This window comes from Sus scrofa, chromosome 6, assembly GCF_000003025.6.
Source record: "Sus scrofa isolate TJ Tabasco breed Duroc chromosome 6, Sscrofa11.1, whole genome shotgun sequence".
Lineage (NCBI taxonomy): Eukaryota > Metazoa > Chordata > Mammalia > Artiodactyla > Suidae > Sus > Sus scrofa.
This window is the reverse complement of record NC_010448.4, coordinates 115,812,701-115,914,941: the sequence shown is the minus strand read 5'-3', so window position 1 is coordinate 115,914,941 and position 102,241 is coordinate 115,812,701. Positions and strand designations below refer to the sequence as shown.

Here is a 102,241-nt window from a genome sequence, read left to right as displayed (position 1 = left end):
GCATGCGCTACCAAGTCTTCTAGAGTTTCACCTACCATGGCCATTTGCCTAGAGCCCAAGGAACTAAAGGAGATAGCTTAGGCAATTGTTTTATACCTACATAACAAAGGCTTACATTTCTCATTCAGCAATGCAGGAATCTTTTTTTTTTTTTTTTTTCCTCTTTTTTTTTTTGCTATTTCTTGGGCTGCTCCAGCGGCATATGGAGGTTCCCAGGCTAGGGGTCGAATCGGAGCTACAGCTGCCAGCCTACACCACAGCCACAGCAATGCCAGATCCTAGCCTCGTCTGTGACCTTCACCACTGCTCAGGGCAATGCCGGATCCTTAAAGCACTGAGCCAGGCCAGGGATCAAACCCACATCCTCATGGTTCCTAGTCAGATTAATTTCTGGTGCACCATGACAGGAACTCCATCCTTCTATAATTTTTATATCATTTAGGACTCAGGTTGAAAGTTACAGAACCCAACTTGAACTAGGTAAAGGGCGATACAAATTTTAAAGATGCAGAGATAATGCACAGAACTCATATTAGTTGAATTTCTTTGGATTGCAAGTGATAGAAATCCAAATTAAAATGGCTTCAGCTGGAGTTTCTGTTGTGGCTTAGCGGAGTTAAGATCCTGACTGGTATCCATGAGGATGCAGTTTTGATCCTTGGCCTTGCTCATAGGTTGAGGATCCGGTGTTGCCATGAGCTGCAGCTTGGGCGCTTGGGTTGCAGATGCCACTCAGACCCCAGGTTGCTGTGGCTGTGCTGGAGGCTGGCAGCTGCAGCTCTGCTTCAACCCCTAGCCTGGGAACTTTCATATGCTGCAGGTGCAGCCCTACATAAATAAATAAATAAGTAAGTAAGTAAATAAATAAATAAATAAAATGTCTTTGGGAATGAATAGCATTCTCTAGCTCACTTCATTTCAGTGGTAAAGCTGAGATAATGCTTGTTTGAAACCAGAGGCTTAAAACATATCATCAAGATTTAGTTTCTGGAGTCCCTGTCAGGGCTCAGCGGTAACAAACCTGACTAGTATCCATAGGTTGCAGGTTCGACCCCGGCACATTCAGTGAATTAAGATTCCTGTGTTGCCAGATGCCACTCAGATCCTGGGTTGCTGTGGCTGTGGTGTAACATCTATAGCTCTGATTTGACTCCTAGCCTGGGAACTTCCATATGCCAGGGTGCAGCCCTAAAAAAAAGATAATAACAAAGAAATAAAGAGATTTAGTTTCTGACTTTCTCTGGGTTGGCTCTGTTTTTCTTGGGTTGACTTTGGCCTCAGGCAAATTCTTCCTTCCTGGTGGTCCCCAAATTCTAAATTATTTGACCTCATGATCAGTGTGAAAAACAACAATGGTGTTGTCCAACCCAAGTTCCTGTGCCTGACTCACAGTGAGAAAAATCAAAAACCAAAAAAAACAAAACATGTGGAACAAAGGTTTTTGTTTTTTGTTTTTGTTTTTTTTGCAAGGGCCAAGCAAAGAGAATAAGCACCTCCAAAAAGCCTTGAATTCCCTTAGGAGTTTCAGGAAGAGTTTTATAGACAAGATATGGGGGGAGGGCTGCAGGGTGTGTTGCTTTCTTCTGATTGGTTGATGGTGAGGTAACAGGGGTGACAGTCCAAGGATCTCAATCATCAGCCTCTGGCTCTGAGCATTCTGAGGTCCATGTGCTTATGCTCAGCTTGAAGTTACCATCCTCCACACTGAGCGAGGGCCTTAGTTTCTGTAGAAAACTCTGAGATATATCGGATTGCCAGGCACGTTCCCCCACACCCCCAAGAGGAACTAGGACCCTGCCTCATCACTGCACTGCACTCTTGTTTTTTCTTTTTTTTTTTTCTTTTTGGCCACACTTAAGGCACGTAGAAGTTCTGGGGCCAGGGATTGAACCTGTGCCACAGCAGTGATCTGAGCCACTGGACTGACAACACCAGATCCTTAACCTGCTGTGATACAAAAGGAACTCCTGCACTTTTGTTTCTTGACTGGCTTTCCTTTGTTTCTGTGTTCCCTCACTTTCCTAATTAGTAACTGAATCTGCCCTTTGGAACTCAAGGAAGGTCTAGGAGAAGGAAGCCTTTCTCCTACAAGCAAGAAATTAGGGGACATAGAAAGGTTATTTTAACCTGGGAGGGCCCCACAGCGTCCTGCTCTGCTTCAACACTGTCCATAAAAAAACCTAGAATTGCCTTCTTTTCCTAAGAGTCCCATCAAAAATCTTATAAGTAGTTCCCATTGTGGCCCAGTGGGTTAAGAACCTGACTAGTATCCGTGAGGATGCAGGTTTGATCCCTGGTGGTGCTCAGTGGGTTAAGGACCTGGCATTGCCACAAGATGCATCATAGGTCATTGATGAGTGTGGGATGTGGCGATGCTGTGGCTGTGGTACAGGCCAGCAGCTGCAGCTCCAATTCGACCCCTAGCCTGGGAACCTCTATATGACACAGGTGCAATCCTGAAAAGACCAAAAAAAAAAAAAAATCTTATAAATAGGTGTGGCTAACTCAGACTGGCGACTCAAGTCAATAAATATCTAAGAGAAGGTACAACCAGAGCAACTGGGGGAAAAAAAACCAAGCAAACAATAGTATGTGCTCTAAGCTTCATCAGAAGTCTGGAGACCTATGGATGGAAAAAATAGAAAAAGGGAGGAGCACTGTTCAGTCTCTATACTTAAATATTTTATTTTATTATTGAAACCTCAAAGGCTTCACCAGCAATTGCCTAAATTTCAACAACAATTGTAATTTCCCAAACTGGGTGGCATAAAATTATATATTTGGTATATAAATTGGTATTTGGTTTACCCACACAACAATTTTGTTTGCTTATTGTAGTAAAAAAATATACAAAATTTGGCATTTTAACCATTTTTAACTGTACTGTTCAGTAGCCTTAACTGTATGTACTTTGCTATGCAGTAGGTCTCTAGAACTTTTTCATCTTGCAAAACTGAAACTTCTTTTTTTCTTTTTAGGGCTGCACCCGTGGCATATGGAGGTTCCCAGGCTAGGGGTCTAATTGGAGCCGTAGCTGCCAGCCTACACCACAGCCACAGCAATGCCAGATCTGAGCTGCCTCTGGGACCTACACCACAGCTCATGGCAACACTGGATCCTTAATCCCCTGAGCGAGGCCAGGGATTGAACCGGCAACCTCATGGTTCCTAGTTGGATTCATTTCCGCTGCACCACAGCAGGAACTCCGCAAACCTGAAACTTTTTATCCATAAACAACTCCTCTTTCCCTCCTGCCTCTGTCTCTTGACAACCAGTATTCTATTTTCTTTTTTTTTGGCTGCACCCGCAGTGAAAGTTCTGGGCCAGGGATTGAACAGGCGCTATAGCAGGGACAACACCAGGGCCTTAACCTGCTGTGCCACAAGGGAACTCTTCTATTTTCTGTTTCTAAGAGTTTGACTACATCATGATAATACACGCATTTTTTAATTTTTATTTTTTTGGCACCTCCCTTGGCATGTGGAAGATCCTAGGCCAGGGATCAATTCCAAGCCAGAGCAGTGACCTGAGACATAGCAATGACAATGCTGGATCCTTAAACTACTGAACCATTAGGGAATGCCAAATTTTTTTTTTTTTTTTTGTCTTTATAGGGCTGCACCTGCGGCATATGGAGGCTCCCAGGCTAGGGGTCGAATTGGAGCTACAGCTGCCAGCCTACACCACAGCCATAGCAATGTCAGATCCAAGCTGTGTCTGTGACCTACACCACAGCTCATGGCAACGCCGGATCCTTAACCCACTGAGCGAGGCCAGGGATCAACCCACAACCTCATGGTTCCTAGTCAGATTGATTTCTGCTGCGCCATGATGGGAACAACCCAATTTTTTTTTTAGTTAGAAAGTTATTGTTTTTCTCTTTAAGGAAGTTTGCTTTTTTTTTTTTTTTTTTTTGTGAAGAAGAAAAAGCTTTATTGCTTTCCAGGCAAAGGAGGTCATAGCAGGCTAATGTCCTAAATACTGTGACCACCTTTGGGATAGAATAAGAAGTGGTTTTAGAGTCTGGGAGTAGAGAATAGGGCCACAGATAAGGATCAGGGTAGATGCAAGCTTTCCTTCTTCAGAGTTGGTGTTTAGTGGCCCCAGGACTGGTTCTGGTGGCCCTCCTCTCTTGTATTCATTTGTTGGGGGGGTTTTAGTTCTGGTGTCTGGACTTACGGAAGTTCAGGTTCTTTGCATCTCAGGGCACAAAGAATTCAGAGAGAGACCAAGTGATAGGAAAGAAGTAAATTTATTAAGACAGGATGCCTGTGAGAGATACAAGCAGGCAGCCAAAGAAGCCCTAAGGAAGTTTTAAAACCAGAATGCCTCAAGGCTGTAATTTCTGGAGAAGACACTCTTGAAATACTGTCAAAGGTAGTATATATTTTACGTATAAGACATTGGCCTTCTTGTACATATACTAAGAACGTGTCAAAGGGACAAAGTAAAATACACTTTGAGGCGTATCACAATAGATATAAGAACTAAACATTTTCAGACTTCCCGTCGTGACTTGGGGGTGAGGAACCCATGAGGATGTGGGTTCAATCTCTGGCCTTGTTCAGTGGGTTAAGGATCTGGCGTTGCCGTAAACTGTGGTGTAGGTCCCAGATGGGGCTCCAACCTCGAGCTGCTGTCGCTGTGGCGTAGGCCGGCAGTGCAATTCGATCCCTGGCCTGGGAACTTCCATATGCTTCAGGTACGGCCCTAAAAAGACGAAAAAGACCAAAAAAAAAAAAAAAAAAGAACTAAACATTTTCTTCATTTTATCTGGTTACTTGGATCAATTTTATTTAGTTGCCTAGGTTAACTCTGTAGCAAATTTCTACATTGTATAATCCGGAGCAAGTTTAACTCAGCAATGAAGTTCCTGCTGTGGCACAACAGGTTAAGAACCTGACTGCAGCGTGTGGGTTGCAGTTGTGGCTCGGATTCAATCCCTGACCCAGGAACTTCCATATGCCACGTCTAGTAGTTTGGCTCACTCCATAAGTGTACCTCTAAAGAGAAGAGCTGTATCGGGCTTGAAGACCTTATATAATTATTTATCTTTTGCTTTTTGTGGCAGGGGAGGCCATACCTGCGGCATATGGAGGTTCCCAGGCTAGGGGTCAAATCAGAGCTACAGCTGCCAGCCTAAACCATAGACACAGCAACACAGGATCTGAGCTTCGTCTTTGGCCTATGCTACAGCTCACAGCAACGTCAGAGCCTTAACCCACTGAGCAAGGGCAGGGATCAAACCCAAAACCTAATGGTTCCCAGTCAAAATAGTTTCTGCTGCACCATGACGAGAACTCCAAGATCTTATTTAAAATTTTTTTTGTTTTTGTTTTTTGTTGTTGTTGTTGTTTTGTCTTTTCTAGGACCGCTCCCATGGCATACGGAGATTTCCAGGCTAGGAGTCTAATCAGAGCTGTAGCCTTGGGCCTACACCAGAGCCACAACAACGTGGGATCCGAGCCACGTCTGTGACCTACACCACAGCTCACGGCAATGCCGGATCCTTAACCCACTAAGAAAGGCCAGGGATAGAACCTGCAACCTCGTGGTTCCTAGTTGGATTTGTTAACCACTGCGCCACAACGGGAACTCCATGACCTTATTTTTTAAGAGCATCTTGCCTGTGCCTCTCAAACTATGGTTTATTCATCAGATATTTCTGGCGTGCCTATAGATGAATGGCACTCTGCTAAATTCTGGGGAAGCAATAATGATCAAATTCAGACATAAAAGCTGCTGTTTTAACTATATGTTTGCTCTTCATATAGACTTTATTAGGGGAGAATAATATATTGAGAGGCTAACATGCGTATTTTGATCCACTTGTCAGCCAGTCATTTTTCCATTATGGCTTATCATAGGATATTGAGTATAGTTCCCAGTGCTATACAGTAAAATCTTATTTTATTATTATTTTTTGGTCATGCCCACTGCCTGCAGAAGTTCCCAGGTCAGGGATCAAACCCACAACCACAGCACTGGCAGTGCCGGATTCTGAATTCTTTGAGCCACCAGGGAACTCCAATCTAGTTTATATATAGTAGTGTGTATCTGATAATCCCAAACTCCTAATTTATCCCTCTCTTATTCCCTTTCTACTCTGGTAATCATAAGTTTGTTTTCTGTCTGTGAGTCTGTTTGTTTCTGTTTTGTAGACAAGTTTTTTCTACATTTTAGATGCTATATATAAGTGATATCATACGGTATTTGTCTTTCTTTCACTTTGCTCAAGTGATAATCTCAAGGTCCATCCATGTTGTTGCAGATAGCATTATTTCATTTATTTTTAACAGTCTATGGTATTTTTTACAGTCAGCTAAGCTAAGATATTCACCTGTTGAGTTATTCTTACTAATGAATTAACTCACACACTTTTGCTTGGTTTCATAAAGACTTCTAGCTAGAATGCTAGCATTTTAATGTTTTAAAATTATTCTCATGAACTTTATGTAATAAGAAACAATGTTTTTCATGTCTTTATATCCTTAATAACTATGATGATAGATTAGACAGCAGAAATATTTACCTACCATGTGCCACAATTTTGGATGTTGTCTTAAGATGCACATTAAGATGTTGGGTAAATCAATGGTGAACTTCTATTTTAGAGAGGGGAGACATTCAATAGAAAGGAAAATAAACTAAGCTAATTTACAAATCTAATAGCAGTTAAGAAGAAAGGATAACATACAAAAATGGGGAAATGACTTTGGCTAGAATTATGCAGAAAATCCTTTACCAGAAAATGAAATTTGAGCTGGGAATTGAATGATTAGAAGGCAGCCATGTCAAACTTTGAGGAGAAGTCTTTTCAAACAGAAGGAATAAAAAGTGCCAAGATGCAAGAACCACTTATCTTGGTGCATTTAATTAAGCTAAAAATTGGTGTGGCTGAAATGTAGGGATTAGGGGAAAGAGTAGAGGTGAAATTGGAGAAATAGGCAGGGCTAGGTCACGAAGGACTTTGGAAAGGAATGGAAGGGCATTTCAATTTTTTTCAAGTAATAATGAAAAGCCCTTGGAACATTTTAAGCAGTGGGGAGAGAGAAGGGCATGGTCAGATTTATGCTCTTAAAGATCCCTCTGACTGCTCTATGGATAATGGTCCATAATATCCTAAGTGGAGACAGGGAAGCCAATTAATTGTTCACCGAAGGGATCCAGGAAAGAGATGATGATGGCTTGATTAAAATTGTGATAATGGAGATGGTGAAAAATTGATAGATTTGAACACATTTTGGTATCTTGCTTATTATGCATCCATCAGAATTTCAGACATTCTGGATTTCTCATTGTGGCTTGGTGGGTTAAGATCCCTGGCCTCAATCAGTGGGTTAAAGGATCCGGCATTGCTGTGAGTTGTGGTGTAGGTCGCAGATGCAGCTTGGATCCTACATTGCTGTGGCTGTGGTGTAGGCTGACAGCTGCAGCTCCAGTTTGAGCCCTAGCCTAGCAACTTCCATATGCTGCAGGTGCAGCTGAATGAAAAAAAAAAAAAAAAATTTCAGACATTCTAATTCTGTACATTTTGGGAAGGCCAAAAAAAAATGCAGTTATACCAAGTAACCCAAATGGTTCTGATGAAGGTACACAAGAAGTATCCTGAGGAATTCTCATGGCCTAGCAGGTTAAGGATCTAACATTGTCACAAGCCACAGGAATGGCCAAAAAAAAAAAAAAGTATACTGAGAAAATACAGTTAGAACATACTTAGAATGCATTCAGACTAAGAAAAAAAGAGAAGTTATTGTTTTATGTTTGAGAGACAGGTTTTTACTTGATAAAATGATCCAAATTTTGAGTGAAATTAATCAAAAAATTACCAATGCAAAAATAATTATCACTTCATGTTTCTAAAAAAAATCAGTCTCATTTTGACTTTTTTTTTTTGGCCTTTTGGCTATTTCTTTGGGCCGCTCCCGCGGCATATGGAGGTTCCCAGGCTAGGGGTCTAATCGGAGCTGTAGCCACTGGCCTACGCCAGAGCCACAGCAACGCAGGATCCGAGCCACGTCTGCAACCTACACCACAGCTCACGGCAACGCCGGCTCGTTAACCCACTGAGCAAGAGCAGGGACCGAACCCGCAACCTCTTGGTTCCTAGTCGGATTCGTTAACCACTGCGCCACGAGGGGAACTCCTCATTTTGACTTTTTGCCTCTCCTTTTCACAGATGTTTTTAAGACATTTCCCCTGTGGGCTTCTACTTCTTTGTCAGCTCTTCTTGGCTTGTACCTCCATGGTTGGCATTGATATTATTTCCCAACAGCCAGTTCTCTTCTATCTGAGACTGCACATCTTCAACGCCTTGAAATTGCATGTGGCTATGCCTTGCATGGCAAATGAAATGAGTGGAAATGACCTGTGTAACCAACTCTCCAGTCCATTGCGGTGCAAGGTAACCTGGGGAGGCACATAGTGATACACAAATGCCGTGAGATTAGAACAAACTGGAACTGGAGTTCCCACTGTGGCACAATAGGAGCCCCAGTGTCTCCTTTGACCCCTGGACCAGCACACGGGGTTAAGGATCTGGTGTTGCCACAGCTACAGCTGCAGCATAGGTCACCAATGTGGCTCGGATCTCATCTCTTGCCTGGGAACTCCATATGCCTCGGGGTGGCCAAAAAAGAAAAAAACAAAAACAAACAAACAAAAAAGAACAAGCTGGAATTCTGAGACTGGAGAACAGCTGCCTGGAGAATAGGTAGGATTTGTAGTAGACCTGGGCAAGACCTGGGTATTTGAGGACTGTGTATAATTGAAGCATGAAAGTCTATCTTGACCTATCTCTCCCTGTGTTTTATCTTCATCGGGCCTTTTGTTTTTGTGTTTTGGCCACACTTGCAGCATGTGGAAGTTCCCTGTCCAGGTACTAAACTTGAGCCACAGCAGCAACCCAGGCAGCTACAGTGACAATGCCAGATACTTAACCCACTGTGCCAAAAGGATCTCCTCATTGGGCCTTATAAATGGATACTTTGGGGCAATGACTAGCCCTAATCAAGACCAGTGTATGGCCTATGAAGCTGGCAGAATTAAAATACCAGATGACTTTCCAGCCATAAAATAAAAACTTAAATATTTCTTTTATTTCTTTTGGCTGCATCCATGCTATGAAGAAGTTCGCAGGCTAGGGATAGAACCTGTGTCATAGCAGTGATAATGCCAGATCCTTAACCTGCTAGGCTTAAAATTTTTTTTTTTCTTTTTCAGGCCACACCACGGCATACGGAAGTTCCCAGACTAGGGGTAGAATCAGAGGTGCAGCTGCCAGCCTATGCCACAGCCACAGGAACACCAGATCCTTAACCCACTGATCGAGGCCAGGGATTGCCCGTATCCTCATAGATACTAGTCAGGTTCTTAACCTGCTGATCCACAATAGGAATTCCACAAAACTTAAAATATTTCTTAGTCTCAAGGATCAAAATGGGTGTCAACCTGTCATAATTTACCTCATTCACTTCAATAACTGTAACCTAAGTGATAAAGGAAGTCTTCCCTTGGAGTTTCCTGGATCTGTCATTGTCACTTCTGTGGCAGGGATTCAACCATTGTCCCAGGAGCTTCTGCATGCTGCAGGCGAGAGCAGGAAAAAAAAGGGTAAGACTTCCCACACCATTCTGGATTCCTTTTTTTTTTTTTTGGTCCTTTTAGGGCTGCACCTGCAGCACATGGAGATTCCCAGGCTAGGCATCAAATTGGAGCTGCAGCCACAGTAATGCCAGATCCTTAACCCACTGAGCAAGGCCAGGATCAAACCCTTGTCCTCATGGATACTAGTTGGGTTCATTACTGCTGAGCCACGATGTGGGTTCCCTCTTTTAGGATGTCACTCAACAAATAATTATCAGAGGTCATGCCATTAACACCTGTACTCTGGCCTGGCCTCTTCTTGTGAAAGATCCAAAAAACTTTCGTGTTTTAGCATATTCTAAACTGAAGTACGAAGTTTGGCTTCAGCCACCCAAACTTCGTATCTATTAAGCAGGGTATAAGATACACAAAGTTCATCTTCATCTTACCTTTGAAATTTCGATGGAGTCCCTTGGAAGCAGACGGATAATAACTCCATGGTGCTCAGCATTACCTTGACTTAAATGGGGGTTTCTAAACCTCATCACAATTGACATTCTGGGCAAGGCAGTTCTTTGTTGTGAGTGGCTGTCCTGTGCATTGTAGAATGTTGGGTAGCACCCCTGGCCTTGACCCACCTCCCTGGGCAACAGCACATCCCAGTTATGGCAACCTACATTGTCAAATGTCCTCTGGGAGGCAAAATTGTCCCCACTTGAGAACTCCTGGCCTCAATAAAGTTATTTTTTTTGTGATCGATATTGTTGAAAAAGCACATCAGGTTTAAAAGCATAAAAAGCATATTTAATGTAAAAAATTATCAAGATCCATACTTAACAACACACACAGTAGATCTTTTAATGAAAGCAATGGTCCTGCCATTCTTTATTTCTCACAATACATATTTACAGAAGAAAAGAATTGTACATTTTAAATTCTGATCATTATACAGAATTATTTTTTGTAGTTGAATAATTAAAGGATGAATCTCTTAGTGACTTTTTTTTTGCTTTTTAGGGCTACACCCATGGCATATGGCAGTTCCCAGGCTAGGGGTCAAATCAGAGCTGTAGCTGCCAGCTTATGCCACAGCCACAGCAACCCAGGATCTGAGCTGTGTCTGTGACCTACACCACAGCTCACGGCAACGCTGGATCCTTAACCCACTGAGCAAGGTCAGGGATCGAACCTGCATCCTCGTGGATGCTAGTCAGATTCCTTGACCACTGAGCCATGATGAGAATTCCTCTTAGTGACTTTTTAAGAAAACTGCAATGCTGGAAGGACTAATTATATGTTAAACATTCAATAACTGGCGTAAGCTCACTTCAAAACAAAAGACACTTAGCACCCAGTAAATGTAATAAAGCAACATCATTAGAGCCAGGTTCTTTTAGGAGATCTGACCTGGACCTGTCTTTACCATAGATTGGCAATCCAATTTTTCCACCTACATTTTAGAAACTTGGGTGAAAAACTGTGTAAAGGGATTTTAAAGGATTAGAAGAACTTAGCTGTCAAAGAGTAATATGTGAATTAGTTTTTCACTCCTAAGTTCTTGAAAAAGTGGTATTTTGAGGAGCTAAAAAAAAAAAAGGAGCGAAACTTTTTTGTTATTAGTCATCAGCTTCAGATATGGGTTTCTTTCTTTCTTTCTTCCTTTTTTTTTTTTTTTTTTGCCACACCTGCAGCATATGGAAATTCCGGGGCCAGGGATCCAATCTGCGCTACAGCAGTGACCCGAGCTGCTGCAGTGACAACGCCAGATCCATAACCTGCTCAATCACCAGGGAACTCCATATTTCCATTTTTTCAGAACAGTATATCATAAATTCATTTTAATAAAAAGTTAAAGGCACAGTAAACAATTAACAATAGTTGCACTTCATTATTTTAGAACTCAAAATTCAAAAGGCAAAATAATTCAGGCAGCCAGCACCTAATTTGTCCTGTAAGGGGCAAAATTATCATGAGAGGAGTCCACTGACAGAATACAGAATTGCTGCACTGAGGTTAATAGAGGCAGGTCACTTAAAGCTTTATTCAAAGTATAGCTTTTAAAAAATTTATTTTCTGGACAGTGAGTACTAATACTCAGAAATACATTATTTTATTTTTCAGGTTCTAGATTTCCAATCTAATGGTTACCTCTGAAAAGTTTCCTCTCCTTTTGCCCTTGTTGTCCAATAGGTTTCTCCTTATTAGAAAATCCAGCCAAATTGCAGGGAGAGAGGTGAAATTAAACATCTGTTGTTACCTGTTAGCAGCTGTGAAAAGCAAGCTTGAAGACAGTATCTAAAAGGGAGGAAATAAGGCCTTCTGGATTTCATCCAGCTTTAGGTTTTTCTAGCCACCCTGTAATGGATGACAGAATAGTAAGCAAGTCTTTTAAGTAATGGATAATTTATTCTAGAAAATTTGGGGGTACATGATTATGACTACATTTATGTATAAGAGAAAAAGAAGTTTATAAACAATTATAATTAAGCTAACTATATATAAAATAGATAAGTCAAAAGGACCTACTGTATAACACAGGGACATCTACTCAATATTTGTAATGACCTATACAGGAAAAGAATCTGAAAAAGAATAGATATATGTATAACCAAATCACTGCTGTACACCTGAAACTAACACAACATTATAAACCAACTATACACCAATTTAAAAAGAAGAAGAGGAAGCAGCTAACCACAACCAAATGACATTTTGTTTTCAGGAATTGAAATCATTACTCTTCATAGCTTCTTTGCTTGCTTTCAAGATGGAAATATTATTCTATGTCTTGGACTCTTCTTTAAGAGCCAGATATGAAAAACAGTCATCAATTAAAGAGTGATAGCAAGCACTGAATGTACACTTACTTGAAGAACTAAGACTAAATTGGTGAAGGGAAAGGAGAGAGTATTGAAGTTCCTACTGTGTCGAGGTGGGTTAAGGATCTGGTGATATCACAGCTGTGATGTGATGATTTGATCCCTGGTCCGGGAACTTCCATGTGCCATGCTTATGGCCATTTAAAAAAAAGAAGAAGGGAGAGAGTATTATATGTCATGCCAACATGTTCTGAAAATGTTATAGTACAGCTTAAAAAAATAGAAAGAGATTGGAAAGAACCAAAGAAAAACATTTTTTGGGGGGGTGGGCACACCTAAGGCATATGGAAGTTCCTGGGTTAGGGCACAAATCAGACCTGCAGCTGCAGGCCTACGCCACAGCCATAGTAACAGTGGACCTGAGCCACGTCTGCAACCTATACCACAGCTCACAGCAACATTGGATCCTTAACCCACTGAGTGAAGCCAGGGATAGAACTAGCATCGTCACAGACACTATGTTGGGTTCTTAACCCGTTAAGCCATAACAGGAACTCCTAAAAAGCATTTTTAATTGTTCCAGTTATCGTATTGGTGGCGGTTGTATTAGTACTATTATTCTGAGATTGCTGCATTTGTAAGGCAGATGAAGGAAACGAGTAATTGTGGGATACTCCTATCTCCTTGAAAACCAGGATTCTCAGTATAGAAAAATAAAAGACACAGATATAGTAGAAAAGATTAGACAAATACCCCGTAGTACTCAATTTGGGTTGGAAGTATCAAAATAAACTCATAAATTGTTTTACCTTAAAAAAAAAAGAAAAATATTATTTCCTAGCTCTCCTCTAGAAACAATGACCAATCTAACTGCAATGAACTTAACAGCCCCAATTATGCTTTTGAAGCATTATTTCTCACTGAAAGTAATCAGGCTTCTTAGAAAAATGGCTGACTTCAGGACTGGGGCAGGAAACATACAAGTTGAGCCTGGAATACCTTGTCATCTGAGACTACATGGAAGCTATTAAAGACTGCTGGAGTAGTGCCAAAAGGACTCAGAGCCAACTTGATAAGGCTCCCAATGATCAAAGATAGGACAATTTGATCTTTAATAACGTAGTACTCAAAATGGAATAAAGCCTATGTTTGACCCCATGAGCTCACGATACTTTTAGAAAAGGGGGAAATCTATAGAGGACGATAAAAAACAAGTTTGTCTGGAAAATTGGTGAATAAAGGGGAAAATTCAAGTATTTATTTTTCCCTTCCTATATGAACATGACCACTGGTTAACCAAATGGTAGATGCAGGGAAATACCTCTTTATAAAAAGGTCCCAACTAATAAATGAAAAATAAATGATAGAATATTCTCCAACCCACAACAAATCAATGGATCTAGGCATTGAGTATCAGTTTCAGCTGATGTCACAAAAAGAGAGAATTGGACATTCTGTGCCCTCTAATGAAAGAAGACACCATGACCTACAGTCTGTGCAGAAGGCTGAACCTGAGTCTGCTCAAACCTCTGGATCCATGTCACTATCCAGAGGATAGAATAACATGCTAAATTGTGCCATGAGTATGCAATTAACAAAATACAGACAGTGGGGAATTTCTAAGACCAGGTAAAATTTAAGGAAAAGAAAGAAGGAGGAATCTATAGATTAAAAAGAGACATAAAAGATCTATCTAATAAAGCAATTTTAAATAGATAAGATTACAAGCTAGTGTGTAGAGATTTTAATAAGAAAGAAAGATTTTAAATAAGAAAGAAAATACAAGGAAGGGAGTACCACTGAAATCCATGTAGTGGTTACTTTTGTGGAGCTGAGGAAGAGGGTTAACTGTGACAGAACACACACACACAGAGGACATCCCAGGTTGGTGACAGAGTTCTAAAAGAATGTTTCCTTATAATAATGTAATGAGCTATACCGTTTTTGTTTGGTTTTTAATATTTGTTAATTTTATAATTTTTCTAAGAGAAGAAAATTAAAAAAAAAAAATCAAAGCCCTTAGGGTTTCCCACCAAAAATTATAGATGTGCATACTTCTACTCTAAATATCAGCAGATGGTTGGTAAGAAGTTGCCTGTGTAAAGAAATATTTCTAAATGATAAGCTACAAATATTTGAAAAATATAATATTAAATTCTTATGTGTGTATAGTTATAAAAAGTCAAAGAGCTAAGTGTGAGTATACATTCCCAACATGAAATTTACTTTGCTACAGTATTATACAATTTGGTTAAATGGATGTGTTGACTTCCAAAATCTTCCTTTCCTACTATGATACAAGGTTATTCATGTTATTCTATTAGCGATTAGATCATGAGCCCTGAAACAGATTTCATATTTCCTTGAATGTCTACACTTTATTTCACTCTCCATCTTTTTATATAGAACAAAGATTAGTTATCTTGCCCAACTATGAGGGCAGTTATCATGGCTGCATTACACACAATGTCATCTAATTTGCAAATAAAGATGCTTCACCCACAACCAGCTTTATGGTCTCTTTCATATATTAATGGCTGATGGAGACTATTTTCTGCTATTAAGTGTCTAAGAAACTCAAAAATGTAAAACAGACCTAAACTGTCAAAATGAAAGCAGTTTAAAAAAGCAATATAACAATAAACATGACAAACATATAATTACGTTGCACACTTTTCAGCCCATTAAACATTAAGAGTTTCCCTCCAATTCTTCAAGCAGCAGCTTAAAAAAACGGTGCAATTGTATAGCCTCCTTCCCTTTCCTTTTAATAAAATTATGTGGTGTTCGAGTGATTCACATATTCCAGAAGTGACCGGTCTAAGACCCTCTGGATAAGAGCTTCCTCAATTATATTAAAATCCTATAATAAAAAAATAATTAGAAACATACAGTCAAAGATGACAGTTTTCAGAAACTGGAGGATAGGGGTTACATCAATGCTGTGTTTTGTAAAATAAAGCTCTGAGTTTTGTGACCTCCCAAGTTTCCACAAAAACTCATAGAATCCAGCACTTTCACTCTGAAGCTTGTGCATTTTCTATTTCATTTTAGTGCCTATCAACTAACTAGCAATTGTCAAAAGTTTTTTTTTTTTTTGCTATTTCTTGGGCCGCTCCCGTGGCATATGGAGGTTCCCAGGCTAGGGGTCGAATCGGAGCTGTAGCCACTGGCCTACGCCAGAGCCACAGCAACTCGGGATCTGAGCCGCGTCTGCAACCTACACTACAGCTCACGGCAACGCCGGATCATCAACCCACTGAGCAAGGGCAGGGCCCGAACCTGCAACCTCATGGTTCCTAGTCGGATTCGCTAACCACTGCGCCACGACGGGAACTCCAGGAACTTAAAAGTTTTTTTTCCTCTCTCTCTCCCTCCCCCCCCCCCCACCGCTTTTTTTAGGGTCACACCTGTGGCATATGGAAGTTCCCAGACTAGAGGTCTAATCAGAGCTGTTGCTGCCAGCCTACACCACAGCCACAGCAACGCCAGATCCGAGAGCGTCTGCAACCTACACCACAGCTCACGGCAATGCCGGATCCTTAACCCACTGAGCGAGGCTAGGGATCGAACCCACTGAGCCATAAAGGGAATTCCTTTAAGTTTTTAAAAAATATGATCTCTTAGTTTTTAGTTAACATCACAAACCCTGGTCAGAGTGCTAGCCTCCACATAAGCCTGTAATATGGAATAAAGCTAGGACATTCTGACAGAATTTACCAATCCCAGCAATACTGAATATCCAGTTCTGAAAAAAAAAAAAAAAAAAAGTTGAAAACAAAACTCTCTTTCTCATTGCCTCCTTAGATCGAAACAGAATTGAAAACTTCATGTCAGCACATTCTATAAGGAAAACAAAAACAATCAAGAGCCCCATCCCCTGCAACTTATTTCCTCTTTGCCAATAAACGAAAAAATAAAATAAAATCTTTATTGGAAGTCCACTCTAAAACATAAAAGCAAATAAATAACCCCCAAAGGAAAGCCATAAAGCACAGCAGAGCACAAGATCTGGACTCAACACCAGGTTGTTCTGAAGCAATTTATTAACCTTTGAGAGTCAGATATTTCATAACTAAGTGAGGATAATAAAATAGTACTCAATTTACGGAAGTTGCTGCAAGGAATAAAATGAGATAATCTGAATAAAGTGCCTAGCAGAGTACTTCCTAGATTAAGAAACAAGAAATCAAAACAAAGAACACTGTTTCAAATTGACTTCCTCATCCAAGAACATGGTTTTGAGTGGGTGGAAAGACTTCTCATCAAAGTGGCTTCATCCTGACCAGTCCGGAATCATACTCTGTAAGATCTTGAGAAGGGACTGCACATGAATAGCCAGAACAGGTATGGAATCAACCTGGCTTTTAGAATGTCTTATGGAGCTAAGATAAAGAGGTACCCCTATGTGTTGTAAAAATGAGAACATGTGGACCAGAAGAAGGAGGCTCTGTTGGAGGCTTGTGTGCCTTAGTGGCCAGAAAAGACTTGACGGAGAGACGTAGGGAGTTCCTACTGTGGTTCAGCAGGCTAAGAACCTGACTAGCATCCATGAGGATTCGGGTTCCATTCCTGTCCTTGCTCAGTGGGTAAAGGATTTGGTGTTGCCATGAGCTGAGGTGTAGGTCACAGACGCGGCAGCTGCAGCTCTGATTTGACCCCTCGCCTGGGAACTTCCATATGCTGCAAGTGTGGCCCTAAAAAGAAAAGAAATGGAAAAAAAAAAAAAAAAGGAGTTCTCATTGTGGCTCAACAATTACAAACCTGACTAGGATCCATGAGGACATGGGTTTAATCCCTGCCCCCAATCAGTGGGTTAAAGATCCGGCGTTGCTGTGAGTTGCAGTCTAAGTTGTAGATGTGGCTGGCAGCTGCAAGCTCTGATTTGATTCCTAGCCTGGGAACTTCCATATGCTGCAGATGAGGCCCTAAAAAGGGAAAAGGAAAAAAAAAACAAACAAAAAAACTATATAGCCCATGTGTCTCACTACACTGATAGTGTCGTATCTGTTATTAGCCATTCAATGTATTATAAAATGAATGCAAATTCTCTGAGCCATTTCATTAGTGATATGGTTTCCCCTCAGCTATGTAGGTTTTTAACCTCATAAAAATTATAACTATATATAGGGAGGCACTAGAGTAGAAATTAAAATAATTTGAAAGCGAAATCTGGGACTTTATACAATGGCTGTACAATGGCTTTACAATGGCTAATATCACAAAGAAAATGATTTTGTCCAAGGCAAGTAACTACTTCAGTATTAACAGTCAATTTATAAAAATACTGTGCTTTATGATTTCCTACTTAACTATAATATTTAACATTTCACAGCTACATGTAATTTTTTCCTCTATAATCTTATTCACTTGGATTAAGAAAGGTAAGCTTATTTAACATATAGCATAAAAACATAATGAAAAAGTAAGAAAATATACTTACTATGAAATCATCATAAAACAAAGTGTGATTGACTTGCAAATGTCTTATTAAGCTGCCAGTGAAGCTGCCTGGATTCTCATTAGGTATTAAACGGCAAAGTGGACAGAACTGGAAATAAACAAGATCAGAGTTCAAGAAAGAATTTTAAATAATCATTAATATCAGAATTAAAAAATTAAATAACTTTAACAAGATGAATTTTAATTTTATGCAGCTACTAGCCATATTTGGCATTATGTTTTATTTATTTATTTATTTTTTTGTCTTTTTGCTATTTCTTGGGCCGATCCCTCGGCATATGGAGGTTCCCAGGCTAGGGGTCTAATCAGAACTGCAGCCACCGGCCCATGCCAGAGCCACAGCAATGCAGGATCCCAGCCGCGTCTGCAACCTACACCACAGCTCACGGCTACGCCGGATTGTCAACCCACTGAGCAAGGGCAGGGACCGAACCCGCAACCTCATGGTTCCTAGTCGGATTCGTTAACCACTGCACCACGACGGGAACTCCTATGTTTTATTTTTAAATTTTAAAAATTTTGTCCACACCCAAGGCATGTGGGAAGTTCCTGGGCCAGGGATCAAACCTGCACGACAGCAATGAACTGAGCCACAGCATTGACAACACCAGACCCTTAAGCTACCAGGTCACTAGGGAACTCCAGCATTATGTTTCAGAATTGCATAAATATTAACACAACATAAATAAATAAAACTACATTTATTTCTTCATCTGTATTTCTCATATAAGAGTATGGCTATTTAGGAAGTTCCTGTGTGGCATAATGGGTTAAGAATCTGGTGTTGCTGCAGCTGTGGCACAGGTGGCAACTCTGGCACAGGTTTGATCCTAGCCTGGGAACTTCCACATGCTGTGGATGCAGCCAAAAAAAAGAGTATGGCAATTTGCTTCATATTTATTAGCTAATATTACAGTTAAATGTACAATAATTTACTTCATTAGTTACCTACCTCTTGGACTTCTGGAATACTTAAGTCTTCTTTGTATGTGAATATTTTGTTACTATAAATTACATTACCTATATTATTTACTTTTGTGGGGATTATTTTCCTAGGATAAATGACCATAAATAGAGATGAGAAAGTCAAGTTATGAACATTCATGGCTCATAGTATACACTGCTCTATAGCTCTGGGTTTGGTTTTTTTTTTTTTTTTTTTTTTTGTCTTTTTAGAGCTGCATCTATACCACAGCCATAGCAACGCCAGATCTGAGCTTCGTCTTCAGTCTATATCACAGCTCACGGCAATACCGGATCCTTAACCCACTGATCCAGGCCGGAGATCAAACCTGCATTCTCTACGGCATTGCCGTGAGCTGTGGTGTAGGTCGCAGACGTGGCTCGGATCCCGTGTTGCCATGGCTCTGGCGTAGGCCAGTGGCTACAGCTCCGATTTGACCCCTAGCCTTGGAACCTCCATATGCCGCTGAAGCGGCTCCAGAAAAGGCAAAAAGACAAAAACAAAACAAAACAAAACAAAAAAACCTGCATCCTCATGGATACCAGTCAGATTCATTTCCGCTGAGCAACAACGGAAACTCCTGCTCTAGAGTTTTATATTGCCACCAGCAATATAGATTTTAACACACCAGCATCAGGTATTGGTATTTATACATATTTTCCTATTTTAGTAGCCATTAATGGCTTTCTAAAATAAACCAAAAAACAAAAACTCTTCATTTTGAAATATTTATAAACGCACATAAAATTGCAAAAAGAATGCAGAGAAGTACCATGTCGCCATCACCCAGCTTCCCCGAATGGTAACTTCTGAATAACTACGGTGCTTTACCGAAAGGGGAAAATTGTCAATTAACTACACAATACTTGACTTCGATTTCACCAGTTTTTGTGTGAACTCATATTTTGTAGTGTCTGTATTTATAGTTCTATGAAATTTTACCACATAAACACAATGAAAAATCAGAACTGTTCCATGACTGCAAAGAATTCCCCTGTGCTACCCCTTAACTTTCTCTTCTCTCCCGAACAGTGGCAACCATTGATCTGTTCTCCAGAAATTTTAAAATTCAATTTTTTGTTTCACCGAGCATAATGGCCTTGGGATTCATTTAAATAGTTGTGAGTATCAGTATTTCCTTCCTTTTTCCCGTTGAGTAGTATTCCATGGTATGGAAGTACCACAGTTTATCCATTTAATTCTGAAGGACAGTTGTTTTGGGCTGTTAAAAATAAAAGCTGCAATGAACATCTGTGTATGGATGTTTTGCATAAATGTGTTTTCATTTCTCTAGGATAAATTTCCAGGAGTGTGATTGTTGAGTCATATGGTTAATGTTATAATTAATTTTGTAAAAAAAAATGCCAAACTATTTTTCAGAATAACTGTACCCACAAGCAATATGTGAATTATCTGTTTTTTTTCCTCATTCTCACCAGGAATTGGTACCATCAACCTTTTTTTAAATTTCAGTCATTTTACAGGGATGTAGTGGCATCTTTTGTAGTTTTAAGTTGTATTTCCCAAACGGCTGATATAAATGACTCTTTTTATAGATACTACTTTATTATGTCTTAACATAGGGTTTTTTAAAAGATTCTACTTTTTCATGCATTATTATTATTATTTTTTTCATTTTACAGCTGCATTTGCAGCGTAATGGAAGTTCCTGGGCCAGGGGTTAAATCGGAGCAAAGCTGTGACCTACACTGCAGCTGTGGCAACACTGGATCCTTTAACCCACTGCACCACACCAGGTATTGAACCTGTGCCTCTGCAGCGACCTGAACCATTGTAGTTTGATTCTTAACCCATTGTGCTACAACAGGAACTCCCATGTTTTTATTTTTAAAACTACGAAATGCAGAATTATTACTGAATGCAAGGTATGTGTTATGTGATAAATGATGTGGTATTTTCAATTGATCCTCACAACAACCCAGGGAATTACTATCATTATTTCGTCGATGAATCCAATTGCAGAAAAGAATTAGCTTAAACTTATAGTATTGTAAGTATCAGAGTGGAATCTAATGTCTGATCTAGACAATCCAATGTTTTTTTATTTTAACAGTATCTAATTTAACAGTAACAGATATTAACAGTATCTAATTTAGATGATGTTTCCCTTCCCTTTCCTTTTTTTTTTTTTTTTTTTTGGCTGCATCTGTGGCATGTGGAAGTGACCAGCTAGGGATAGAGCCCATGCCACAGCAGTGACTCAAACTGCTGCAGTGACAAAGCTGATCCTTAACCCAATGTGCCACAAGGAAACTCCAATGACGTTTCTCTTTATTTTTTATTTATTAATTTCTTTAGCTTTTTAGGGCCACTTCCACGGCATATGGAGGTTCCAGGTTAGGGGTCCAATCGGAGCTGTAGCCACAGGCCTACGCCAGAGCCACAGCAACTTGGGATCCAAGCTGTGTCTGTGACCTACATCACAACTCACCACCAAATGCCCTCTTCTGTGAAAGGGAGATGCCATCACCACCTTATAGTTGTGATGTTTACAGATAATGTCCTTAAATGTGCTGGGTACATATTAGGCATTTAATAAATGCCATACATTTACTACTGTTTGATCTCTGTTCTTGAAATGCTGGGTCTCCCTAAGGGAAGAAACTACATGTGTCCTGTTAACTTTTGCCTTCCCGGTACCTGGAAAATAGTTTTCGGTTTCATCTCAGCCTCTCACTGACTTAACAATTAATCAATCTTCACCTGTAAAATAAGAATTATCTCTATTTTGCAGGGCTACTGGTAGATTTAAAATAATATCTCATTTAACATTTTGAAGCTCAGTCACTTATATTCCCTCCATCCTTGGCACACATAACAAATGGCTATTATTCTTATCACTTAAGCAGATACTTTCTTTTTTTTTTTCTGGCACCTGTGGCATACGGAAGTTCCCGGGCTAGGGGCCGAATTGGAGTTGCAGTTGCTGGTCTACGCCACAGCCACAGCAATACTGGATCCAAGTGGCAACTGCAGCCTATGCCAAAGCTTGTGCAGTGGTGGATCCTTAACCCACTGAGCCAGGGCAGGGATCCACCCCACATCCTCATGGGCACTAATGTTGCATTCTTAACCCACTGACCCTCAACAGGAACTCCTTAAACAGATACATTCAATACAGCATAGCAAGTATATTCAAAATCTGATTAGACAGCTGTTCATGACTGAAAAAGGAACCATTAGTTTTTTTTTTCCAGGAAGCCAGGAAAGGATTCAGCAGAGTTTCTGGTAACTGAATTTTGAGTATTGAAGAATGAGGCAGGGGAGGAGCATCACAGGCAGAGGAAGCAACATAGAAAAAGCAAAAAATCCTAAAAGAACAGGGCCTGCTTAGGCAATGGGAAAAGCTAGTGAAGCTGGAGATAGGGCACGCTGGGGGGAGTGGTTGGAGAAGAGTCTGGAATGGTAAATTGGGACCAGTTCTTCTCAAATATACTCATCTGAGGACTGTCCCAAAGTCAAGAGCCAGAGGTACAGAGAAGACTAAGCCCTGGTCCCACAATTAAGGAGCTTTGAGTCTAGTGGCCGAGAAAGATACAGAAAACCTGGACTTTTTTTTTTTGCCGCCATACTCTTGGCTTGAGAACGTTCCTGGGCCAGGGATTGAACTTTCGCCACGATTTCGGCTTGCACCATAGTTGAGGCAATGCTGGATCCATAACCCTCTGGGAACGTGAACTTGCAAGACAAGTAGTTTTTGTTTTTCAGTCTGAAGTTAATAGGGAATTAGTGGAGGATTCAGCTTTTATTTGATTGATTGTCTTTTTAGGGCCGTACCCGAGGCACATGGAAGTTCCCAGGCTAGGGGTTGACGCAGGATCCAAGCTGCATCTGCAACCTACACCACAGCTCACAGCAATGCCGGATCCTTAACCACTGAGTGAGGGTAGGGATCAAACTCGCATCCTCATGGATACTAGTCAGATTCGTTTCAGCTGTGCCACAATGGGAACGCCCGAGGCTTCGGCTTTTAGATATACAGAAAACATAATGGTGTGACTAAAGACACTGCAAAACAATGAGCCAGTGTCTACATTACTCCAAAAATTTCTTCTGTTTCTTAACCTGAGGAAGGAGAGGGTAAGAATCAGAAAGAGAAAGATAGGAATTCCTGTTGTGGCACATCAGAAATGAATCCAACTAGTAACCATGAGGTTTGGGGTTCAATCCCTAGCCTCGCTCAGTGTGTTAAGGATCCGGCATTGCTGTGAGCTGTGGTGTAGGTCATAGATGTGGCTGGAGGCTATCACTATGGCATATCGGTAGCTATAGCTCCTATTCGACCCCTAGCCTGGGAAGCTCCATATGCCATGCGTATGGCCCTAAAAACCATTAAAAAAAAAAAAAAAAAAAAGAGAGAGAGAGAGAGAAACTGATTGATCATTATCTAAGTACCTAAATGTTCATCTACTCCCTAAGCTTGCCAATTTCCTGATGTCAGCTCATCCTTTAATATATGTCTTTATTCAAATATACTCCCAGGCCATATTGCTCATATTAAGAGCCAACAATTGTACAGTGTACCTTCAAAAGATGTTGGCCTCATCTCAGTGGGGACTTTACCTGATGGTGAACACAACAGGTAAATAACAGCCACTATAGAAGAAGCTACCACCAACTTCAGTCCTCTGGAATGTCTGTTACAATGGACACCCAGCTCTATCTGTGGTTTAGGTTAACCTCCACAGCAACTCTGCCAATTACAGAACACTTTCTATATGATAGCAAATGTCATTAGAAAAGAAATGTAATATACCTGAATCCAATACCAAAAGAAAAGAGACATGAACTGAAAATAATTACAGGCAAATACGTATCCAAAATTAAGGTACCAGACTGCACATCTAATTTAATAGGAATTTGGAAGCAAATCTAATGAAATTTGTTCTTCCTTCCAAAACATTTATGCATATACACTTTCACTGCCCAGGCAAGCCTCAGATATTCTGAAAACAAACCCATGGAAATAAACTGCTATAGGGACAATGCCTCAGGCTTTTATCAACATAATTTTGGTTGAAGTCCTGTCCCTTCCCATAAGGAATGAATCTCAGGAGCAAAAGGCAGAAAATAAGACTACCTTTGAAACTGGGGAAACTGGGTGAATGGAATTATGTCTGTCTCTCTCTTCCTTCCTTCCTTCCTTCCTTCCTTCCTTTCTTTCTTCCTTTTGGCTGAGCCTGTGACATGTGGAAGTTCCTGGGCCAGGGATCCAACCCATGCCACAGCAGCTACCTGAGCCACTTCAGTGACAATAGATCCTTAACCCATTGTGCCACAAGAGAATTACTAGTTTTCCTGTGATATCCTATTTTTCATATCACTACATCTTAACTATGTGCTAGGTTCTCTGCCAGGAGCTGGGCATGCAGTGTTGAATAAAGAAATTGAGCTCTACTGCTTCATGAACTTAGGAGGGACAAATTGTGATACTTAAGAAAAAAAGGGGGAGAAAAGCAAGAGCTGAAATTAGTGTGTCAAAGAAGTGAGGAAGCGGGACTCAGGTTGAGCTCTAAAGGATAAATAAGAGCCAACCAGTGAAAGAAAAAACTGGGCAGAGAGAAAAGCCAGAAAGTGTGGTTCTTGCTGAAACATCTTCCGTTTATAAGATAAAATACTAAACTTCTCTTAGATTGGCCTCATAATTTGGTATGAAACATGGTGTTTGTGTCATTTGCTCCTTTTGAGTTCAATAGACCACAGATAAAATAAAACATGGAAGAGGAATATAATTACTGTATCAGAAAAAGAAACTGTTGACTTTTTAAAAATCTTTTTACAACTGCACCTGTGGCATATGGAAGTTGCAGGGCTAGGAGTCAAATCAGAGCTACAACTGCCAGCCTACCCTACAGCCACAGCAACACCATATCCTTAAACCACTGAGTGAGGCCAGGGATCAAACCTGCATCCTCATGGACTCGTTGGGTTCTCAACCCACTGAGCCACAACAGGAACTCTATAAGCTGTTTTGACTTCTTAAGGCTACATTTGAAAAAAGTCAAAATTCCTTAATGATTTTAACCTATTACCCCAGACTTGCACAACTCAGAAAGAAAAGATGAGTCACTTGTGGTTTGATCTCTGAATTATCTAATTCTATCTAGAAGGCAACATCATTTGCCCAAATCTCTGCCAGGAAACATCTTACACCTGGTGAGTCAGATGATGTCACTGATCTTATCTGAAGGCAAAGCCAACAATCAGTCCTTTTTTTTTTTTTTGGTCTTTGTCCGGCCATGGTACCATGGTATATGTAGGTTCCCAGGCTAGGGGTCAAATTGGAGCTATAGCCACTGGCCTACACCACAGCCACAGCACCTAGGGATTTGATCTGCATCTTCGACCCCCACCACAGCTCATGGCAATGCCGAATCCTTAACCCATTGAGCAAGGCCAGGGATCTAACCTGCACCCTCATGGATGCCAGTCAGATTCATTTCCACTAAGCCACGATGGGAACTCCAGCAATCAGTCCTTTAAAGCAATAATTCCACACCAATTCAAAAGCAGCCTTAGACTCAGTTCTCCCCATCCAAGGATTCCATCATGGAGGTTTCACTCAAGTGTCCCCATGGGGGAATCCCTAAGCACTTGAAACCCAATCCTGCCCTAGTATTGACCTCTAGCCTTTTCATAACCTCAGTGTGTATCTGAATTCTAGAGGCGCTAGATCATTCAGAGTGGCATGTATCTAAAGTTTCTACTCAGCATCAAACACTAACCTAGGAAACCTAAAGTGACCACCTCTAGACAGCCCTGGTGTATTACAGAACCATGGCTTTTCTGAGCAATCTGGTCCTGCCTCAAGGACATGACAGTATCCTAGCCTTGTGGTAAAGTTTTATCACCTCACCTCCCCTACTCCTAGCTCAGGCTCCCTGTGAGAGTACATGGCTTTCTCTGAGAAATCTCATGCCTTGATTTTTTTTTTTTAATCTTTTTGCCATTTTCTTGGGCCGCTCCTATGGCATATGGAGGTTCCCAGGCTAGGGGTTGAATCGGAGCTGTAGCTGCCGGCCTTCACCAGAGCCACAGCAACACTGGATCTGAGCCGCGTCTGCGACCTACACCACAGCTCATGGCAATGCCGGATCCTTAACCCACTGAGCAGGGCCAGGGATCCAACCCTCAACCTCATGGTTCTTAGTTGGATTTGTTAACCACTGCGCCACGATGGGAACTCCTCATGCCCTGATTTTATATACCTGCAAAAGTGGCAGTAACCCACCATCAACATTTGACCCATTGTCTACTACCCTGTGAAAAAGGCATCACCAACATCATCACCTCCATTTTACAAATGATGAAACAGAGGCAAAGACGTTAATGGGATTTTTGTACCAAAGCTTATCTCTTCCAAAGCCTAGGCTTTTAACTATTAAATTCCACAGGCAATCTGATCCCACCATTCCTGGTTTATTTGTTTATTATGTTGGCTTTCTTCAGTGACCTCTAAATCATAGAAGACTCAGCTTTCATGGGCCACCTTCAATATGATGGCCAAAATGAACAGCATGTGGACTGGATTTCTGCTGCAGCAGGTACACAGTACCAATGGATGGACAAGTATGGGGTCTGCCCTGGATTGACTGATGCTATAATGCAGCCAGCCCATGTCCAGAGGGCCTTGTGTTCATCTGGCCAGAGCAGTACCACAGACACTACTGGTCTGGGCTCAGACAGTCTTTTTGTTTTGTTTTGTTTTGTTTTCCCTGCTTTTTAGGGCTACACCCTCAGCATATGGAGCTTCCCAGGCTAGGTGTTGAATCAAAGCTGTAGCTGCTGGCCTACACCACAGCCACAGCAACGCCAGATCTGAGCCACATCTGTGACCTACACCACAGCTCACGGTAATGCCAAATCCTTAACCCACTGAGTGAGGCCAGGGATTGAACCTGTGTCCTCATGGATCCTAGTCAGATTAATTTCCGCTGAGTCATGATGGGAACTCCCAGACAGCTTTGATAAAATCTCTTTCACAGGGTTGTTCGGAGGAAACAAAGAGGCACCTAGAACTCAGTAAATGGTAGTCATTATTATGTCACCTTAATGCCTTCTTTAAGCTTCTTCTTCTTCTAGGCAGGTTCCCTAGGGACCTATCATAAAACACCTCCTTAGCCCAGTTCCTTCCACGACAATCTCCCCTGGCTCCCCAACACATATCAAGCTCCTGGCTAGCCATTCCAAGGCCAAACCTCTGAGCCATCAGCATGAATAACAGATACCTTTGACTATGCTATAGGACTTTTATTTGGCCATGCCCATGACATGTGAAAGTTCCTGGGCCAGGGATCAAACCCTTGCCACAACAGTAACCAGAGCTGCCGCAGTGACAACACCAGATCCCTAACCCACTCTGCCACAGGAGAACTCCATGTGGGGCTTTTCTCTTGAACTTGCCAGAAGAGAACAGGTGTTTATGCCCTGGAGTTAGATTATTAGGTTCAAATTGTAGCTGTTTACTTATCAGCTGTAAGCTTACCTAACTTCTCTGAGCCTTGGCTTATCATTTGTTAAAATGGAAATAATCATATCCACCTCATAGGATTGTTGTGAGGGCTATCTATATATCTATCTCTCTATCTGTCATCTACCTAATATAGTTACATTTCAATCTCATCCACTTTCTGGAAGGATTTAATGAAAAAATAAAAAGCCTGTAAAACTCAAATATAAGAAAATGGAGTTCTCTTCGTGGCTCAGTAGTAACAAATCTGACTAGTATCCATGAGGATGTGGGTTCAATCCCTGGCCTCGATCAGTGGGTTAAGGATCTGGCATTGCTGTGAGCTGTGGTATAGGTTGCAGATGTGACTCAGAACTGGCATTGCTGTGGTTGTGGTGTAGGCTGGCAGCAGCTCTGATTTGACCCCTAGTCTGGGAATTTCCACATGCCACAAGTGTGGCCCTAAAAAAATTTAAAAAAACCAACAACAACTAAATTTATATATAAAAACCACACACACACATACCATAAAACTAAAATAAAATTCAAAGTAGTCTTCAAGGTATCATTTTACATCTGTTAAGACTGGGTAGTTTTTTAAATAAATGTATCAAATTTTGGCCAGGTTGAGGTGAAAGTGGTTTACTCATAAATTGCCAACACAGATATAAATGGACTCAAACTTTATAGGATGCATTTCAAGAGTTAATAAAAAGTTGCACTTTTGGTCCCAGAAATACCAACCTAAGGAACTTCCTCTCAGGAAAGAAGCCTATAGAAAGAAAACTTTATTATTTTTATTTTTTTTTTTATTTTTATTTTTTGTCTTTTTTTTTTTTTTTTTTGCCTTTTCTAGGGCCGCTCCCGTGGCATATGGAGGTTCCCAGGCTAGGGGTCGAATTGGAGCTGTAGACGCTGGCCTATGCTAGAGCCACAGCAATGCAGGATCTGAGCCACATCTGCAACCTACACCACAGCTCATGGCAACGCCGGATCCTTAACCCACTGAGCAAGGCCAGGGATCGAACCTGCAACCTCATGGTTCCCAGTCGGATTCATTAACCACTGAGCCATGTCAGGAACTCACAGAAAGCTTTAAATATACAAGAATGCAAATTCAAATCTTAAAAACTGGCACCAGTCCAAATGTTCAAAAATAGTAAGTGATAATATACCTATCATTATCCTGCTTTGCCTCACAACTATATAGAAATGAAAATTGTAAAAGACACCATCAAATTCCTGGAAGAGAACATAGGCAAAACATTCTCTGACATCAACCTTATGAATATTTTCTCAGGTCAGTCTCCCAAAGCAACAGAAATAAAAGCAAAAATAAACCAATGGGACCTAAGCAAACTGACAAGCTTTTGCACAGCAAAGGTAACCAAAAAACAAAAAGACAACTTACAGAATGGGAGAAAATAGTTTCAAATGATGCAACTGACAAGGGCTTAATCTCTAGAATATACAAGCAACTTATATAACTCAACAGCAAAAAAAGCCAACAACCCAATTGAAAAATGGGCAAAAGACCTGAATAGACATTTCTTCAAGGAAGATATACAGATGACCAACAAGCACAGGAAAAAATGCTCAACATCACTGATTATTAGAGAAAGGCAAATCAAAACTACCATGAGATACCACCTCACACCAGTCAGAATGGCCATCATTAATAAGTCCACAAATAACAAATGCTGGAGTGGGTGTGGAGAAAAGGGAACCCTCCTGCACTGTTGGTGGGGATGTAAGTTGCTACAACCACTATGGAGAACAGTATGGAGGTACCTTAGAAATCTATACTTAGAATTACCATAGGATCCAGCAATCCCACTCTTGGGCATATATCTGGACAAAAGTTTCTTTAAAAAAGACACATGCACCCTCATGTTCATTGCAGCTCCATTTACAATAGCCAAGACATGGAAACAATCCAAATGTCCATTAACAGACTATTGGATTAGGAAGATGTGGTATATATACACAAAGGAATACTGCACTCAGCCATAAAAAAGAACAAAATAATGCCATTTGCAGTAACATGGATGGAACTAGAGACTCTCATACTGAGTGAAGTAAGTCAGAAAGAGAAAGACAAATACCATATGTTATCACTCATATCTGGTATCTAATATCCAGCAAATGAACCTTCCCACAGAAAAGAAAATCATGGACTTGGAGAATAGACCTGTGGTTGCCCGGGGGGAGGGGGAGGGAGTGGGGGGATTGGGAGCTTGGGGTTAATGGATGCAAACTATTGCTTTTGGAAAGGACTAACAATGGGATCCTGCTGTGTAGCACTGAGAACTATGTCTAAATACTTACAACGTAGCACGACAATGGGAGAAAAAATTATGTATACATGTATGTGTAACTGGGTCCCCAGGCTGTACAGTGGAAAAAAAATAAGGGTGTTGGGGGAAATAACAATTAAAAAAAAAAAACAAAACACCACACTGCAAAGTAGAACTAAAATGCCAGATTGAAAAGAAAATTGGCCACATTCATAATGTACCTAGGAAATGATAAGCAATATGTATATTTAATGTGTGAACATATGGATCAATACTCAGACTATGAAATAAACAAGAGATTGATTAATAATAAAGATAAATGACTTTCAGCAACATGGATGGACCTAGAAAATGGCACACTAAGTGAAGTCAGGCAGAGATAGATAAATATATATGATCCCTAATATGTGGAATCTAATAAAAATGATACAATAGAACTCACAAAACAGAAACAAATTCAAAGATTTTGAAATGAAACATGTTTACCAGATGGAAAACACTGAGGGAGGAGGGATAAAGCAGGAGGTTGTGATTGCTGTATACATGCTACTGTATATAAAACAGATGGGTAACAAGGACCTGTTGCATCACACAGGGAAATTTACTCAATACTGTGTAATAACCTGTATGGGAAAAGAATCGAAAAGAAATGGATGTATGAATATGTATAACTGATTTACTTTGCCGTATGCCTGAAATTAACATAACTTTGTAAGTCAACTACATTCCAATAAAATTAATATAAAACAAAAATAAATTAATAAATGTATGTTTGTAGACAAGTGAAAGAATAAACACAAGTGGAAATGCTTTTTGAAAAAGTAAAACATTTCTTACTTCCCAAACTGGAGTTGGTTTTTTTTGGTCTTTTTTTGTCTTTTTGCCATTTTCCTCGCTGCTTCTGCGGCATATGGAGGTTCCCAGGCTAGGGGTCCAATCGGAGCTGTAGCCGCCCGCCTATGCTAGAGCCATGGCAACTCGGGATCCAAGCCTCATCTTCAACCTACACCACAGCTCACAGCAACGCTGGATCCTTAACCCACTGATAAAGGCCAGGGATCGAACCCACAACCTCATGGTTCCTACTCGGATTTGTTAACCACTGAGCCACGACGGGAACTCTAAACTGGAGTTTTTTTGATCACCATAAATTTTCTTTATCTGAGTACATGCTAGTTCTTTAATACTCCATTTTAAAAAACTAAAACTAGATCTACCATATGATCATCCCAATCCTGGGCATATACCCAGGATAATTTGAAAAGTACATACACCCCGCTGTTCATTGCAGCACTATTTACAATAGCCAAGACATGGAAGCAACCTAAATGTCCATCAACAGAAGAACAGAGAAAGAAGATGTGGAATATCTTCAATGGAATATTACCCCACCATAAAAAAGAATGAAATAATGCCATTAGCAGTAATATGGATGGACCCAAGGATTATCATACTGGAGTTCCTGTTGTGGCTCAGTGGGTTAAGAACCCAACTAGTATCCATGAGGATTTAGGTTCGATCCTTGGCCTCGCTCTGTGGGTTAAAGGATCCAGTGTTGCTGCAGGCTGCAGCATAGGTCGAAGAGCAAACTCAGATCTGGCATTGCTGTGACTGTGTCTTCGTAGGCCGGTGGCTACAGCTCTGATTCCACCCCTAGCCTGGGAACTTCCACATGCTGTGGACGAGGCACTAAAAAGACAAAAAAAAAAAAAAAAAAAAAAAATCATACTCAGTGAAGTCAGAGTAAAACAAATATCATATGATAACCCTTATATGTGGACTCAAAAAAAAAAATGAACTTATTTACAAAACAAAGGGACTCATGGACTTTGAAAACAAATTTATGGTCACCAAAGGGACAGGTGGTGGGGGTTGGATTGGGGGTTTGGGATTTGCATGTGCACACTAATGTATACAGAATAAACAGGTCAATGGGGACCTCCTATACAGCATAGGGAACTCTCCTCAACATCCTGTGATAACCTATATGGAAAAGAATCTGAAAAAGAATGGATATGTGTATATGTACAAATGAATCACTTTGTTGTACAGCAGAAATTATCATAACATTGTAAATCAACTATATTTCAATAAAACTTTAATTTTAAAAAATAAAAACGCAAACTCTTGAAAAAAGATAAATGACTTTCTTCTTTTCATTTCTAGTATATTGTCATGATAGCCCTGTTTGCATTATTTAAAAAAATATCTTTCACTTTGGATGTGACCACAGTTGGTATACCAAAGTTAGATCTTAAAACTGTGCATTTCGGATCTGCTTAGTTGATTACACCCATGACTATGTATAAGAGATAATGCTGTTTAATTTCATAAATGAGTGATTGCACACGGATAATTCTTATTAGTTTCAACTCAACACTTTCAAATATTGTTAATGTCATAGAATCACCATAACCTTAACATAAATTATCCTTTATATCTATAAATAGAAGCCCATCAAATGGATTTTCTAATATGTATCAAATATTCAGACATTCCAGATATATATAGTAACACAAATCCTCACCACAGGTCTCCTTTCTGATCTATGATGAGTAATGCAATGATCCAGCAAGCTGTCTTCATCCAATTCCCTCTGACAAAACGGACATATACACCTGGAAATGGCATAGAACATAAATATTACTGAAACTATTGATAATTAGACAGCAGTCACTTAACTAGAGGTTAAAAAAAAAAAAAAAAAAAAGAATGCAGCAGAGTTCCCATTATGGCTTAGCAGGTTAAGGATCCAGTGTTGTAGAAAGCTGTGGCATAGGTTGCAGATGTGACTCAGATCTACTGTTGCCATGGCTGTGGTGCCGGCCTCAGCTGTGGCTGCGATTCAGCCCCTGGCCTGGGAACTTCCATATGCTGCAGGTGTGGCAGTAAAAAGTAAAAAAAAAAAAAAAAGAAAAGAGCATATATCCAGACAAAACTTTCCTTGAAAAAGACACATGTACCCGTATGTTCACTGCAGTACTATTCACAATAGCCAAGGCATGGAAACAAGCTAAATGTCCATCGACAGATGAATAGATTAAGAAGATGTGGTATATATACACAATGGAATACTACTCAGCCATAAAAAGAACAAAATACTGCCATCTGCAGCAACATGGATGGCACTAGACACTCTCATACTGAGTGAAGTCAGAAAGAGAAAGACAAATACCATAGAATGTCAATTATATCTGGAATCTAATACCCGGCACAAATGAACCTTTCCACAGAAAAGAAAATCATGGACATGGAGAACAGACTTGTGGTTGCCAAGGGGGAGAGGGAGGGAGTGGGATGGACTTGGAATCTGGGGTTAATAGATCCAAACTATTGCCTTTGAAATGGAAAAGCAGGAGTTCCCATCGTGGCGCAGTGGTTAACGAATCTGACTAGGAACCGTGAGGTTGCAGGTTCAGTCCCTGCCCTTGCTCAGTGGGTTAACGATCTGGCGTTGCCGTGAGCTGTGGTGTAGGTTGCAGACGTGGCTCAGATCCTGCGTTGCTGTGGCTCTGGCGTAGGCTGGTGGCTACGGCTCCAATTAGACCCCTAGCCTGGGAACCTCCATATGCCGCGGGAGCGGCCCAAGAAATAGCAACAACAACAACAACAACAAAAGACAAAAAGACAAAAAAAAAAAAAAAAAAATTTTAATAAAATAAAAGGAACAAAGTGCAGCATCAACAAAAAGAAAAAGAAAAAAAACATAGGTAGATCTAGTTTCTAGTCCTCATTCTTTCTGACTTGATATATATATCAAATATATATATACACATTTTGGGGGGCCACACCCAAGGCATATGGAAATTCCTGGGCCAGGGGTTAAATTCAAGCCACAGCTGTGACCTACACCACAAGTGCAAAAATGCTGGATCCTTAATCTACTGTGCTGGGCTGTGGATTGAACTTGTGCTGCTGCAGAGACAACACCGATCTTTAACCTGCTGTGCCACAGTGGGAACTCCCCAACTTGATATTCTTTTTTTTTTTTTTTTTAGGGCCACACCTGTGGCATATGGAAGTTCCTAGCCTAGAGGCTGATTTGGAGCTGCAGCTGCCAGCCTATGTCACAGCCACAGCCACATGGGATCCAGCTACATCTGTGACCTATACCACAGCTTGTGGCAATGACAGATCCTTAACCCACTAAGCAAGGCCAGGGATCGAACCTGCATCCTCATGGATACTAGTCAGGATCTTAACACGCTGAGCCATGGTGGGAACTCCTGGACTTGATATTCTTAGTCTTGGTACTGACATTTTTGTTTTTATGAGAAATGTAAATATGTAACCTCACAGGGACAGAACAGAAACACAGTTAATAGACACTTGAAACACTTTAATCTCTTTGGAAGAAAAGTACAGTCTGAGCACCTCATTAAGGAGAAAGAGAGGCTCACACCAACCCCCTGTGCCTGGGTTACTTTTTCTGTCCCTTTCACTTCCTCCCTTTCCTAATTCAGGGAACATCTGATTTGGCTGATACTTGTTCTCCAACTAGCATCTCTTAGGACACTGGGATATATGACTGCAGGTGTCAATTCACAGGAGCAGCATCCAGTGAAGAATCGAAAACAGCATGCAACTACCTTGTTAAATCTTTATGCACACCTAGATGTATCTGTCCCTGGCATCTGTACTGTCCAATGGAGTAGCCATTAACCGAATGTGTCTACCAGGCACTTGAAATGTGACTAGTCCAAATTGATATAGGCTGGAAGTATAAAATACACACTGATTTTGAAGGCTATACATACATACATATGTATGTATACAAAATATATATATACACAGGAGTTCTTGTCATGGTTCAGCGGTTAAGGAACCTGATTAGCATCCATGAGGATGCAGGTTCAAGCCCTGGCCTCACTCAGAGGGTTATGGATCTGGCATTGGTGTGAGTTGCGGTGTAGGTCAAAGATGTGGCTCGGATCCTGCGTTGCTGTGGCTGTGGCATAGGCCTACAGCTACAGCTCCAATTTGACCCCTAGCCTGGGAAACTCCATATGATGTGGGTGCAGCCCTAAAAAAAAAAAAATATATATATATATATATATATATACACACACACACACACAAAATATATATATACTATATATATTTTTTTATCTTTATATAAGCAAAATATCTCAACAATTTGTATATTGATTACATGTTCAAAGGATAATATTCTGGCTACATTTGGGTAAATAAAATATGTTAAAATTAATTTCACTTATTTCTTTTTACTTTTTGAGTATGGCTACTAGAGGATTTAAAGTTACACATATGTTCTGCATTATATTTCCATTAGACAGTGGTGCCTCAAATTCTTTTTTTTTCCTACTGTACAGCACAGGGAACTGTGTCTAATCTCTTTTGACAGAACATGACGGGAGATAACATGAGAAAAAAGAATGCATGTGTGTATATATATGTGTGTGTGTGTATATGTATATATATATATGTATACACACACATATATATGCATGTATATATGTATACACACACACACACATATATATACGCCTAGGTTACTTTAATGTACAGCCAAAATAGATACGACATTGTAAATCAACTACACTTTAATAAAAAATTTTTTTAATTCTTTTTTTTTTTGGCCATGCTATGGCACTGGGAATTTCCCAGGCCAAGGATCAAGTGTGCACTACAGCAGCAACCTGGACAACGCTGGATCCTTAACCTTAACCTGCCAAGCCACCAAGGAGCTCTGCTTTTTTTTTTTGCTTTTTTAGGGCCGCACCCACGGCATATGGAGGTTCCCAGGCTAGGGGTTGAAGTGGAGCTATAGCTACCGGCCTACACCACAGCCAAAACAATGCCAGATCCAAGCCGTGTCTGCAACCTATACCACAGCTCACGGCAATGCCGAACCCTTAACCTACTAAGTGAGGCCAGGGATCGAACCCACAACGTCATGGTTACTAGTCAGATTCATTTCTGCTGTGCCACAACAGGAACTCCGGGAACTCCATTTTTTTAAGGAAAAGAAAATTAACGATCAATATCTTCCACTATATCTACTACTCACCTCCACCCTTCCTCCAGCCTATAAGATTGCCCAGCAAACAGGTGTAGGATTCAGAATGACTGCCCCAGGCCTGTTCTTTCCTGTTAGTCCATATCCTGACATGTCACTTCCTATCTTCCAGAGAGAAACCAACCAAATGAGAGGGAATGAGCTGGGGACTGAGTGGTGGAGAAGAAAATGTGCAGACGAATAACCCCTTAACCATGACCTACTTTAGGAATCTATTAGTCACAAAACAGAGCCTAGCAGAAATCCAACAGTTCTGCTTTCTATTTTTGGATATTCCTTCATATAAACTTCTGAAGAAGTTTCCCCAGTCTTTCCCATGGTCAGTTGGGTCTCCCTATAGAAAGAGAGCAGTTTCCCTACAGAAAGAAAGCAGAAAGAGTAAAATTCTTTCATAATTATTGCTATGAACAAATGACTACTAATAATAGGTATTACGGTCAGGAACCTAAACATTGTCTCATACATATTTTCACGATAAAAGTGCTAAGCTTAAAAAAAAAATTAAGCTTTCCACCCCATTAAATTCTTGATAAGCATATCAAATTCAGCATTAAACTATGCTGTTATTGAAACAAACCTTGTTGCTGTCTCCCCAAGTTCTTGAAGTGGTCCATACTTATCAATGTACTTTTGACATGTTCGTATGTGTGCCCTCATTTCGCTGAGGCAAACCTATATAAAAGCAGATTAAAATAAGCTCACTGTTGTAAAGGGGCTCACTTAAGTCAATGAAGTCTTTTGTAACCCGGCTTTATTGCTTTCCGTGTTTCAAATAAGGTCATCGCGTGGGGTCAGTTGATTAAAAGGACAGACTCATGATTATAGTACAACAAATTAAGCATTATCAAGAATAACACTATTTTAAAATTTCTTTAATACTTAGACCCAAAAGCTGAGTCCCTGCATTTAGTTCTTCCAAAAACTACGTTTTTTTAAAGTTTCAAGATGTATATTAAATCAAATTTACTTTTTGAGGGTATTATTACCTAAATTGATGATGGAAAGAAGGAAGAAAGAAAAAGGGGAGAGAAAAAAGACCAAAAGGAAGAAAAGAAAAAAGGTAAAGACACAGAAAGAAAGAAAAACAAAGATTAAACAGAATAAATAGATGGATTTTAGAGATGTTCAGAATAAGTAAAAGGAAACTCTGTGCTTCAGGAAAAGATATAAATACCATGGCTTTATAATACATCCAGCAGTAGAACATGAATTCACAATGCACAGTATACTTAATGGCCCCATTAAGAGCAAACATAAAAGACAGCTCTTGCAGTCCATTTTTATCAAGTCAGAATAAAGAGTCCTTGTTCTTCCAGATATACATTCAGAGATCCTAACCATGAGGGATCTGTTGCTAGATAACACATATTCTACTAAATGTGTCATTAGAAACTCTGATAAGATCTTGTGCTAAAGGAAGCTCTGTACAGCTGTGGTAAGGTGGCCGACCCACCCTGCTTCACTCTGCCCAAGCTACGGAAGCTAAACCTCAAACACAAAATCTACTATGTTAAGAAAACAGTTATAACTGCTTCACAAAAGACAAAAATAAAAGAAATGGAAAACTAAGTACAAATCCTTGCTTTATAAATATCCATCTAAAAAAATGTAAAAAGGACTGATCTAGGCAGCTGCCCTGAAACAGACTGTTTTACAGCCTATAACACCCAACTTTGCACATCAGTGCTCTCTCCTCCCTTTATGACTTGTTTTTTTTTGGTTTTTTTAGGGCCTCGCCCATGGCATATGGAAGTTCCCAGGCTAGGGGTCGAATCAGAGCTGTAGCCGCCAGCCTACACTACTGCCACAGCAATGAGGGATCTGAGCACATGTGCGACCTACACCACAGCTCACAGGCATGCCAGATCCTTAACCCACTGAGCAAGGCCAGGGATTCAATTTGGGTCTTGATGGATACTAGTCGTGTTAGTTACCGCTAAGCCACAAAGGGAACTCCCCCTTTATGACTTTTGTTAAAAGTTTCTTTCTGGATAAGCAATGAGGTCCTACTGTACAGCACAGGGAACTATTTTGGATCTCTTGGGATAGATCATGATGGAAGATAGTATGAGAAGAAGAATGTGTGTGTGTGTGTGTGTGTGTGTGTGTGTGTGTGTGTGTGTGTGTGTGTGTGTATGAATGACTGGGTCACTATGCTATACAGCAAAAATTGACTCAACACTGTAAATCAACTATATGCTAATAAAAAATAAATTTAATTTTAAAAAGTTTCTTTCTTCTTCTTTATATTTCATGATCAACAGAGAGATACATTCCTCATGTAACTTAGCAATTTGGGGACTGTATCCTGACAAATGAATTGATGAATTCATAGAGTGTCTACTCAAGACATATAACTGTGAAAGCCAGAGTTCTCTTGTCGCCCAGTGGGTTAAGGATCCAGTGTTGCTGCAGCTGTGGTGGAGGCTGAAACTCTGGCTTAGATTCGATCCCTGGCCTAGGAACTTCCATATGCTGAAAAAAGAAAAGAAAGCCAAAAAATAGAAACTGTGAAAGTCACTGTCAAGAGGTGGCAGAAGAAGCATAAGCCATGCATTTGCACTAAAAGTGCTTATCATCTAATGGAGGCAAAAGAAACAAAATAAAGACGTGTAGATGAGTAGACAGGAAACTGATATTGGGGACTGGAATACTAAAGCCAGGCTCATGAAAAGGAGATCTGGCTTCAGTACCAAAGACTAGAAAAGTTTAAAATGGCTCTAGAAGGGAAGGCCGTATTCCTGGGGCAAGAGACAGATATGACATACCTCGGAATTCCCATCGTGGTGCTGTGAAAATAAATCCAACTAGGAACCATGAAGTTTCGGGTTCGATCCCTGGCCTCGATCAGTGGATGTAAGGATCTGGCGTTGCCGTGAGCTGCGGTGTAGGTCTCAGACGCGGCTCAGAGACCTTATGGCCTTGCTGTGGCTGTGGCTGCAGTGCAGGCCAGTGGCTACAGCTCCTATTCGACCCCGAGCCTGGGAACCTCCACATGCCACATGTGCAGCCCTAGAAAGCAAAAAAAAAAAAAAAAAAAAAAAAGAAAAAAAAGACATACCTCAAAGGAAAGATCAAAATACTTGTGAACATCAGAAATGAGGGGTGGAAAAAGGGGCTCTTCACCCAGGATAACTGGGAGGATGCTCTTGTTGACAGACACCAAGGGTGGAAGAATTAGATGACAGACTGAAAATACGCTGTTTGATTTTGTGCATGGTGAATTTTACATTATGATGAAACATTAAAGTAAAAAAGCTATAACGATTATGAAGAATGTAAAAAGCTATTGATTTCGAGCATTTACCATGCTCCCTGGTGCTAAAAGCCACTCATGTTTTATTATTTACCTTTACAACCACCCTGCGACACAAATATCCTCTTTTCCCTCAATTTACAAAGACATGAACAAAAGCTTAGATTAGTAACTTGTCCCAAATCACAGAGTAAGTGAGAGAATTTGTGTCTGACATCAGGATATCTTACTCCAAAGACCAATGTATAGATTCTGTAGTCAGGCAGCCATCAGTAGATGTTTGAGTCTTAAATAAATCTTCAAAAATGCATTGAATATTTATTATGTGCCAGTCACTGTTCAAAGCACTGGGCACACAGTTGTCAATAAAACAGACCCAAACCTTATCCTCATGGAATCTGCTGGGGATAATGGATAATGAACATTAAATTTAAAAAAAAATCATACAAGTGTAATTATAAATGATGACATAAAGGAAGTACAGCATGCTAAGAGACAGTAAAACAGGCTATAATTTAGATGAACAATCAAGAAAGGTTCTCTAAAGAAATTCAGATCTTCACTACGTGATCTTTCTTTTGACCTCTAGACTGGTAATATCGAAATAACCTCCCCTTAGCAGTTCAAATTTAATGTATCTAAAATTTAACTCAGTGTATCAAATTTAATGTATTAAAATTCTTCCCCGAGTCTGCTCCTCAAATTAGCACCTTCACCTACTCATCTCAGAAACTTAGGAGGCGGGTTTTTTTTTTTTTTTTTTTTTTTTCCCTTTTTGGCCACACGTGTGGCATGCGGAAGTTCCTGGGTCAGGAATCAAACTCAAGCTGCAGCGTGACTCCTGAACCAAAGCAGTGACAACACCCTAACCAACTAGGCCACCAGGGAACTCCTTGGGAGGCATTTTTGATACCTCATTCTCACTCACCCCCATATCCAGTCAATTACCAATTTCCTTCAAGTCCTCTCCTAAAAACACTCGGAAATAATCTCTTTTGTTGTTTGCTATTGCCCTAACCCGGTTTCCTTACTACCTGCCCTAAAAGCCACTTGATTGGCTTTACCAACCCTACTTTTGTCCCCTTCAAAACATTTTCCATGCACTCGCTAGAGTGATATTTCAAAAATATAAACCTGATCAAAAGCTTATACTTCTCCTATGACTCACTACTGCACTGAAGATGAAATCTACAATCTTTGACACGGCTTGCAAGAGCTCACATGATCTAACCAGGCTAGTGTCGCATCAAGGGAGAAAAACTGCAATAAGGAGGAAGTGGTTAACAGAGATAAATACTGCAGAGCCCAGAATGACATATGTGGAAATGTGCCACTGGATTTGCAAATAAAGCTATTCGCTGGGTGGGCTGCAATTGCATGGCAGGAATGGAGGCCAGGTAATAGAGGGTCATGGAGTAATGGGGAGAGAGGAAATGGAGGTGGTAGGCAAAAGTGTGTGTCTGAAAAATCAGGTGTCATGTGACTGTAGTCCTGCAGCCCATACATATGAAATTGGGAGAAAGGAAGAGAAGAGGCTGAGATATTAAACTCTGGAAAGTCAGGGTAGCATGAGGTCAAAGGCATAGGTGAAAGGAGTGGCTGCCATCACCATTTTCTCAAAGGTCTAAGCCAGTAACATGAACAAAAGCAGGGTCACGTACCAGAGTGTCACACTCGGTGCAATTCTGGAACTCGGATTTCATTCTCTTGGCTACATCAGTTGCTGGAACGCCTTCTGAAGGAAGATATGCCCGGCAATAAGGACAGGTCCACTTATTGTTCTTTAGACTGGTAGCAATGCAGGAACGGCAGAATCTGCAGGAAACCAACCAAGAATACATCACTTTCCTTAACAGCACTAGGTGCTCATTTGTGGAAACTCTATTTTATTTTTTTATTTGGCTGCGCTGTCAGCAAGTGGATGTTTTCAGGCTAGGGACTGGACCCATGCCATAGCGGTGACCCAAGCCTCAGCAGTGACAATGCCAGATCCTTAACCCACTGAGCCACCTGGGAACTCTTAGAAACTGTATTAAATGACACTTTGTATATTAAGAGCTGTTCTGCCACTTCCCCTTTTTCTTGCCATAGCACCCTGATTTTGCTCTGCAGGAACCACATGTCATGTCTTAGATACAATCTGGTGAGACCTCATCTCAGTTGCCCACAACCTCCTGCTGAAGGCAGAGTGCCTGATGTCAGCCAGACTAAGTGAACCCTCTCTCTGGGAGATGACTCCTAAACAGAGTGACATAGGACTGATTCAGTGACAACTTGATGGGACTGTTCTGCTCTTTATTTAGAACCTCAGATCTGCCTGGGTTCCTACCCTTCCCTTCCTAGGGGTTTTTGGTAGTAATGTCATTATAAAATAATTTAAAACTCATCTGGGGAGTCCCCGTCGTGGCGCAGTGGTTGACGAATCCGACTAGGAACCATGAGGTTGTGGGTTCGATCTCTGCCCTTGCTCAGAGGGTTGACGATCCGGCGTTGCCGTGAGCTGTGGTGTAGGTTGCAGACAAGGCTCGGATCCCGAGTTGCTGTGGCTCTGGTGTAGGCTGGCAGCTACAGCTCCAATTGGACCCCTAGCCTGGGAACCTCCATGTGCTGCGGGAGCGGCCCAAGAAATAGCAAAAAAAAGACAAAAAAAACCCCCAAAAAACCTCATCTGTAGATGTTGAAAATTATCTAGTCAAAATTACCACGATTAGGAATGTCCTGCAAGTCAAGAAATATATTCTCTGGTTTACTTAAAGATGATCATGATAAAGTCTTAACATAATCAACAGAATTCAAAATCTTGACCTATTTGTAGGAGCCATTGAAGGCTAAGTGGCACAGAAGTAAAAGTGAGCATTTTTTGATAGGTTATACACATTGGCACGATCTGAGAGCTTCAAGTTTAAGTATACTATACATACTGAAAAGTCAGTCTATCATAGATATATTGTTCCATGAATTTATGTATGTATGTATGTCTTTGCTTTTTAGGACCATACCTGTGGCATACAGAAGTTTCCAGGCTAGGGATGAATCTGAGCTGTAGCTGCCAGCCTAAGCTACAGCCACAGCAATGTGGGATCTGAGACATGTCTGTGACCTACACTACAGCTCATGGCAACACCAGATCCTTAACCCACTGAATGAGGCCAGGGATTGAACCTGTATCCTCATGGATACTAGTCAGGTTTGTAACCCACTGAGCCACAACGGGAACTCCTCCATGAAACAATGCAAATGAAATTCCCAAGTATATTAGCCATTGCTGACTCTTAAAAGCAGTCTCTTCTGCCTCTGTTACAAAATCCCTACACTGCACACAGAGCATGCTGACGTCTGCACTGTTCTTGAGGCATTTGCTTGCTGTTTATGCCTGCCCACCATCCACTTCCCCTTTTCTTGCCATAGCACCCTGATTTTGCTCTGCAGGAACCACACATCATGTGTTAGACACAATCTAGTGGGACCTCATCCCAGTTGCACACAACCTCCTGCTGAAGGCAGAGTGCCTGATGTCAGCCAGACTAAGTGGAGATGACTCCTAAACAGAGTGACATAAGGACCGATTCAGCGACAACTTGATGGGACTGTCCTGCTCTTTCTTTAGAACCCCAGATCTGCTGGGTTTCTACTCTTCTCTTCCTAGGGGTTTTTGGTATTAATATTGTTTGGTAACTTTATATTTTGATATAATTTCCTACTTGATACATGGTTCTTTTTCATTTACAAAATTTTAAAACACTTCCACATATCTTAATTCATTTAACCTTATCAAATGCCTAAGAAAGATCATTATTCCTTTATAGATGAGGAAACCAAGGAACATAAAGTTATTTTACTTTTGCAAGGTCCCATCTATGGAGTTTGGACTTGGCTGGTCATTTTTGTCTTTTCCTTTTTAGGGCTGCACCTGTGGTATATGGAAGTTCCGGGGCTAGGGGTCGAATTGGAGCTGCAGCTGCAGGCCTACACCACAACCACAGAAATATGGTATCTGAGCTGCATGTGAGCCGCATCTGCAGCCTAACAGCGAAACTTGTGGCAACACCGGATCCTTAACCCACTGAGTGAGGCTAGGGGTTGAACCCAAATCCTCACAGACACTATGTTGAAAACCCACAATATTTAAAAGCATTACCATGGAAAAGTACTGGATGCTACTCCAGCTCAAGTGTCACTTTCTAGGGTGCAGAAACCAAACTGTAGAACTGCTTAGTTCAGAAGACCTGAGGTAAACACGCTCTCCTTAAAGGTATAGTTATCAAATCTAAGTCATGAGGGCTGTAGCATCTAACATCCCCTACCCTTTTACCTTGGCATGAAAAGTATACAAGCAATCAAAAGTTTTGTGATTTGTCCAATCAGAATACACACTGGGCTATTCAACTTTAGGTAAATTTATATTATATAATGGAGCACACAGACCAGACAACTCAAAATTAAAACCTTTTAGAAAGCAAAGTATACAAGTGTGTATATAGTATAAGTTTCTTGCAGGTTTGTAGACAGATAAAAACATCCAGGGTAAAGAAAACAAGAACATTTACCTACCTGTTGGAGAAATAGGAACTGGAAAGAATGGTGTATGTGGTAGAAAAAGGGTATTTTCACTGTTGATTTTTAAGTTTCAACTATATGAACAAATTACCTACACAATAAACGATTCTTTTAAAAAGTTAATCACCTACAACCACTTGGGACAAATGGACTGGTAGTGTCTGTCTGATCAAACAAAACTAATAGGGGAGCCCTTGACTGGGCAATACCAAGCTCATGTATTTACTCAAGAGAGATTAAACAAAAAAAAAAAAGTCCATTTGTACAAGAACATTCAGAAGGAATGTTTTCATATTAGCCCCAAACTGGAAATAACCCAGGTATCCATCCACAAGTAAATGCATAAACAAACTGGGGCACAGTCTTACAATGGAATACTACACAGTGATAAAAAAGAACAAATAACTGATACAAGCAATAACATGGATGAAGCTCAAAGACATACTGAGTAAAGAAGCCAGACACATGAACTTAGCCACGAAAAAGACACAGACTCATAGACTAGAGGACAGACTTGTGGTTGCCAAGGGCGAGGGGGGAGATAGAGGAGGGATGGAGTGGGGGTTTGGGATTAGCAGATGCAAACTATTATGTATAGAATAGATAAACAACAAGGTCCTACTGTTTAGAACAAGGAACTCTATTCAATATCCTGTAATAAACCATAATGGAAAAGAATATGAAAAAGAATACATATATAACTGAATTACTTTACTGACCACCAGATACCAACATAATATTGTAAATCAACTATACTTCAATAAAATTAATTTTTTAAAAAAAGAAGACGGGAATTCTGTGGTGGCTCAGTGGGTTAAGGATCCAGCTTTGTCACTGCAGTGGTTTGAGTCACTGCTGTGGTTCAGGTTAGATCCCTGGCCTGGGAATTTCCCGGCCCAGGGAACTTCCGTATGCTATGGGTGTGTCCAAAAAATAAAAATTAAAAGAAGCCAGTACATCCTGTGTAATTCCACTTTTCTGAAATTCTTAAATAGGCAAAACTGATCTATGACAGAAAAAAAAAATAACACAAAAATGAGTGCCCGTGGGGGTACATGAACGGGGATGAATGGGAAGGGGCAAGAAGGGACCATCTAAGGGAAATGAAACTATTTTATACCTTAGTATGTGGGTTTTGTTTTGTTTGGCCGTGGTGTGCAGTGGCTTGATGTGGGATCTCAGTTCCCAGACCAGGGATTGAAGTCAGGCTGCAGTGGTGAAAGTGCTGAGTCCTAACCATTAAACCACCAGGGAACTCCCCCAAAACTATTCTGTATCTTTTCTTTTCTTTGTTTTAGGGCTACACCTGAGGCACAGCAATGAGGGATCCAAGCTGAGTCTGAGACCTACACCACTGCTCATGTCAACACCAGAACCTTAACCCACTGAGTGAGGCCAGGGATCTAACCTGCATCCTCATAGATGCTAGTCGGGTTCATTACCACTGAGCCAGATGGGAACTCCCAAGATTATTCTGTATCTTGATAGGGTTTGGACTAAACATTGGTCAAAGTTCAGCAAATGTTTTACCTAGGATGTATGCATTTCACTCTATGTGTAATTTACCTTTTAAAAATCCCATAAGCAAATGATGAACTCTGGTTAATATTATGCATGCTGATATGTACTGATTGTAATCTACTCTGAAATGTGTCAAAAAATAAGATGGATTGATGGGTGGGTAGGTATGTGATAAAGTGAGTGATAAAAGCAAACACGTCGGAGTTAATAACTGTGAAATACAGATAGTGGATATATGGGTGTTCACTGTACAATTCTTTCAATTTAGCCGTATGTTTGAAATTTTTCATGATAAAATGTTAATGGGAAATTCATCCCCTTACTGTGACTTACATTTTCTTTACTCTTAACAAAAATATAGTTGGAAAATTAGGAAGGGAAATGTTTGGTGTATGAGAGGCCTGAAAAAATTTTTAAAATTTTATTATTTATTTACTTCATTTATTTATTTTTGGGCTCCATGTGTGGTATGTGGGAGTTCCTGGGCCAGGGATCAAACCCGTGCTGAAGTGGTGACCTGTGCCACAGCTGTGGTAGCAAGGTGGATCCTTAACCCTCTGCGCCACAAGGAAACTTCCCTGAATTTTTTTTTTTTTTTTTTTTTTTTTTTTTTTTTTTTTTTTTTGCTTTTTAGGTCCACGCCTGTGGCATATGGAGGTTCCCAGGCTAGGGGTTGAATCAGAGCTACAGCTGCTGGCCTACACCACAGCCACAGCAATGCCAGATCCGAGCCTCATCTGCGTCCTACACCACAGCTCACAGCAACACTGGATCCTTAACCTGCTGATCGAGGCCAGGGTTCGAACCGTGTCCTCATACATACTAGTCGGATTTGTTAACCACTGAGACACGACGGGAACTCCTGAAGAGAAAAACATTTAAAGAAATATTTTCTAAAGAGCATCCAAATTCAATGTGAGGAAAAGATTACTTTGCATTTATGATTATTTAAATATAAATAGCACAGAACAATTTGAAAGATAAAAGGCAGAAGGGACAAAATATAAGACTTTTATTTACTTATTTATTTTTGAAGTTCCTGTCATGGCTAAGCAGAAATGAATCTGAGGACACAAATTCGATCCCTGCTCTCAGTTAGTGGGTTAAGGATCCGGCATTGCCATGATCTGTGGTGTAGGTCGCAGACGTGGCTCGGATTTGGTGTTGCTGTGGCCGTGGTAAAGGCCAGCAGCTACAGCTCTGATTCGACCCCCATCCTGGGAGCCTCCATATGCCACATGTGTGGCCCTAAAATAAAAAAAGGCCAAAAGCATTGCCGTGAGCTGTGTTGTAGGTCTCAGATTCGGCTCAGATCTGTCATTGCTGTGGCTCTGGCGTAGGCCGGTGGCTACAGCTCCGATTTGACCCCTAGCCTGGGAACCTCCATATGCCACAGGAGCAGCCCAAGAAATAGCAAAAAGACAAAAAAAAAAAAAAAAAAAAAAAAAGCCAAAAGAACCCCCCAAGTTTTATTTTCAATTTTTTTTGGTCACTCCCACAGCATGTGAAAATTCCTGGGCTAGGGATTGAATCCACACCACAGCAGTAACAACACGTGGATCCTCAAACAATAAGCCACCAGGGAACTCCACACAAAACTTTTAAAAAATGAATTTGTGTGGCTTTTAGCAAAAACAGCTATTCCATGGTTATAATGAAGACTTTATAACAGAAAGCATAAAACTGCACAAATCTTCCCAGACCCAACTATACAAGGAGGCATTCACTGGCAAAATTTTTGGTAATAGCTTACGGTTGCCAGCCAGTGTTTGACATGCCAGAGATGAAACCATGGCAGTACCTGAGGTCCCTGCCCTCAGAGTCCTAGAATGGGGAGACAGGAAATAGCAGGTAAGCAAATAGACCGGCAAAGGAGAAAAGTTCTGAGAAGAACGAACTGGTTGACAATAAAAGTAGTGGGTGGGTGGGCAGAGGGAGCAGAGAGATGGGTGGTCCCTGAGGTGACATTTGAAGGCACCCATCTTGGGAAGATCTGGGACTTGCATTCCAAGATGAAGACAAAAAAAATAGGGACTATTTTGCTGAGGCAGCAGGGGGCCCCGGGGAGAGTAACTGGTGATGTCTGGGGCAGTATGCTAGAGGGACTGGTGATGTTTATGGTAGGAGACAAACCATAAAGTCAGAGCTAAGAGCGGTGTGTGGAGGGGGGTGGAGGGGGGTGCTGGAGGGTTTTAGTGGGAGAGTGAAATGACTTGATTTACGATAACACAGATCACCACTTCCCGTGTGAATGGATTAAGGAGGTACAAGAGCCACATCAAGAGTCCTGTGTTAGGTCCACTGTAAGAGCTGGTTCAAGACAGGATGGTGTCTCTGAGCAGCAACGTGGCAAGGGACAGTGTACGTGAACAGATAGATTTAGGATGGATTTTTGGAAGCAGAGGCAAAAGGAATTACAATACACCAAATGACAACAAATATATGCCCCCTCATGCTAAGTGAAAAAAGTCAAATACAAAAGACTATTTACTGTATGATTCCATAATTTAGTGACAGAAAGTAGATGGGGCTACCTGGGGGTCAGGAATTTGGGGTGAGGACTAACTGCAAAGGATTTGCGAAACATTTTCTTTTTCTCAGTTTTAGATCTTTTTATTTTATTTTTTGAGGGGTGGGGGTGGGGGAAACTTGCACCTATGGCTTTAAAAAAATGAATTTGTGTGGCTTTTAGCACAAAAGGTGTAAAGGTTCCTGGTTCAGGGACAGAATCTGCACCACACCAGTGACCAAAGCCACAGCAGTGGCAGTGCTGGATCCTTAACCACCAGGCCACCAGGGAACTCTGGTCTTTTTTTTTTTTTTAATTGAAATTTAGTTGATTTACAGTGTTGTGTTCATTTTAGGTATATAGCAAAGTGATTGAGTTCATATATATATATTATATACACATACATACATATATATACACACACATACATATATATATATATGTTCTTTTTCAGATTCATTTCCATTATAGGTTATTACAAGGTATTAGATTTAGTTCTCTGTGCTATACAGTAGGTCCTTGTTGTTTATCTATTTTATATATAGTAGTGTGTATATGTTCAAGGGAACTTTTTAAGGTAATAGAATTAATTGTTCTAGATTTGTTTATGGTAGTAGTTATAGAATTGTATATAATTACCAAAATTCATCAGATTGCACACTGCGTGTGAATTGTACTCTATCACCTCAATAAAGCTAAAAAACACAATACAACAGACCAAAAAAAAAAAAAAATGCCCCAGCGAGTGACAACAGGTTGGTAACAACAACACTGCATGAAGAAGATCACATATTCAGCACAGGACTATTTAGAATTTTGTATGCCTCCCTCCCACATAGCCCCAGGCACATAGTAGCTACTGAATACATGGTCAGTAGCTTGAAATAACTAAATCAGTTATGAGGAATGGGCCAAAGGAGAATTTTCTGGACAGGGCCCAATGTTCCCATTAATAAATAAGAGTGTTGTGTTCTTCTGGAAGAACCCAAGGGGTAAAAATGGACACAAACCCAAGAAGGTAAGGAATCCCTACTTGTCTGCCTCCCTCTCCCTCTCCACAAGGTGGCTGAGAAGGATGAATCACAACAGATGTGATCAGAATGAGGAGAATGTAGGTGAAAGATAGAAACTGAGACTAGAAGTCAACTGTATTTTTTTGGACTGGTTTAATGTTTTCAAAAATTCAGAATGAATTGTCACTGCTTTAAAATCAGATTTCACACATGAACCCATATTTCTGGCTTCTCTTGAAAAGCTAGTCTCCTGTAACTGTGGACTCAGCTTCCCCGTGGCCACACCGGTCTGTGCCCCTTCCTGCAGGAGCCCATCCTCCCACTCACAGCACTCACCACTTGCCTCCCCACTACTGAGCCTACAACTCGTCAGGAAATAAATCAGACACTAGATAATGATTCGAAGAACTTTAAAATCAGCTGGAAACAATTATCCCACTCTCATTGTGTATTTTAGTAACACTTTCCTGTTTCTCTAATTAACTGATTAGCAATAAAACTCATATAATGCAAAGGTGGGCGAGGTACTGCAGGGAAATGGGGAAAAGGTTGCTAAGAACACTGGGTAAAATTATGTCCGCAATCTTAAGAGGGAGAACCGTCCCTTAAGCATGGTAGAATTGAAGAGGAAAGGGGCCACAGTGGTCTTAGGGCTAGACAGGCAAAATAAGCAGCTGGAGGTGGTTCCCAAATGTGGTTCTGGAAAAAGCACTTGGCAACATGTGATTGGTCTAATTTTTTTTTTGTCTGCCCCTTGGCACATGGATCAAATCGGAGGCCAAGCCACCACTGTGACCTACAGGATCCTTTAACCAACTGTGCCAGGCCAGGTGTGGAATTCGTGTCCTGGTGCTGCAGAGATACGGCCAATCCTGTTGTGCCACAGTGGGAACTCCTTTTTTTCGCTGGCTGTGCTCCTGGCATGCTGAAGTTCCCAGATCAGGGGTCAAACCCACAACACAGCAGTGACAATGCCAGATCCTTAACCACTAGGCCACCAGGGAACTCCAGGTATAAGATTTTCTTTATGTTTTCAACACTGGGCTGCCTCACTGTGGGTAGGCCGATAAGGAAGCTGAGTGAAAAGCTTGCTTGAGGAGCTTGAACATAGAATAAGGGGAGACGCTACTGTTATTCAAAGTGAAGATGGGAGTCTGGGGCTAAAATATTCCAATATAGGGTTGCTCTTGCATGCACACACACACACACACACACACACACACACACACGCACACACACCCCAGTCTCCCTGTTCAGCAATGATGGATAGATCAGCATGGACAGGCCCAAGTGCAGCTATTCCCAGAGCACAGGCCCTCCCACCATGCCCTGCCCCTCAAAATTTCCATGTATTCAATTAGGTTCCGCTCAAAGTCCATCTGGGGAATCATTCAGCCTCCCAAAATTGACTCAGCATATCTTTACACTCCATTATGTGTTGATTTTTATATTTAACCCCCTAAGGGAAATTTTATTTCCTCTAATCTACAGTCTTACAAAGGTGCTTCTCCATAGCCCTCAAACACTGTCCTCAACCTGCTGTATCTTACTGTCAATTAAATAGGGTTCGCTGAAGCTGTACTTTTCAAACTTTAAAATGGACATAGGAGTTCCTGTCGTGGCGCAGCATAAATGAATCCGACTAGGAACTATGAGGTTTCGGGTTCAATCCCTGGCCTCGTTCAGTGGGTTAAGGATCTGGCAATGCCATGAGCTGTGGTGTAGGTCACAGATGCGGCTTGGATCTTGCGTTGCTGTGGCTGCAGCAGGGGCTCAGATTGGGAACCTCCATATGCGGACATAAATCACATGGGCATCTTGTTAAAATTCAGATTCCAATTTAGTGGATCTGAGACGGGGGCTGAGGTGCTACAGTGCTGCTGGTCCTGGGGCCAGCAGTCGGGTTCTACAGAGAATCGTTGATAAAACTCAACCTGCTACATTATTTATGTTGTTTGTTAGAGAATACATAATTTAATAGATACTAACATTTAATTTGCCTAGAACAATACTAATGTGGCTAAGTAAACACACAGCAGTCCAACCATTATATGAGGCAAATTTCAGGCCAGCTTAATTACATCTTTCTAAATTCCTCAGTAATACATAGATGAGTAACCGTATAAAAGGAAAGGAGTTCAAAAAATGTCGTGAAACTCCCAACTATTGCTCAAACTACTAGCATCCGCTGACTGGCACTGTGAAGTGGTCCCAAGAGGTGTTCACCAAAGTGGTCCAAACTTTGTCTTAGAGTCATTCATTAATTTAAAATATTTATTTAACACCTACTAAGTGCCAGACCTTAAAGGAGTGGCAGCTAGGAGAGCAGCATTCCATGATTGGAGCAATGGCCCTCAAGAGTTTTGGGTCTTGATAGTACAAAAGACCAATCATCCTATTTTAAGTGATATTTTACCCATTTATATTGGAAGGAGGAGGCATTCAACATAAATTTATCTTAGCATCAGGAGCCTGAATGGTTCATATTTAAACTGCAAAGTTTCATCTCAAAATCAAATCACGGGGCAACAGGTACATGATAAGATATTCAACATTGGTAATGATCAAGGAAATGCAAATCAAAACTTTGGAATGCAAATTGGTATAGCCACTGTGGAAAATAGTATGGAAGTGTCTCAAAAAAACTAAAAATAGAACTACTGCATGACCTAGCAATTCCACTCCTGGGTACACATCTGAAAAAAACAAAACCACTAATTTGAAAAGATACATGCACTCTGATGTTTTACTGTAGCATTATTTACAATTGCCAAGATAGGAAAGCAACCTAAGTGTCCACTGACAGATGAATGGATAAAGATGTGGTCTATATGTGCAATGGAATATTACTCAGCCATAAAAAAGAATGAAATATTACAATCTGCAGCAACATGGATGGACTTGGAGGGCATTATGTTAACTGAAGTAAGTCAGACAAAGAAAGACAAACGTATCATATTACTTATACTGGGAATCTAAAAAATACAACAAACTAGGGAATATAACAAAAAAGAAGCAGACTCAGAGATACAGAAAACAAACCAGTGATTACCAGTAGGGAGAGGGAAGGGGGAGAGGAGCAACATGAGGGTAGGGGATTAAGAGGCACAAACTTCTAGGTTTAAAATAAGCTACAAGAATATATTGTACAACATGGGGGATATAGCTAATATTTTATAATACCTATAGAATTTTTTTTTTTGTCTTTTGTCTTTTGTGTTTTTTAAGGCCACACTTGCGGCATATGGAGGTTCCAAGGCTAGGGGTCTAATCGGAGCTGTAGCCACTGGCCTACACCTCAGCCACAGCAACACGGGATCCAAGCTGCATCTGTGACCTACAAGCTCATGGCAATGCTGGATCCTTAACCAACTAAGTGGGGCCAGGGATCGAACCCTTGTCCTCACGGATGCTAGTCGGATTCTTTAAACACTGAGCCACAACAGGAACTCCTATAAGACCTATAAATGGAGTATAACCTTTAAAAAATTGTGAACCACTATGTTGTATACCTGTAAATTATATAATATTGTACAGCAACTATATACTTCAACAAAAAAATCAAATCACATGTCAGATATTACATCAATGATAATTTGTAATCAGATGGGAAACTACAAACTCCCACTACTTCAATTCAACCACCTGCATCTACACCTGATCAAAAATGAATGCACCCCATGCAATAGTAGATCTAACCAAACAACCCACAGCAAACCAAAATGGTAATGATGAAGCTAAATGAATAGTGATTTTAATTTAAAGGAAACTGTGGATTCCTACCAGGATTCCTATCATGTGCTTGAGCAATGTGTAGGCATGTGCATGGTTGCCTGATAGCCAAATTTTTTTGGGAGAATTCAGAGGAGTCTTCTACTAACCCCTGATAATGATCTAATTTTTGTTTTTGATCACCAGATTTTAACAACCCTTAAAAACTCATTGAAAAGCTGTGATGGTTAGTCTTATGTATCAACTTAGCTGGCCTATAGTTCTCCGTTGTTTAATCCAACATTTAAGTGTTTCTGTGAAGGTATTTTTGTAGCTGTTGTTAACATCTATAATCAGTTGATTTTAGAGAGGCTATCCTCAATAATGTAAATCAACTCCTTAAAATCAATCTCTCTTTTTCTTTCTCTCTCTCTCTCCATAAATATGTATAACCTACATATGGGTTATTTCTCTGGATAACTCTCACTGATAGAATATGTATAAGTAATAAATATCTATAATAAATAATAGGATAAGAAGCTTTAATCTTAGGTTTAAAAAGAAGTCTTTGGGATTGCACATCCATAAGAATGACAGCTCTGTGGGTGCTGGAAATAAAATGAGTGAAAGGGGTCCAAAGGCACAAACTTTAAGTTATAAAATAAATAAGTCATGGGATGTAATATACAGCACGGTGACTACAGTTAATAATACTGTATTGCTTATTTGGAAGACACTGAAGAGAGTAGATCTTAAAAGTTATGATCACAAGAAACAAAAATTTTGCATAATTCTCTTGTGGCTCAGTGGGTTAAGGATCTGGCATTGTCACTGATGTGGTTCTGGTGACAGCTGTGGCCAGGGGTTCGATCCCTGGCCCAGGAACTTCTGCATACTGCAGAAATGGCCAAAAAAAAAAAAAAAAAGGAGAGAGAAAGAAAAATTTTGTAACCATGTATTCTGACCAATGTTAACTAGACTGTTGGTGATCATTTTGCAAGATTTACCAAAATATTTACCATATGTTACACACATGAAACAAATATAATGCTGTAGGAGTTCCTGTCATGGCACAGTGGTTAACGAATTGGACTAGGAACCATGAGGTTGCGAGTTTGATCCCTGGCCTTACTCAGTGGGTTAAGGATCCAGCCTTGTCGTGAGCTGTGGTGTGTAGGTTGCAGACACAGCTCGGATCCCGAGTTGCGGTGGCTCTGGCGTAGGCCAGTGGCTACAGTTCTGATTGGACCCCTAGCCTGGGAATCTCCATATGCCATGGGAGGGGGCCTAGAAAAGGCAAAAAGACAAAAAAAAAAAAAAAAAAAAAAAAGAATGAAAGCACTGATGTGTATTACTGGATCAGTTTAAAAGCATCAGGAAACCTTCAGACTCTACTTAGAGAACTACTAATTTGGTCCTCATACTTGGCCACAAATGGAACATTTTAATCCATTTACCCAAAAGCATTTCAGAATTATCCTCGTTTCATTTAAAATATTAGGCAAATTCTGTGACTTCGAGCAACTCGACCCAACTCAGTTCAATGGAGATGTGGTTCTCTGTACAGAATGGTTTGCTCCAGTTTGTACGGAGCTCTCTTAGGCCCATTCTCAACCTCTTGACCCTTTTCAGAAACTCCCTTAGTTCTAGTCCTGACCTCCTTCCCCATCCCACTTTCCCAGTGCCTTGGGGGTACTTCCATTTAGATGTCTCCCTATCAGACTTCTGTACATTCAATACGCTTAATTGTTGAGTTCATTAATGATTTAGGAATCCTGAGCTAAACTCTGCCCCCTTTGGCTCAGTCTTTGACTTTTTTCTACCTCTGCATCTACCAATTGGACACCGAATTTCTTTAAACATTTCTTTCAAATGTAAATCAGATTTCCTTTAAGTTTTATTTAGACAGTTTCAACTCATCTACCCCCTCTTTCCCCAGCTCACTGATAAGACTGCTGCCCCCCAAATCTAGTTTTACAACTGATATGCGATGAGAATAACGTCAGTTTGAAATGATGGAACATTAAAATGGAACTTCCTCAAGTCCACTAAAGGAAAAAAGAACCAAGCTAAAAGTAAGGCTATGAGGGACATCTTGGAAATGTCAGAGATCTCTGGTTTTGGCCCAGTTTTATTCCCAAAAGAACAAAAAGATAAGAAATAATATCGATTCATGGGTTTCCTTGTTTTAGGAAAAGACTTTGATGGAGACAGAGACTATGTTTTGAGTCTTACTATAGGCGTTTTAAGTATTCATAAAAATTCCATTACCCACCTTATTTTACAAATAAAGAAACTGAGATTCAAAAAGACCAAGCAATGTGGTGGTTACACAGCTAGTTAGTGGTGGGGTTGATTTTCAGACTTTGCTCTCTATCACGCCCGCTGATTTACTACATCGCAATCCATATATACATATTCATTCAAGGTACCGTGGCCATTACACTTGCTTGACTTGAATAGGTTTATAATTAGCTTATATATGAGATAACACAGAGGTTCATTTGCATTTCCTCATTTTCCAATTAAGTTCAGTGGAAGAAAGTAATTCATTTAGGAAGGACAAATGGTGTTAAAGAGAGCCCACTATCTCCAGTGCAGAAGGGACTCTAGTTAACATTTGTAAAGTGGAAGGGGCCCAAGTAAGTTTGCCAAAAGGAGGAATATGGAAATCCTGCCTACGGCCAGAACAATGGACATAGATTTGTCAAAACAAAGAACAGTAAAGTGAGGGAAGGCAATTTATCCAGCCCTTGTTGTGCTTGCTACTTCATGACTATTTTTCCAGTTGCTAGTTTCCTATTCATTCTAACAAAGAAAAAGACCAAACAAAAGATTTAACATTTTGCAAATTTATATTACCCTTTAGCAGAAGCAAAACAATGCAAACAAGTTATAAGCATTCAAAATCCAAACCAGGGAAAACAATCAGATAACAATCTCCAGTTGCAAAGCTACCCAATTGTCTCTGGTACAACTTAAAAGTTTTAACACTAATCTAGACTAAATTTAAATGTAGTTATCCTGAGGTTCTTTCTGACCTGAGCTAATCAATGTATTTCATACCCTACACAATGACATCTTGGCTTCCTGTCTTGGCCTTGGGGAATTATGTCAATGAGCTACATCTGGACAGCTGGGCAACATCAGTAATCAGACAGGAGGTAAATTAGTCTTGAGTTTAAAGTACAAAGCTGAAACAACAGGCCCTGAAAATACAGCCACAAAATAATGCTCAGGGTACTCTTTCTTTAAACATTGTGTGGGCTGCAGATTTTTTTCTCTCTGGCTTTCTTCTGGGCTTTTCAGTGTTAAAAACTGCTTCTCAGTTGCTTAGGCTATAGGTGTCAAGGACCACCTAGATCCCTTAAAGATATTTTGTGCACTTGCATTTATAATATGATACTTCTTTTTTTCCTGGTAAGCCAAAAAGTGCTTATTAGCATTAGGATACTGCCTTGGAGCGTCACCAAACTAGTCCGCGGGCCAAAGAAGACATTGGGTAAGTTTTCACTTTTGCTCTACGCAATCCCTCCCCCCACAAGTCACCCTCACACATTCAGGCACACACAAATTCACAGACCCAACTCCCACTAGTATTTATTCAGGCACACATTAACACATTAAGGACGTGCCAATTTTACACAGGGATTTTGTTTTTAAACTCTTCCTAGAAACTACCACGGTTGTGCACTAACAGCGAATTTTAGTTAAAGAGTATGCATGTGGTTTTTAAGACAGTTATTTTTATCTCTACTTCCTACCGATGTGGGAGGCGGTGCGCAAGGCAGGTAGTCTGTTGCAACCTCCGCCACTTGGTTACTTGGGTTTTAAACGGCTCCATTCCCCGGTTTGAGGGGTAAGGTTCAAGCCCCAGACCCCACCCTGGAGGGCTGTTAAGCTCTAACCACTACAGAAAGTCACTTGGACGGTCCAGTTTGATGATTTTTGAGGGATTTGGGTGTCTGAGTTGGGAAAAGGGAGGTGGGGAAGGAAGGACAGAGGCCCCCCCCCCCTTTTTTTCTCATGAGACCTCAGCGGGCGTTCTGGAACACGTGCACAGAGCCCGCAAAACAAAACCAACCTGGGTTCTGGGCGGAGAAGGAAGAACCTCGGATTAACTGAGTTGAGCGCGATAACTGCTCTGAGGGAGTCCTCCGCCTTGGGCCCAGGAGGGTGCTGCTTCTCCAGCAAGCTCATCCTCCGCGGCAGGCGAGCCCTGGCTCCCCGCGGCTCGCGCGCCCGGATTCCCCATCTCGGGGTCTCCGCACCTGGACTTCAGGAGGAGCCGGCTCTAGGGGGCTGCCTGTTGCTGTTTTCTCCTCCTGAAACCCTGTGTCACCTTCTGCCTTATCCCATGAACCGCATCCGACGGGTCCAGGTCTCTTCCTGCAGCAGTTTCCTTCAAGCTTTGTATTCTGGAACCACCCTTCCTCCCTCCCATCCCACCGCTTCCCTAACATCGCTCTCCCCAAGGGATGGGCGTGCCAACCCAGATTCCCTGGCACTTACACGTGGCCACAGCGGGTCCGGACGGGATGGTGCAACACTTCGAGGCATACGGAGCAGTCGAAGGACGTGACGGGCAGCGCGGGGTCCCCCCTGCGCTCCAGGGCCCGTGGGGTGGCCGAGGCGGGCGCGGATTTTCCGTTGTCGCTGCTCAGCACCGACCCCATTGCTGCGCCTCCCGCCCAGCCAGCGGCCAAGAGCTTGGTGCCTGCTGCCTGCTTGTTTTGTTGTCCAGCGGTGGAGGAAGGAAGTCCCGGCCCAGCTGCGATCGCCGCCTCCCAGCGCGCCCAGCCAGTGCAGCTCAGAAGCAGCCTCCGCCGCGGCGCCGAGTGCGCGGCCGCGCGTCTGAGACTAGCTTTTGCCAGCTGCCTTAGTTGAGGCGTGGAGGCGGAGGCGGCCGCCGCACATTGCACGCTGCGACGTCCCGGGCCCCTGGGAGGATTGAAACCTGACACCTCAACTGCAGAGCAGAGGACCTGGTAAGGCAGTGAACCTTCCAGCCAAGTGCGCGCATCCTTCTTCGAACCACTGTAGGAAGTGAATGAAAGAGCGGGCGTGGTCATGTGCGCAGGGAATCAGAGCACATCCACTTGTAAGGTGATGGCCCTATCAGTGCTGTACTGTTGTGATCATAAGAGGCTACAGAGCTGAGCTATGAGCGTCTTCTAAGAAAGTGCTCATCAGTGCTTCAGTCACCTAATGAACAATCCATAAAGGAGAGGTAGCTGCAGTAGTGGAGAGAGTTCTGGGACCTGGACTCGAATCCCAACCCCAGGGCAGGGATGCTAGTGCCAAATCCTAGGACCCCTCCTACTCCCGCCCCCGGCCCAGTTTCCTCACCTTAGGATCGCCTGATGTTGTTTGTATTCCCCTCTCCATCCTCCTGAATACGACCAAATATATCATTTATTAATTCACTCATTTAATAAGACTTATTTAGTGCCCGCTGTATGCCAGACTCCTTTCTGGTGAAGTGGACAGTTTCCAACAAGCAAACAAAAGCCCAGTCTTAACAGACCTTAAAAAGATTTTTTTTGGAGGTAATTATAGATTCACACTCTTATTGTAAAAAATAATCTGGAGTTCCCGTCGTGGCTCAGCGGAAGCGAATTCCACTAGGAACCATGAGGTTGCGGCTTCCATCCCCGGCCTCGCTCAGAGAGTTAAAAATCCGGCGTTGCCGTGAGCTGTGGTGTAGATCGCAGCGGCGGCGGCTCGGATGTGGCGTTGCTGTGGCTTAGGCGGGTGGCTACAATTCCAATTAGACCCCTAGCCCTGGGAATCTCCATATGCTGCGGGTGCAGCTCGCAAAAGACAATAATAATAATAATAATCGTCCGTGGTAATACATAATCTACGTAGGCAATATACACAGACCATAATACATAACAATCCGATAAACTTCACCCAGTTTTTCCCAGACTTTACTTTTAATGAAAAGATATCAGTAATCAACAAATAAACAAGTGAACAAGTTCATTTCAGATGATAAGAGCCAAGAAGATAAAACAGAGTGAGGGGGGTAAAGGATAAGACTGTCAGGGAAGGCTTTTTGGATGCAGTGACATTTTAGCAGAGTTATGAATAATGAAAAGGAGTCGGCCACTCATAGATTTAGGAAGAAGCCTGCCAAGCATTGGAATATGGAGCCAGGCAAGAACACCACTAACAAAAGCCAGAAAGAAGCAGAGACGGGGCCTAATCTACCCCCCAATCCTACACAGGGTAGGACCAAGAATTTGGGTTTTATTCCAGGTGCTGTGATTTGATTTACTCTGACTGCAGTGTGGTTTGGAAAAGACAGGAACAAGAATGGAAGCAGAGAAACCAGTTAGGAGGCTACTGAATTAGTCCAAGGGAGGATAATAATGACCAGAACCAGGGAGTTACCTGGGTAGCACAAGAAAGATAGACAGGTTTTGGGGTATATTAAGAAGAAGACTTAAAATGGCTTGCTGATAAATTGGATAGGAGTGAAGGAAAGATAGCAATTCCTATCTGTAAAAGATAAGCAAAATCCCTCCCTTAATCCCACATTTCCCTCAGGTCTTGCTCTGTGTCTTCTTTAAGGCCAAATTTCTTTTTCGTCTTTTTAGGGCTGTACCCACAGCATATGGAGGGTCCTTGGCTAGGGGTCAAATTAGAACTGTAGCTGCCAGCCTCCACCACAGCCGCACGGAATCCCGAGCTATGTCTGTGACCTACACCGAAGCTCATGGCAATACCGGATCCTTAACCCACTGAGTAAGGCCGGGATCAAACCCAAGTCCTCATGGATACTAGTCGGATTCGTTACCACTGAGCCATTATGGGAACTCCTAAGGCCAAATTTCTTGACCTGATTCTCTCCTTTTATGTTTTCTTTTTTTCTTTCTTTTCTTTCTTTCTTTCTTTTTTTTTTTTTTTTTTTATGGCCACACCCAATGCATATGGAAGTTCCCTGGGCCAGGGATTGGAATCCAAGCCGTAGCTGTGACCTACCTTGTAGCAACACTGGCTGGTTTAACCCACTGCACTGGGCTGGGAATTGAATCTAAGCCACTGCAGTGACCTGAGCTGCTGCAGCTGGATTCTTAACCTACTGTGCCAGAGTGGAAACTCCTATGTCTTCATTTCTTAATTACCCCCCTCCTTCCTTATGCAGTCCATCCTGTGTTCTGGAGTGACCACTCTACCTTCATCTGTCCAAAAACTGATCACCAACATCACCAGTGGGTGACCTTTATGTGGCTAAATCCTACAGGCTCTTTTTTGTCCCTTTCTTGCTCAACCTCTCAATTATATGCATCGGTGTTGACCACTCCCTCTTGTAGAAACATGATTTGGCTCTTCTTCACTCTTTCTGGCTGTTCTTTCTCAGTCTCCTTCACTGGCCTCCTCTGTTCCATGAAAAAGCTAAGTGCTGGAGATCATGGGATTCTCTCTTGGGACCTTTTTCCTTCTGATCACTCATTCCCTGCTTAAGAATCTCAAAAATCACACAGACTCTGTTACCATCTAGATTCCAAAATCTTTATCTTTTCTCTAGACATCCAAATGCTCAGCTTCTTACTTGATATAATCACCTGGTTGCTTCAGGCACCTTCAGTTGAACATGCCCAATGCTGTACTCATGAGAGTAACTTCCCACCTGTTCCACATCCAGTTGTTTATTCCTGTCTTAGTAAATGGCACCATAATCTGCCTAAGTAGCTCAGTCCAGACACCTGGGAGCCATCTTTGATTTCTTCTTCTTCTTCTTCATACACATTGAATCAATCCCAATCAACAGTTGCAATTCTACCACCCATGTATCTCTCAATTGTTCTTGAATTGTTTCATTTTTCTCTATTCCCAGGACCAGCTACCAGTTTATTTATTTACTTATTTTTTTCTTTTTCTTTTTATGGCCGCACCTGCAGCATTTGGAAGCTCCTGGGCCAGGGGTCAAATCGGAGCTGCAGCTGCCATCCTACACCACAGCCACAGCAACACCAGAGCCGAGCTTCATCTGTGGCCTACACTGCAGATTATAGTAATGACAGATCCTTAACCCACTGAGTGAGGCCAGGGATCAAACCTCACAATCCTCACAAACACCAGTCATATTCTTAACCTGCTGAGACATAACGGGAATTCCAAGCTACCACTTACTTTAAGTCACTGTGTTCTCTTGTGTAACATGTTGCAATGATTCCTATCTGCTCCACTTGCAAGCACTATTGCCACTGTCCAATCTATTATCCACCTTGCAACTAAAGTGATCTTTTTCTTTTCTTTCCTTCTTTCTTTTTATTTGGCCACTCCCACAGCATGCAGAAGTTCCCTGATCAGAAATTCCCTGATTAGGCCCAAGCCACTGAGCCACAGCAGTGACCCAAGCCACAGCAGTGATAATCCTGGACCCTTTAACTGCTAGGCCACCAGGGAACTCCTAAAATGATCTTTTGAAAAGCAAATATCTTATGTCACTCCATGTTCGAAACACCTAAATGGCTCTCCATAATTCTTAGGATTACATTCCAAACCCTCATCATGATCTGTGAGGCAGTATATGATCTTAGTCCTTTGATAACTATAATCAGGTAGGATACCTTCGTCAGCGTGGAAGAGAAATTCAACTGAAAGTGCCTTAATTGGGAGTTCCCATTGTGGCTCAGCAGGTTAAGAATCGGACTAGTATCCATGAGGATTTGGGCTTAATCCCTGGACCTGCTCAGTGGGTTAAGGATCCAGGACGCAGGCTGCAGTTTTGGTTGCAGCTGTAGCTCCCATTCAGCCCTTAGCCTGGGAACTTCCATATGCTGCAGGTGCAGCCCTAAGGAAAAAAAAAAAAAAAAAAAAAAAAAGCAAGCAAGGAGAGACAAATATGATAAAATTTTATAAATTAAGGCAGGTAATTGGGACCTGGGAAGATAGATGAAAATTAAGATCTGATATTACTTATAAGGCTCTTAATAAACTTATAAAATTGACAGTAGTGATGATGATGTTGTTGATGATGATGATGATGGAATCTGCTGGACAATAAATTTACAATCCAGACTCTAGGTCCTGAGAGGCATCAGAAGTACAGATTAGTATAAAAAGAAAATGGAAAGCTCTATAATCAACATCTCTGGTATCTAGAAGGCTGATGAATGGTTAGTAATCCAAAAGGAGAATACGGTTTCCAGAAAAACAAATACATGCTTTACTTATTTATTTTATTGCAGGGGTGATGAAAAGAAATGACTTTACAATTTCAAGTGGTGTTGGAGATAAGAGAAAGACATCTCCATATTCTTTGAAGCTTCTTATTACTACCAAAAACTTAGAGGAGAACTAAATGTACATAACAGGAAAATGTTTTTGTAAAGAATGGTAAATTTGCTTAACAAACAGGTAAAGCAACACTTTAAAATGTGCAGCTTGGGAGTTCCCATTGTGGCTCAGCGGAAACAAATCTGACTAGCATCCATGAGGACGCAGGGTCGATCCCTGGCCTCACTCAGTGACTTAAGGATCCGGCATTGCGTGAGCTGTGGGGGGGGGTCACAGATGTAGCTCAGATCTGATGTTACTGTGGCCGTGGTGTAGGCCAGTGGCTATAGCTCCAATTCCACCCCTAGCCTAGGAACTTCCATATGCCATGGGTTCAGCCCTAAAAAGACAAAAAAAAAAATAAAATAAAATAAAATGTGCAGCTTGCCATTTTTAGGCACATTTGCAGTATTTCATTTTTTAAAATGCACATAGGTGAAAGCACATGGATGTTTATTATAGTATCTTGTAATATCAAAATATTAGAAATATTTTGAATGTCCTTCAATAAAAGGCTGGTTAAATACATTATGGTACATCTTTACAATGGAATACTATTCAATCATTAAAAAGAAAAGCAACTCTATAACTCTTTCCAAAGGAAGTGTTCCAACATATATTACTATGTGAAAAAGGCTTTAGGAGCACAACTATATGTATTGAAAACCATCATTTGTGTTTTTAAAAGCCTATATGCATGCATACACACACTCATACATACATATGTATACTGATAAATACACATTCATATCCTTAAAAAAATGTATACAAGAAATGAATAAGTGTGGAGGGAGGGGAACTATTAGCTGGGGAAGAGGAATGAGAAGAAAGAATTTTACTGCATGGTCTTTTGCATGTTTTGACATTTGTACTGTGTATATGCACTGCAATAGATAAAAATTAATAATTTTAACCACAAATACCCTTTACTCCACAATTCTAATCCTTGAACCAATGTGTGGACAAACGTGGGCAAGGAGGAATGTTCTTTGAAGCACTGTTTATAATACCAAAAATATGCAAACAACAAAATTTCCATGGGGAATGATTGACTATATTATACAACATACATACCGTGGAAGACAATATAGTAATAAAAAGAATGAGCAAAGAGTTCCGGTTGTAGCTCAGTGGGTTAAGAACTGGACATAGTATCTGTCAGGATGTGGGTTCTATCTCTGGTCTCATTCAGTGGGTTGAGGATCTGGCCTTGTCACAGCTGCAGCACAGGTTCCAGATACGGCTTTTGTTGCTGTGGCTGTGGTATACGCCAGCAGTTAAAGCTCTGATTCAATTCCTAGCCCAGGAACTTTCCATGCGCAGCAGGTACAGCCATTAAAAAAAAAAAAAAAAAAAAAAAAAGAATGAGCAAAATTTTATAGCACTTAACTATGTATCAGCTATTAGTCAGGGCTTAGTATATGCCAACTAATTTAACCTTATTAATAACCCTATGACCTAGGTAACTATTTTTTTTAATCCTCATTTGCCAAAGAAACAGAGGTGCAAATAGTTAAAAAGTTGTCTCAGATGATATTTATGGTGAAAAGCAGAGCTGGGAGCCCCCTCACCCCCAGGAAATCTCTTTCAATACCTATGAATTCAACCTCTATGCAGTACTGTCCATTTGTGGGATAACAGTGTCTCTAAGACACTTTTAACTAAACAGATGTTTTTGAAAGGATATTAGGAGTTCCCTTCGTGGCTCAGTGGTTAACGAACCCAACTAGGATCCATGAAGATTCGGGTTTGGTCCCTGGCCTCAATCAGTGTGTTGGGGATCCAGCGTTGCCATGAGCTGTGGCGTAGGTCGCAGGCGAGGCTTGGATCCTGCGTTGCTGTGGTGTAGGCTGGCAGCTGCAGCTCCGATTGGACCCCTAGCCTGGGAACTTCCGTATGCCCTGGGTGTGGCCCTAAAAAAAAAAAAAGCAAAAATAAAAATAAAAACAAAAAAATTAAAAGGGCTGTTTACTTACAGAGGAATAGCGTTATATATCTCTCACTGTGGGAAGAAGCTGCAGTACATGTTCAAGATTCTCGCTCTTTCTCTTGCTAACAGAGTGACCTTTACTTCTTTGCTTTTCATTTCCTCATTTGGAAAATACAGATAATGTGTAGTTCTATAACTGCTGTGAGAGGTTGAAAGTAATAACATTGAAACCCTTGCTCATTGCCTGGCAGGTAATGTTAAATAAATGTTAGTTGTCTCTGGCTTCATTCAACATCAAATGATAGCTTACCTTGTGTCGGGCTCCTCACTAAACTTTAGGGAAACAGAAGCAAGACTCAGTGGAGTGGGCAGCTGTTGTTTTTGTCTGTCAAGCATCTCATCATCATTTTCCAGTAATAGCACATACTCTTCCTTTGGAGGAATTGACTTTTACATCACTTCATGTGACCTCGGTGGGGCCACCAATCTTGTGTCTACTTTTCACTCCTCATTGCCCTCCCCTAGAATGAGTAAGGAGTTCCTGTTACTGGGATCTGCAGCTTCCTTGCTGTCTGCCCTACCTAAGTATAGTTGACACAGTTCCTTTGCTTGTTTATTTGTGTTAGGGCTGCACAGATAGCATATAGAAATTCCCAGGCTATGGGTTGAATTGGAGCTGCAGCTGCCCGCCTACACCACAGCCACAGCAACACCAGATCTGAGCCATGTCTGCAACTTATGCTGCAGCTTGCAGCAAAGCTAGATCCTTAACCCACTGAGCAAGTCCAGGGATTGAACTGGATACTAGTTAGGCTCTTAACCCACTGAATCACAACAGGAACTCCAATACACTTCTTTTATATCTCCTAGTTAGGCAGTATCTTACCAATACTACAACTTTTTACTCGATTAATTTATTCAGAGTTGAGTTCTCACATATTTATCCTGTGTCGGGAGTTCCCATCGTGGCTCAGCGGAAACGAATCTGACTGGTATCCATGAGGATGCAGGTTTGAACCCTGGCCTCACTCAGTGGGTTAAGGATCCAGCAATGCCATGAGCTGTGGTATAGGTCGCAGACTCAGCTCGGATCCTGCGTTGCTATGGCTGTGGTATGGGCCAGCAGCTACAGCTCCTATTCAACCCATAGCCTGGGAACCTTCATATGCTACAGGTACAGCCCTAAAAAGATAAAAAAAGAAACACCCCAAGAAACATATTTATCCTGTGTTTTCAAGGCCTATTATGGCCTGGTGGTAAGATGGACAGAAAAATAGCATCACATTTTATAATTCAATATAAACCAGTGATGGAGATCTACACAGAGAAAGAGTGTTGTTAGTGCTGACTTATCCCCAGGAGGGAGGTAATGAAGGGGAGGGGAAAGAAAGAACGTTGCAGATGGTGGGACCCTGGAATGAAGGAAGGGAGGAACATTCCAGATAGAGAGGTGAGCACAGATGAGGAGGCAAGAAGCAGCATGCTCCGTTCTAAGAGTCTATAAGCAGTTCTGTGTTGCTGCAATTTTAAGCACACAGTGTGTGGTAAGGAGAGAAAAAAACAGAGACTTAGGCAGAGGGGAGATCATGAAAGCTGTATAACTGGTGGAAAAATTTAAACTTGTTTCTGTGGCTTCTCAGAGCCAATTGAGAGTTTAGGTAGAAGAATGACATGGCCATACTGTGATTGTGACAATCTGTCTGTTCACGTAAGGGTTCTCAGAATTTATCTAGCATCGGAATTACCTGAGGAGCTAATTAAAATGGCCTCATTCTATGATATTTCATTACAGGGAGTCAGAAGAAAGCTACAGAAGCTGCATTCTTTTTTTTTTTTTTTTTTTTTAGGGCTGCACCTGTGGCATATGGAGGTTCCCAGGCTAGGGGTAGAATGGGAGTTACACCTGCCAGCCTACACCACAGCCACAGCAATGCCAGATCCGAGCTGCATCTGTGACCTACACCACAGCTCATGGCAACAGTGGATCCCTGACCCACTGAGTGAGGCCTGGAATCAAACCCGCATCCTCATGAATACCAGTCGGATTTGTTTCTGCTGTGCCACAACAGGACCTCTTGAAAGCTACATTCTTAATAGTCCCCCAGTTGGTCCTGATGCACGGCTTAATGGACCATTCCTTGAGAAATGTTGCTCCACCCAATGGGCAAGCAGCAGATCCTTCAGGTTACTTTGACAATAGCAGAGATGTCAGGTGCCCAAAGAGAATTACCTACATTCATTGCTAATGTAATCGGTGTACCACCTTGGCAGTGCCTCCTCAACACTAGACATTACATTGGTAAATACCCTGGTACTGAAACATACATATCTCTATATTTACAAGTGCAATTTAAAATATTTCAGGAGTTATCTTTGTGGCTCAGTGGTAACAAACCTGCATCCTCATGGATACTAGTTGGGTATTCATGAATACTGTATCCTCATGGATAGAGTGGGTTAAGGATCTGGCATTGCCGTGAGCTGTGGTGTAAGTTGCAGGTGCACTTCAGATCCTGAGTTGCTGTGGCTGTGCTGTAGGCCAGCAGCTGCAGATCGGATTTAACTCCTAGCCTGGAAACTTCCACATGCCGCACCTGTGGCCCTAAAGAGCAAAAATAGAATAGAATAGAATGGAATGGAATGGAATAGAATATTCCAATCTATAAACCTATCTATTGTAATAAAGATTCATAGTGTTTGACAGCAATACAAGCAGCTGGGATGTGATCCTGAATAGCACACCTCCACAATCTGAAGTGTTATTTGATGATAAAATGAGGCATTACTTTCTTCTTAAAGGAAGTTCAACTCTGCTGAATGCATGACTTATGAGTCTCTCCCCTCCACCCAAAAGGACCTGGATCTCTGGCCCTGGTTTCAGTATAATTGATTTTTCACACTTGAATACTGTCCTCAGTTTTCCTGCTAAGCCGTCTCACCACTCTTTGTGCCTAGGTTCCCCAGGGAGTGTGTTAGGGGCAGCTGTCCCCATGCCATTCTTTTTTTTTTTTATTTAATTTTTTAATTACAGTTGATTTACAATGTTCTGTCAACTTTTGCTGTATAGCATCCCATGACATTCTGATCATTGCAGTTTTCTTTAACCACTGACAGTCATATTATAGCACAGCCTTAAAACATGTTGTCTGCCCTCCAGGAATAACCTAGGCACCACAACTGGGTAATGTTTGAACCAAATCACATCTGGGATGTTCTACTTCAATGAACATGAAATCATGCATGCTTAGAATGGAGAAGGACCACAGAGGGAATTTGACCCAGTTCTCTCATGTTGCAGTTTAGTAAACTGATTCCCAAAGAGGTTGAAAACATTCATGTTGCATCCTTTAATATTTCAAATGGACACATCTAAAGAAAATTAAGTCATTGAAAAAAAAAGAAAAAAAGAAAATTAAGTCATTGAGAGTACTTGAAAAGTATTGGCATATTTACAAGAGATGTTATTTGGGGAGGCAGGATCTCAAATGATGAAGAGATAAGTAGCAATGATCTAAATAGTTTAAAACAAAATTAGAAGCATTATAACAAAGTAGCTCAATGATTAACTGCATCAAATATAAGAACTTTTGTGACTGTACAACACCAACAACTGTAAATAGTTTACCATTGGATATTCTTCTATTACCTATACAAATAGCTATGTTTTATCACAGAATAATGTCAATGCTTCAGGCTTTAATTCCAAAAAATGTGATCGCTTTCTGTGCTGCCATTATAAGAAAATAATATAGATAAATTACGTATTATCACCTGGGGAAGGTGAAAATATACTTTATTGGTACATATGAGTGTATGTAAATATGTTCCCATTATGGAAATCTTCTTTAAGCTAGCAGATAATAAAAACAACAGAGGAGTTCCCTTGTGGTGCAGTGGGTTAAAGATCTGGCGCTGTCACTGCAGTGGCTCTGGTTGCCTCTGTGGTGCAGGTTCGATCCCTGGCCTGGGATCTTCTGCATGCTGTATGTGTGGCAAAAAAGATACTATTTTGATTAATTACTATGAATCATGAACAGTGTTTAATGCCAAGTATGTAAATGGATATGTGTATGTGTCAGTATTATAACAATTACGCTATGTATATATTCATATACATACATGTGCATTTATAACCACGTGTGTGTGTGTGTGTGTGTGTGTGTGTGTGTGTGTGTGTGTAGTCTGACGTTTTCAGTGACACATTACTTTCTCACCCCTTGTCATAATTTAGTCTAAAAGAGTTACTTGCCCAAACTTGAACAATCCCCATGTGGAAGAGCCAGTTCAATACCACACGTTTTAGCCTCCTAAGTCTATGTTTCCAGCCACTATGCGACCATATAGGTCCACAGTACCAATTTTTTCCATTATACCATCAGATATATAGGTAGGACTAAGTCTTTTCTGTTTATGCTGCTTGCTTCATTTAATGTGTTAAAAGGTTAACACATTGAGTTCCTCAAATCAGAAAATAATATAGGATATGGTGAAACTAGGCAGACTTGATGTTTTTAAGGCATAACTTAAGTAATGGAAAATATATTATAGTACTAAAGATGCCACGGGTGCAGGCCTAAAAAAAAAAGCAAAAAGAAAAGATGTCCTTAGAATAAAGCAGATGTAAATTTTATTATCCCCATTTTACGAATGAAAATCTCAAGCATATAAATAGCCTTAGCTAGCCTGTGCCCTTACAATTTGGAAGGTAGGTCAGTTGAAAAATAGACACAGAGAAATTATGGTAGAGGTTAAATTCCAATGAGCTAGAGTGGCAACAGCAGCTGGTGTGTGGATTTTACACAGAAATTTCTGAGAAAATTAACAGTAAGATCTATTTTTCTGTGCCTCAAACTAAAAGAATAACTTCTCCTCTTAAAAACAGCATAGCAGTGAGAGTTGTGTGTGTCTTTTTGACCTGATAGCCAAATCTGTATCAGCTGCAGCATGTGAAAGAGCTGTGGTGCCCTCAGATGTTGAAGTAAACAACTATTGCCTCTAAGAAAGTGCTAGAGCAAACAGGCTTTGTGCAGTGTTTGTGTTCATCTTTTCCCTTTGTTTACATTTGCTCTTCTGATCCTTTGTACAAGCAATAGGAAAAGTGCGACAGAGTGGAAGAGACGCAGTTCACCTGGGAATTGTGGGCCATGGACAAAAAAGTGCATACCCCAGGCCTAGGGTGATGACATGCTATGAAGCAACTCTCCAGCTGCCATGCTAGATAGGCAAGGCCTTTCGCAGCTGGTGCCTAGCCAGGTTAGGTGAGGTGATGGCTGTGTGGGGTCATTCTCTGTCCCTTTACAATTAGCAGCAGTTGTTGAAAGAAGAGGTGTTATGGATCAACAGGCAGTGGATTAAATTTACTAGTTTTAACACTTCAACTGAGATTATTAAAAGTGTTAGCTGTTCTCCATCTTCAGTATATCAAAATAGTATGTAATCACCTCAAATGAAAGTTTATGAGAAGCACAATATTCCAAATTTATATAAAGATCATACAAAGAGAATTAACTTAAATCCATAAATTCCTTTTTAAGGAACTAGGCAGTTGGATCCAGTAGGTTAAGAACGTGCCACAAGTGGAGTTCCCGATGTGGCTCAGTGGAAACGAATCCGACTAGGAACCATGAGGTTGCTGGTTTGATCCCTGGCCTCGCTCAGTGGGTTAAGAATCTAGTAAGCTGTGGTGTAAGTCGAAGGTGCGGCTCTGCTCTAGCGTTGCTGTGGCTGTGGGGTAGGCCAGCAGCTGTAGCTCCAATTCGACCCCTAGCCTGGGAACCTCCATATGCCGACAGTGTAGCCCTAAAAAAAAAATATATATATATATATATAGCTCTCATGAATTGTATTGGCCTATTTTCTTTTTTTATTGATTCCCAATATAAAACTGCCTTACTTTCCAATATATTAAACTAGTTGCTGTTAAAATGCCAATGAAGGTGTAGCAATTTTTTCTTTTTAGTGAGCAATTTTGTTATTCTTTTTTTGGCTGCACCTGTAGCATGTGGAAGGTCCTGGGCCAGGGATTGAACCTGTGCCACAGCAGGGACAACACCAGATCCTTAACCTACTGAGCCACCAGGGAACTCCTAGTGACCAATTTTGTGAGCAGAAAAATATCGATACAGGAGCTTCTGCTATGGCGCAGTGGTTTAAGAACCTGACTGCAGTGGCTTGAGTCAGGAACTTCTAGGTGGTATGGGTGCGGCCATAAAAAAAAAGAAACACATTAGTATGGTTTGTCAAATTTGAAGTTATTATTTTTTTAATTTACATATGAGTCTAATCAAAGATGATTCCACTCAAAGCACAGCTCTATGTTTGTCTTATATTTAACCTTTGTATTGACTATTGCTAACCATAATACATAAACTAACACACTGAAAAGATTTAATGGCAATACTGCTTTATTAGATTTGCTTCAGGGAATTATCTGGAACTCCACTACCAAATGAGAATGAATAGCCAAAAGTTTGGTCAAAAATTGAAGTGACTTATACAATAGCATATGATGAAAAGGACAAGCAAACTTTAAATGGAAAAATTTTTATGTTAGAATAACATAAAATTAACATTAACTGTGAATTAATTCTTTTCTTTCTCTCTCTTTTTTACAGCCACACATGGAAGTTACCAGGCTAGGGGTTGAATCAAAGCTGCATCTGCAGGCCTATACCACAGTCACGGCAACACTGTGTTCACCACATCTGTGACCTAAGCCGCAGCTTTCAGCAATGCCGGATCTTCAACCCACTGAGCAAGGCCAGGGATTGAACCTACATCCTCATGGATACTAGTCGGGTTCTCAACCTGCTAAACCACAATGGAGAACTCCAACTGTGAGTTAATTCTATCCTAAATATAAAACTAATAAAAATGAAACACAAATTGTACACTGAACCACTGTGTCCCTGGCACATGTAAGACCTAGTTCAGAAAAACATGGCCTTTTCTCTGGGCAAGTAGTTGCCTCTTTCTAGCTGGTCTCTGTGTTAGAGTTGCTGCCATGGCTCAGCTGTGAACGAACCCAACTAGCATCCATGAGGACGCAGGTTCGAACCATGGCCTCGCTCAGTGGGTTAAGGATCCAGTGCGTAGGCCAGGCCGCTAGAGCTCCAATTCTATCCCTAGCCTGGGAACCTCCATATGCTGCGGATGCAGCCCTAAAAAGACAAAAAGACAAAAAAAAAAAGCGAATATAGGAAAGTCAGGTAATCCTGGGTCAGCAAGTTTCAGAGGTAAGAGAAGAATCAGTGTTTCCTTCACTTTCAGGCTCTGGAGAGTCCTCCTTCAGGAAACAGGGGAAAAATCAATGCCAGATGGCTCTCAACGAGATGCTGCTAATGGTTCTGCTATTGTCAAATCCCCTGTGGAAAAAATTCCTTCACAGTTGATCGATACAGCAGTGCAGACTGCATATTTTGTGAACCACTGACCTCTTTGGGAGGGAGAGGAAGCTGACGGGGCCGTCTCACCCACAGGCCTTAGCAAAGACTGTTTCTCACAGTACCAATGATTTATGACTTGGTTTTCAGACAGACAGCAGAAATTTCCTCCCTTTTCCACTTGAAAAGGAAGGATATTTAACTTTGTGTTAAAATGGTGTTTTAATCAGTGAAAGAAAATTCATAAATAACATTAGCTACTCCTTACAAGGCACTTACTATGCACCAGTGAAGTCAAAGTCCATTACCTATAGGTTACCTCGTTTCATCCTTAACTCTTGGTCTGGTGTTATTACCCCCATAGGAAGCTAAACAACTGGCATTAGGCATGCAGCTTGTAAGTGGTGAAGCGTGGAACACACGTTTGTAGGACAATGTGTTTTAATAGCTGCTCTCTGTTTTCTGTCCTAAAGTATGAAATTTAAAAGAATAACTTTACAAACAATCCCATAGCACGAGTAAAACTGCTTTCATTTTCTTGTCTTCCCTCTTAAAACTGTTGACAGGAATATTGCCGGAACTTCTTTTCCATTTATTGTTGCCTCCACCTACTCTATCCTTTCAGTTCAGCAAGAGTCACCATTTTCCTAGAAATGACCTTGCACCCAACACCCCACCCCCAGCCACCAGCCACTGTTTATTAGTTCAAGGCTGGCTACCTGACCTAAGCTGGGCTGAAACGTCTGTTCCGTAGATGTTTCGAAATTCGGGCAGAGATATTTCAAAATGTAGAGAAAAGAGGGAGAAAGGGAGGAAGCGGGGGAGAGAAAATGAATTGGTGTTTCTCTTCATTGGCTGTAACTTGTAAAATTCCAAAGCTCCATGTCACTGTTCTTTATTGTGGACTGCAGAATAGAGAGAGCCTTTAGCAATAAGAAAAAGGCAGAAGCACTGGAGAGAAATGGAGAATGATGAAGACCTTGGAGTCTCTACAGTGTTTCAGGCTTTGGTTTATTCCTGATGCCCAGTGGCGACACAGTCCATGGATTCTGTGACATGTTTTGATTTTCCAGAAAGTTCTTTCTTTTGCATAAGATAGCTAAAGTTGGCCTTGTCACTTGCAACCAAAAGTATCTGAACAAATACTTTATAAAAAATAAATGCTTTAAGCAGTTTCCCAGTTGTCTGTCTCATCAGAACATCAATAGGTCTGGAGGAGAAGCGGCAGAGCAAAGTCTGGAGATGCCTCTGCTATTAGCTGCAAGCAAAGGCAATCCTACTCATACTGACTTAACTGGCAAGGAGGACTTCCTGGCTTCTGCAGCTACAAAGCCCTGAGGATACGCAGGCTTCTGGGCTGATTTCATCCGAGGGCATCAGCATTGCTTCCTTTAATCTTGCCTCTTCCCTGTCCACCCCCTTCTCAGGCAAGTGGTAGATAACTACTCCTGAGTTCAAGGAAACTTTCCTAATATCTCTAACATATCTCACATTAATTCTTGCTACGATTTTTGTGGCTAGGGCAATGTCACGTGCTGAGGTGAGGCCCGAGTTCTTGAACTAACGTCTGAAAAGCAGGATGGAGATTCGCTGGGGTCACCTTCCTGAAGAACACGGCTGCTACGCTAGGGTGGGGGGTAGAACTCTGGTTCCACTCTGGGCTCATTAGCATCCTTACAGGCCCCCTTCTTCCTCTTCACAGAGAAACAATGGGTATAGTCTGAACAGCAGGGCTGTGGAGCCAGGCTGCCTGAGACTCTTCAGATTCTTGGCTTCTCTCTGGGTCTTATTCTTGTCCTCAGCAGCCCCTGGCCTTGTCATGTTCTTTGCTTAAAGAGGGTTTGGTGTCTTTAGTCCTCACTGAGGAGGCTTTGCTTTTCGGTTTCCTCCATATGGCTGATGATTACTGCTTCTGAGATACCCAGGAATGAACCAGCGATCTCCCAGAGGGGGTGATCCTCTTGGCTAACTTTATCTGGACTGCAGCCACTTCTTGCGGCAACTTGATATTTTTCTTGTCCTGAATTTCCCAACAGTGGTACTGGCAGTGGAAGTGGTTAGCACATAGTAAGCACTATCCCTCTTAAGAGACAGCACAGATAAGAGCACAGAGCTCTCAGTGTTTTGATGGAACATTTTGAATGCCTAGGCTTTTAACTTAGCTTTGACACTTAACAGCTGTGTGACCTTGGATAGTTTGTTTAACCTCTCTGTGCGCCATTTGCTTTACTTATAAAACAAGGTTAGCTGGAGTACCTGTCGTGGCTCAGTGGTAAAGACCCTAGTATCCATGAGGATGTGGGTTTGATCCCTGGCCTTGCTCAGTGGGTTAGGGATCTGGCGTTGCCATGAGCTGCAGTATAGGTCAGAGATGTGGCTTGGTTCCAGCGTTTCTGTGCCTGTGGTTGGTATAGGCTGGCGGCTGTAACTCTGATTCGAGCCCTAGCCTAGGAACTTCCATATGCCTCAGGTGCAGCCCTAAAAACAAACAAACAACAACAACAACAAACAAGGTTAGTAGTGGCACCTACCACATAGGGTTTTGAGAATTGAGTTGACATATGCAAAGCACTTTGAAGTGTGACTAATACATAGTAAGTCCTCTCTAAGTGTTTCCCAGAATTATTATCATTATCTGTTACTATCTTAGGTTGAATTCCCAGGAAATAGACTCGGAGATGGGAATTTAGGTACAGGAAAGTTATTGGGCAGTACCCTTGGGATCAACCGCTGTGAGTGAGATCAGGATTGGGAAGAGGGAGAAGCTGGACTGTGATGCAGTTGTAATAGAGCCAGCGGGGCGAGGTGGGCAGGGAGTTATCCTTCACTGAGGGCTCTATACCACCTCTTATTCCACATCTCTGCCTCCCTGTGGGTAACGTCGGATGCAGGCTTCCCCTGAGGATAGGTCTAATTCAGAGGTAGTACAATTTCTAGGGTGGGACGTGGTCATGAGGCACTAGCAGACATCACTCGTGAAGCTGGTGGGGAAAGAGTGCCTTGGTCATGAAGGGGAGATCTGCGGGGTGCGCTGCGGCATCCAGTACAATCGTATTCATACATGAGAGGCATTCAGTCAGGCGTCAACCAAAAAACACCCAACTGTGGCATTAGTGCCAAGGTCAGTAATCTGTGCGTTATGTTGTCTTTATCCGTTCTAGCCATAGCTCCTCAGGGGGCCTATGTCTCCCAACACCCCAGTATACAAAGAACAAGATAACTAATACAAGAGTTGGAAAATGGGAGACTCGACAAAAGCATATAGTTCCAAACATATCCTGTTGGACAGGAACAGTGAGATCTCTAGGCCATTTGGAGGGGCAAGGTCTTTGGTTGACCACACTGGCAGTGTCATTTGTACCCTTGAGAGAATCACCCTTTCTCTTCCCCTCATTAAGTCCTACTTCTATCCTCTGGGGTGCTTTTTTTTTTTTTTTTTTTTTTTTTTGTCTTTTTAGGGCCGCACCTGCAGCATATGGAGGCTCCCAGGCTAGGGGACAAATCTGAGCTGTAGCTGCCAGCCTAGACCACAGCCACGGCAACACCAGACCCAAGCTGTATCTTCGACCTACAGCAGAGCTCATGGCAATGCCGGATCCTTAACCCACTGAGCAGTGAGGCCAGAGATCGAACCCGAACCCGAAACCTCATGGTTCCTAGTCAGATTCGTTTCTGCTGTGCCACGCCAGGAACTCCTTTTCTTTTTCTTTCCTTTCGTCCCTGCCCATGGCATGTGGAAGATTTCCGGGCCAGGAATCGAACCCATGCTACAGCAGTGATCTGAGTGAAAACATGGTATCCTTAACTTGCTGCGCCACAGGAGAACTCCTGGGGTGCTCTCTTTTATCCAGTGTCCTCTTTGGACCTGTCTGGGATGTGCATGAGCACAGAATCACCTCTTAAGGGCTGCATCTATTAAGCAACCTATTTCCTGATGGCAGGCTTTCTAGGTCATGGGGATAACAAGGGGATGGAATGGTCATCGGATGTTCAAAGTGAAGGCATTTCCTAAACATCCTTAACAAACTTCTCTTATTGACTGAATTAAGTCATGCTCATTCTCAAAATAAAAATGGTTTAAATAACTTAGGCCTAGGACCCTGAAGTAATAGCTGGGAAGGGGGTGGTTTTATCAGGTTGGAGAATACCCTTATAGCTGTCATCAGTTTCTCAACCATTTGGCTGTTTTACAGTGGGAAATGAAGTAATTGAGGTTGGTGAGGGATCCAGATATGGCCCCATCAGTAATTCAATTGGATCGATGGGTTGAGTAGGCAAGATATATAAAGCACTAATGAAGTTTGAAAATTTTGCAGGCTAATCTCCTTTAATCACAGGAATCTCAAACTATACTTTCAGCCTAAAGAATTGTCTCAGGGAGGTGATCTATTCTAGAATATAACTGAGGTAAAACTTTACAGGGGATTATGTCAGCAAAGAAGAAGAACAATGAGCAAATTAGTTTATTTGACCTTACTTATATGGCTATTTTCTTTCTTTCCTTTCTTTCTTTTTCTTTCGTTCTTTATTTATTATTTTTTTTTTTGTCTTTTTTTGTCTTTTGTTGTTGTTGTTGTTGCTATTTCTTGGGCCGCTCCCACGGCATATGGAGGTTCCCAGGCTAGGGGTTGAATCGGAACTGTAGCCACCGGCCTACGCCAGAGCCACAGCAACGCGGGATCCGAGCCGCGTCTGCAACCTACACCACAGCTCACGGCAACGCCGGATCGTTAACCCACTGAGCAAGGGCAGGGACCGAACCCGCAACCTCATGGTTCCTAGTCGGATTCGTTAACCACTGCGCCACGACGGGAACTCCCTCTTTCTTTCTTTCTTTCTTTCTTTCTTTCTTTCTTTCTTTCTTTCTTTCTTTCTTTCTTTCTTTCTTTCTTTCTTTCTTTCTTTCTTCCTTCCTTCCTTCCTTCCTTCCTTCCTTCCTTCCTTCCTTCTTCCCTCCCTCCCTCCCTCTCTCCCTCTCTCCCTCTCTGTCTCTCTTTCTTTTTCTTTCTTTCTTTCTTTCTCTCTCTTTCTCCCTTTTTTCCTTCCTTCCTCCCTCCCTCCTTCCCTCCTTTTTCTTTCTTTCTTTCTTATAGCCCTACCTGTGGCACATGGAAGTTCCCAAGCTAGGGGCTGAATTGGAGCTACAGCTGGGGCCCATGCCCCAATCACAGCAACACCAAAGCTAAGCCACATCTGCAACCTACTCCACAGCTTGCGGCAATGCTGGATCCGTAATTCACTGAGGGAGGCCAGGGGTCAAACCCAAGTCATCATCATCGAGATGACAGATTCTTAATACACTGAGCCATGATGGGAGCTCCTGTATTGCTATTATAATAGTGGGTCATTGTTTATTTTACAGTTTTGATGTTCTGGTTTTGAAATCACTAATGTCAAGACTTAACTAAAAATGCTCTCATCAACTGTCTTGTCCACCTCCCCAGTTAAGGATCTCAGTTAATCTTACAACCTAACATCTAGCATAAGGTCTTAAACATGGTAGAACAGGATGAAAATTTGTTAAATGCCAAGTGGAATTCCTTGCGACTACTCACTCACTCATAGTTAACTGCACATTTACTGATAGTTTTATTTTATTTTTAATTTTTATTTATTTAATTAATTTATTTTTCAGCCACATCCTTGGCATGGTGATGTTCCCAGGCCAGGGACTGAATCTGCGCTGCAGCTGTGACCTATGCCCGGCTCTGGCAAGGCCAGAGCCTCAAACCACTGAGCCAGGCTGGGGCTCGAACCTGTGCTGCCTCAGAGACAACAGTGGATCCTGAAACCAGTGCACCACAGCAAGAACTCTGAGAAATTGGATTATTAATCTTAATGTCAACATAAGTTTATAAGTAAGAGAAATCTTCTAAATTATTTGAAAGTAGTTGAAAACAGTTTGCTTAAGGTGTGGAAATATGTCATCCATATTTATGTAGTGAAAACTATTCTTTACAAGAAAAAAAAATGAGCCAGTTTCCCAAGGCTTTATCTATTTATAGAACACATGGAAATATATTAACAATCATCTTATTTTCATATTTTTATTTTTTCCATTGTAGCTGATTTACAGTATTCTGTCAATTTTCTGCTGCCCAGTAAGGTGGCCCAGTCACACATACATGTATACATTCTTTTTTCTCACATTATCATGCTCCAACACAAGTGACCAGACATAGTTCCCAGTGCTATACAGCAGGATCCCATTGCTTATCCATTCCAAAGGCTATAGTTTGCATCAATTAACCCCAAATTCCCAGTCCCTCCTACTCCCTTCCCCTCGCTCTTGGCAACCACAAGTCTGTTCTCCATGTCCATGATTTTCTTTTCTATGGAAAGGTTTATTTGTGCCTTATATTAGATTCCAGATATAAGTGAAATCATATGGTATTTGTCTTTCTGTTTCTGACTTACTTCACTCAGTATGAGAGTCTCTAGTTCCATCCATGTTGCTGCAAATGGCATTTTTTTTATAGCTGAGTAGTATTCCATTGTGTATATATACACCACATCTTAATCCAAGCATCTGTCGATGAACATTTAGGTTGTTTCCATGTCTTGGCTATTGTGAATAGTGCTGCAATGAACATGAGGATGCATGTGTCTTTTTCAAGAAAGTTTTGTCTGGAAATATGCCCAAGACTGGGATTGCTGGGTCATACGGTAGTTCTATGCATAGATTTCTAAGGTACCTCCATACTGTTTTCCACCGTAGTATACCAACTGACATTCTCACCAGCAGTGCAGGAAGGTTATTCCCTTTTCTCCACATCCTCTCCAGCATTTGTTATTTGTGGACTTATTAATGATGGTCATTCTTTTTTTTTTTTTTTTTTGTCTTTTTGCTATTTCTTTGGCTGCTCCCACGGCATATGGAGGTTCCCAGGCTAGGGGTCGAATCGGAGCTGTAGCCGCCGGCCTATGCCAGAGCCACAGCAACACGGGATCCGAGCCGTGTCTGCAACCTACACCACACCTCACGGCAACGCCAGATCGTTAACCCACTGAGCAAGGACAGGGACCAAACCTGCAACCTCATGGTTCCTAGTCGGATTCGTTAACCACTGCGCCATGATGGGAACTCCAATGATGGTCATTCTGATTGGTATGAGGTGGTATCTCATAGTAGTTTTGATTTGCCTTTCTCTAATAATCAGTGATGTTGACCATTTTTTCATGTGCTTGTTGGCCATCTGTATATCTTCTTTGGAGAAATGTCTATTCAGGTCTTTTGTCCATTTTTCAATAGGGTTTTTGGCTTTTTTTGCTGTTGAGTTGTATAAGTTGTTTGTATATTCTAGAGACTAAGCCCTTGTCAGTTGCATCATTTGAAACTATTTTCTCCCATTCTATAAGATGTCTTTTTGTTTTTTTTTTTTAACGGTTTCTTTTGCTGTGCAAAAGCTTGTCAGTTTGATTAGGAATAATCATCTTTTAAATGTCAGTGGTTCACAACCCTGCATTCACTTGGCCAGGACTTCAGCTTTCTTTCAGTTTGATCACACATTATTTCTGGAGGTTATTCTGAGGTATCCCACACATGCTTGCAAAAGTGTCCTTTCCCACTGATCACTGTCACTGCTTAACAGTAACCACTTCGTCAGATTCCATCACACTTTGCAGAGTGCTGCTGTAAACCCCTATAGGGATGTTCCAATGCTCTGTCTACCACAGGGTTGTTTGCTTGGTACCCCTACAATTTTGAAGGGCACAATTGTCTCTCTTGGTTACTACCATTTATAGGAGTATCTTTCAATATTAATACATAATTATATGAAGTATTTTTGTGACTCATATTGTTATTTATTTGTACACATCAGAATTTATGTAATTTTTTTCATATATCTTAATGGCATTTTATGCATTGTACCATAGCTGACTTAACTAATACCCAATTATTGGACATTTGGTTATTTTGTGTTCTACTCTTATAAATGATGCTGCAATGACCATCCTTGCAGTCAAGGCTTGCATATTTCCTTAATTTTGGCTTTAGGATCATAATAGCTAATTTGATGTTTTACATGCTTTTTTTTTTTTGGCTGCATTCTTGGTGCGTGGAAGTTCCTGGGCTAGGGATCAAACCAGCATTACAGCAGCAACCGGAGCTGCTGCAGTGACAATGCTGGATCCTTAACCCGGTGAGCCCCAAGAGAATTCCTGTATGCTTCTTAAAAGCAAGGAAATAATTTCGTAAGTATCTCAAGACCGAAGAGTTTTCAGAATGCAGAAGAGCAACTGATAAAAATAGAAAACTCTAACAGTCGTACTATGTATACCAGCTTAATTAACAACTGCAACAATTCAAGGAAGAGCTGTCCTGTGGCCTAGAGCAACTATCTTCCTGGCTACATTGGTTTTATTTAGAAACTGTTTACCATCAAGTAAACAATGTGGTTTTGGAATAATTTTCAGATGTTTTTATTGTTTTACTTTAAGTATATAATTAATCCATTTGAATCTAAAGAAGTCTACAACAGAATGAGAACTAAATGAGCTCCTTTGATTATACTTTTTTTTTTAACCTGTTTAAGTAGTATAAGCATTTAAACAGAAGTAGAGTTTACGTAAGAGCACGTTCCAGAGAAATTAATAAATGGAGCTCCAAGGAAAGGACTTAAGGAAGTTCCTAAAGCAGAACTGGCTGTTTGATATGCTAGGGCCATTGGAAAACCCCTAGCTGAAAAATGGAAACCAGGAAGGAGATTGTATTTCTCAATATTTACATCAGTTCTGCTTTGTTTCTTCTGATGGTTTCTTCGTAGTCAACTAGAATCTAAATCTGCTTTGCCAGGGGCAAATCCCAGGTCAATTCTGTACCTCTTATTTTAGCCTTCTTTCTTTCTCAGAGATTGGTTCTGCTCATCATAACCCTGACTCACTGATAGGAAATTTCTCTGTATCCAGATAGATCACCCCGTTGTGATCACTATATTGAGTGACTTACAAATCAGTTGCTTGCCTGAAATAATAATATCTATCATGCATATGTAACATGCATTGGAGTAAGGTCTTTACTTTCATTTTATTTGTTTTTATCTTCATGATAACCCTAGGTTGCTGTAAACTGCAAGGAACAGAAACAGGACTCATGACTACTTAAACAGTAAGAAACTGTATTGGCTCATAGAACAGGAAGAGCAGATGTAGTGCTGGCTTCAGGTAAGGTTTCATCAGGGTTCCGTCAAGTCACCAGCCAAGGTCATGCATATAATGAGGGGGAGGGCCAAGATTTAAACTCAGCTGACTCCAAAGGCCTTGTTCTTTGTACTACATGATGTTGGTGTCATTTGTTTGCTTTCCTAGATTGCAGCTTTTCTGTTCCTTCCAGTTTGAGGGTGCTTCTTCTTTTGATCACAGCAGGTAACTTGCCCTGCCCCTTGCAGCCTGCATGGACAACCCAGGACTCTGAGCTCTATGCCTCATCCTAGGCTCCAGGAATGGAGGGTCAGGCCCCAAATTAAATAGTTTCCACTGCTATTTGGACTTTGACTTAAGGCCTTTTTATGAAGTCTTTCCTTTTTTTTCTTTTATTTTTCTTTTCAGGGCCGTACCTGCAGCATATGGAAGTTCCCAGGATAGCGGTGGAATAAGAGCTACAGCTGCTGGCCTACACCACAGCCACAGCAATGTGGGATCCGAGCCACATCTGAGACCTACACTGCAGTTTGTGGCAAAGCCAGATCCCAGATCCATTGAGCGAGGCTAGGGATTGAACCTGTATCCTCATGGATACTAGTCAGATTTGTTTCCACTGCACCAGAACAGGAACTCCCGATATTTACTTTTTAAAGGTATTTTAAGTACTCCTTACTTAACTTCTTTCTTCTTTTGGCTGTGCCCACAGCATGTGAAAGTTCCTGGGCCAAGGGGTGGAACCCACACCTCAGCAGTGACCTGAGCCACTGCAGTGACAACAATGGATCCTTAACCTGTTGTGCCACAGGGGAACTCTACTTCTTACTTAACTTCTTTGGTGGAATGCCACTCTTCCCACCTCCTGGCACCTCTACTCCTGAAAAACCCAGCTGCTTGCAGAACCCCATACAGACATTTCATTATTATATCTCCCTGCACTTATTCACACTGTTCAACTTGACTGAAGACTCTGATTGGATTTTGCAACACTCTTGGTGGGAAAAAATAGAAACTTTGAAGTAAGACACTACGATACTGTGATTTATAATAAGAAATATATATTTGGTCTTTATGCCTGTTTCTGTTTTTTCTCCAAAAAGCCTTGGAATTTCCTAAGTGATAAGAGAATGGGGAGCATCTCTTGCTATAGTATTTGGTTTTTTTTCTTTGATTCCTGAAATAGCTATGGAGCCATAGATGACAAAGAAATTTTTTTGGGGGGGGGGCTGCACCCTCAGCATATGAAGATTCCCAGGCTAAGGGTCAAATTGGAGCTGGTAGCGGCTGGCTTATGCCACAGCCACAGCAACACAGGATCCGAGCTGCGTTTGCAATCTACATCACAGCTCATGGCAATGCCAGATGCATAACCCACTAAGTGGGGCCAGGGATTAAACCCGAAACCTCATGGTTCCTAGTCGGATTCGGTAACCACTGAGCCACGATGGGAACTCCTCTTCCATCCGGCTGTTCTTGAATTACATCCTTTTATAATAAACTGGTAATTTGGCAAGTAAACAGTTTTCCTGGGTTCTGTGAGCTGCTCTGGCACATTAATCAAAACTAAGAAGGGGGTTGTGGGAACATCTAATTTGTAGTTGTTCAGTCGGAAGCACAGGTGACAACCTGGACTCTCCGTTGATGAATGAAGCATGGGGGGCATGGGGAGGGAGGGACAGTCCAGTGGGACTGAGCCCTGTTGAAGTAAATTTCTAGGCCCAAGATGGAGCTGCTCTTCTCTGGGTGCCACATCAGAAAACCAAAACTTAGATGACGTTCATGTCCTGTAAATGCTCTGCTTGATCAGAATTGCAGTATATCCAGCCAGTCAATCTCCAGCTGCCAAGAATCTGTAATGATTTCATTGTTCTAAATAAGGTCAGATATGCGATCTCAGCCAATCAATTTAAGCCAAATGCTTTTTCCTGATTCCCTGGTTGACTTGCTAGCTTTATAAGGAAATCCCCAAGTTCCTAGCCAATCATGCCTTGTTTCCATGTTGCCTCTTCTAACATTTCATAAAACTCACTTTTGCCCAAATGTCCTTTGGGAAGAGTGTTCCATGGCTGGTGAGGTGCTACACCCTCTCATCCGTGGATTTTTTCCCCTTGAATAAAGGACATCCAACTCATTAGTAAATTGTTTGACAGAACTTCACTTGTAGGATCTGATGCTATCTCCAAGTAGATGGTGTCAGAATGGGTAAAATTATAGGACACCTAGCTGGTGTCCCATAATTCCTTGGTGGGTAGAAAACCCATACATCTGATATCAGAAATGAGGTAGTGTTGAGGATTTCCTGTCATGGCACAGTGGGAACAAATACAGTTAGGACCATGAGGTTGCAGGTTCGATCCCTGGCCCCACTCAGTGGATTATGGATCTGGCATCGCCGTGAGCTGTGGTGTAGGTTGCAGACATGGCTCAGATCCCATGTTGCTGTGACTGTGGGGTAGGTCAGTGGCTACAGCTCTGATTGGACCCCTAGCTTGGGAACCTCCATATGCCATGGGTGCAGCCCCCCCAAAAAAAAAAAAAAAAAAAAGAAAAAGAAAGAAAAAAGAAATGAGGTAGTGTTGATGGAGTACTGAGTGCAGGGAAGACACGCAAGAGGAGTATGTTTTTTCCTTTACAGATATATGTGGGTTTAAGCTCTCTCTGACTTCCTGACTGAGTGACTTGAAACAAGTTGTTAAAACCTTCTGAACATCAGTATCCTCCTTAGTAAACCATGGATACTGATAATTATTTCATAGATTTATTTGGAGAGATCAGTATCCATATGTGAAAATGCCTGACAAGTAACAAGGAATAAATGGCAAGTCCTACATCTTTCGTGAATTTTCTTCCATCTTCCCAACCTGAAGTGGTTACTCTTTCTCTGAACTGTCATAAAAATTACAGCCAAAGATATGTACATATACACAATGGAATACTATTCAGGCATAAAAAAGAAGGAAATAATACCATTTGCAGCCACATGGATACAATTAGAGATTCTCATACCAAGTGAAGTAAGTCAGAAAGAGAAAGAAAAATACAGTATGATATCATTTATATGTGGAATTTAAAATATGGCACAAATGAAACTATCTACAAAACAGAAACAGGCTCATAGACAGAGAGCAGACTTGTGGTTGCCAAGGTGGAGAGGGGGTAGAGTGAAATGGACTGGGAGTCTGGGGTTAGTGGGTGAAAATTATTACATTTATTTTTATTTTTAATTTTTTTGTCTTTTTAGGGCCACACCCACAGCATATGGAAGTTCCCAGACTAGGGGTTGAATTGGAGCTGTAGCTGTTGGCCTACACCACAGCAACAGCAACGCCACATCAGAGTTGCACCTGTGACCTACACCACAGCTCACCACAATTCCAGCTCAGGGATAGTACCTGCATCCTCATGGATACTAGTTGGGTTCGTTACTCCTGGGCTGTGACAGGAACTCTGCAAACTTACATTTAGAATGGATGGACAATAGGATCCTGCTGTATAGCACAGGGAACTGTGTCCAATATCTTGGGATAGAACGTGATGGGGGATGATATGAGGAAAAGAATGTATTATATATATGACTGGGTCACTTTGCTGTACAGCAGAAATTGACATAACATTGTAAATCAATTATATATAAAAAAAAATCACAGCTAACACAGTTTGTTTGACAATTAACCAGGCCCATGTTGTGATAATGATTCTGTTGCTGTCTTGGATTACTATTTAAAACTGGTAACTATTTTAAAAGACTCATAACTATTTAACTTCCAATTAGATTATAAGTAATTTGAAATCTCTGCCTTATATGGCCCAGTGCCTTGCCCATGTATTTGGAAAGGATCCTTCTTGCATTTGGTAGGATTGCAGGAGTCATTGTGAATAAGGACAAAGAACCTTACTGCCATTCTGCTGTGGATGTCACTGATATTGACTCTGAGATTCCCAGCAATTGCAAGGGAAGCCTTCTTGCCATCCTCCTACCACAAGTGGTCCTGGGTCACAGTTCCTATTTCCTACTTCCTCCCTCTTGCCTTAATTTGCAAAGATGGCTTCTGCCTTGGTTCCTGGTGCAAAAGTTGTTTTCCTGGTATTCCAAGCATCCCCTTCCAAGAATGACATAATTATTCGTCTGAAGCAGGACCCTACTGAGGATGCAAGGGGATGCTATGTATACTTATATCAAGGTCACAGGCATTAGTCAGTACTGCACAGGCTAGTTATCCGTACTTCGCCTGGTGCTGGATCTTTGCCTGGCATTTTCCTGTCTTCTCATTGACCACCAAAAACCTGTCCTTGAAACCCAGGCAGGCTGGGAGTGGAGGTCGCAACAGATCTCCCAGACACAGATTGCCTTGACCTGAGAACACTGTCCTTTGCCCTCCTGGCTGGACTTCTGTTGTCAGCTGAGTCAGACCCTCCCACCCGCTTCCTAGGGGAGTGAGTTTGGCCAAGTCTCAAGACTAATGCCTGTTTTACTCTGAGAAAAGAGTCATGCTTCCTGTGATAGGGCAAGTGCTGCTGTTAATCCAATTAACTGGTTAAAGTACAAACAGTCCTCAAATAGGGGCAAATAGACACAATGAGCTTTGCACTGACTGGTCTCTGCCAATTCCGCTTGTGCTGTAATCTACAGCACTCCCAGCTCTGCACAAAGTAGGTCATTGGGTCAGAGTGCTTTGGGGAGTTCCAGCAACCACAGTGTCACCTTGGCTGTGACTCCCAAGCAGCTACCCTCCTCTCCAGCTTTCCTCCGGTGGTCTCTCCATCTCCCTGCTAAGTCAAGGACTTGAGTTTCTCTTTCTTAAGGTTTTAGGCACCACTTGACTCTAAAATACTTTCCAAGACACTGTTGTCTATCATTATAATTTCTCCTTTAATTAAAAGCACTTTCCTTGAGGCAGAGCTTCCGTGCCTGCCCACTTGCACCTCTCACAAGCGTCCTATCTTAATAAATCTATTTACTGCCTATCACTTTGTCTCTTGCTGAATTCCTTCTGCAAGGAGACATGAAGACCTGAACCTCAGTGAGTCAAGACACAGGGTGCTATGCTTTATTCCCAGCTTGCAGCCAGTCCAACTCTCACCCATCGTGGATGCTGCTGGGGGCACCTTCTGTTGGCAATTTCTCAGGCACTAATACCTAGTTGGAAGACTACCTTGGAAGGGATAACATCTAAAATAGTAAGTGCAAATTTTGACAAAATTGAGTGGTAGATTTTGACCTAAGAGTGGAATTTGGATAATATAGGAGTTAGAGAAATCACCTTGGGGTTGGGTCTGAAATGGATCTGGCTGCACCAACACCAACCACCCTTGAGGTGGGAGCCCCTCCTCCAGCTGAGGCTATTGACAGAGATGGGGATGAAAAGAGGTTCCTTGCACATTTGGAAACCTTTTCTTTATATCAGGAATTGCCCAAGAGGCCCATACTTAGCCCAGCTAGCACTCCCATTGGTTTAAATTACCAATCTACTGCCCCTACGGTTTTGCCTGAGAGAAGTTCCTGAAGGAAATCAGGGAACTATTAGAATTCATGTACCTTTCTCAATGTCTAATGTAAGTATGGCAGAGGAACAGGTTAGGGTTTTTCTGTGGATACTGAATGCTTTACAAAGGGGTTTACCTGACTAGTGAGATCTTTTGCTCTCAGATGGGGGGATTTTCAGATCTTACTGCTGCAGCCCTGAGAAAAAAGTGTATAATACTGGTGGCCAGAGCCCATGCAGACCAACTGGCACCCCAGGCCCGACGGGGCCATGTAGTGCACTGTGTGGGGAATGATGCTGTTCCTGAGGCAGATCCACAATGGAACTACCACGCGAATTCTATTGATAGAGATAGATGGGATCATATGATTAACTGTTTAATAGAGGCTACGAAGAAACTTACATTAAAACCTGTAAATTACGAGAAGTTGAGAGAGGTCCAACAGAGACAGGATGAAAATCCTGCAGTCTTCCAAGGGAGACTAGTAGAGGCTTTTAGGAAGTATACAAATGTGGATCCCTCCTCCCCCGAGGGACAGGCCCTTTTGGCTATGCATTGCATAGCCCGGTCTGCCTCAGACATGAGGTGCAGACTTTAGAAAGCAACTGCTGGTCCTCAGACTCCAATGAACAATTTGTTCCAATTGGCTTATTTGGTTTTCAATAATAGGAATGTGGCCAAAAAGTCTGAAAGCACCCAGAGAAATATGCAAAAGGTTCAAATGATTGCAGTAGCTTTGTCTGCTCAGAGACCACCAATGGCGAGACTGGCTTTTCCAGGCCTATCTGGGCCTGGCAGATATTAGGTCAACAGGTACCCAGACAGGACCAGTGTACCCTGTGTGGACAAAAGGGGCACTGGAGAAAAGATTGCGATGGATGTGCCTTCTGCAAGCACCCAGGGCATTGGAAGAGGGAATGCCCCAGATGCCAGAGTGACAGGGGCCCCTCAGCCATCGATGGTTTTGCAATCAGAAGATCCAGGGGGCCTGAAGCCAAAAGTGGCTCTGCCTAGACATACCATCTACATAACAAATACTGAGACTGGAGACTTGGGTGGTCATTGATTTGGCAGGCCATTTAATAGAATTTCTTATAGATACTGGTGCAAACTTCTTGGTCTTAACCCAAAGGACTGGAAATCTTAGTAATCATAAGGAGTATGTAATGGGGCTGTGAGGGAAGAGGCAAGGGCAACATCAATGACCAGCAGGTTTTACATTCCTTTCTGTTTGTACCTGATTGTCCCATCCCTTTAATAAGAAGAGATTTATTAACTAAGTTAGAGGTCACTCTGTTTCTTGCCGAACAAGGGAACCACCCTCATCACCAAATGGTTCTAACAGAAAACAGAGAGGATCCAATTGAATCTGAAGCTGAGGTAGAAGCCTTAGTGGACCCTGGCATGTAGAATATTGAGGTTCCACGCTTGGCCAAAAATATCCAGTTGAAACCTGGGCAGGAATATCCCTGAGAAAAGCAGTATCCCTTAAAATCAGAGGCAGAGGAGAATACTATTAAGACCATAACTCATTTACGGAGAGAGGGTTCCCCGAAGGCAAGGTGCAACCCACAGACCAGGAAACCATGGGAGTCGAGGGAGCCAAAGAAGACAATGGTGCACCTGGTCTCCAAGGTTTCCAAAGCCCCCCTGGAAAGGCTCAGGTTCCACAGGTCCCCATGGTCTCCCTGATCCCCTTGGCAAGAATGGTAAAGTTGGAAAGCCTGGTAGCCCTGGTGAAAATGGAGCTCCTGGTCAGATGGGCCCCCATTGTCTGCCTAGTGAGAGAGGTCACACGGGACCCCCTGATCCTGCTGGTGCTTGTGGAAATGATGATGCTACTAGTGCTGCTAGACCCCCTAGTCCCATGGGCCCTGGTGGTCCTTCTAGCCTCTCTGGTGCTGTTAGTGCTAAAGGTGAAGCTGGTTCCCGAGGAGCCTCTCTGGACCTCGGGCACCAGTGGCAACTCCTGGTCCCAGGGGCAACAGCAGTGAACTTGGTGCTCCTGGCAGCAAAAGAGAGCCTGGCTCCACTGGTATTCAAGGTCCCCCTGGCCCTGCTGGAGAAGAAGACAAGTGAGGAGCCCAAGGTGAACCCAGATCTGCTGGCCTGCCTGGACCCCTTGGCAATTGTTATGGACCAGGTGCTGCTGGAGAGCCTGGCAAAGCTGGAAATCGAGGTGTTCCCAGACCCCGTGGCACTGTTGGTCCTGCTGGCAAAGATGGAAAAGCTGGAGGCCAAGGACCTCCTGGACTTATTAGCCCTACTGTAGGCAAATCCAGTGAATAGGGTATTCCTGGAGACCTTGGTGCTCCCGGCCCCTCTGGAACAAGAGGTGAGAGAGGTTTCCCCAGTGAGCATGGTAAGCGTGATCCCCTAGCACTGCTGGCTTCGCTGCCCCCCCTGGTGCTGACGGCCAACCTGGTGCTAAAGTGATGCTGGTCCCTCAGCCCCACTGGTCATATTGGTGCTCCTGGATCCAAAGGTGCTCAGAGAAGTACTGGTCCTCCTCCTGGTGCCGCTGGTTTCACCATACGCTCTTTAATCTCTAAGGTGGCTGGGAAAATAATGTTAACCAGAGTGACATTGGCTTACAGTCCTCCCAACAGAAAAGGGACAGTTAGCCAGGTGTTCTACTCCTTCCCTAGGCAGGCCTATGCCCTATCTCAGCAGAAAGTAGTTACTGAATGGTCTTTGCCCAATATTAAGCATAAAGGGGTAAAACACTTGGAGGGGAGAATGATAGGGATGGAGTAGGTAGTTGTAGAAGTCCTGATAAAGGACCATATTTAAAGACGGAAATTTAGAGGATATGGGGACATCACTGTAAAGTTAATAAATTGCTCAAAAAAGCCATCAGAATGAGGCAGGCTTGCTTGCCTAGTGAAGGTGTGAGACATTGGGTGGGGGATGGGATGGGGCCTGCATTCAGATTCAGACCAAGGGCAGGAGTTCGAGGACCACCCTTCTGCTGATTTTAAATCATATCTTATCGGATACTAAGGAGGTGATACTGTTCCAAGAAAGAGGAAAAGGTGGTCTTTTCAAACCTCCCCACTCTCTTCGGATAATAAAACCATAGCGCCCCCAGATCCTTGGGGCAGAGCTTCCCTGCCTGCCCACTTGCACCTCTTACAAGCATGCAATAAATCTATTTCTTGCCTATCACTTTGTCTCTCACTTAATTCCTTCTGCACAGAGACATGAAGAACCTGAACCTCAGTGAGTCCAGACACAGGAGAAAAGGTTAAGGAACTATAACCTCGAAGACAACCAGAAACCATCACTGGACTGACTGATGCCAGATTTGATGACTCTGGAATGATTTATGGATGAAGAATAATATAGGCACCTTAATCAATAACGCTGTCTTCAACAACCTAAGTCCATTGACAGATGAATGGATTAAGAAAATGTGGTACATATACACAATGGAATACTACTCAGCCATTAAACAGAACAAAATAATGCCATTTGCAGCAACATGGGTGGAACTAGAGGCTCTCATACGAAGTGAAGGAAGTCGGAAAGAGAAAGACAAATGCCATGTGATATCACTTATATCTGGAATCTAATATATGGCACACATGAAGCTTTCCATAGAAAAGAAACTCATGGACTTGGAGAACAGACTCGTGCTTGCCAAGGGGGAGGGGGAAGAAGTGGGATGTACTGGGAATTTGGGGTTAATAGATGCAAACTATTGCCTTTGGAATGGATGAGCAATGAGATCCTACTGGGAACTATATCTAGTCACTTATGATGGCTCATGATGAAGGATAATGTGAGAAAAAGAATGTATATGTGTATGTGTGACTGGATCACCTTGCTGTACAGTAGAAAATTGACAGAACACTGTAAACCAGCTACTATGGAAAAAATAAAAATCTTTTTTTTAAAAAAGCACTTTCTTTGGAAAGGCACATTGGGAGTTCCCTTATGGCACAGTGGATTAAGGATCTTGAGTTGTCTCTGCAGTGGGTGGGGTTCAATCCCCGGCCCAGGAACTTCCACATGTTGTGAGTGAGGCCAAAAAAAAAATGCACACTGACTTGAAGGGAAGGAATGCTGATTAGACACATAGGATGGCATTGCTTTTGGGTTATTGGATACTTCAAAAGGCAAAGCTTTTAAGATGGGGGGGGGTGTCTCTGGACATAATTCACCAAAGAGTTATCAGTATAATTTTAATTCCTTGAAGGTATTTTGGGGAAGTAAAAGGATAGGAGTAGAAAAGTCCAGTTAAAAACATCTTCCATGGGAGCTTCTGTTGTGGCTCAGTGGGTTATAAACCCAACTAGTATCCATGAGGATGTGGGTTTGATCCCTGGCCTCACTCAGTGGGTTAAGGATCTGGCATTGGCATAATTGTGGTGTAGGTCAACAACATGGCTTGGATCTGGCATTGCTGTGGCTGTGGCATAGGCCAGCAGCTGCAGCTCCTATTTGACTCCTAGCCTGGGAACTTCCATGTGCCTCAGGTGTGGCCCTAAAAATCGAAAAACAAAAACAAAAACAAAACTTCCATAAAGTAATTTCGGTCTCCTTTTACTGTCTGTATCTTTCTTCGGTGATCTCTCTACTTCTGGAAATTCAAGTAAATTCAGTTTAACAAGTATTTACCTAGACCAGGTTTAGGTATGATATGATGCCAAGAAGAATAAAATAGTCCTAGCCTTTAAGAAACTCAAAACCTGGTGGGCCACTCAAGAAAAAATTATGTATCCCATAGAACTTCTATCTGGCCCACGCAGTCAAAATTTCAGCTCCCACGTGTTGTTTTGATTACATTTCAAAATTATTTACACACATATTGTTAGAAAAGCAAAAGAATTGCACTGAAAATGATCCACCACCCAGGTATACCTTCTGAAAAAGAATAAATCATACATGCCTCTTTCAAGGAAAAATTTCCAGTAGGTTGCAAGGGGGTTCTAATTCCCTCTGATTTCTAGAGATTTTCTTGGATATTGAGTCTATGTATAAAGTAAGCTTAAATACAACTAGGTGCACATTTATAGTAAATCCCAATGCATAATTCCTCCCACTTCTTTCAGGAGCCAGAGCAAAGACAAAGAGAGCTGGGGAGAGTATTATGGCCGTGTAAATAAAACAGAAAAACTGCCACCTGCATGAGAGATGAAGTCACTCCATTTTTCTTCAAAGGGCACATGAGTCTAGGTAAACATCAATGGGCGCATTTAGAAGGAACATAAAGAAAACCTTCTAATTATCAAGTTTCTTAAAAATAGAATGAGCTGCCTTGACAGGTAAGTGAGTTCTTCACTAGCTTTATATAAAGCCAAAGCTAGACAACCTCTGGAAAGGGGTGATGTAAAGATGAAGATATCTGCATGTTTTCAAAATCACCTACGGCCCGTGCTCAGAAGGAGAGGGACCCCTGAAAGGCACTGGGCCAATTGAATGGCACGGAAAGTTTTAAAGGCCTTCTTTTTGCTGGGCACTAAAATACCCAATATGGAATTTTTTATTTCTTTATTTTTTAGGGCCACTACTGTGGCATATGAAAGTTTCCAGGCTAGGGGGTTGAATCAGAGCCGCAGCTGCTGGCCTATGCCACAGCCACAGAATTGCAGCATCTGAGCTGTGTCTTCAACCTACACCATAGCTCAAGACAACGCCAGATCCTTAACCCACAGAGCAAGGCCAGGGTTTGAACCTGTGTCCTCGTGGATGCTAGTCAGATGTGTTAACCACTGAGCCACGATGGAAGCTCCCTGAATATGGAATATTTACTTAATGAATCTCTTTGAGTGCAAGGCATTCAATAACACATGATGTTATCTACATGATTACCCAGGTTTGGAAACTCTCAAGGAGGTGTTAACACTGGGATTGCAGATCGGGTTCATGGGCCTTGCCAACAGGAAACTCACATTTGTTTGAGTAACTTACATTTGGCTAAAAAGGCTGTTGCTTTAAAAAAGGAGACAGAATCTGGGACATTATTCAAGCATTTAGAACAAAGTTTAAACCCACACTGGGACCAGTGCCTGGGTATTCATCAACTTCACAAACGAAAACAAAATAAAATTGAAAACAATCTGGTGAGATGAAGTAAGGAAAAGAGTCAAAGGTAGATTTACATGTTTGTGAAGTTGTACTTTTAATAATGTTGTTGCTTGTAGTGTGCCATTGATGACAATTTGGATATACGTTATAAACCAACTAGACATTTTCTTCACAGCTGTTTTATCTTTTTAATTTTTAATTTTTTTTTTTTTTGGCTGTGTCTGAAGCATACAAAAGTTTGGGGGCCAGGGATGGTACACAAATCACAGAAGTGACAACACTGGGTCCTTAACTGCTAGGCCACCAGGGAACTTCTTTTACAACTGTTTTAGACAGGACTGGATCATTACTTTCAAACACTGTCTGGATACTGAAAAGACTATCAAGCATTTATTTGACTCACTGGCTGGAAAACTAACATTCTCAGACCTAGAACTCTAAGTTATGAAGAAATATCATAATATGAGATCTTGCAACCCATCCCTGCATCATCTATGGAGTTGGTTCACCTACATGACAACTTTTCCTTGACATATCCTTAAAAAATTATAGCAAATAGCTTACACTTTAAACTTACATTCTGTGCCAGGCATTGTTTTTACATGTACCTATAACTAGTTTAAGAACATCTGCTTTAGAGTTTAAAAATAGACCTTTTTCTTATATAATCAGGCCTTGTGTCGGCGATATGCATAGCAGAAATGATCTTTGGTTTTTTATTTTTGTTTTGTCTTGGTTTTATGTGTTTGTTTCCCACAGGATTTTCACATTTCACTTTAAATGAGGCTTCTCCCAGAAGCTTCAGAAAAGAGAATTTATCTATTCCAAGACTCCCTTGTAATAGAATCTCTAAGAGTTCTTGCTGTGGCACAGTTGGTTAAGAAACTGATTGCAGCCTCTAGGCGCAGGTTTGATCCCCAGCCTGGCACAGGTCACAGCTGTGGCTCTGATTCAATCCCTGGCCTGAACTTCCATATGCCATGGGTGTGGCTGTTAAAAACAAACAAACAAACAAACAAACTCTGGAAGTAAGATACAGGAAGCTAAACTTTTTTTTTTTTTTTTTGCCTTTTTTTTTTTTTTCTAGGGCCGCTCCCAAAGCATATGGAGGTTCCCAGGCTAGGGGTCTAATTGGAGCTACAGCTGCCGTCCTGTGCCACAGCAACGCCAGATCCAAGCTGCCTCTGCAACATATACCACAGCTCACAGCAACACTCTGTCCTTAACCCACTGAGCGAGGCCAGGGATTGAACCTGCAACCTCATGCTTCCTAGTTGGATTCGTTTCTGCTGCGCCATGACAGGAACTCCAGGAGGCTAAACTTTTAATGAGCACCCCTGGTGATTCTGATGGATATTAAAGTTTGAAAGTCACTGCTGCTATCCCTCTTGAATCACCCAAAGTAGCCATAGACCCCTTTTGCCTTCTCTTCTCAGAGCCCTGCCCCTCTCAGGACATTGCTCTTGTTCAGTTTCTCTTTTATTCTCTGCCACTGGTGGCTTCTCCTCAACCACAGGTAAAGCAGAAAAACCTGCACCATCCCAAGAAAACATATTTGGAGCCCTCTTCCTGTATTAAAAAAAAAAAAAAAAAAGGATATTGGGGAGAGGGGGAATAAAGAATGCACATCCTAGGCAGAGACAGTTCTTGTTAATAAGGTCAAGAGTACAATGAGGAGTTCCCGTTTCAGCTCAGTGGGTTAAGAACCCAACTAGTATCCACAAGGATGCAGGTTAGATCCCTGGCCTTGCTCAGCGGGTTAAAGGGTCCAGTGTTCCTTCAAGCTGTCTGTAGGGTGCAGATGCTGCTTGGATCTGGCATGGCTGGTGTAGGCTGGTGGCTGCAGCTCTGATTCAACCCCTAGCCTGAGAACTTCCATATGCCACACGTATGGCCCTAAAAAGACAGGAAAAAAAAAAAAGTACAATGAATGAAGTGGAATATCTACCAATCACTATGGCACATACATACATCTTCAAGATTTGGACCTACACCTTTCCTTTTAATTACTGGAGATTATCAACATTAGCAGTGACTTACAAAAGTGAACCCTGGAAGTTTCCTTGTTTTTCAGATTTTCCCACCTCTCATAAAATATGCTCATTTATCCATCAAATAACATATTATTTTTGAAAAATATGTATACATTAAAACATGTATTTATGTGGTTTTAATATGTACATATTAAACAATATATAATGAAATCCAGTGGGGAAAAAAGTCCCTTCCACAATAACCTCAACTGATGACACACCACTGTGACCAGTTTATACTCCAGAGATACTTTATGCATACCAAACATATATAAAAGTATGTATAACCCCCCCTTTGGTACACAAATCAAAGCATACTGTATACAACATTATACATCTTGCTTTATTCAATGAAAAAATGATCTTAGGAATTGTTGTAAATTAGTACCTCATTCTTAGCAACAGTATATCCACTATGTTAGAATATAATGTTGTGATTCCCCTTCTTTCATTTCATGGGTCAAAAGATGTCTTGCAGGAAGTTCCATTGTGGCTCAGCGGTAGGGAGCTCAACTAGTACCCATGAGGACCAGAGTTCGATCCCTGGCCTTGCTCAGTGGGTTAAGGATCTGGCGTTGCCGTGAGCTGTGGTGTAGGCTGGCAGCTACAGCTACAGTTCAATCCCTAGCCTGGGAACCTCCAGCTCCGAGGGAGCAGCCCTAAAAAGACAAAAGATGAAAAAAAAAAAAAAAAAGGAAGCAAAGAGAGGAAATTATTTGATTGGCTATAGCTTAAAGCCTAGGTTACTGTTTGTAAATGCTTGTCCCTAGGTTTCAATTTCCTAACTTTGAGGCATTTACAGGTTTAGACTGCAGTTTGCTTAGTAGACGGACGTGGTATTAGAACCACTGATTCAAGGCCCTCCATGTTTAATTAACTTAACAATGGTCAAATAAGTTTGGCAAAGTCTGAGAACTAATTTGAGATTCAGAGCTCATATTAGTGTACTTAAAATCCCATAAAAGTCTTTCAATGAGGAAATCTGTTTAAACATTTTTCGAAGTTTGGTTGCAGATTTTTTTTTTTTTTTTTTTTTTTTTTGTATTCAGGGATAACACCAATTAACTTCCACCAGCACTGGTGTTGGGAGAAGCAAGCTTTCATTTATGCTGTCGTGGTCTCTGATTTCTACTGGCAAGTGGTTGTCTGTGAGAGCTATAATTCCTGTCCCCGAGTTTGATCTATTTCAGTCTAACTCAGATTATCACGAAGAAGGGACTACGGTGTGTGTGTGGAGAGGAGGGTGGCCATGGCGGTAAGGAAATTACAGCACATGTTGATTTGCTCAGTCTCAGTGTAGTATTCAGGATCATCACGATATTCTACCATGTCTTGCTTTTGATTACTCACTTAAATTCCATGGTTTCTTCCAAGTTTGTAGCTAAGACCTCCTCTCAAGCTTCCTCCAAACTGGGCATGCTTAGGGAACTAATCTGGGGCCAGAGTGGGAGATCTCAGGGTCTTCCCTTGATTATTTCTTGTGCAGCTTCACCACTACTACAGAAGGAGCTCTGAATTAAGTTAGGAGTCCTATCTAGGAATGAGTAACCAACTAGACTGAAATATTGTAACCTTGGACAAGTTAATTTTTTTTTTTTTTTTACTTTTCAGGGCTGAACCTGCAGCATATGGAAGTCCCCAGGCTAGGGGTGGAATTGGCGCTACAGCTGCCGGCCTATGTCACAGCCACACAGGGTCCAAGCCACATCTACAACCTACAGCACAGCTCATGGCAATGCTGGATCCTTAATCCACTGAGTGAGGCCAGGGGTAGAACCCACATCCTCATGGATACTAGTCAGATTTGTTTCCACTGCACCACAGTGGGAACTCCCTAGTCAAGTTACTTAACTCTTCTGTGTCTCCGGTTGACATTGCTAAAATAAGGAGACAATGGACATTGATTTCGGAGATTCCATCCTGCACCAATATTTGCCCTTTAATCTGATATTTTTTATTTTTACAGTAATTCTGAAAATTCTTCCTCCCCTCCTCCTTTTTTGTCTTATTTTCCAAGTGTTCTGGGGGGCTTGTTTTTCACCAAGCATTGTATCAACAGCTGGAGATAAGATAGTAAATAAATAATTTTTACATCCTGTTCCCAGAAACTACCTGCTTGGACAAAATGGTGATTCCTAACTTTGACCTCGGCCCAAGTGCATTTTGATAAGAGCATTGATCACTACCATTGCTACAGAAAACAGTTTCTTCATTTCACAGAAACATCTACTCTGCTCAAAAAAAGAAATACATGACTCACATTTACGTTAGAAAATAGATCATGCCAGTTTCCTGTTTGGGAGCTTCCCAAATAACACCCCTCTTTGTTCCTCTGGTGAAGAACCATATAAATAAATGCTGCCACCTTACAGCAACAGCTGGCCAAGAACTCTATTCATGCTCTAAGTCATGGCCAAAGGAAATCTATTCAGGCAAAACTCACTCCTGAGCGGCTGATGACGGATTCAAAATGGTTACTGAAGCTAATGCAATTGTTCCTTACCTTAAAAAATGTAGAATATCCTTATTAGCCTGACTATGTAATATATTGAGAAAGTAGATACAAAATTAAATGTCCAATAAAACTTCAACTCTGTATTGTACAAGTTTCCTTAACACACACAAATGGGGCTGTGGTGAAGTGGGTTAAGGATCTGACATTGTCTCTGCAGTGGCTTGGATTGTTACTGTGGCGAGGGTTCAATCCCCAGCCCCACACAGTAGGTTAAGGTTCTAGCATTGCAGCAGCTGTGGTGTAGGTTGCAGCTTGGCTCAAATTTGATCCCTGGCCCTGGAACTTCCATTTGCCTAGGATGTGGCCAAAACACAAACAAACAAAAAAACCCAAACCCAAACCAAAAACACACACAAACAAAAAACAAAGAAAAAACCCCAACAAGCAAAACATGCTGGCTTTTCATTAAGAACATTTAGATGTAATTTTGGAGTGCCTGCTACATACAAGGCAGTCACTGTAAAACTTGCTTTTTTTTTTTTTAATTCTTATTTGTTAGATGATTTTAAAAAAAAGTATACTCTCTCCATGATGGAAGATAATAGCTGCATTGTACTTTGTACTGGTCAGATCACATCTGGGACACTGTGTTCAATTCTAAGCACTGCATTTTTAGAGAAACATAGACAAGTGGAAGTATTCTCAGAGAAGTGAGGGAAAAATGGAGAAGGAACTTAAAACCATAGATGAATGGAATTGCTAAAGAGGGTGTGCATTTTTGGACCAGAGAAGAGCAGATGATAATGGTGCACAATAGCCAGAGAGTTCTCTTCAAACCTGTAAAACGAGGTAGCATTTGTATTATATATTGCTCTGGAAAGCAAAACGCAGACAAAGTGTAGGCATCAGAGGAAGCATGTTTCAGCTCAATCTAATGCGTAGACTAGATTTTTGCTTTCGTATTTGATCAGCAGAGGCAACCAAACAGAGGCTACACTATCCGGCTAGATTATTGTAGTTTTTCATTCTTTTTTGAATATGAGAATTTATGTCCCTTCTTGCCCTTTGGTTAATGTGAAAACTCAGAATCTGATGAAGGAATTAGGCCACATTGTACAATTCTGTAATACATTTGAAAAGCTTTTCCTGGTACAATTTGATACAGAACCTAGGTCTTCCAGAATCAAGATATTTTTTGGAACCATGTTTCTCACAGCTCTAAACTAACTGCAAAGTTGTGCTTGATCTCATTCATATTCTTGATATATATGTCCCAGCATAAGTAGTATAAAATATCTCCTATTATGACCTCAAGGACATAATTTGAAGATATGTATAACTTGCAGAGCCAGAAATGTAATGTTGCAGCTTTTTAAAAAAATTGAAACTTCAAGGGCATTTTCTTGAAATAGATTGAGCTCGACTTGCCCTGCAATTTTCTAGAGAAAACCTGTTATCAATTTTCAGAGAATCATTCCAGGATGACTTTCAGAAGTAGGAAGAAAATCACCTCCCGTGGGCATCACATCCTGTGTGGGGGCAGATTCCTCTATAAAGCAGCAGTCATGGATGCACTGCTCTGAGTGGGGGGTTGGGGGTGTGAGTGACAGAAGAGTCAATGAATGCAGGCGGGTGAGGGGGGGTGATGGGAGGGTGGAGCTCCGCAGAAGGGGAGAAGGAGGGCTTACAATGCCACTACAAGCAGTGGTTACAGCCTTCTGTGGAGTGGTTGAGATTATGCATAGATGCGAGCAAGGCGGCTGTGAAAAGATTGAGTGGCCTTTCCTTTCCGGAAGGGCATTTAGATGGATTAAAGAACATGTAGAAGGAGAACTGTATACTCTCAGATTTTAATCCACTGGTATTGAAGACTAGAGAAGCCTACAGATTCTGATCATGGTAAAAATACTACTTTATATTTGAATACTGTTTTATATTTTTCAAAGTTCTTTCACATTTTATGGGACCAAATATAACACTGTAGAAACTTTAAAATATTCTTGAAATTTTTGGATTCCTACATCTGCATAATGGCTGCCAAATTGAACATATCAAATGTTTTTAAAAGGTCAATAAATTTAGTGGGTATCACTGATGACCTTGGTATTTTATTTTTTCAGTAACTGATACAAAGACCATGTCTGCAACTCCACATTCTGGCCCACTGTGTAGTTTGGAAGTTAGAGTTAGTTCTGTGGTGCAGAATGTTGTCCAGAAAGAAATTTGGCCAGGACATTGACTTCATTGCTTAAAAGCATGAACAGGAGGTCCAGGATGCATTTTATAAGTTTGTTCTGGTTTATTACTTTTTTTTTTTTTTTTAAATGACCACACCTGAAGCATATGAAAGAACTCCAGGTCCTTCAACCCACTGTGTGGGGCTGGGGATCTAACCTGTACCTCCACAGCAACCTGAGCTGCTGCAGTCAGATTCTTAACCTTACGGCTCTGAAAGCAGAAATGTTAAGTATTATTTTTCAAATCAATATTCTTCATAACTTGCAGCTTTTCTCAAAAAAATCAACTCTATTATTTCTCAAACACAATATCAAGTATTCTATTCAGACTCGTTTATCAAGTATTTATCAAGGAGAAATTCAAAATACAAGTTATGCCATTATAAAGAGTCATGGCAACAGAAAGGGTGTAGCATATGATAGGGATAATAAGTATGGAGTCACAGCCTGCCAAGTGTTTATATTTTAACTCTACCACTTACTACATGTGGTTTCTTGGACGAGTCAGTTAATTTCTCTTGTGCCTTGTTTTTCTCAGTTGTGTACTGGAAATAATAACAGGACTTACTTCTTGGAAAAGTTGTGAATTTTCAATGAATTAATACACATAGAACACTCTGAACAGTGCCTAGCCTTTGGTAAAGGCTCTGTGAGTGGTAGCTATCATTATACAAGGATTTCCACTTGGATTTTAAGAAGTCAAGCAAAAGTTTTCTTAATTTTACCATATATTTTGAAGGATAGTGAAATAATTCTAGATCTTTGATCTTTTTAGAAATTACACTTACTATTTCAGAATCTCTCTTCAGTGGACAAATGTAAATATAATAATGTTTAGATATGCAAAGTGAAATCTCTCTCTTTAAAAAGTGAGAGAATTTAAGTATGTGTAAAAATGAGAGAATTTAGGTATATGTAGATTAAGGGGTTTGCCTGAGATGTGAAAGAGGAAGATTATATCAGGAATTCTGTCTTCTGATAATCTCAAGAAGCATTGCTTAAGCATGTAAAGCATAATCTGCAAACAAAAGTAAATAAATACCCAGAGCCAACTTTGGGTCGACATTTTTGTACACATTAGTGTTTTTATAAACTTGGCTTTAAATGCAAGGTGAGTTAAAGTCCAAAGTGAGTTTGTTTAAATAAGTTAGCTGAGTCACCTTACCTTTTGGAAAATGTATTCAATTGCTTTTCCATGACAGCAACCTTGAGACAGTATGTATTCACAGGCAAGGTAGAATGATTAACTGGGGAAACAAACCATATAATTCAAACTAAATGATACCCTTTGGTTTGAACTGTCCAAATAACTATGACTAAATTGGTTGGTTTATTGTTTGTTTGTTTTTTATTTTAGGGCCTTTCCTGTGGCATATGGAAGTTCCTGCACCGGGGATTGAATCTGAGCCACCGCTGCAGCAATGCCAGATCTGAGCCATATCTGCGACCTACACCTCAGCTCACAGCAATGCCAGATCCTTAACCCAGTGATCAAACCTGCATTCTCATGGATTCTAGTTGATTTCTTAACCATCTTAGCCACAACAGGAACTCCTTTGTTTTATTATTTTGTTTGCTTCATTTTGGAAATTGGGGGATCAGCAGGAAAGGTGAATGAAGAAAGAACTAAATTATGCAAATAATTGTTTCAACTTTCCAGGTTGACCCTTAAAATTAAAGGGCTGTGAAAGTGTTTTGCCCCAAAATAGGAAACATAGCTCCTGTCACTTCTCTGTTGTAGCATAACTTCTATTTAAGTTTTATGTTTAAAAAAATTGTCATTATTAGGTTTAATTTAAGCCGATATTATCCAAAACCTGTATTTGCAGTGTCACTACTGCCTGTCAGCAAAAAGCAAGGCTAGTGTATTTATTTCTAAATGCTTGTCCAGGAGGAGAAAAAGGGCTCAAACCTGAGATGTGAGAGAGGACCCAATATTCCAATATGCATGACTTGGATTCAGTCTAAAATGTCAACTCAAGAATCATCAATCAGTATGAAACTAAGTGAGTTCTTACACATACATGGGAAAATAACTAGAACAAAATCAATTGTTTTTTGTTACTACCTAAGAATACTAGAAACCTCTTAAAAATATTTGTCACCATGGTTAATGTGAACTAAACCATCAACTATGTTAAATGATACTGGCAGAACTTGACACCTAATAACTATGTATTTGTTCTCTTCAATTGCACCTTTCAAATTTTCAAATTCCTTTTCGAATTCATGTTGATTAATGAATAGTGACCAAAAGATATTGACTAATTTCTAAAAATCTAATGAAAAAATCATAATCAGGTAGAATATGTTATCTGTCTACAAGAGGATTAAATTAAGGAATTGTAAAAAAGGCATCTTGAAGTATTAGGCTACTGAAGCTGCTGTAACAAAATCACAGCCGAGGTGGCTCAAACAACATAAATTTATTTTCTGATAGTTTTGGAGGCTGGAAGTCTAAGATCAAGTGCTTTCTTCCTGCCTTGTAGACAGCCACCTTTTTGCTGCATTTTCATGTGGTGTTTCCTTGGTGGGTACATAGAGGGAGAGGAGGAGTGACAGAAAAGACAGTGTACTCTGATGTTTCCTTTTATAAGGACACTAATCCCCATAAGACTCTTATGCTATTATTTAACCTTAATTTCTTCCTTAGAGGTTCCATCTTCAATACAGCTACACTGGCATGTTAGGACTTCGATATATGAATTTTAGGGAACACAAATATTCAGTCCATAACAACTGGAAAATCTCAAATATTTAGAAGTTAAAAACTAAGTAATCCATAGATTAAATAAGAAATAACAGGAGAAATTGGAAAAGATTTCAAAATGAAATGACAATGAAAATACAAGATATCCATATTGGGAGTTTCCGTTGTGGCTCAGTCCATTAAGAAACTGGGATAGCATCCATGAGGATTCTAGTTCCATCCCTAGCCTTGCTCAGTGGGTTAAGGATCTAACATTGCTACAAGCTGAGGCATAGGGTGCAGATATGGCTTAGATCTGGTACTGCTGTGGCTGTGGTGTAGGCCTGCAGCTGCCGCTCTGATTTGACCCCAAGCCCAGGAACTTCCACATGCTGCAAGTGTGACTATTAAGAAAACAAAAAAAAAAAAAAGGAGAAAAAAAAAAAGATATCTATTTGGGGGGGAATTCAACTAAGGCAATGCTCAGATAAAAATTTATAGCTTTAAATTCTTTTTTTTCCATTGTTGTTTATTTTTTATTTTTTCATTTAGTGTTTGTTTTGTTTGTCTTTTTAGGGCCACACCCTCAACTTATGGAAGTTCCCAGGCTAGGAGTCGAATCAGAGCTGTAGCTGCCGGCCTATGGCACAGCTGTGGCAACATGGGATCTGAGCTGCATGTACGACCTATACTGCAGCTTGCAGCAATGACGGATCCTTAAACCACTGAGTGAGGCCAGAGATCAAACCCACATCCTCACAGATACCAGTCAGGTTCTTAACCCACTGAGCCACAATGGGAACTCTGCCGCTTTTTTCTTTGGTTGTGCTCGTGGCATGTGCAAGTTCCTGGGCCAGGGACAGAACCAACACCACAGGAGCAAGCCAAAGTACTACAGCAACAAAGTTGGATATTTAACCTGCTGCTCCACGAGAGAATTCTAAGGATACTCTTTTTATTACTTCTTGTAATGGAGGTCTTAGTCCTAGCAATAAAAATAAATAAATAAATAAATAGAAAGCATTGAAATCAGAAAGGAGTAATGCTATCTCTATTTGCAGATGATGTGGCCACTTACTTATAAAATGCTAGAAAACAACTGCTAGAAATAATGAATTTAAAAGCAAGATCAAAATGTATAAGGTCAGAGTTCCCATCAGGGCACAGTGGAAACGAATCTGGCCAGGGACCATGAGGTTGCAGGTTCAAACCCTGGCCTCGCTCAGTGGGTTAACGATCTGATGTTGCCATAAGCTGTGGTGCAGGTCGGCAGCTGTAGCTCTGATTGGACCCCTAACCTGGGAACCTCCATATGCCATGGGTATGGCCCTAAAAACCAAAAAAAAAAAAAAAGTATAAAT

The 102,241-nt window shown here is 41.3% G+C and overlaps 1 protein-coding gene and 1 long non-coding RNA gene across 8 annotated transcripts; one reads left to right on the top strand and one right to left on the bottom strand.

The window, feature by feature from the left end:
• RNF125 (ring finger protein 125) lies at positions 9,392 to 57,245 on the bottom strand. 5 transcript variants are annotated; one of them, XM_013999274.2, is made up of 6 exons: positions 56,718 to 57,244; positions 40,556 to 40,709; positions 36,216 to 36,310; positions 32,126 to 32,216; positions 17,848 to 17,955; positions 9,392 to 9,585 (listed from the first exon to the last, which is right to left on the bottom strand). In XM_013999274.2, exons 1-6 carry the CDS (start codon positions 56,879 to 56,881, stop codon positions 9,538 to 9,540), a joined length of 660 nt encoding a protein of 219 aa, XP_013854728.1. In that variant the 5' UTR covers positions 56,882 to 57,244; the 3' UTR covers positions 9,392 to 9,537. The 5 variants fall into 5 exon arrangements, with proteins under 5 accessions (XP_013854728.1, XP_003127936.4, XP_020951873.1 ...); XM_003127888.5 differs by lacking the exon at positions 9,392 to 9,585 and adding an exon at positions 10,363 to 15,267 and having other exon boundaries at positions 56,718 to 57,245; XM_021096214.1 differs by lacking the exons at positions 9,392 to 9,585; positions 56,718 to 57,244 and adding exons at positions 10,363 to 15,267; positions 56,290 to 56,648.
• Positions 57,093 to 88,915, top strand: LOC106510687. 3 transcript variants are annotated; one of them, XR_001309353.2, is made up of 4 exons: positions 57,093 to 57,193; positions 76,444 to 76,666; positions 79,868 to 79,973; positions 88,633 to 88,915. It is a non-coding gene; the product is annotated as an uncharacterized LOC106510687 (long non-coding RNA). The 3 variants fall into 3 exon arrangements; XR_001309355.2 differs by having other exon boundaries at positions 79,868 to 80,174; XR_001309352.2 differs by lacking the exon at positions 88,633 to 88,915 and having other exon boundaries at positions 79,868 to 80,388.

What these genes read in the sequence shown, in the direction of transcription:
- RNF125 (XM_003127888.5), bottom strand. Translation starts at nt 56,881, where the DNA reads ATGGGGTCGGTGCTGAGCAGCGACAACGGAAAATCCGCGCCCGCCTCG. An exon ending in CGGACCCGCTGTGGCCACGT is followed by an intron (nt 40,710 to 56,717) that starts GTAAGTGCCAGG and finishes GGTTTCCTGCAG; the next exon opens with ATTCTGCCGTTCCTGCATTG. An exon ending in TGTTTTATGATGATTTCATA is followed by an intron (nt 15,268 to 17,847) that starts GTAAGTATATTT and finishes TTTTTATTATAG; the next exon opens with GATTTTAATATAATTGAGGA.